The sequence below is a fragment of the Micropterus salmoides genome, unplaced genomic scaffold, assembly GCF_014851395.1.
Source record: "Micropterus salmoides isolate LMB-PRFRI ecotype aquatic unplaced genomic scaffold, ASM1485139v1 Ms_hic_scaffold_15, whole genome shotgun sequence".
Taxonomy (NCBI): Eukaryota; Metazoa; Chordata; class Actinopteri; order Centrarchiformes; family Centrarchidae; genus Micropterus; species Micropterus salmoides.
Window position 1 is genome coordinate 20,310,951 of NW_024040596.1, and position 126,056 is coordinate 20,437,006.

The window sequence follows — 126,056 nt, forward strand, 5'->3', positions numbered from 1 at the left end:
CCATGTTTTCGTTAGCATTGGAATTCAAAGTCCGTTAACAAGTCCTGCACATGCCTTTTTCTTTGAAAAAGGTAGAGGAAGTATTATGATCCTTTATTTAAGTGTAAGGCCATTACTACGCTGTAAAATAGTCCTGCATTGAAAATGTTAATTAAGTAAAAATATGTGAGTATAATCAGTAAAAGTATAAAAGTAAAAGTACTCAACGCAAAAAAACGCAAAAAATGTGACTCTTATACTATTCATTATATTGTTACTCATGCATTAATGTGAAAGCAGTATTTTACTGTTGTAGCTGGTTGAGGTGGAGCTCATTTTTAAACTATTTTATATTGCAGCTAATGGTCAATTTTGTTATTTGCCGATTATTTTTCCCTAATTGACTGATTGTTTGGTTTGTAAAAATCCTCATAATTGTGAGAAATGTCGCCACAATTACCCAGAGCCCAAAGCGACACCTTCATAATGCTAGTTTTGTCCAAACAATAATCCAAACCTCAAAATAAATACATATGAATTAAAATAAGTAAATTAAAAAGCAGCAAATCCTCCATCCTTATTTGAAAACCTGGAACCATAAAATCTTTTGCATGATAAATTACTTGAATAATTTAAAAAACTTAATTTTCTGTCAAAAACTGATTAATCTGTAAATCAAATCTGTAAGTAATATTATGAAACTTCTAGAGAACATATCTCCCAGGTTATCCTTTAGTACAAGTGTTCAACTGGAGCATTCTTCATGCATTCAGCCATGAAATATTGATTAAAAAGAGGAGACTGATAATAGACAGATATGACACTGAAATGCAGAGGTGGGTTAAGATTCATTATTGTGAATTGTTAAGTGAGTCATCCAGGATGAAATCCTGCTGCAGCGACATGATTATCAGCAATGTGCAATCATATCGTGTATTCTGCAGTCAACCTTTTCACTGGATCATGATGGGATATTTACGCTGATTTAAATTACAGGTATAATAAGACCTGACTGGTACTTGGCTGTCAGCTTGGCTTCCTCTCCTGTAATGCCATTAGGGGACAAGAACAATTATATAATAAAGAAATTATGTAATGGCCTAATGGTAGTGCCAGCAATTGACACCCTCATCAGCGTCTAAGCGTCATTATAGTTTGGTCATATCTACATACATACTGTATATTGTAGATTGATTTACACACATTTGCACATTACTGGTTGAAATGTTTATGGACTTCATAGAGTGACAAAACATTTTTGAAGATGAAAGAAAAAAACATTTGCTGGGTAGAAAGGATTTATTCTGTCCTGCATTTCATTCCCTCTTTTTCACTCTCACCAAAGAGCAGATGTGTCTGTATGCTCAAACCCCAGCTGTGCTCTGATCTCCGAAGGTAGAAGAAGAGCAGGGCAGCAGGTTTTCCAATCAGCCTCCCACCAGCCCCATAAAGGACTGAGGTAAGCAACCCAGGGTGGATCTCCTGCCTCATCCTGCTCACTTAGCTAGCTAATCTCCCCCTACCTGGGCAGCAATTGACCCAATGCAAGACATTCTGTGGTTAGGATAAGGCCAGATGGGATAGCACGTTAGTGTCATTGATTGCTGATTAGATTGGAGAGGGTTTGTCAGGAAGACCGAGGGTGGTGTTTTGGAGGAAATGTAAACCGGAGTTAAATCTTTTTCCACAGCAGAGGTCAACAGCTGCCACACCTCAGTCAGAGGAAACAACATACAAAATAAAACACTATTATCTCCTTATGCACCATTAATGTTCCCTGCTCTGTTATTACTTGGCTCAGTGGTAACTGTAAATAAACACACACTAAACTGTAACAGACATGACTTTTAGGTCTTTGCACAACTTTTAGTGTTTCATTGTAGTAAATTAACAGTTTGACATTTTGGGGGGGAAAAATGTCAGCAGCCAGCTAGGTTAGCTTAGCTTAGCATAAACACTGGAAACAGGCAGAAACAGCCAGCTTGCTCTGTCTGAAGTCAACAAAATCTAACTACCAGCACCTCTAATGCTCACTAATTAACACTTTTATCCTGTAGATTTATTCTTTATTTTTACCATATACAAAAATTCAAAAAACTTCAAATTGTGGGAACAGGGAATTTGTGGAGTATTGTTGTTACCATGAGGTTGCCAAACCACCAAAGCATCCATGCACCCAGCCAAGAAACAGCCCCCCCCCCCCCCCCCCCCGTAAAACCAAATTTCTTTCACACTTGTTTTTGGATGGTATAAGCAAGCGAAATATCACATGTTAATTAGTGAGCTTTAGAGGTGCTGGTAGGCAGATTGCTTTAGCTTTTGACAGTGAGACTAGCTGTTTCCCCATGTTTCCAGTCTTTATGCTGGAATCATTTTTCTTATCTAACTACACGAAATGTTGAACAATCTCTTTAACAGGAAACAAAAGCTTTTCAAACTAATGTAGACAAATACTTGTGATCTCTGAATATGAATTTAGTGTTCAGTTATTTCCACCACCACTGAGAAAGCTTGAAATAGACGGTATGATTCACGTACAACCATAAAGAGCCAAAGCCATTGGAAATCAATCAGTGGTTTAGGGAAACCTGCTCAGTCTATTACTCAAGTGGCTTGCATTACAATGAGAAGCAAATGTTTATCAAAAACTGCCCAGCTAAGTGGTGCTGTTAATTAAGAAAAGGGATTAGAATTTCTCAGAATTTCTTTTCAGCAGACCCAAGGGAATGTCACACTACAGAAACTAATATCACATTTTGATTGTAGCTGGAAGATGTTTTGGTTTGCTGATTGCCAGACAGAAAATACCTGTTATTTTCTTATTAAAGATGGAAAATCAAAGAGGCTTCCGAGACGGAAATGATGCATATATTGAGACCATGGCAAAAATAAGGAGGTTATGAGTAATATAAAGATTTAATGATTTTTGTAGCCCCACATACACTGTAATTATAATGACGAGCAGAAAAGCAGAACCTTTAGGCAGCTAAGTATCAGTCAAAAAAATAATCACACTTCAAAATGAAGAAAATGTGTCTCCTATGAGACAAATCACACAAAATGTGTGAAATGTAATGTGGTTAAAATCGAAAATGGGAACCCAGCACAAATATCAATACATCAACCATGATATTTCTGTATACTTTTTGTAAAATGTATGACATTTGTATTATAACTGATAAATACGCATATGTGCATATTATATATGACAACCTAAAGCCTATTATAAATTCTCCAGAACCAAAATGCATGCAGGTAGAGTAACATAAATGTGGGTTAATTATTCTAACTTATCCTTTATGGAGAGATCAGCTTATTAAATCAACAAATTGTACCCTGCCACTGGCACACAACATTCAGTTCAAACTTTTTGGAAGAAGTGAAGTTAGTTCCACAGCACCAGAATCCTGAAGGATCTCAAGGCTTTAAAACCCTGACATTGACATTTGTATTGGTCTAGGGTTTTTTCACATGTATGGTATGTGGCACAGGGATGATCCACCCTGCTCAAACCACTTCATATTTCCTGCTCCTAAGGACATAATGTATCAGCTCAGGAGAGCATGAAATTGAGTTTAGAGACAAATGGGAGTAAGCGATGTTTTCATGATAACCTAGAGCAAACACCCAGGCCATTAGCAAGTTAACAAGGCAAACACTCTAACAAGCTCAGTTTTTCTCTTTGCTTTGTGTACGACTCTGGAGCACTTACAGGGTTTAATGATCAACAGAGGTAATGGCTGGATTACAAACAGATAAGGATGCAACCGGGGGGCAACTGGTGGTTTGAGTATATCACATTGTTTCAACTGTGGAATTTGTGGTCAACAGGAAAGCATGAAGAGGTTTGCGTTAATCAATGTCGGCAGCAGTGTTTAATTAAGGCAACTCAACCCTAAGGCAACCCATCTCAGGAACAAGAATTCATCGGGGAGTATGGTTTGCATATGCACAGTCAGACTTTAATTGAGAGAAAATGAGATGGGGCACACTGGCTAATAAAATGCAACAGAGTGGGCAGGATTTACCTTTGCCTCTTAAGGTGGAAAGTCTTTTGCGTGCACTGGAGCAATGGCAAAGGTTTTGTATTTATATTAAATGAAAAAGATATGAGAGGAAAAGTCATTTAGAATTTAATTTCCTATCCCCATAGAGAGCATTCATCCAAAACAAACAAATTGTCGAACAGTGATTTAGAAGCAAGGGCTCAGGAGGGATCCCTAAGGGCCACCCTGTTCCAGCCTCAGCTCCAGCTTCATTCCCCCTGGGCCTGCACTCAACTATGAAGAAGATAGCAGCTGTTGTATTGCCCGAGACTTCAGGGCAAAAGCCTAAGAAAGATCACTCATCTATAACCTTAAAGTCCAAATTAAATAAGTTGTTTCAAATAAAGCGTTGCGTGTTAAGGCGTACATTAACCATGGGTGTACACTATGCTGCTGATATCGTGCTCTTTTACAGACTCTTCTGCCCAACGAGTGCAGCTGAGGTAAATTGTTCAATATGTCAGAGTGTGTCAGGACTATTTCAACCCCACATGTCTCATTGATAGCCATTTTCATTCTTTGTATATACATGGCACAGGCACAAAACCTTCTCCAGTGTTGCTGTCATGAAAATTGTTAATATCAATATATTCACACAATAGCTCAGCCCCTCTGGTGTAGCACGAACAAAACAAGAAGCTTACAGTGCAGGAAATGATGGGTTCTGGAAAGCTTTTCACCATACACTAATTACAGCTCTGCAAGGGAGATAATGACGTTGAATGGACCACAAACAAAAGACTGGACTCAGAGCTTCATGTTCTAGTGGTGCTTTTCAGATGAAATATTGCCCGCTTGCTGCAGCGCAATAAAGTCCGATCTCGACTGGCCTGCCGCCTTTTCAGGAATCTATTCACTCCATAGTCTCGTATTTTTTCATGGAGACACAAAGTCAAGGCAAGGAGAGGTAAATTCAATAAGTCAGGAGATTAAGGAAGATGAAAAAGCTTTGCTTTTATCTACACTGTGACATTTTTAATGAATTTGGTAACTGTCAATGCAACATTTTTTCATCATTTAATGGCATAATAGATTGTTCAAAATTCACACAGCACTTATTACAGCCATTCCTTTATATCCCTTTTGATTTCTTACAGTTACTGATTCCCATACATCAAACTTGTGGATGCCAGTCACGAAGAGGACAAATAAACACAGGAAATCATAATTGCCATTTGCAAGAATTATAGTTTGACATTTTTCCTGTTTCGCTGGTTGGATCTTCCCACTCTTAGCCTGTGACAAAAGGCTCTTAGCCTGTGACAAAAAGGAGGGGAGACACAACAGGTTTGCATGCCAATTATGATTCTTGGCTAAATAAGCTCTGAAGGTAGAGCTGCTCAGGTGTTGGTCCAGCCCAATCAGCCTACATGCTCGCAGCCTCCTGCAAGAGAAGCAGGAAGGGGAGAGGCAGTAACACAAGGTAGACAGCCAACTTAAAAGAAAAACTGTTATTTGTCAGAGCAAGAAAACACTTTGCCCCAGGAGGGCAGCAACATGTATAGCTTAAAAAAGTAAAAATCATACACAGCATGACCAACCATGGGTCAAAAAATACACTTTGAAAGCATCAGTATATGTTACAAACATCTGAGATGAAAGGGTAGACACTTTATAGTGCTATTTAAAAACGTACACACATACGGTGAAGACAACTCATTTATGTCATACAGCAGAGTCACTGTCAGGCACAAAAAGTGCTGCAGCTCTGAAAAGATGCACTGACAAAAATATGCTTCAAACTGATGTGTCATCAGACTGGTTTTTACACATCATCAAAGGATATGCTTAAAAAATTGCAGAAAATATCCTTCCAATCCTGGCATGGAACAACTTGATGTTACTGGGATAACTGTGTTACTTTGGTTTAAGAGCTTTTCAAGCCAGAGAGAGAAAGACATACAATCCAATCAATCTCCTTGTTCAACAGAAACCCACCCCAAAAATCCCTCTATTTTGATTTATATCAGCCATTGTACTGCATCATCTTTCACTGACCATAGCTCAGTGAATCCCTCTATAACCCTAAGAGCAGGACTAACTGAACTCATTCATGATTAAGAGCTTTTCTTTTAAGTGTAATTCACTTAATTTATTAAGGCAGTAAAAAAAACTTTTAAAACCTTTTTCTCTGAAAACAGCTGCCTGCCGCTCCCGAATGCAGCGCTATGACAGCTGTGAGCGTGAACCAAAACAGCTAAATAATGAGCTGAAACTCACTATAAAGCTTTATTAGCTACAAGGCGAGCTGATTTGAATGACAATTTGCTGTAGGTTCATCATTACACTGGGAATCCTTTTCACATTGTTTTCACATCATTTGATCCTTACAGTATTATAGAAATATCGATTATAGGTGCTTTAAATTGTGGATTTTAAAAAGGAGCCTCTATCCCTCTGAGTCTCTACGCATGTCTGTTAAAATACCAGCCATGTCTGTAGATATTTATCCTAATTTTTTATATCTTTATGAAAGGAGTTTGTAAATCATACCTGTAAAACACAAACGATGCATTATATGGGCTGTCAAACACTGGCAACCAAATTGTCTGTTACAGTGAACTCAACATTTGCCATTACATAATCCGCACAACAGACAGTTCTGCCTAAAGTGGTTAGAGTTCCACAAAAAGATCCTATTTTAGGCCAAATAAAAGGAAGGATTAGAACAAAGCAGATGAATCCATAAATGAACTGTTCAGAGACCATTTAGAACAGCCTGTTTTTTGTAAACTATAAGTTATCCATAAACGTAAAACACATTCTAAATTAGCAAACCAAATTGTATATATATATGTTTCAGTCTCTGTCATGATTCATTCTCATGGGTTACATAATCTTTTAAAACAAAGACAGTAAATGGCTTTGCCGTCAGTGTGTGTTAATCTGGCTGTTTGAGCCTCAGGTTTGCTTTAGGCTATCCAGAGGATTACAGAGTTGCCCATATGGCTACTCAAAGACAGACAAAGAGAGAGCGAGAGAGGGGAACAAAGCTGGGTCCTGGCATTACTACAACCAGTGGTGAATGAGCAGCACTCATGCACAGTCACAAACACTCTCCCCAGCTCCCTAAGGTACGTAGAGTGTGACACAGTCCTGCCAGAGAGGAATTTAACAGCTCTGCTTCTCTTTTGTCTACTCTGCTAATCTGCATAACCACACACACATACACTAGTACCCGCTCTTCTTGCAACCTCATTTGCCCCTGCCTTGTGTATATGACACAGATAATGGGTCCTGGATCTGATTTAGATTAATGGTGAACTCATTCTCTAACCACAGCTCAATAAATAATAATTTGAAAGACTATACCTTTGCATCATATCTATAATCTAGCTCTGACATACCAGAAATGTAAAAAATTACCTTTTTGCAATTCATCTCATTTACCAAGACGTATACTCCATACAAGATAACATATACAACCTTGACCTGCACAGTTTCCAAACAGAAAATTTTAAGTTCCCTGTGTTTATGGTGACACTCCACTCTTCAGGCTGGCTGCAACATGGTGGTTTTTCTTCAACTTTTTAATTCACAAAATTTCAGGGCTTCTCTGAAGGTCTCTCTCCCATTCGTTCATTAAAATGGCAATTTCCTCCTGCAGCTTTATTGAAGGTTTGGAATAATGAAAATACAGCATGCGTTTCTGTTGCTTTATTAATTGTGATGAAGCGTGAAATAATAGGCTCAAATTAAGATTTATTCACACATGTAATCTATTCACACAGGTGTTTTCATTTATGTCGCCTGATTAGACCTCTTCTTGCGAGTGTGTGGGTGTGTAAACCTGGCTTGACTGACATATTGCTGACTCTCCTGTACCTGTTAGCGCAAGACGACTTCCCCTGGTTATTGGGCAATATAGTTTTGTTCAATCACCCAGCTTCAACCTAGGTAGAGATTAGTCAGTGTAATTAAAAACACCTGTGGGTGTGTGGGCCTTTAAAGGAATAGTTCAACATTTTGGGAAATATATTTGCCTTCTTTCCAAGACTTGAGATGTATCCCATTCTGTTCGTTTAATATGACACTATAGCCAGCAGTTAGCTTAGCTAAGACAGGAAACATGGGGAAACCAGCTTGCTCTGAAGGCAACCAAATACGGCAACCAACATCTCATATAATAACCAACATCTTGAATAATTAACACTTAATACCTTGTTTGTTTAATCTATACAAAAACCTATGTGAAAAAAAAAACACTTAGCAGCAAGGACCAGTAGCCTAACTTTGTTTTTCGCTGGCAACTGCTCATAGCAAAGAAATAGTCTGGCACATAACCATAAACTTGCATGTCATTTTTACACACAAATTTTGTTTGTTGCTAGGTGTTTAAACTAAGCTAAGCTAAGCAACTGCCGGCTCCAGCAACATATTTATCACACAGATATTGGAGTGGAATAATCTTCTCATCGAACTTTCTGGAAGAAGGCGTATACACATTTACTATTGCTTTAACACATACATCACTCAGTGGAAAATTCCACATAAAATGAAACTTTCCTAACCTCTTAGTTGCTGTTGCTATGCTACTCAAGTTTTCCAATGCACCACTGCATGTGTGCAGTTTACAATAAAAACAGGGGCAGATTTATCACTTTCAATTCATGGTAATTTTTTGCTGCTTCTGATAATTAAATTTGCATTTGATGGATACATACATGATATTATGCCAATTCACTGCTGTATAATGAAAGAAATAAAGATCAGGGCTGAAACTCATGTGTGACCCAGGTGAAAAGTTAGCACCTTCACCTGATAATCCAGGAATGTATCTATGTTCCCAGGGTTTGATGCTCTCATGTTCCCCAGCGCAATGTCCTCTATATGACTGATACCTTTCAGTCTAGGGTTTTATGTTCTCAACATGTTTTTCCCCCTAGGTCACATGTTCAATGTTTCCCTGGTTTAATATGTTAAATTCACCTACAGCTTATACAGTTTTTTTTTAATGTTATACTCCTTAAAACCTAAGGATTTTTTTACTTTAAACATTGACATATCCACAGTGGGTGAGCAGGTTTTTACCATTTAAACAGAATTTGAAATGTTCTTTTGTTATTTGAACTGTAAAGTTGCCCACACCAATCTATTACAATGTTAATTTATATCCAGAGACACACACACAAGGATGAAGAGTAAAGCTAGTTAGCAGAGTATTTCATACACGCAGTGGATGTGTTCTGAATGGGGCTTTTTCTATTGTAACCTGTAATAGAAACAGGCTAGTTGGAATGAATGCTAATTTTGGCATTGGAAGCAAAGCTTTAGGATTTTAGTGAAGAGTCGTAATATATATTAGTAAGAATTCTTCTGAAAGCCAAGACCACTTTAAATCCTGGATGTTAAATGTCGCAAAATCTCTTATGTCACTGTGATATTCTGGAACAGAAATTGTTGTAGACTTTGTTATATTTCATTCGTGATGTAATATATTTACCAGTATACTATTAGATATTGTGATGTACTGTAGGGGGTGACGGATGTGACAGTTATTATAGGTAATATGGAAGGAGATGTACAATAGATACAGTTGGGATGCATGGTAGTGATCTGTTTTTTGTTTTTTCACTTCTGATAATAGATTTTCAGTGCAACTGGTATAACTATTGTAAAGAGCCAAAATGACAACTATATAATGACATTTAAGTAGTAAAAGACATTTCTGCATCACCTAATGTGAGTCTGATGGTGGGTTGGATGTTGTTGGTGGTAGGTACAAACAGGACCTACAATATGCCACCCTGTCTGTCTTTGTGGCAATGTGCGCAGTGCAAACATCAAAATGAATCTCCTGACATCAAATGAAGGGCAGACTTGACAGTGTGTCACCCTCTCTTTTAAGTTTTCCTCCGATAAAATTCTTATTAACTTCAATCCTGGGTGACAAGGAAGGATGGGGGGATGGGAGCAGAGGCAGGGGTAATGGGGGGAAAAGATGAGGTGGGCTCTGTGATGAACTTCAGTATGATGTGTCAGTTTGTGACAGACAAGCATTACAGTTCCCATCTGTGGACTTTTACTTTCCAAGTCAACCAGTATGCCTGCTGTTTTGTTTAGTGCGACAGAGTTGGACTATAAGTGACATGCAGCCAAATATACTGCATTTACCTCTGTCACACATCAGTCTTCCTGTCGGGATACTATTTGAACAGATGCAGCATACTGTGAGGTAATGCTGCTTTAATGAATGGGTACTGCTACAGCATCCAGACTTTCTCTGCTTGAAACACGCAATAACACCAGACAAAAAGTGGGAAATGCTTAACTGAGAATCAGTATTCCAGCTCACGCTCAGCTATAGAATTGAAGCAGGATGAATTAATATGGGGAAAGAAAACGTGGTCCCCTGTTTCTCTAAGCGTTATGCAGTCTCAAGCATATCAGGGTGCCCCAGCTGTGACCATGCGGTCTTATCCTCCTTTGCTCTTCCCCACCAACTGGAAAAGCAACTCAAATGCATCTCCTTGCTAGTGATTTTTCTCTCCTCAACCACAAAGTAGAGGAACAAAAATAAATCAGAGTGCTCTTTAAGGTCACGGCGAGAAATCACAGATGTTCTTGTTCTTGATTGCAACATGGCTGCACGGAGTCTTCTTGCGTGCAGAGGAAGAAAGATAACGAAAAGCTTTCTTTTGTTTCTTCTTTTTTCTCGCTCTGTATTTGGATGAAAAATTATCTTGGACTGTTTTCGATGTAGTAGAAAAATGTCTTCCTTTGTCAAAACGGTTACATTCAAGTAGAATAAAGGAGGAGAGCATTGCTCATGATGAATCATTTTTAAAGATCATCTACAGAGAACTAACCAGCTCTTGTGTATGTATATGTATTTACAGACTGCTTTTAAGCCTTCAGTGATTAAATTAATCTAGTCTTATTTAAAAAACAACAACTTTGCTCTAAGGTTGAATCCCTTGAGCGTTGCCCTTTTGTGAGTCAGGGATTAGAGTCAGCATTTATAATGAGGACAAGTAGGGATCTGGGCTGATCATTTCCTCATTGAACAAAAGGTCACGGATCAATACCTCTATGCAAGTTTGAAAAAATGTTTTCATGTCTGCGGATGAGGAGGTGATTATCTGTTGATAAATAGCAAATGATAGCCACCTGTGCTAACCAGCAAGTAGATTATTCCGCAGGATTAACACTTGTATTTAATACATTCAATACAGATAGCACCAACAGGAGTGCTGACTCTGATTATGTGTGTGTGATAGTGCATCCACCAAACTACAAAGGAGCACATGCATGAACAGGACATCTGAAAGATGAGACGATAACTTAATGGGAAACCTTTTAGCTTTAAAGTTGGCTCTAAATAAAGATTGTAAATAAATGTTGGAACCCTGAGAGTGCATAAGGTAGGTAGCATGGATTACATGCTGCTGAGAAAAAAAAATCTATACACTTCTTTATCTCCACTATGGCCTGGCAAGATAGCGAACATTTGTTCCAATTTACATTCACACCATATTCAGCTCCACCTATTAACATTGTCAAATTGTTTCCAATAGCTGCAGATCTGTGCTTAAATTAAATCAACCCAGTGCAGTCACCATTTAACCTTTTGAGCTTTAATTGCCAAAGTAATCACAGCTTACATTAATACATTACAACTACTATAAATGTTGTGTTTTCACTGTCATGTGATATATCTCTGTAGGTCTGTGAAACCATTCCCATTTTTAGTGATTTATTAAATGGCTGCACCTTTTTTGCGTTAAGGATTCTCCACTGAGAATTGAAATATGATGCTACCATGAATGGAGAATATGCATTCATCTTTATGTTCCACAAGATTACTTTAAGTCCATTTTCCATAATCCCTATATTCAATTGAACTTATAGCAGCGGTTCGAGCTGTACATGCATGGTGCTTGCAAGCCATGGCAACAGGTCTGCTGAGACAGTGTCTGCAATTGCATGACTAATTATAGCATCAATTCAAGCTGCAGGTGAATTAGTGCCTGATGGCTTCTCTAAAGTATGAAAAGCATTCCCTTTAAGTGGCAAATGGAAGGAGGTGCTGCTGTCTAAGTTGTCTTTAATCAAACAGTGTCTACTTGTTGGTAGGAAAAGGAACGCAACTGTGTGGTTTTATTGAAAATGAAACATGAATTAAAAAATTGATTAAAGAAGTACAGAGTGTGCCAGTCTGACAGCCAAGCTACTGAGCTAGGATTAATTTACAAACTAAACCACAAAATCTGCCATTTGGCGTTATGGTTATAAACCTACTGTGGCTAAATTCCATGGACGCAGCACCTCTGCTTCTCATAAAGCATGTAATGTTAAATGGTATGCTTAGTTGTGCAAGCAACAGCAACGATCATCCAGCTACAGTCTTTCTTGGTATATATCTTTGATCACAGTGCCCCCTTCTGGCGAGTACAAGCTACACCTAAGCTCAAAAGAAATCTTCAAACATCAACCGTGGTGTGGAAATGGAGCATGATTATGGGACTCACTCTTTTGTATTGATTGTAAGGTAAAAAAATCATCCCGTGGGCCTGAATCGTAATCTCTTGAAAAATGCGATATCTTTCCTTCCAGTGGGAGAGCATTAAAAAAGAAGCTCACAGGGAACTGTTAAGAGTTAGGAATTACTTTCTGATGTAGGGTAGAGCAGGCATATCTAAGCTCCTCCATCTGTGTTCCATCTCTTTTCAGACCCAATTCTTCTGACCAGCAAAGCATACCCTTTCTCTGTAAGCCTCAGCAAACACACACGTATTCACAAGCCATTCGATTCTCCACGTCAAAGCCTTCCATAAAGGCTGGTTGTGGCCTTGGAGGAAAAAGATGGAATAATTATCCTGAAAGGTTTTATATTTCTCAGTCACTTGACTCTGCTCGGCGCCATTCAGGCCGCGCTTGTTTTCTAAGCATAAGGATTAAAATCTCTCTCTCCCATGAGGGAGCCAAGAAAAATCTAAAAAAGGAATGTCTGCCTCCGAGGGCTGTTTGTGCTTCACCTCAAGAATAAAGAGCCAATTTTTGTTCAGTCCATCTAATTTCCATATATTGCTTCAATTGAGCTTATTTCCAATAATGGGAAATGAGGACAATTTCTACCTTGCTGTTTAAATGCATTTGGGAGCTGCAAACTGAACAATCAGGAGCGTCACTACTTGTATGAATATTCAATAGATGTTTATGCAGATATGATTTCACTAAACAGCTAAAATGACAGAATAGATTAAGGAGATAGCTTATCAAAAGTGTAATCAAATGTAATGCATGCACACGGAATGAAATATGCATGACAAATTGGCTTTGGAGTACACAGGGCAGGCAGGTCCTCTGAACCTCTGCACAAAAGCTCATTGAAATTCCTTTCATTATGACTGTGGCACTACAGAGAAATGAAGAATCAGAGGGACGGACAAAGAAAGAGGAGAATAATGATTTCTGATTACAGAGGCAGGAAAAGCCTGGCATCATATACTGGAATATCATTACAAAGAATTATGCAATTTCAGTGTTGAAAAAAGTAAACAAAATCATATAAGATCAGCATTTAGTCATTTTATTTACAAATGTTACTGTTTGCCTTACTGCCATTTAGTATGATATATTCATCAAACGGAAACCTGCATATGTGTACAATCCTCCATCTATCAGTAAAACTCCAGACAAGTGCTATCCAAGCAGACAGTTTTAAATATATTTTGAAAGAATTCTAATATTCTTAATTATTTCTCCCTATTACAGATGAAAAGGCACAGACATGATAAGAATAGCTCGGTTGACAAACGTGTTAATACCACAAGACTCAGCGGAAAACGAAGCATGAGCAAGAATAGATGATCCTGCAGGGTTCCTTGAAAACTCTTAATATCTCTAAATCTCTCTTAGCGCAGGTCAATACAAAGATCTGCCTCAATAATCTTAGACATTAGACATTAAATGTTGTGACTAGTTTCGTGGCTAAAACATTTATAAACTCTGGTGCATGCATAACCCTTACACTTTGTACAACTTTAATACTTAATATGATATAAACACATTAAAGTAGATAACTTCTTTGCAAGCTTACCCTCTCAATCACACACTTAAACACAAATATAACTCTCATCAGCAAGTAAACAGATTTTCTAGAGTCATAAATGGAAACCAAGTGTCCCAGCTATTTGCAAATGGCTTCAATGTTCACTTTTAAGTTCATGGGTTGTTGTCACAAGTAGTCTCTTCATCAATCTGCTGGAGTACAGTCACGTCACATAGTGGTTGGCTGGCCAGCTAAAAGAAAACAAACAGCAATATTACACTTAAAGAAAGCCAAAAAAAACAACAAGTCATCAAGCTAATCAAATTGATCACGTACTCACTTTTGCATCGCATGTAGCAGGAGTTACAGTAGAGCTGTTTATTTCGTATTCTGACTTCAGCCCCGGCTTCTGATCCTCCGAGGTCAGACTTACAGTCGATACACTGAGGAAGTTTAGGAAAGGGAAGAGTTAAAGAGCTACTCAACCGATTTAGAGATAAACCAAAGTGTCCAAGTCCAAAGGCGGAGGGATGAGGATGGACAGAAGCTCCTTGATTGTATGCATGTATAGGAAGAGAAAAATAAAGGAAACAGAATAATTGAGATTGACAGGATGGATCACTGTTCAGATGCAGGAGACCAAAGTCAAGTGAAGACCAAAGTTCCAGGAAGGATCAACAACAAGAGTTAAGAAGTGAAGAAGTAAAAAGAAGCAAAGTGAGAGGTTGATTAGTTTGACATGCAGGTTTTTGCACAGAAAAGTTGCTCTGCTGTAAAGGGATTACAACCTTGAGATTCACCAGGATTTACCAGGTTAGTAATAAAAATTAAACAGACTGGAGTGATCAGATTAGTTTTTAAGGATTGGCCGGGGTTGTGCTGATGATGTGCTCCGGGGCCGACAGGAGCCCAGCTCTCACCTTAAAACAGCCCAAATGATAACAGAGCCCAAGGGACTCGATGATCATGGCCGCTCCCTTTCCCAGCGGGGTGTCACAGAACGTACAGATTTTCTTGCCACTCACTGACCTGGATTACAGAATGTACAGCTGTGATTTGAGAGTCAAGCACACATGCATAATGCATGTGTGTATGCATACACACACAAAACACATGTTCACACCGGTATACAACAGGGTTAAACTGATAAATTTGTTTGCTGATGCATCTAGTCAAATATAGCTTCATTTAAACAGCTGGAAAATATGTTTTTGCATTTTCATTAATTCAATTGTTCAGTCACCTATAAGAACATATTTTATAATGTGTTTTCATCGAACATTTTTGTGTTATGTATGTAACTATATGTTTTTTTAATTCCTGACAAGAATAAACATTATGATTTATAATTTTGTCATAGAAACAATTTAGCAAAAAAAACTGGGCAGTGTAAAGAATCCTAACTTTTGAAAAGTCAATGCCAGGCTGTTACTTCACAACTCATGAACACAGAAACACAGAAACTCAAAACATGTATGTGCAAGTGAAATTAAATAGGGAATCTGTAAAAAAACAAGGTAAAGGTAAAGGACTGTACAAAATAATTTGAAAATAATAAAATGTCATTTGTCAAATGCTGTGGAGTGATGAAAAATTTAGGTTCAGTTTCCCTTTGCCACCACTCCCCATCCAAATACAACACCACCTGGACTATGATTATGATCCCCAGTATACCAGTCAGAGGTTAGAGGCAGCTTGTTGGGGGTGTTAAGCGAAGCAGCATTGTTTATTTTACCTGCTCCGCTGCTGAGGGGCGCCTGCTTCAGATGTGGGTTCAGGAGAGGTGGTGGGTGACAGAGAGGAGGGTGAGGGGGAAGGTGACTGCCGGGACCAAGGGGACGAGGGGGTTCCTGCCCCGCCTCGGAGGGAGCTCATGGAGTAGGAGGAAGGAAGAGTGGAGGAGCCAGGCCGCTGGGCCCCCGGCCCGCCACCGTAAAAGGAAGTGCTGCCGGATAGGGCAGAGTGAGGCCGAGAGTAGTTTTGGACATAAGAGTTGCCTCTGGGTGTCCATGACGAGCGCCAGGAGTTGTGGGAGGCATCCAAGTTGTCAAGAGACTCGCCTCTGCAAAGCCAACCCACGCCACACTCACGTTAGCCGGTTAGTAGGGGGATTTAAAATAACTGGTTACCAACTGTACCCGTGGCTCTTGATTTTATGTTAAAATATTTACAAATAGTCAAACCGAATTTGCCAAGGCTAAGTCAGAGTGGTAACCAGAATAATAAACGTTTTAATGTCAGCACAAGTTAACAGGATATTAGTAGGCCTTAAGTGTAAAAAGCCGACCACCACCATCACACAACAGAGGGGATTATTTTTCTCTCATGCAGGCTGGGTAGAATGTACCTGCGCATGGGTGGCACATCGGTCTCCTTGCTGGTGGCAGCAGTGTTGGAGGTGCGCTGGCGGATCCAGCTGCTATCCGTCAGCAGCGAAGTCTTCTTCTTCATCTCATTCAGGATCTGCTGACGCTCAGCCTCTGCCTGCCCTGACGGCTGGCCCTTCTTCTCACCTGTCACTGTACCCATAGAGGAGAGAGAAACTTAAAGTGATGCTGTGTAAAAGGAAAAGTTTCTCAATAGACCATGGCTGGAAGAAAAACATGAAAAAATTGGTTGATGTTGTGGCGTTTCCCCAGTCTGGTTCGATTGGACCTTTTAAGTACAATTAAACGATGCAAGCACAAAAGGAACGACCTGAGAGAAATGACATTGACATCAATGATATAATTGTTTTTGCTGCATGGGATTTTCTGGTTAGCTGACTTGATTGATTTACATTTAGCTGGTAGCTGTTAATCAAACAGCTTTTGATTTGGTGAAATGTCATAATTGACCAATCAGTTAATCAAAAGGGATCATAATGACAGCAGATTGACTGTATTTCAGATTAAATGGAGTGGCGGAGGTTCAGGGGCCAAGCACACCTCTCTCTGGCTCTCGGTATCTCATGGCATTGAGGATGTTTCTCCTCTCTGTCTCCAGCTCTGATGCAGCCCTCTGACTCTGGGCCTGTTTGTCATGCGCACTCCTCAACTGCTTATCAAGCAGCCAGTGAGCCATGCCCCCCGGCTGTACATGCACACCTACAGTAGAGTACAGCCCACTTATATGTGCAATCCACTGCTTTTTTTTTCCATTTAAAGGCCAACTATAAGAGAATTTAACTAATGGTAAATACAGTAAACCAAGAAAGCATACCTTTCCACTGAGGTTTTTCCTCTTCATCAAGCTGGGGAGATGATTTAGATTTTGTCCTGTCAAACAAAAAAAAACTGTTAGGGCCTGATTGTGGACCAATCACAGGTAATTCCCATCTCAGCTGAGACCTAACGCAGTACAGTTCAGCAAGAACAAATTGTGTTCCCAGGTGAGTCCTGGTTTGAATGAGAATGGTATAAATCAGAAAACTTGGAGCTGAAAACTGAAAGCTGAAAATGTGGAGAAGCTAACATGAAAGTAACATTTATTAGCCAATTACAAAAACAATACAACACTTGGAGTCCCCCTATTTAGCAGTGATAAGCAACCTTTATGGTTTATAACATTTAAGTGCGATATTTGTCTAACTTCTCCTATGATGACAAATTTTATATTATTACAACTGTGCTTTCCATTTCCATTCATTATCTGTTCATTCAGCAGCTTCTACTTATGGGTGCCTAAAGGATAAAAAAACAACAACTATATATCTGCTAACTACTACATTATAGTGTGATTAAAACATGTATTAACTGTTCATATACCGTGCTGCTTTTAAATGCTAAACTGGGAGAACTCCAAAAAATTTTGCCAACTTCTTATTATTCTGAAATACTATAAATAAATTGTAATCATTGCAGTTATGTATTATTACTCATCAAAATATGGTATGAAGCAAATATGTATAGCATAAAAAGTGGGTGATGTAAGAAGAGATTTTATTAGTGCCAATAGCGGATTCACTCAATGCGGATCTGTAAGTATGACTGCAGATGCACTTTGACAAATGCATACACAATTGCTCCTGTACTAACCTGTCGGCAAGGGACAGTGGAGGCTGGTCATTGGCAAAGCCATGGGAGCCACCAGCCCTTTTGTGAAGGTTAGTGTGTAGAGAGCGGTGGGATGAGAGGTTATAACACAAAAGGTGGAGAATAAAAAGCACATGCAAAAACATTAGTTGCACTTATGTTAATGAACAGAAAATTAAGCAGTTTTACAATTAAATGTGTTCTTATCAACATGATGGACAGATGAGGTGGACATTTGAGTAAAGTGTGAGGATAGTAGAGGATTATAGGAGAAGCAGTGTCTCTACTGACCACTGCTGCTGCTGCTGCTGCTCAAAGGCTCTCTCCCGCTCTCTGCGCTGCTGCTCTACAGCTTCCTGCCGCCTCCTCTCCTCCTTCCTCTCCTCCTCCCTCCTCCTCTGCCATCTCAGCTCTTCCTCCTCCCTACTCTTCCTCTCCTCCTCCTCCTGCCTTTCTTTCCTCTTTCTTTCCTCCTGGAGACGCTGCAGCTCCCGCCCCTCCTCTTCCCTCTTCCTCCTCTCCTCCGCCTGCCTCTCGCGCTCCTGCTCCTCCTTCGTCTTTCTCTCTTCCTCTTCCCACGGAGGAGAGGTGGGCTGGTTGATGGGAGAGAGGGGCGAGTGTGGGCTGACGCTGTGGCTGTTCACATGCAGGCTCTCAGGCTGCCAGAGAGAAGGAAAGGCATAAAAGAGGAAGCATTTGACACATGATGGCATTAACCTCCAGGAGGAAGTGCAACAGTGGAGAAACTCATGTCATCCCTGAGATTACAAACCAGCCATGTGTTTAGAAACTCCAATAAAAGGGGAGTTTTTGTTGCAAAACTATGAGCTGGAAAGATTTGTACCATTACAGTCAACCAATACTTTTGTTACCTTTTGTTGGTCTACGCTCTTGGCAATATCCTGCTGAGCCTTTAGCCACTCCTCCTGCAGTTTCTCCTGGTCACGCTTGTATTTCTCCTGGATGGAAAAACAGGGGTCAAAGGGCATCCATTTAAAGACATGCTTTCAGACAGTTGCACACACACAAAAAAAATCTAAAAAGAAAAGAGAACATGCAAAATCTATGGTGATGGTACCTTATATGATTGATTCATTATAATAAGTATATTGTACAGTACAGAGAGAAGAATAGGTAATGAAATAAATAGATATTGCAGCTGTGGTATTTTCAGATAATTCCAAATTCACCTACATGTTATCTAACCATCCTTAAAGTTGATACACCTAGAGAAGCTTGCCCAGGGCTGGAAGTCTCCCTGGCACATCATAAAATCAGGCCGTGTATCCAACAGGGAACAAGACTGGAGGAGTAACAAGCCTTCCCGGCTACATCAGCGCTCTGCTTGGACACCTTTGATCTCCTTCCAGAAATAGACCCTCAGAAAAATGTTTCGACAGGATTCTACTACATTTAAGTTGGATACTTGACAGATGCTTTACTTTCAGCTGCCAGAGCACTCTGTAAAGTTTTTTTTTGTTTTGAGCCTATTAGTAGCAGTCTGCACTGAATGTGAGGACTTCCCAGCCTGTCATTTCAAGCTCTGTGCCTTGTCTCATTGTCAGATGAGGCACACAACAGACTTCCAGATGGGTATTTCAGATCAAATGGATTGTGAGGTTGCTTTATTCGGTATTTACACTCATTCTCTAGTTTGTTAGGTACCCCTGGCTAAAACTAATACAACAGCCCTTCAACAAATGCTCCTGGTTTAGAGAAGTGTTGGTCCAGTAGTCATTTTGGTGGGTGTAGTTTTTGGTGCTGTATTGTATTGATTGTATGGCATTATACTGAGAGGTGGTTCTTATAATTTTCCCACCGTGTTATATCAATGAGTGCAGACCAAATATTAGAACATTGTGTATATTCATTTTAAATTACATGTCTTTGTTAAACACAAGGAAATGCAGATGTTGTATTTGTCGTGGCTCACACTGATACACATATAAAAACAAAACATCTATACTGCAATAAAAGTGCATTGCATCAATACTCGCATGTTTCTTGATATTTTATGTTTGCGCTCTTTCCTACCTTGTACTGTAACTGCTGCACAAATATTTCCCTCGGGATGAATAAATCTTATTAAGAAAAAAAGGTTCTATTCTCAAACTTTTTACTCTATTTTTTTTCTGGGTTTTTACAACTCATAGTTGGTTTTCTTACCTACCTCGTTGAGTGCCCTTATTTCATTGTTTGGTGATTTATTTAATTGTAGCTGTAACAGCACATCTTCAACTTCCAGTCAGTACAACACAACACAATTTAACAGCACCAGAAACTACAGAATCAACACCAGGCAAACTGGCAACTCAATGTACATTGTAACAAAACATCACTGCTACGCGATGTATGCCTTTATGTACCTGTAGGAGGCGCTCCTGCTCCTTCTGCCATTTCTCTTGCCTTCTGCGCTCCTCTTCTGGGTCCCAAGACCAGCGGCTGGAAGACGGAGTGATTGAAGGAACAGGAATCTGCAGACAGAGAAGACAGACATACAGTATAAATGCACGTACTTGTACGTACTTGACTGCTAAGGCTAGTGACATCGTCAAACTAATTGATGCCATTGAGAAGTCAGCAGGCACACCTGGTGTTAACTAGCTGTTGTTTCCAAACACCTAGATATGGTCCTGGTGATGGTTTGAAAGTAAAGCGAGAAAATATGCCTCTGTCTATTTTCATTTTGGGAATAACTGTCAATTTGTCTCAGATGGCTTTATAATTTGTAAAACATAAAATACAATTTCTCCTTAGACCCTTGAGTGTTTTTATTTCTCTATTTTCAAACATACATCAAACTCCCTGCAATCATAATTGATTATTTGGGGCGACTATAAGGCTCAAGAGGCAGAGCGAACCACCATCTGAAATAAACCAGCAATGCAGTCCTTGTGAGATTCTTTCAAAAGTGTTGTCAAGCTTTAAGAGAAAACACAGAGACAAAAAGTGCCCTTTAAACACTGATAATACTACTCACATCTGGCATTGCAGACTCTGATCCTCCTTGAAAAGAAAGAAAACCATCCAGTCAATACTTCTGACGTGCACAGGCAGAGCAACAGAATAGAAGTTAACCTTGAGGACATGAACTGGAGTCCCACAGAGTTGACAGTCTTATTATAGTTTCAACTTGATTTTTAAGTCAAGTACCAATTCATCATTAAAAATGACATTTAAAACTGTTATCAACAAGCTTCGAGCAACAAGGTCAAATTACACCCAGTAGGACTTATTGATTCTCTCAATTCACCATCAACCACTTGTTGACATTTAAATTGGATGCCAGCCCAATAGTTCGGAATAGGAAAATCAATAAACTGATTGTGAGGACAACAGGATCAAACAAAATGAAAGAAAAACTAAACAGCATGCAGAAGATGCACACAAGTACTATGTAGCCAGTCTGAAAGGCTGACATATGGTTCAATACATGCATGCCAAGAGAGCAACAGGAATGCTTTTAAATTCATGCGTAGCAAAGTGAAAAGTGTAACCATGTGTTAAACCTGAACACCATTCAAAAAGTACCACAAACACGACAGGATTCAAAGATTTGTATTTGTGGTTGGTACGCTGGCATAGTGTCTGACATGCTGTCCAGCCTTTGGAGCTGAAAATGTTACTTTTATATTTTCTTTTAATAAAATGTTATTAAATTAAATTAATTTATTCTTCACTACAAAACAATAAGTTGTGAAATCTTGTGATATTTACACCTTCACCTTAAAAATATTAAAGGGTTGGTTTGTGAAGAGACAATTTTGCCTTAAAATATCACTAGCCTCCCTTGGTTTGAAAAGCACATCAGTGTCCAGGGTGTACCAAGCAAAGGTGAGGTCACTGCACACTCAACCCTGTTTACCACATAGGTAGACCAGCGCACTGACACTGGACCCTGAGCCACCTGAAGGAGGGAAGGGGCACGGCACAATGGTTAAGCTCTGGCACCAGACAAGGAATAGCCCCAAAACAGTGTAATAGAGGAATCTATTTTATCCTGACAGCTCATGATCTATTGATAATAGGTTACTTATCAATTGAACAAAGCTGTGAGTGATAAGAAACATGCAAACATTCTTGGGAATCAGAGTAATTCAGTAAGACAAAAAGCACAGAGAACCCAGCCACCAGATTACATAGAATTAATTATTATTATTAAGAGCCCCGATTCGGTCATGCTTATTTAACTTTTTACCTTTTTCAAAAAACTCTGACCTCCGTTTTAAGTTTTTCATAGATATGGGTTCTGACTCTACATGAGAGATGGAAAACAGGATACAGTGAGGAACAGCATAGAAGAGAAACAAGTATAACCAGGGGATATACCACCTTATTATTAATATATGAATAACACACACAGTACATCTTGCTTAAGATGTATCATAATGCTATGTTTATGGTGTTGTTACATCATTTTGTTATATACAGTTAATGTCCAATAAAAGTATCCACAATAATTTAGTGTTTGCAAAGACTTTCCTACCAAAACTAACTCAACAAAATGACACCCCCTACTGGTGTGTTTCTGTATTCAGTACAGAAATAGTCACCAGGATCAATTTCCTAACCTTTCTGACTGTGTGCTCTGATCTTTACCTTTGTTCCTCATAGTCACCGACTCCTCACGGAAACCTCCATTAACTCCGTTTGAAGCCGCATCCTGCAGGGAGACATGGCAGGGTGTACGCTCATTAAAGAGGCGCTCAGGCGGGAAGAAAATAGGAATAAAACTTGATAAAAGCTGAGTCAACCTGAGTGAATCGAGGTCACTTACGATAGATGGGTGAGCAGGGGCCTCTTTGGACGGCAGTGTTTCCCTGGAAATGACTGAGGTGAAATCCAGGTTGGAGTTGACAGTCTTTGTGTCAGGGGAACCTAGAAGCATCGGATGATCCATACTGGTCAGATTGATGGTCTTATGGCTTTTAAATGGCAGGGAAGGATGATCTCTGTCCCAGTCTGCATGCAGACAATGCAATGGCATAAAATGGGATGTGTGTTTGCACATTAAACCACATGTTTTCTGTGACTGTGTGTATGTAGTATTCGTCTTTATTATGTGAAACCCAAAACTGACACATAATTGCCTATTTACATAAAGAACACTTTAAAGCAGGGGACAGGGTTGCTGTTATGGTGTTAGCAGCAGGATGTGACAGAGAAACCACCTTCCCCAGCCATGCAGCTTATTAAAGCTTTCATAAACCCACACAGTGTTTCTAACAGGCTCACAACCACTGGGCTATACTACACTATTTCAAAAAGGACTGTGTGTTAGTTCAAGTGAGCTACTCTGGGTGGTTTATTATTTTTGTAAGGTGACACTGACGTAGTTGGAATAAGTAAGCCTGTTACACTAACACTGTGAAAACAGAACACTCAGAGCACCATGGACCAGAGCTGAACCTGAGCTGGGTTAGTTCTCCACAAGGAAAACACCACACGGATACAGAGAGGAATGCTGATGAGACAGAAAAGTCAGAAAGAAGAAACAACCAGTAGAAATAAAAGGAAAATTAAAAGAATATGGAAAAACAGGACAAGAAAAACGAACACAGGGGGGGAAAAAAAGTAGAAATTAAAACCACTGAGGTCAACGTCTTCCCTCGTCAGATGAGAAAAAAGTTACAGGTCCTTCACCAGCTGTCATGAGATCATTCATGGATGATTTCACAATAGTTTACGGACCAATTTAAAGTGTCAAAACTGTTTAGCAACGCAAGCAGCATAAGCGGCACTGTCAGTCCAGGAATGCAACCCTTAAAGTGGTTCAATTCAATCTCCCGTTCTCACACAAATAAACCACACACACAAACAGACTCACTGTTCTTGCCATGACGGCGTATATCCATGACCAGACTGCCCTCTTGTAGAGACTCCTCCATGCAGGACTTCCAGTCTGTGTAGCTCATTTCTGCCACCTGGTGCCCGTTCACTGTCAGCACCTCGTCTCCGACCTGCAGCTGGCACATCTCTGCCGAGGTGCCTGCACAAGACAAACATGTCATTAGCAGCAAAGAAAGTAGCCGATTCTACCCCCGCAGCGACCTGGTTGGTTAGTATAAGAGCCATTATTCTTGCATAAACAATGGTTGTTTCAGTAATTTCACTGTAATTGAAATTACAAGAAATTATGAGAACATGCAGGAATGACTCCTACATATAGCATTCGCAGTTCAGCAATTTATTTTAAGCTTTTTGACAAATACATTTTTACTTGCACGTTTTGTAATGTTTTACATATCTCATTGGTCTGCATGGCTGATGTACAAAACATGGTTCATAACAGTATTACTCATTTATGTTCTGTTGCTCTATGCTGCTTTGCAAGGCTGCACGTGGTGAACTGTGGATGTAGTCATTGTACTGTTCAATGTTTTGCTTCTTCCTGCTACTTATGCATGCTGATTTTGTTGCTTTTGTTGTCATTTTGGCATTCTGTCTTTGCTTTTCTCAACATGTCACGGTTTTAGAACATCTCACCAAAGCCAGCTGGCTAACACTGATATGTTTACAGAAACACTGATTAATGTGTGTTGTCTTTAAATAAATAAATTAATGAAATTGTGATGAAACCTAACACAATGGGTGATTTGACAAGGTTGACACGATACATACAACGACTAAAACTTAATTACACTGTAGTAAACTGGTGTGACAAACTGGAGGTCACATATCGATGCGGGGTGTGTATGTTACTAGTAAAAAATATTACTGAAACATTAGCAAATTACATGAGATACTGAATCTGGGAAAATCTCAGTAGAAAGAGAGGCTCAGGCCCAGCAGATCTGACCCAGATAGATGCTGCCCTACATAGGTCTGGCATCGCCACTGCAATGGCCTGCTGACAACTAACCAGCAATGCCAGGCAGTAAAATATAACAGCCTGAGTACTGGCTTCCAATATTACCACTGTACTGTATCTGTGAATACGTCAGTCAGCTTTAGTGAGACACCACCAACTGATCTTTTTCCACTGGGTTTAACCACTGGAAATGTTGCAGTTAAAGGCTGCCAACCTGGCTGAATAATACACATTATATTAGAAGGTTAGTAAAGCTTTACCCATACAATTCAAATCCCTTTGAAGCTATATCTCTCAACTGTCTCTGTTGTTACCTGGCTGGATGGACGTGACGTGAGCTCCTGTTGAGTCCCAGGCCGCCTGGAAGCCAAAGTCTCTGCTGCTGTTGGGCTTCTGGTTCAGGCTGATCCGCATCTCACAGTAGTTCTCCTAGAAACCAAACACCAACACAGATGAGTAGCGATGAGCAACAACTATTCACATACACGCGGGACAGCTTTAAGTGCAGAAATGTGGTCCTGACTTTCAATCGCTCTGGAGATCAGCATGTCAGGTTGTGTGTCTGCTTTGGCAAGAAAGCCTGGTATTAATCATTTATAGCTGTTGATTAAATTCCAACCTATTGCTATCCTTTAATTCCTGCAGTGCAACATTCAATTATTTTAAAGCAACTTTTCATAAGAAAAGGTTGAAGCAAAAATTAGATTTTATGACACATTTGGATTCACTACATATTTACCATAACGTCTCAAATATATTCAGTGACTGTACATATTGTCAGTATTAAATATGACTTGTGTACACATGTATTATTTTTTATTGCCAATTAATTTTTTTCTATTTACCTGGCTGGTTTCTTTGGCTGGATCAGAACTGACTGGGGCTTCACTCTTGACCTGAGGAGGGACAGGTGAGACGCTCTGAGTGGAAGTGATGCTCTTTGCTGTGGTCTCGTCTTCTTGCTCCTCCTCATCTTCAGTGCTGCGGGCCGAGCTGGAATGAGACCGAGTCTCGTCCTCAGAGTTCATGAACTGGTGATAGCGGCTTGGGACAGACATCTTCACAGAAGCATCGACACTGCCGTTGACACGCTTGTTAGAGTCGTCCATCTGTCCGGGGTGAATGCAGATTGTCAATGAATGCATAGTTTGAGTCTCAAGATTAAGAGAACATAAAATTTACTTGAATAACGCAGGACTGTTGATTACATAATGATAAATTTAAACCTGTAATACTTTGGAATGGGGAGAAATCAGCTGGGGAACATGTCAACTCTTTAAGTGAAACTGTTTCAAGAGTGTTCATAATCTTCACCTGATACTCACTAACTGATCCAATTAAACAAAATTGTTTTTCTTAAATTTACTACAACATTAATGAATGTGAGGGAGACTGAAAATAGCATCCCTGATGGTTGAGTTAGCATTATAAAAACACTAGCTTCTTCCGTTATTCACAGTAAACAGATCGGACTCTGGGGTAACATTGATATACTCAAAACAAATTACACTGTACCTGACCAACAAGACAAAGATTTCTTTCTTTCTGCCAAACAAACACTGTCACCTCCTGCCCTCCAGCCACTTGTGCTGCACTGGTAGTTTGTATTTAGTTGTAGAATGATCTCGTACTCACTGTAAAGGCTCGGGGAAGTGAGGACAAGCGGGATGACTGAGTCCCGAAGGGCCTTGGCGTGACAACTGAGGTAAGCCGTGCGCTATCCGATCTCTGGTAGCTCCTGGGGAGGGAGGCGGAAACTAGAGACACCCCGGGAGGCTTGGATTCCTTTGAGCTGAGCGGTGCCTGTTGTTTATACAGAGAACCATAGGAGGGGGCCCCCACCTCAGTCTGTGTGCCCGACAATGGGCGCCTTGGCTCGGGCACCTTTTGCATGGAGCTAGAAGAGGAGATAATTGTGGTCTCCTCGGTCTTGACTGTGCTCGTATGTTCTAAGACCGGACTCTTCTGTAAAGGTACAGCTACTGGAGGCTGGGATCTGTGGAAAATGCTGCGGCTGGTGGGAGTGATGGCGGGAGTGATGGTGCTTGTGGCGTCGCTGCCTGCAGGACAGTCCACAATGTCAGCTTCCTCTAAGGTGGGAGGGGAAGCGGCCCTGCCAGTAGCTGGGGAAGCAGCGGGAGGTTTGTCCTCTTTCAGAGGCAAGTCAGGAGGTTCAGAGGAGGAGTAAGGGATGTCAATAGTGTAGCTCTTGGTTGGAAGGGTTCGGGTACGTGGGGCAATAACAGGTGTCTCAAATACGTCCTCGCTGTCATCCAGGTAAGAGAGAGATCCGAGACGACTACCAATGCTGTTCTTTCCTTTATTTTCTCTGTGGAGAAGACAGAGGAGGAGAAGGGGATGGGATAAAGAGGTAAATAGGAAAAAAGCGGATAGTGATGGGTAAAAGCACAAATGAGGATGGAAAGGTAAGGAATTTAGGGAGATGAAGGAGACAGGTGACAGGAAAGGGAGAGTGACAGGGAGGAAAATGGAAAGAAGAACACAGGTTGAAAAGAGTAGGGTAGAGAGAGGTGGGGCAAAATAATGGGAGGCAGGTTGTAAGCCATGATTAGATTACACTTTCACATTGACGGAAGGTACAATTACATTCATTCACTCCTGCACAAACAATCCTGTAGTCTCTGTGTTTAATACCGCAAAACCTCTCATCCACACCTTTTTTACCTTAGCAAAGGATCCCCCTCCGTGGGTAAAAAGAACAAACAAACAGGGAAACAAATTCAGCGAGCATTGTTTTTGGTAAAAACCAGGATCAGAAAATACGAGATAAAATTCCTTTTACCTCTCCTCTTCCATCTCCTTGAAGGACTTCGACCTTCTGCTGCTATACGTGATCTTCTCTATCTTCTCCCTTTCCTCTTTCTTCTTCACTATGTCAGAGTTGACACTCCTGCGCCGGCTCTTCCATTTGTTCAGGTCCTGCAGCAAAAGAAAGCCCAGATCACCTCATGCACCATTTTGTAACAATTCGGCTTGGATCTAGATAAAACAGACTGGTTGTGTTGCATGGCTAACTGTGCAGCTGAAGGGAGTGAAGTTGGGAAGGAGACAGAAAGACAAAAAAAAAAAGAAATGGCTACATTTGAAGGTGTTCTATTTGTGTGCTTTAGGCTCCTCCCGGCTCACCTCCCCTGTGTATTGGGGACTCTGTGACCTAAATGCTGCTTTAAGACTCCATTATTTTGTCATGACACCAATGAGATTGCTGACAGACGCCCCTCTGTCACAGCCAGTCATATATATGTGGATAACTTTTTATTACTCTTAATCTTTCTACCTAACAATCAGCACTTGTAATGGATTACTGTTTTTTAAAATTGGAGCAAATATTTTCCAGGAATAACTTGCACCCAAGTCTATATGGACTGTTTACTTTTCATATTGGTTAGGTCTAGTTATTTTTTAATTTGTAGGGTCTCTGTCTCACATCATTTGGCTGTATAACATCATTTCAATTTCAGTATATTATTAGTATTTACAGCATGTGGTGTTTCCTGCCATAAACACTGTGATTTGCAAATGAGGACAGTACATAGCCAGAGGGCAGTGCTGCACCAATCAGTGTCTGCCTCTGGCTTCTATCGAAACAGCTCTCTTTTCACCCCGTGGCCACAGACTGCACCACAACACCTGCTTTCCTGATTGCCGCACAGATCCCATAGATCATGTGCTCACCTTTCACATCTGTGTTGGGAACAAAACTTCCTTATGCCATCTTTCTGCCAGAGTCAGCTTGTCTTGATTCGTATAACATATAGGGAGGAGGAAACAGGTATTCTTGAGCGACAGTGTGCAGCACACCTATCAGTTATACTCACATCCTGCCACTTATCCTCACTGTTCTTTATCTGGTCTCGATACTTCTGCAGCTCTTCGTAGCGAACCTGCCTGATGATGCTGGGGTCGACCTTGATATCGCTTGTTGATTTACTCCTTTGGAAAGAAAGAGTAAAAAAAGTTAAAATACAACTCTGGGCATCAGCTGCTCAAGTGTAGGGGGGCCTTATTTTGCGTATCAGCTTTACATAAGGATAAAAACAAAGGTAGCAAATTTTCTACTCCACTCCAAGTATGAATTCACCATTTTCTTACCACTGTGTCAAATAAACGGCAGAAAAAAATAGCATCCAAAATTCAAATTCCATCTTGTCCCTACCATCCATATACTGTATTTGGCACTGGTGCTGAAAAAGTGTTAGTTTGCAAACACAGCACACAGGTCAACCACAAAAAAAATCTGAAAAAAACTTAGTGGGTTAGTAACATGTATCACAGCACTCCCCGTCATGCAAAACAGCAAAGTCACTCAAAGCTCTCCTCATTCTCACATACATTCTCATATTGCTATTAGGGTGCTTTTAGGCCAGTGCTCAGTCATAACTCTCACTGAAGTACAGTTTAGGTCAATGACCCAGCGTGCTTTTGTATGCATCTTTTCACTCGCTTCGTCAATAGAGCTTTGTGGCGGCAACAACCACCCCACCCTCCCCTGAACTTGGCCGTGTGCCATACAATACACTGTGTTGTCAGCATTTAAGAGCTAGGGGGTGAGAACAGCCACACAAAAGCAGGAGGCGGTGAGGTGCGACTGTAAGAGGCCAGAGCAAATGTAAACATGCCACATTCCCGGGAGCCCATATCAACTCACCCGTCGATACTCTCTTGCGTTTGCGGCTGTCTAGGAAACCAGAGAGAACCACAGACAACAAAGTCACATTTCTGCTGAATGGCCTTCGAGTGAGTGTGAGAGGGGTCTGGTCAAGAGCTTGAGGCCAATTAGTGACTCTCAGACCAGATCATCCCCAGGTGGTGGCCTTCAAATGTATGGAAACATAGCTAAAACATGACGGTTGATTTTCACTTTATACACTGAAGAGATTAGAGTTTAAGGTCTATATATAGTAGGCTTACAGCGCAGTATCATCTTTCCTTTCTCTGACGTTTGGCAGGGGAAGTAGTAGACATGTGTCTTTTTCTAAACAATGCTGCCTTTCTGGAGACTCCAACATGATGTCACTGGAAACATAGCTTTACATATGGAAGTGAAGTAAATCCAGATGGCCTTGACTCAGGTTAAATGGTTGCATTGTGCATGTGGGCACGGCAGTACAGACTTGTGTTCAGGTTACTATGGAGTCCACGAGTTGCATCTTATTTCAGAGCTGTGCGGTATTTATATAGGATTTCATGTCGACTCAACAGTCAAGTCTACACATAATTGGCCTGCTTTGTACCATCACCATGTTCTGAACGTTATGTATGGATATTACTCAGGCATGAGCCTTTCCACACCCTCATGCTGATGCACTTTGAGCTTTACATGTCAGTGTGAAGTTCCTTCTGCTGAGGAAAACAACAGTGTACTGGTGAGATCCATGTTACTGTAGGTGTTAGGTGAGGTCAACAAATGGCCAATTCAATGCACTCCATCACAAGGTCATGAAGTCATCTTCTTTAATAAGGTTGAATATTTTTTTTCCATTCACAGACAAACTCTGTCTGATTGCACAACAAAACCAAAGACAAAATGCTGGTCTGTTTAACAGTGCTCATGACACACAAAACTATTTGGTTGATGATGTCAGAGATTTGTATAGTTTTGTTCAAAAATCACACTTCAAAAACACGGTAGCACTAGGTTCAATGCACAATCTGATCATCCACTCAGCATTTACAAACCTTGTGTCGCTAAGATAAAACCAATAATATTTCCATAATGCAGAACACCACAATCAATGGCCATATGATGACAATGCCATAGGGCCTTTCATTACAGTTTCTTCTTTCAATCTTGAGGTAACATTTAAAACAAGAAAAAGGTCTGAGCTGTTGCTGCTCCGTCTTTGCTGTTTGTGTTGAAATACTCATGACTGATCCAGTGAATGCTGAAGGTACCAATTAGGTTTCTTTTTTTAATAAAGACTTCACCATCAGAAAGAAAATGGCACTTGTGAGTTTTCACAGAAACAATAAAGACACAAAAAATAGAAGAAAAAGTCTACTCAGAAACTAACAGGCACTGTTATAGCAATCTGCTTTACAGCTTCAGAGCGGCCAGCCTCTCCACCATGAGCCTCTTCTTATATCTCAGCTGACTGGCTTCCCTGATAGCCTGCCATCTCTGCAGGTCACCTTCACTACAGGAAGAAGGTACTGAGATCTGATTGGCTGATTGGCCTCTCAGGGAGTTCTGGACCTGATCAGAACAAATTCCAAGTTTACGGATTAGCATGTCGTCTGTTTTAGGACGCGTCTCTTTGTCAACCCGATTCTGTTTATTTGCTGCTGCATCCTGGGTCAGAGGACATGGAGGGCAGAGGAGTCTGGCCTTGAGATCAGGAGGCAGAGCCCATGGCTCTGGGATGGGCATAGGGGCATAGTTGTCAGGGGCTCCTGAGAGTGGCCGCTGTTGCTGAGCCGCCTGGGTTTTCTCCTTACGATAAACCACATCGTCCTGCTCGATATCAGGGAAATCCTTCTCCTCAGTGCTGCCACGGCGGTGTTGTTGGGTGATGATGTTGAGTTGCGGCTCAGATGTGTAGAGGCGGCGGTTGGCAGACAGATGAGTCTTCATCATAGCTAAGTCTGTGTTGGACTGGAAGGCCAGGGTTCGCCTGGCAAACATGTCATCATTCTCCAAATCAGGGTTAATGCTCTCGTAATCAAAGGGGTCTGGGGGCTCCCTGGGGTCTTGGCGCCCTAGGAGAGGCCACCTCTCACATTTGACCAGTCTGGGACCCGAGGTGGGGTCCACTGGGGCGAATACCAGAGGGGGGGTCTCTAGGCGAGGGGGGTCTATCTTGGGGAGCTGTGGGGGATTGTGTGGTTGGATATGAGGACTGCAGGTAGGCAAAAGGAGAGAAAAGGACAGAGAGGTCGTGAGTGCATGCATGTGAACTGGATCAAAGCAAGAAAAGGAGAAAGAGAAACATCAAGCAGCCATAGTGGTCATATATGATTTAATGTTGATCAAAAATTTTACATTCACTCTGCTACAAAATAAAACTGCAATGTTAGTTGCTATAAAAAAATCTTTACTAGAATCGGCTGTAATAAAAATAGGATAATGCTGAAAAACAACCTATTTTCTACTAAGGTCATTGCAGGCATACTGCTTTATAGAGCGAGTTAGGGCAACCTTCAGAAGCTTGACACTGTATTTTATCATTAGTATATTAGAAAGCAGCTCATCAGAAATTCAGCCCCAAAAGGAGCCAATTACATTTCTCCTATAAAACCCAGATGGCCTAAAACATTCCTTCATTGTCACAGTCATGCAGCTGTATCGACCTTTTCCCCACAACAAGGGTGGTGTGAGCCAAGGCCTCATGTGTGTGGGAGTGAGAGGGAGAGTTGCTGGAAGGAGAGGGGGCTGAGGAGAGCCAAGGACTGATGTCACAGTCTGAATCATCTGACGAAGAGCCCGACTTCTTATGACTATAGCCAAGGACAGGGGACAGCAGGGTGGACGAAGGACAGGGGGCAGAAGCAGAGAGAGGGTAAAAGGGAAAGACAGGAGGCAATATAGGGAAAGAGAAAGAAACGTAAGTGGGAGGAACCTATAGAGAAAATACAGTGAATGACAGAACACCAAATGTTGAACCTTAGAATCTGAAAAGTTAAATTGGCATGCAATTAGTTTAAAGATAGCAAGACCAAATGTTTCTGGTAGAGAAGGAAGAAAAGGTTGTGCAAGAAGCAGGGAATATTTCCTGACATTACTATTCTGTAAAATATAATAAACAGTGATTTAAAGTATATGAGAGAATTCTACATTATTCCGAATTCGAATGCCCTCACACACCTGAATCCTTGCATCTTCTTATACCAGGGTCTCTTCTGAGAGCCTAGTTTGATCTTCTGTATGTGAACGTCTTCTTCAGGGGTCCAAAACTTTGGTAAGAACTTGTCATGAGGTACATTGCCAGCAGGCTGGGGTTTGATGCCCATCTTGCGGGTGTAGACATCATCTTGGATGGGGTCAGCATAGCCCACCTCATCGTCCTCACCCTCAGATTCATCATAAATCTCCCTGAACAGGCTGTCAGTGGACACGGCCTGGCGGTGGTCCACCCTCACGGAGCCATGCTGAGGGGACTGCATTTCCCCACTGTTGATCCGGCTGCTGCTCAAGACACGTGTCAAAATAAATTTTCAGAAGCAGTACACCACGCCAGTCAGGCAAAGAGGAGCATATTCCTCGAGCACAACAACCTCAAATAGATGACGCAAGGATTAGCAAACCGCTGCAAGCTCAAAACCAAACTGTAAAAGAGGCAAAAATTGATTTGAGGAGTTATGTTGCCAGCTCAAATCACTCCTCCAAGATCACACATTTCAGAAGAAGCAACTAAGGACGTGCTGCAGCTACAATCTCAAAACAATTCAAAGAGAAACCAAACTTGTTAAAGGCAGCACACTACGACCAATGATGTTGCTCATGGTTACAATTAACCATGCAAACTGATGGTAAGAGAAGCGTTCTAGTTTGCGGTCATCTGGCAGGCACATCAAAGTCACACTGTTGCTTCATATTCTCTGACCTGAGGCAAGTCACATTCTGTTGAGGGGCAACATTAGGAGTCATAGGGACCTTAGGCCAGGGACCCCCTCTACCTCCAGATGCCCTTCCCGCTGTCAGGGGACTGATAGGCACAGCAAAGTTGGTGGGTGGAGCTGGGGAGGGACTATGAAAGCGTCTGCTGGCCAGGTCATCCAGAACAAGGTCAGGGTCCGGTCGATCTGCGTCTGAGTCGCTGCCACTTTCATATTCGTAGGCCCACTGTAGATGAGCCGCAGGCGAGGCACTCTGGGACACTTGACTGTGGCCATAGCAGTCAGAGGAAAGCCTTGTTTCACTGAGGTCGTCATTCCACAGCACAGCAAAATGAAACACCACCAGTACATACGAGCATCGACCATGCGCAGACAACACAACAGCACCACAAATGTCAACAGTGATGAGAGAGGAGACAATGTAAAATTCAGGTATTGGAAGCACAAACCAATTAATTAAGATTAATTCGCCAAATAGAAAAACAGCACAAACAGATCCAAGTGTTTACTATTGTGTGTAGTCTAACAGTACCTAGTGAGTGTGCCTTCATCCTCTGTGTATGCGGGGTTGGCCCAGCTGTGACGGCTGTCCTCATTGCGTTCGGCCCGTTTCTTCCTTAGCGGAGCAGGCACGTAGCCTGAGGGTTTGTCTTTAGTGGGCAGGAACTGGTTAAACTGGGCGCTTGTCTTCGGTGTGATGACAACCGATCTGCGGTAACTGAGAGAGTCCTTGTTCTCAGCCATCCTGAAGATAGAGTCTGCCTCAGTGTCACTGCAACAACCTGGAGCATAGACAGATCAGGAGAGGAGGGAGGACAAACAGGGGTAAGACAGATTATGGGAAATAAAGAAAGTGGGAGCAGAAATGAAAAAAAAAAAAAGACAGGATAAACAAGTTGAGAAACGAGGAGGGTGGGGGGCAGGGGGGTGTTGTGTGTTCTGGTGTGACTTTGGAAGAGTAACAGAGGGGTGCAGGGTGGGGAATGGAGGCCTCCTCATTTACAAGCCGGTGTGTATAGCTGTGGAATGTCTCACTGCCGTCTCCTACAGGGGGGGACAAAGATCATTGACCAGCACTTCCCCTATCTCAAAGCATACCACACTTCTGTCATGAAACAAGATCACAGACAGTGTTTAGCACTGACATATAATATTTCCCTCTTCAGGGACTTGAGTAGATTTCATGGAAAATATTGACTTTCAAAAACATACCACTAGATGGCAATAGGTATTTGTTTTCACAAATGGGAGACAACTTTCTGGCTCTGATAGGGTATATCTTCCCTGTTCACAAATATTTTAAGTTCTAGCCAGATGAACTTGATTCATGCCGAGATACAGTTTGAGAATGTCTGGACACTTTGATGAGAATCTACTGGTAGGGTGTGAGAGCCATCTAAAATAAACCAAAAACAACCAATCACAAAAAAAAAAACATTCTTGGTTCTCTTAAATCCCATTAAGTCAGCTTTGGAAGGGTAAAAAGAAAAAGGTCAAGAACAGAAGTTCTTACAGGTTTTTGTCAGAATAGCAGATGTGTCTGATTATGAGTGTGTCTTGTTTGCGTGTAGATGCAAATGACATGATGCCTCCTACCCTCGCTGCTGCCTTTAAGTGTGGTGTCAGATGAGATGCTGTGGGACAGAGAGCCCAAAGAGTCCAAGCTGTCCAGGGAGTCGTCTCTCCTGTGTCCGCCTTCTCCTTCTCCTCTCAGATGGTAGGGCTCCTCTCGCTCTGAGTACCAGTTATCTCCAAAACCGCTGTCTCTGATGTTGCTGCCTTTCTGACTGGATGATTCCTGCAGTGCCTTTCATACACACATAAACACACACAGTCAGATAATAGGGTGCCAATTACAATATTTATCTCCACTGTCTGTGTGGTGGGTGAGCGATCTCCCAGGTAGAGTGTGAAGTATAATACTGTCTGGCCTCTCATTCTTGCAGACTCGGTTTCTGTAAACATACGCTCCTGTACTGTCTATAAGGGGCATGCTGCACGGGATAACGTCATTGTTTTCTATTCGCTGCCAGCTCTCTCATAACAAACAGTGCCATGTTCCATGTGCCCTTGATGAGTGGGTTTACTGAATGAAGAAAATGTTATTGCATATAAACACATAAGGAAGTCCTGGAGCCACTTTAACCAGCAGGGCTACAAACAAGCAAAAACTTGTCAACCACTTTAAAAAGAAAATGATTTTCAGATCTGTAATCCACTAAATCCTGCTAGACAATACAAGTCCACAAACTAAACCCAGACTTAACCCTGTACCAGTGAACTTGGATTATCATAGCTAAACGTAGGTAAAACGCACAGAAACCAACTGCTATTACTGAAAATCCCTGTAGTCATTTGAATTATAGGGGCCTTGCACACCACCAGCTATAAATCTATGTGAAAGCAAAGTGCCAAATTCAACACTTGAATGAACAAGTGGGAGGAAATGGGCTTCCTCAAGAAAAGAGGCAGCTATTTTCAGATGCACACTATGTGAACTGTGTGCCTTGCTGTAAACAAGATTAAAATAGCTGAGTCAGGGGATCAGATCATTTATGACTTAACGTAGCTTTGGTTTTCGTGGCCAGCAATCTGAGGCCCCTTGGCCTTTAACAGTCATTCTTCTGCACATAGTCTACATACCAGGGAGGGTACAGAAATGTACTGGGCAGTGGCTGTAAAAGAGGATTTCATTCATGCTGTTTCATGGCAGCCCAGATAAGACAGCCCAGAGTGCATAATTACCCACCTTGTATAGTGCTGTGCCCAATAATCCCTCGAATGCCTTAAAATTCAGGTAAGGCCCATCATAGACACGGTCACACTGAGCTCTTCTACCCAGCCAGTAAATGGTGATTAGAACCTGGAGTGAAGAAAAAAAAAAACAGCTTAATACACAAACCTTTATGTCTATATGTGGAAATTTAATATCATTACCAGACCATATATATCCAATTATAGCTAAACCTTTACCCTAACTAATGAATGTTCAATGCAGTGCTAGAGCAGGTGATTGTTATGATAGTTGTAGTCCTACACTGACACACAGCAATATCACCTGGTGCCATGCTCTTGTTTCCAGGCTCATCCAGAATACTCTGGTGCTGTTTGTGTGTGCATTATCAGGCACTAAGGCAAACAATCATTGCTACATCAACGACGCTGGTCCCCTATAACACATGATACCAATCAAATGGATGTGTCAGCTCTTTGGTTAGAAGAGTTAGTTAGAAAGTTATTATTGTCGCAGTTGGAATGTACAATGGCCACATGCAGGAAAATAATGCAGTATGACCAATCTATTACATCTAGGGACACACATTCCCTCAAAGAGAGCAATTTAAACACTTACCCTCTTTAATGCTTTTATGGTTGCTGTTTAAAGGCAAGACCTTGAAATATATCATAATTTAGTCTGGGATTAATGTAAGAATAAATTAATAAATTTTGTGTAACATGTTTAGTGTCTGCCTGTATTTTGCAGATCCACAAATAAATCAACTTTTAAAAATGAATCTAAAAATGAATATAGAGGCATCCTGGTGGCTTAGAGGTTTGCTAAATTATGTTACGTTTTATTATTGCTGAATGACAGGCCAACAAATCAAGTTCTCAGAAAAAGAAACATTGCTTATAGTTTTCCACTCACATTTTTCAGCCTCCTGTTGGTCTCTTGATGCCTATGAGAGAAACAGCAGAAAACAGAGGTGTATGTGTGAGAGAAAATGACAATAAAAGAACAGAGGGCATGCTTGTTGGGTTTCTGTGTTGGGCAGTGAAAGAGCTGGAAACTGAGAGCACAATCCAGACAACTGCCAGCCCTTTCCTCACTCTCACACAACAACACAAAGGCTGAAAGAAACACAAACACACATCTCTGAAAGAAATCATTGCAAGCCTTAAAGTGTTACGTGTCTCTTTTCCCCCCACTAATCACAAAATCAAGCAGCTGTAAAAACATTTAGTTCAAGTTTAGGGACACAAAAGGGGTTTTTGTTTCTGATTTCAAATAATGATAAAACTAATAACTGCTAATTTAACGTCTAAATACCATACCTCTACTGTTGGAGCAACAAAGCCCCAAACATGCTATCCAGCTCATAAAAATTTTCAGTCATATTTCTGGGGTTTGAAAGTTGACCTAGCAGTCAGTAAATCAGTTTCCCTGGAACATGTCAGCTCATTCTTGTTCTTGTGAAACCAAATAAATCTCACAGTGTCAACCTGCAGGTCTGATATCACTTTTTTCTCACGTAGCCTACATTGTGTACCTGCCACCTAAGTTGACTGCAGTGTCTCTTTGGAGAGGTCAATAAAAGTGATAAATGGCTACCGTACATACTGTAACCAAAACGATGAAAGTGGAAGATATACAGTCTGCTTCACTCACCATGTGCATGCTACACATTCCTGCTACCATGTGGTAATACAATAGTCACACATGCCTATCCACCCAGGAGCACCTGGATTTCCTACAGCCCTTTCCTATTGGTTGCATGGTTCAGGTGAAGGAAACAAAGCAAGGAGAATTAAACACATAATTTCAATTCTTTAAAATCAGGGACGCTAGTTAGATTGGGGAACTGAACTTCATTGGGGAAAAATGAACTTTGACCCACTTGGGACCACTGGACTAAACTACCAAAATTTATATAAAAAGTAGTTAAAACTAAGTCCATGCAGCAGAATTAACAACCTAATAATGTAATACATTCACAAGAGCCATGTTAGGAATGAATACTTTATATCGGAAATTGATTTGATTCTTTAAAACTGAAATAAAAATGTTTTGGCCACCTGGGTGCAGCAGAAACAAGCTGTGAACACAACACTGACATATCACTCTTCTAAGTTGATATGGCGAACTTGTTGGCAAACAGTAGCATTTACATATCCAGTAGTTACAAAACAACATTATCTTTCATTTGTAGTCGTGTTTGTGTCCACATGATGAATGTAAGTCCAATATTCACTCTCCTTTAAAACTATTTGTAGTCTCTACTCCTGTGGGAAATATCAGGCTCAACAGCCGCTAAATGTTCCACTATGTTCACCATTCAGCTAACTGTCTGCCGCTTGGTCTTGAGCAGATAGTGTACAGTGGGTTTTCAGACCTTTTCTGCTGAAAACAGCTGCCTGCTGTGGCCAAAAACTACCCTGTGAGAGCGGTGAGAGGGAAAGATCCGAATACTTCTACCACCACCGACCGATCAACTTTCACACCAATATGCGTCAGTTCACACCAGGGACTTCCAACATTCTAATTTGCCAATGGTGAAAACTGAAATGGACGTTTACCAATTTGACATATTGCAAATTTATAGGCACAATAAAAGAGGCAGGAGAAAAAAAAAAGCACTCTCTTGTGTGGCTTGGAACGTAGTAACAAAGTCTAAGATCATAGCAGTAGTAGCCAGGTCCAGAAATAAAAGGAGGTGTATACCAAAACTACACCCACATTACTTCTCATAATGCTCATTTATAGCTGGTGGTAATAGCTGAACAGAAGAGAAAATATAAAAGGACACTTTCAGGCCTCCAAAGCCTCAGGACTTTTCTGTAGTGTTTTTAGAATCAGCTGAGTGCTCATATGATTGAGCACAACCGTGGATAGAACTTCACTGGAGTCTGTTTCTGCACAGAAAGTACAGGCTAGGAATAGCTTCTGTGAAGTAGTATTATCAGTTCAAATAATCACATTTGGTTTTTGGTATTTAATGTGCAATGCACACATGCAAGCGTTGAAGGCAGCCTGAATATTTTGACCACCACTTTGCACCAAAATTTAACAAGAAATTCAATACATATTCATGTCAAACAGATAGCATCAGAATAAAATGTAGTCTTTTTGTCTTCAAGTTTATGAAGTAAATCTGGGCAGTTCATGGTCATTAAAACAGCCCTATCAGAAAATGTAAACGTGCTATACAGTAAGTATGCGGAGCTCAAACAGGACACCCTCCAGCTTTACAGATTAACAGGACATCCAGTCATTTCAGCCATAACCCCCAACCTCTGCATGCTTATACACACTTTCACATCACCACTCTCTTGCCAAGGTAAAAGGATGAGGGACGACCATCATCAATTTATATGATAGATCAATTTATATGATAACAAAAAACAGGTTTCTAATTGATATTATATCATTAACCTGACTAAGTTCTGCTTGACTTGAAGGAGTCGAATACAAACCAGAGACAAAAGGAAACACATGCCACCGAAGAAACATAAGCCACTATTTAAATGTTAGACAAATAACTCCTTAACATGAGCCAAAGTAAAAGATCTTTGCAATTCAGTCAATCGCTTCCCTGAGCTGCAACCGCAGCTAAATTATGTTTAACTCTCAAGCAACACAAAACTCTACAGGTGAAAGCTGTTCATGGATCGTGGTGAGACCGCAGGATGTGGCCCAATCCATGTACAGCCACCAGAAGGATCAAGGCAGCCCTGCTTCTTTGAGACAAGAACATCCCAAAGACAAACAAACCCAGTACAAAAAGCCTTAAATTAATGGGTGTACGTGTGATCAGAACCATACCTCTGCAATGAAGATGACTTGCTTTGCAGCATTCAACAACGCCACATCCTTCAGCTATGTTCTTTCATTCTAATAAAATACCTCGGATTTAAAGACACACCCAGACACTCTCATGCAAAATGTAGACACAAGAAGAGTTTCAATAGAAGAATCAGCTGTGGGTGAGACAGTGTCGGGCTTCATTGTGTTGTAATTATCAATGACACTGCAGCCTCTGTGAGTGAGGAAACAGGGTGAGGCTGGCATCTCTCTGCCCAAGTCATCTACAGAGCACAAATATAACCCTTGTGTTGGCCTTTTACAACCAGGGCTGCGTCCATGGTGTAGAAACTTTATTGGCCTTTCACCATCATCACTCAACTTGGTTTCACAATCTGCCCACAGTTAACACAACACTGCATAGAAGTGACGGCAGTGCCATATATTAAACCAGAGCGTGCAGTGCCAGCTCAATGAACCACACCCCAAATACTAACACACAGGGAACCTGGTTTGTCTCCACTGCATTATACACTTCATTATACAACATTAAGACCTGTCACAGTGAGTTGAACATAAATAATAGAACACACATGGCGTGAAGGTACAATATATGTTAGTTATGAGTAAATTCTGATAACAAACTGTGTAGTCAGTCCATATTTGTCTGGGAAACAACACATTCCTTCAGGTAATTCAAGTATTTGGTTTGATCTGGAGCCAAGGATGCCATTGCATAATCCATATCATGTAATCATCACACACAGCCACTCCTCAGTATCTGTTTTCTAGAAAGGTTCACTGACATTCCTCAAAGGACAATTAATTTTTGAGGCACCTGCCAATCTTGTGCCGTTTCCTTTTTTTCAGTTGGGAGAGCAGTCAAACCTTGTCAATAATTTGCTTAATCAAATGACGGCAACAAGTGAGACTTTGGACCCCTCTCAGCGGGGGATGTGTTCTGTCAGTTACTGGAGGTCACAGAGCAAAAGCTGGACTCAGGGCGATAGATTTATTTCAACATAAGTAACAATACTACAGTGTAGAAGTACTCCATAACAAGTAAAAGCCCTGCATTAAAATGTACTCATTTAAAAGTACAGAAGTACTATCACCACAATATATTATGGTGAACCTGATTGCAAACAGTTGCTTATTTACACATCCAGCAGATACAGAGCAACATTGTCATCCATTTGGAGTCGTGTTTCTGTGAACCTGACGAAAGTCCAATATTGACTCTTTTCATAGCTCGGATTTTGGTCTCCACCAACTCCCCAGGGAAATATCTGGCTCTGTCGCTGCTAAATGCTCCACTCCGTCCACCAGTTAGTTGCTGACGCTAACTCTGCTTGTTTGCTGTTTGGTGCTGAGCAGGTAGTGTCAGTTTTTAGAGCTTTTTCACTGAAAACAGCTGCATGCTGCGGCTGAAAACAGCACTGGGAGAGCAGTGAGTGAACCAAAACAGTACATTTACACATAGAATAGCTAAAGAATGCCGTCAGTGGTAATGAGTAAAGATTACTACCGTAATCCCCTTCCCCCACCACTCCGCCACCCGCCCCGCCGCTATCCGTTCAAAACATAGTCGGACTTAAGATTGCCCAGCAACATTGCTCAAAAAGTTGCCCCGTGTATCATCAGCTTTAGACCCTTAGCACCACTGATGGCAACGTTGCCCTGCACGATTGCTCTAAAAGTTGATCTGTGTATCATCAGCTTAAAGGAAGTGGCGGAAGTTAAATAGAGCACTTTCAAATGCCATGGTTTCCTCATTTCCCGGGCAACTGACAGAGTTGGTCTAAAGTAGCACGTGAATCATAGCCTCCGATGATGAATCATTTGGTCTCGTCAGTATTACACTTCTGATTGGGTATTCGGTGTGTGGTTGCACTGTATTATGGTTAAACAGCATGTGGATGATGTGAGAAAATCTTCTAGAATGCATCGTACAGCAGTACGCTGTCTGTTTATTTAGTATTACTGAGGTACAGTTTGTCATGTTATATAACAATTTTGAATATGTTTGTAACTGATAAATATTTTCAGCAGAAAGCACAGCTTGATAACTCAAGGCAGTAGACTAGAGCAGTATTCACTACAACAACAAAGCTCGAAGGTCAAAATAGAGATCAGATAATCTTTTATGGCTGCGTGTTAACACAGGCTAGTATGAATTGTTCTTAGCACATGCTGCTTAAGCCAATATGACTCCAGCTTCATGCCAAAAGAAATATATTGGTCTTGCTAATAACTATATTTCAAGCGCGAACAACCATTTCAGCATTTCTCATGGAGATGTAGGTCGATAAGACTAATCAATCCAAAATCAATGATTGTTTCTTTTTCAGTGCATTAGTGTTGAATCAGTTAAAAAAGAAATCAATCAATGCATTTTGTTGTGTAGCAACCTTACATACAAGTTAGTGCTCATTAGTAGTGAATGATTTTTATTATTGTGATTAGATTATTATTTATCATTATTTTCATTATTAATTTATCCGCCAATTGTTTGCTTAATTATTTCATTGTTTGGTCTTGGAAATGTAAAAAAATACAATCTTGACAATTTTGCAAAGTTCAAGGTGACATCTTCAAATATTGTTTAGCTCAAGCAAAATTAAAATAGTGTAGAATAGAGGAAAGCAACAAACATTTAAGAAGCTGGAATCAGAAAATAATTGCCATAAATTATGTTGACTATTACATTTCTTTTGATCGACTAATTGATTAATCAACTAATCGTTGCCGTTCTAGTGCTGAAACAAAACTATAGGGAAACTAATACACACAAAAGTTAAAGTTATACTATAACTTTATCTTTAAAATTTTACTATGTTAAAGGTGCTGTAGAATGGAAAACATTATTTGGCATAGTTGAATAAAAAGAGTTCAGTACATGGAACTGACATACCATTAGCCTCAATCACCATTTCCTCCTTCATATGCAAATCTTGCGCATGCAAAGGACCCTGGAAAAACAGGCGAATGCCAACAAGCACTAGATGCGATTAACATCTGGGATCAATAATATTCACACTGCCAAAATTTACATATACTAGCACATGTTCCCAGAGAAGCGGCCATACGAGCTCATGGAGCTGGAGGTTGTTCAAGTATGTCTCGCAGAAAGTGCTTTTTATGGTTATGAAGGAAAGGTAAATATTTTCTGTTTTTCCCTCCGATGTCCTTGGCTGCTCTGCCTCAACTCTGTCATTTATGAAGTTTTCTGATAGACAGATAGCTTTACTTACTGCTAACGCTACAGTAACCGCTAGCTGTTGCTTGGTAGCTGCTGCTAACGGTAGTTGCTGCTATCAGTTGGCTCTGAACCAGTGGTCCAAAGCTTGCTGTATGCTGTACTAATGTTAGAGGTGTACACACCAACAAACACCTGGAGCACCAGGCTTCAAGTCCGGGCGGAGTCAGCAATAGGATGGCTAGCTGCATGGCTAACCGAGTAGCCGGCAGTAGCTGCAGACAGCAGTAGATAGCAGCTAAAGTAACAGGTAACATACAAAACTCTGTAAATCACCAAAAATGGGGGAAAACCAGACAATATTTTCTTTATCAAATCTGATCCAGTTTCACCAAAACCAGTGAATAAAGTTTTGTTTCTGTACAGTAATCAGTGAGGCTTAGTCTGGTATAGCAGGCCTTTATTCAGTGTTGATTAGCTAGGCCCCGGTCCTCTGCTGTGCTCGAGGAAGATGGCCAATCAGAAGCAAGTGGGCAGTATGAAACTGAAAATGAGTATTCTACGGCAAATTCTACGGATTAAATAAATGAAAATATTAGCATATGATCATTAGCAAGTAAAAAAATGAAAGGCAGCTGATAGCTTTATGTATTAGAGAAGGAAAGCAAAAAAAGTAGGTGAGAACTATGCAGCACCAACAGGACGATTTCTGCTGAAACAGAGTACAGGGAAGCTGAGCAAAGCACCTGTCAGACTGGGTTTAAGGGAGGGGAGGTTGGACACAAACCAGCAGCAAAGACAGCTGATAGAGACAACTTTCTCTCTCTCTCTGTGCTCTGCTCTCAGTGGTTAATTTGCCTAGGCTCTGATAACAGTGACATAAAACCATTGGTTGCTTGTCTGAAGTCTTGTTTGGGATTATCTCCTTATGTTACTCTCTGTGTGCCATCTCTATCTGTATGAGTTAAAAATACTGCATGTCGGGATCCACACAAATTGTACCCACGAACCTAAATACCTCAGTCGGAGCAGCTGCAGGTTACATACAAAATGAGAACCTATAACTGTTGAGCACGTTTGAAGTGAGCAACCATGTACTGAAGCAGCAATCACAACACAAAAATATATTTTCCTCTTAATGAACAGAACCGTATGAGATACAGTGACAAAACCAAAGCCTCAACTGAACACCCCACTCACACACAGGTATACTCACAAGACCACATGTAGGAGGGAGAATGTACTGGGAGGAGACAACACACTATTAAAAGCTCTTCTTCTGAGTCCTGATCCCATTCCAATCAATCCTGCTCGTCAAAGTGACCCCAGGTCCTAAAAATAGGATAGTGAGTCCCCTCTGACCAAACCCCCGCACACAAGCAGACATGGTGGCCAAGAATTGAGCTACAGTAACCTCAGCACCAACAGAACAGTGGGACTAGGATTTGGTGTAATCATGCAAAAAGTGTTTGACTGGGTAAAAAAAACTAAATTTAAAAAATGATGTGATTGAAGCCTTAAATATGCCTCTCTCTTCCACATTGTGAATGTCATGGGAAAAGGTTGTGAAAGAGGTAAAATGTCAGAACACACAGGGCATAAGGTCCATTAAAGAATTATCTTTATACACTCAATCATTTGGTAAATGGTATCTGGATCTTTGGATCTTATCTTCTGCCGTGGGGAGAGGGTGTGTCTTGGTAAAAGGCAAGCAGATTTATCTATCTAGAGTTCATATTCCAGTTTATGTACAGCCACCTCTGTATCTGTCTTAGTGATGACTGTGGTTTCGACACCATAGTCAGTGTTGCTGAAGCATGACTGACAGAGTCTTGGGTGGATCGTGGGAAAAATGTTCCTAGAGGTAGTCGCAACACCTCAAATGAACATCTAAAGTGAGCTTAATTGCACAATATAGTGACACAGAGCTCCACAAAGATCTCCTACACATTATTTTGACACTTAAAGTGATGTATTTGCTACTGAGTGCCCGTCCACTTTTAAAAAACCTGCAGGTATTGCCGCTAAAGTACCTTGTGCTTGCACAGCAGTGCTGTGTAGCCTGAGAGAATGTGTCACAGTGGAAGGACTGTGGTCTGAGCTCTGCCTTACCTCACTCCCTCCTGAAGGTACACCTGTATAAAAACTTGTTGTTCAACATACCGCATATACCTGCCTGGAATGCAAGTGACGTAAGATCAACTGTCTAAAACTGAGAAATAATAAACACTGTGGTAGTGTCTTGAAATGTTAGTCCTGCTCGCTAAAATTTTTTTTTAATAACTCATGCACCAACTAAGCTGAACTTCTTTTTGTTCACAGATGTAAAGCCTGTGCCTGACAGTAAACAAGTACTTTCATGACAATTTGTTTTGTGACTGAGGTTATGATTTGATATATCTGCACCAAAACGAAACAGACATTTTTTTTTAATAAGACCAGAGCACAGGACATGTTGATGAGCACATTCTTTGTTCTTCTCACGTGTGTGGTTTCATTAATTGTGTCCTCCATCATATTTTAAAGAAACATAGTGCATGTTAAACATGTGCCTACCAACACAAGAATACACACTCACTGAAAATAGCACTAACCTTTTTTTAATGCAGCTTGAATCATGCCTCACACGAGGAGACATGTGCAGTGAAATATTTTATTGTAAGAGTTACATTTAAACCTTCGTCCTTTCTGGGCATATTAATGTACGCATAAATAGAAGCTGAGATTTTGTTTAATTACGGAAGAGGTGGTACAGGAGGACCTCAACGCTGTCAATGGCAGAATGAATATCAAAATGTCACAGTAGTAACAATATTTTACAAAGCACACAAGTTCGGAACTTACTTGACTGTAACTCTTTGGATAAGTCCTGAAGATCTCCGGGGTGAAATAGCTGTGCTTCCTTTAGTCCAAGCTTCCCGCAAGCCTTGAGGAAGACGTTTAGGTTGTCCTGGACAAAGTACAAAGCAGAGATGTGGGTTCGTCCACCTTCAGAGGCAAAGAATAATCACTCAAGAATTCTCTGGCAGGGACACAGCCTGCAACTCATTGCTTCCAAAGTTCATATCACCGGAGAACAGAGACGGACTGGGAGGAGCATGTGTGTAGCAAATAACAAGCGACCCATTGCAGAACACACACAAACACACATGCAGGGGGGAGAGGCTGCCCGACAGTAGCTGACTGACAGCTGCAAAGCTACCTGTGGGCCGGGTTAGGGTGGGGACTAAGCTCAAACCAGGAAGAATGACATCAGAGCTGTGCACAAGTGCCACCCAACCGGCAATGCGAGTGCAAAACTGACACACACAAGAGCACAATGCCAGCCGCAGACTCCTTTTCACACCCTGAAACCGTCCCCTCCCCTCCCATCCTTGCCAAGCCCTTTACTCGTGAATACCTGTGATATGTGTGGGGCGGTGGAGTATTTTGGAGACATTTGGTTGCTATGAAACATGACATCGAGTGACAGAAACTGACAAATATTTTTTCCACTGAAGAGGACATGAGAGTGGAAGGACTGTTGTTATCATATCATTTTACATTACATAAAATGTACATGCATGCAGGTGATTTTCACACACGTGAGTGTAATGCAAAAAAATATTTTGGTCTATAAATATACACAGGCCATGCATTTCATACAAATGTTGAACCGCAGTTACACCATTCCTTCCTGGGGTGATGACTTTTCCAGTTGTAATCCCAAGTGTCTTGTTTGTAAGTCTGCACTTCCCATTGGGACAGCACTGCTTAAGAGGGTTTCATGTAACGACACATGGCTAAAACATGGGCTGGAATAATTAAGGGGTAGCTAGTTCTATATTTAAATGGCAAACATGCTTATTAGCAAATGGTAGGAGAGCTGACCTCTCTGTACAGGAATCGCTAACTAACAGCTTTGATTGTCCCTTAAAGGCATTGCCCGGACCCTACAGGTCACTGTGTGCCCCTGCAGGCCAAAGATCAAACCCCTCCCTCCTTTGTTTGCAGGCAGTTGGGCAACGGTTTGTCATTATAGCACATATGAGAATTTCTCTTCTTCTGCTTTGTCTTGGTAATAGATATGATTATGTAATTTTCTAGATAGGTACATAATAGTATTGAGTACCTGAGTTAATAACATGGGCTTTGAATGGTAAGCTTTATCTCATATCTCAAGACATTCTTTTCTCTCATCATTTGTCTGAGTTACCTTGTTCACACATTTTTTAGTGACACTAAAGGTATGCCCACTTATTGTCTCACCTCAGCATGTTGGGTAGGAGAGCACAAACAGCACTCAAGCATAGGTACTTTGCATATTATATTATAGCCTGACTGATATTTTTATAAAAATAAAACTTCATAACAATGTATTGGCCAATAGTCTTTTTTGTGACCATCAATATGTAACAATCAGGGGGTCTTATATATAAAACATGTCAAAAGGTTACGTAGGGTCAAAACACAGAAAGTGCTTAGGTAACCAAGCCAATTTCCCAAGATAAATCACAGTTAACTCAAAATTTGGCAAACATGAGAAATCCTCTTGTACAACCATTTTAACGCCCAGAGACGCCCCTGCATGAAGACAAGGATGGCAAATTCTGACTTGGCTTTGCCATTATGGCAAGATCCAGACTTTAGCATGCAGTGATCCAGTGCAATCTAAACAACATTCAGTCTTTATCATAACAACTAGCATTGGCAACTAACATGATACATCTTACATAGTGTAAGTGTAATAGTTGCACAAACATCCGTTAAGAACGAAAGAAAAAATATAAATTAAGGAGAAGGCTCATTAAAATGTTCACATCCATAATATTAGAGCGTGTCCTGAAATCCTCACAAATGTTGTCAATATCTACTACTCAGACCATGATCTCACAGCAGGATACATCAACAGTTTACTATTGCTGTTGGACATTCAATATTCACGTTTTTTTTTTTGATCATTTATTTCTTGCCAATAATGGCACCTTCTACATTCACAACTAACTATGTTAATTTGATTACATCTAGGGCCAGATTTACACCCCGAATAAAGAGTACTAAATTGCGTGTGCATTCTAATATATTGCATGCTTTTGTTCAAAGTACTATTTATAACGATAAAAAAAGTTTATTTTTAAACGGCATTATGTCATGTTATCTTATTAAGTTCATGTAACTACACATAACCAATATTAGGGATATTCTTTGTTATGTCTTTCTGAAAAGAAGTAAAAAAAAAAGATCAATATCAAAATGGTATCGGTGTTAAAAATCCCATATTGGTCTGGCTCTACTCTATATATGCTTTCTATATTCTAAAAGACTGCCGGCCATTGAAGACAACTAAGCTTTATTGCTACAATGTCGTAATGTAAATCTGGCAAAGAATCCCCCACTGTAGACCCTGGCCTTTCCCTCACCCTAAACTCACCATAAGCCAATGTAATGAAGGCCTATACAACAGGAAAATGAAATCATTTAGGTATGAATGTCATTTAACCTCAAGGAGCATTATGAACACACTGAAAGCCCCCCTAACAATCAGTCCCAGAACATGCAGCAATAATGATGTTGAAGGAATGTTATGCTGACTTGTGCCTGTACATAATCCTGCTAAATATGCTGTACCCATCCAGCATGCCTCTAATCCTCTCATGCAGACTTGAGGACCCTGGTTTAAGCACTTCACACCAATACACTGAAAGATTTGACTTATAAGGTGTCTGATTTTATATAAAGGGATTTTCGTTTCTACTGGTCACATTGTGGTCACTCCATTTCTTCCACTGCATTCTTTGTCTAAGAAGGGCATACTCTACAATTACCCTCAACTGACCCTGGGCAGTGCTTCAAACACCAAGCAAAGCTGTGGTTAAAATATCAGGCTACACATTTTCAAGTGCTGTGACAATAAACAGAGAGGAGATGGAATACTTGAAATGTTGCCTTTCCTGAAACTGGCACAATAAAATACTTTCCTGTCCCCACAGCTTGATCCAGTCATAACATGCACACATATAATGCAAACACAGTAACAAAACATGGTCAAATGCCTGTCATTGCACAGATGATTACACAGACATTTAGATGAGTAAAGACACCCTCAGGGCCATTGAAACTATCTGTTTATCTCCTCCCTCTGCTACTTTAACTCACCAAGGAGTTGGTGTATGCTGGAACATCCAGCACCATGTCAACAATTATAGTGTATTTACGGGCAGAGGCCAATGGAGTCCTCTTTAACTCCATCCCTCTGGATTCAGCCGAGTGGGCCTCAAATCCGGGCCCCCGCTCATGTAGCTGGCTGCCCTACCGCACAACTGTCGGCCTCCTGCCCAGAACTGGTAAAAGCAGAACCAGGACTGAACCAGGGTGCCATGACCTAACCCCACAGCTCACTCCGTGCTCAGCAACAGGCAGAGAAGTGTGCTGACATGGGAAACATTCCCTTGGACACAAGTGAAGCCAAAGAATAGGCCTGACTCTGGAGCCAGTGTTGCTAAATATTCCACAAAACCAGAGATTTCCGTTTTTCCCCTTTTCCCTCCCTGAGCTATCTGTCCTGCCGGAGCTGAAGCCTGGTACAGATTTGAGTGGTGAAATCTTTCAGATAGCAAAACTAAAACGACAGTTAGGACCAGAGGGGTAGAAAATGTTACTGAGGAGTGTTTGCAAACAGCCTTTCCTTCAGCAGTGATCACATTTATACATATTTAAAATACCAGCAACATTACTGTTGTTTTGTGTCCATTGTATTTTAATTCCACATGCCATTTTGGAAATTAAGCATTTTTCCAGTTTCCTCTTCTCTGACGACAGTCAGTGGAGATGGGTAGCATACACAAAGACAAACCCTTTGCAAAAATCCTTTAAAAAAGCTAAACATATACATGTAAATCTTTCAATTATTTCACAGTTTAAGACATCACAGCTATATTCCAATTTTGAACCCCTAATTCCAACAAGAACAGACGCGTTACTATTTATAGAGACATACAGGACAGAGCATTGTTAACAACACTACTTGACTACTTTGGGAGAAAAGCTATTCTCACAGCAGAGTGAGAGTGAGTAATGTTTGTTTGGGACAGCTCTCCACTTTTCTCCATGTGGTTGGCAGTAACTGATGGCCACAGGCCAACCAGGAGCCTTCACATTTTGCTGGAGAATTTATGATTAGGCGGTTTCAGGTTTATGTCCAAGTCTCGGAAATACCACACCAGTGCTACTGATGGAGATACTTTACCTCATTACCTCAGCAGGTGCCCAGCCAGTTATATTAGTAACAGTCCAAAACAAACTTGAATTTGATTTATGTTATAACACACATACGGTGGTACAGTGCTTGGGCACTGCAAATACCATGTTTACTGTTTACAACTAACTTGAGTGCCAGTCTCTTTCTTTTACCACAAACTGATCATTGTCTTGCCAAACATGTTGAGTGTTACTGAGCGACCTACACTCTGCCTGGACTGCCTGGGTTAGGGTTGGGATTCTCTATAATTTCTCTGGACAGCTGGACTCAATTACTCCCACAAGAGAGAGCTTTGTGAGGGATGGGTTTAAGGTAGGATTTTCAGCCCTCTACTTCGTGAGCACTTGTGTGCAGACACTCCCAAAACATTTACTTCAACTGAGCCACTGCGACCCAAAAGGCCTCAGCCACAAGCTGCTTAAACTGGAAGACACTGACAGGTCTAAAAAGGTGAAAAGATCGAGAAACACAGATTCAATAACAGGTTATTACGTAAACCAAACCCTTCTCACCTCCCGTTAGTCATTCAAAAACCTAATTATCATACCAGTACAAAGACTTTTTGTCTTAGATGATTTTGATTGAACACAGCCTCAAGCATGGCAGACATCATATTTAGGGTGCACTCAAATGCGCCAGTGGCCGTTCAAGCAGCTCCACGTTCACTGAACATATTAGCGTGGATGGATATGAGTAGTGACAAGTCACCGAAGCAAACACCTCGCTCTCATTGGCAGCCTTAGACCTGTCACCATTCAGCTCAACTGCCGCTGCACCTCACAAAGCTTCTTCTCTCTTCTTAGCACATACTCTCGACAACACACTTGACATCACCACAACAAACCCCAATAATGAGGCAAAACTACATATGAAGAAAACTATGATGAGTTGTTGAGGCTGTGTAAACCAAATGTACATGCGACATCCTGTGTCTAACATTTACGATGAATAAAAAGAGAAGACGACTTACCAGTCCAGCAATAGGTGTGGGTAGCCTGTTAACCCTTTTGATAATACCAGGCTTGACCTTGTTGATCAGACTGTGAGCAAAAGAAAGAGTGAGAGAACATCAGGAAGGTAAATGAAAACACTTGGTCATAGACTAGAGTGGTCTAACTAGCAAGGAATGAACAAAAAGTGTTGCAAAGTCTCAGTTTTGTGTGTTTACGACTTTGTTTAATGGTGGCCACCTGGCTTCGGTTTAGTAAATGGCCTGTGCTGCACCCTGATGTAAACACACACTGGGTCTTCTGCTCCTAAAACATACCCTAATCTACCGAAACAACCCCAAACAAGCCCGGAATCACCACCTATCAGCTCACAAAAACTATAATGGTTTTTAATAGATGACAATGCATTTTTTGTTTATTCAAATGGTTTTGAAAGGGTTTTTGTTATTCTCAGGAGGTAAAATATCCCAAATCCCCAAAATAATTAATTAACACTTCTATTCAGGTCTTTGACTTCAGTAAAAATAGTAATAGGTCTTACATTCACGTAAAATGACTGAAAATAATTTAACAAAATATACATAATATTTTTACTATAGATTCATCTGCTGGTTACTTGGTCTATAAAATGTAAAACACCTGCACACCGTGAAACATGCCTGTCACAGTTTTCTTGAGCCAGCCAACAGCCCAAAACCTAAAGACATTCAATTTACTATAATGTAAGATGAAAAAAGGCAGCTGGAAAAGTCAAATATTTGTCATGTTAGCTTGAAAAATGACTAAAATGATACATTTAATATCAAAATAGTTGCAGATTATATTTCTGTACATAGAATAATCGATTAATTGACTAATCATTGAAAAGTTAGTACTCATATACAGAATGGCTGCTTTCAAAGAGTTGTATTATCACATATATGACGTAGTTGGCAAAGCAAATTTGAACAACTTCGTACACTGATGTTTTATCTGGGCAACGTGTTTTATAAATGGGTCATATGTTTGGATGTAAAATCTGCAAATAAAAAAGTGCAAATATCTCACCTATTTCTTGTTTTAAGAAAAGCTCAACATGAGCCTAAATGACCTGTTAGGGTGGATGTTTTTGCCGTGTGCACCTTCTGCTTTCTCAGCAGACAGACTGGGCGTGGATGGGTGTATGACTTTGCACGGTGTGACAATAGATGTACATAAAGAATGCAAAAGGAATTTGGGTTTAAGTTAGCCATTTGGCAGTGAAACAATAGAAAGCTGCAGTTATTTCATCAGATAACACATACTGTTAGCCAAGTAGGATGTAATCATGTGTGCGACCCACATTACACATTCTTTTACAAACAGTTGTGATAACCACAACACAATAGGAATGGAGGCTGGGTTTGTAGGTGAAAGCGATATAATCTGTCTTCCTCTTCCTCACGCTGAGAAATCACTGACAGCTCTCTGAATGAAAGTGTCTCTCTTGGTCTGAGAGTGAGAAAACAGTGGAGTCAGGCTCAAATCAGCAGAATGAGGGGATTCTTCCCTGAACCGATGCCAATAGAGGTTTGGAAGTTTCTGCATGGGCTGCTGATAATTACACCTTCTTGCTGATTTGTGCAAATCACATCATTGTGTCCATCTACCAGGGCTGCCCACATACACATGTATAAAAGGGACATGGTGCTAACCCTCCCACACACACACAAACACATGCCTCGAAGAAAAACCACAACTCTTAGAAGAGGGGAATCAATGCAAAAGCCAATTCTGTGCAGATAAATTTGTTCCTTTAGCTCATCAAAACCCTTGATGCACCCAGGCTAATGAGAAAGCAGGGTGCCCTGGCTTTCCGATGTGGTTTCAGCTCAAGGCTTTCCATTCACTACATGGCTTCTCACAGTTCTCATTAAAGTGAGGATGGCACTCTGCCCATCCACAGATCTGTATCATATGTGAAACAAGCAACACAACTCCTCTTGAAATAGATCACACTTCATTTTCTCAAACAAGACCACAAAGGGCAGATCTGACACTGGAAACATCAAATACCTACATAATACAACCTCTATTGTGCTATCTAGAAACACTGGCTCACTTTATGTGGCTGACAAACACACAGTGACCCGCTGGGGGTCTGCCTGGGAAATATCAGTAACACTTACATTGGAGTGCAGACCTGGTGGAGAGCAGAGGGCTTCCATATGAATGAGTGGCTTAAGAGAGGTGCCTGGGAAAAGCGGAGTACTTACTCACACAACAGAACGCCATTCTCCAGTGCTGATCGGAAGTCATTGCTCCCAAATTTTATCTTGGTTACTGCCTGGAAAAAAGGAATACAAAAACAGTGAGCAAAATAACGAGAGGGGTTGGGTGAGGAGAGGAGGTGGGGGTTTGTGAACATGTGGTGGGGTGGGGTGGTTGAAGAAGAAAGGTAGGATGTTGATCACAGTAGCAAAGGAAGTGAGAGGTATTTCCTCCTTATTTCCTATAGTTTCTCTGGAACAGAGTTGAGCACAGTTCTTCAGGTACTCCTCCGGAGCTCTCGAGTGGCTCAGTTTTTCTCACTTTAATGCTTAAAGCTACTGGTAAATGGGAGAGCTGTGCTAAAACTGTGCTGGAGCCAGGCTGCCAAAGCCACAAGGCTATGGGAGCATCTGGCGCGCTGAAGGAACACACATCGCTGTGTTACAGTCTCATGCCTTTCCCATGATCTCAAACCACCACTGCAAGAACACTGAGAGCCATAATGGGGGAAACAAAAACACACTGCATGCATGATGGGCAGCCTTACAAACATACGCACATAAACAATAGTCTTCTGTACATTTTTTATATGGACAAATCTGTGTTTTCTCTAAAAGGCAATAATAGTATTGTTTTTTATGTTTTCATGTGTAACTGCAACTTTGTTATAGGATATCAAATTCATGCTGATGGACACTACTCAACAGAGCTCCGTGTTTTGTTGGAAATTTTGTACCATACGTTACTAAATCCAACAAAAAGTTACATGATACAACAATTCAAGTGTAAACTTATACCAATTCTGGAAAATCCTCTATATTACTACTAATAATACAATCTTGGCATTCTAGTTATTGCAGAACTTCATGAGAAAGTAGCAAAAATGCTTAAGGCCTTGCAATACCTTGAAAGCATTTTTAAACATCCTAGGGCTGGATCTGTGTCAAACACTAATCCCTTGTCGCTTGGCCCATGGCCTTACTTTCCAACATACTGAAACCAGTTTTTTAGATATCCTGCAAAGTTATCCCCCAACAGTCAAACAAACAAACTGGGCTGACAACTTAACCTCATTGGCTGAGGTTATGACTACACTGGCAGGAGGGAGGATATTATTTTATTTCAGAAGTTGATAATACTCAGAACAATGTGGCGTTTATGACTGTATGGCCATTTTGGATGATGTAGTTTGTAGTGCTGCTGAATTGTATTGGATTATACTGACAGGAGTTTCTATTATTTTGTCAACCCCATTTATATCAACAACGGCAGACTACATCACAGAAACACCTCTCTGTGTAACGCGAGAGAGTGCAACAGCATACCAAAGTACATCATCCAAAGTGACCATAATGTTGAATCAGCACCTCTTTAAAACAGTTGCAACAGAAGCTAAACATTGTGACCGTCATAAATGTTGGATTTATTACTGTTGGCAACTGAGTGTATGTTATGAAATATGGAAACACGTTGTTCTACTAACCTTATTGTGGTAGTGATTTTAAGTTTGCATGGACATTAATTAATTTACATTACCAAAAGGGTGGATGAGGACTCATATTACATTCTAAGTATACAGTAATGTAAGACAGCTGGCATTAACCAGAGTCTACACACACACACACACATACACACACCCCAAAACAAGTCAAACTGGTCTCACCAACCACATTGGTCAGATGTACCTTGCTTCAAGGCTTTTGTCCCTTTTCGTTTCAAGGGAAAGGGACAAAAGCAGGGACATTTACTGGCATAGCTAATTACAGACCATCATTTTGAGGATGCAGGAAAACCAGAGCAATTAGACTGGCTGGAGGATACTATTAATATTGTCAAACAAAGTTGTGTTACACCGCTGTATCTCAGACCACACCCTGGGTAACCAAGGCCTCAAATACCCATCATTCCAAGAGAATGAGTCCATGTTGTGATACATACATAAGATTAAAGAGAAAAAAAGATTTGGCAGAGCAACTCTCAGCAGTCGTTCTGTAATTGCACATTGTAATAAAGCTATTGTTGGAAAATACTTGTTTTGTTTACAAAACATGCAGATAGATTGGCCTACTCTGTCTTCATTGATATAAATACAATCATAACCAGACACTGAAAACAGGAACACAATGCAGCAACACACACAACACACACACACACACACACACACACACAAAGACACTTTATAGTAAAGTGTATAATCAGTACAGGCGCTGTAGTTGGCATATGAAATCCTGACCCCTACTGTTCTATGTAAGTGGGGCCAGCAACTGGGATTCATGTATGGCATGTCCCCACACAAACACCCTCACAAACCTTTTCTTATCAAAGTTACAGGTGGGACCCACCGTGGCAATGACCCTAGCAGTACTCTTGCTGTAGAAGTTTTCTCTTTTCTTTCATCATCACTGGAGGTACTAACTCCCCTAAGATCTGGCCTGCTGTGCCCTCTCTCTCCTGTTGAAACTGTGGGAAAACACGTCTAATCTGCAACAACATACTGCAACTCTGATTTAACAGGGAGATTTAAGGCAGTAGCAGAGTTTTCAAAAACAGCTTGCCTTCCTGCAAACCCACCCTCGCCCCCTTCAAGAATGTGCTGCTGAACGTGTTGAAGAAGTGGAGTCTCATGATGACCCCCCCCCCCACACACACACACACGTTGTGATACATGTGTGAAATTAAGTATTATTTTTGCAGTGAACCAAGAAATGTGTCTTGGTATAATACAAATAATCAGGGGAATTAAGGAGTCTCTGGGTCTGTGACCACAACTATTGTTCATGCATGCAGGACACTGAGGCAAATCAGTATTCCAGGTTTACGCGGATGCAGAATCCCACCACTAATTGTTCCTAAAATGTTTTGTTCCTTCTGCAGAGGACAGGGACATGGGTCATCAGAGGGCAACTGGGACATTATCCAAATATTTCAGGGATCTGACTCAAGCGAAATATACGACTGTGGAATCCATTAGTATCGACATGATGAACATATTAGAATAATAAAACTACATCAACATGTAACGGCAAGTGAATGGCTTTTTGTGTGCGGCCCGGCTTCACGTGAGAACATCTGAATGCACCCGTCCTAGTTTCTAATTGCTCTCCATCAAAACTGTCAAACGCCCAAAATGGTGCTACAATGTACAGTGAGGTGATTAATGATCAGTCCAGTCGCACAGCTACTGTATGAAAAACAATACAACATAAGTCAAGGAAAGCAATTCATGACTGTTGGCTGCAGGAGCACCATAAGTTACGGATTAGATTAAAAAAAAGGGACTGAAAATATATTAAAAATATATTTTCTTGTTTCTAGAAAAAGTGTTCCTGGCAGTTAACAGATTTAACTGGAACTACTACTTCTTCTACGTTTTTTTAGCCAAGAAATACTCCCTGTGTTATGGGTGATTTTTTCATTTTTCAACTGTAATTTTTCAATTTTGTGAGCACCACAAACTAACTTCCATTCATCATGCCCAGGTTTGGAGATACATGTAGTCTTGCTGCTTCCCTCTGTTTTATTATTATAAACAATGTACACCAAATCCCAAAGGAGGCTTGGAGTTGGTTCAGTGTTACATGACAGCAACAACAGCATAAGCAACACAACTTCAACAAATCCACAGGATTGTGTTACCTTTGATTGGCTGCTTTGTTCCAGAGTACGTGAGGAATACAATTCCAGTTTCTTTTCAACCAGTCACATACAAACGCAGGGGACTAAAATTAAAACTAGAGCTGCAATCCAATTCAGATTATAGCCTGTGTTGTTACATGACCTTAAAGCAGATCAATGGCTGTAGTGAAGCTCTACCTCAAACCGCTCTAAAGAGGTATTCTAAGTATTCTGGGTGGTGTTACACACCCACTTCCTGAGTAGAAACTCTTTGAGAAAATAAATTATTCTTTTACCACCTAAACAAAAGAGGTAACAGATATATTAATGTAACAACCTACATTTGCTTAAACACCATACAAAGTACTGAAACAGACCAAATCAAATAAGCACTTATTAGATTACTAACCACAAACTAAGTTATTATTCATAACAGACTATGTTTTTGTTTACAGACTGCCATATAGATTTATCTTCTATCCTGCAAGTTGCAGAAACACTGCCACTTGATTGTCACAGTAGTCACACTTGCAGCCTTTCTATCGAATTGACAAGGACCTCTATTATTCCACTAGACCCTGTGGTTGTAGGATGCAGTGCCCTGTGCTGACAGCTGGCCAGCTATGAGGGGACTATGTTCACAGCCATGGCAGCTAATGCAGGAATGTGTCCATGTGACAGGCTCCAGACCATTTAGTCTAGTTTTTAACAATACCACCAACCTCACCATGCACACATGCCTCTGTTTAAAGTGCTGTGAAGCCAAGTAGCTTGTTAATCATTCAGTGGCAAAATCCAATAGCCACAAAACTTTCTCTGTGAAGGGAAACTGTTAGCCTCGTGCCAGAACTTGACCTCTTATTATTAATCTGTTTTCCTTAAGCCAAACATCTCATACCTGTCATGTTAATATAATAGTCCCATTGCCTATACCTTTACCTATTCATTCAGCTTCTCTCCCTAATCTCCCTGCCCCTGGCTGAGATCATGCCCCCACCACAGTCCACAAGCTAAGCCACTACAATGGGCCAGTGTGCAAGTGCGAGAGACACTGATGTCACATCACAAGCATTCAGATTCACCCTTCATGAAATTAGAACAATATTTGTTTAGTTACAGCCTTGCAGCAGCTCCACGCCACCCTGCTGGGAAGAGAATTTGCGAGATGAAGAAACACAATATACATACAATAATAGACCCACAATGAAAGTATGAGAGCCTGGTTGGAGGTTAGATGGAAACTTTAGATTGAAAATAAAAAGGGATCGTTTTTCAAAGAACTGGATGATAGTTTTTGGGGGGTTGGTAGCTAATAAGAGGCACTAGGAAAGAGGGAACATAGCAACCATGAGATTAGCATTATTCGCATCAGAAAATAAAACACTTGTTGAAACCTCTATTCTATACATTTCCAGAAATGGTCAAACATGATATGTGCCATAATGTGTGACTGCTTGAAGTAGTTTCTGATTCATTACTGACACCTGAAATGGCAGTATTACGTTTTAAAGCAAGTGACATACACCCCAGTCAATTTATCAATCTGGGTTGATCTGTGCTTACAGTAGGTGTGTGGTACAAAAGCTTGGATCACGCACAGACATTTTTTTCCTAATTGCTTTGATGATTTTCTAGCTAGACACTTGCAGCTGTAGCCTGAAATCCAATAAAAAAATGAGGTCTAGGCAAGATCCGACAAAGGAAGCAAAGAGCAAAAAAACAGATCTATGTATCTGTATTCTGAAGAGAAAGACAGACAGGCCAAGCTATAGAGGGCAGGACTAATGCTCGGAGTAGTTTAAAGCCATATGATCTCTAGTGGCTGAAATAATAGACTGATTGTATCTTACCAGTTACCTGAGACGGGAGTTCAGTAAATCAGGAATGTTGCTTTACACCTTTAAAAGTAGGCTATGCTCATGTCAGTCTTTCTATAAACTCAGAGTTACCAAATACTACCATATATTAGAGAGGAGTCTTTAACATGAAAAGAAAAAGAAAAAAAACACACACACAAACACAAAAAACACTTTCCTGAATTGCCATGGTGATCATAATCAGTTGGCAATTTTATTTCACCTTTTTGTCGCCTTGCCTAGGGTTTCCAATGCTAAAGTCCTGTCGCTAATTGTAAAAAAAAAAGAAAAAGTGTTCACTCACCTCAATCCATCTCTGCGCCTCCAAGTAGGCTTCGTCGCAGCTGACAGCGGACTGCTCACGCCACTCCATCACAAACTTATTAACAGAGCTGCTCTGGCGGGCCAAATTGGTTCCAAGTGGCCCGCGTTTAAACGTCCAGTGACATAAACTTGAGCCAGTTGAAACAAGCAGACACAGTGAAAGCACTTAAAACTGGTCAAGCAGTCTAGAAGAGCACAGGTGAACTTGCAGCCACATTCCTCATACATGAAATATGGCTCCTATTGTTCATTTCCACCAGCTCATCAGTGAAAGAATGCAAGGTGTAACAGTAACGCCTTTCCTTTGCATCACCGTGCGGTTGCTGCTTACCTGTTCTTTCATCCGACACACCTGTGGTTTGTTTCTTTTTATGTAGGATTTCAATGCACCGCTCGGTCTCCGCATATGCAGCCAGCGAACGAGCTTTAAAACCAACTCGACCCGGGCTCAGCTCGTCTGGTAGAGGCACCGACAGGAGAGATTCTCTTTTCCATCAAGTTACATGAGGTGGAGGATGTGGCAGGAGGGTTTCCAAAGTGGGGTCAGAGGACCACCCACAGGTCCTTGAGCGGCTTCCAGGTGAACACAAGCTTGAGCATGCCACTCTTTGGAAGATTATTTTAACCCAAGGTTTTCAGTGATGCCCACATACAAACATATTCCCACATTACAGTTCCTTTGGCCAAAATAGTATAAATTTGAAGTCTGTAGACTGCTGAGCACCAAAAAGATAACTGTTAAAAAGTTAGAGTCCCTGGATTAACTCTTCTACCTCCAGGAGTTCGGTTTACTTTAAAAAAAACAAACCTCTTTCCTGCAACGCCACACAGCGGCGGCTAGGGTGCATTGCAGGGCCTGAGAAACAATTGACAGCAGTGGAAAGCAACTATAGCACAATTTTGAGGTAGGCCTATGTCTGCTACTTTACTTCTGCTCCACTACATTCAGAGGGAAATGCATGTTTCCCAACTATATTTATTTGACAATTACAGTGAGTTTGCAGATTCAAACCTCATCTTATAAACTATAATACACTGCTATAGATAACAATTCCCAAAGTATATAGAGTTGTTCAAATTACCTCAACCTAGACAAACCTTAAAATGTTGCGTTATTGGATCAATGATAATAATCACTACTTCAGTACTTTTACTTTTGATACTTTTATTTAATTAAAAAAGGCTACTTCTACTTCTTCCACTACCACTAAGGAGTAGCCTGCAGCACACAGGTGGTTGACTTTGACTTTGACATATCTAAGAAATCATGAGCCATTTGTGTCATATTTTATGAGGTAGCCTACTGTAAATAGACTTAAAACTCACGGTCTATGGTCCTACCAGGCTTAAAACCTCTGTGGGTCACTCAGCTATTAAAGACCATATAGCTAAGCACATATGTTTCAAGGCATGTTGTATAAAGGATAGTGTAACCTAAAGTGCAACTCATTTTACTTTTGCAGTCAGTATTATTAATGAGCATTTTAATATACCATAGCTGGATCACCTTGAGAGAGGGTTACCGCAGTGGTAGTAAAGATTGGTAAACAGGTGGAGGACAAGTCAGTTACCCCTCTAGCATCTCCTCTCCCTTTCAGGTTTCATTAGCTCAAGTACTGGATCCCCTTATCCAACTGCAGACAAAAAGTCTGAGAGAATATTGCCGCTCCCATTTTGAGCTACATCCTCTGGCCTTATTACAGGCTTTTCACAAGAAGAAAACTTCTATTTTCCGCTGTTGACTGAGAAGCATGGCACATATAAAAATGCAAACAAGTATCTATGCACAGAATAATTACACAGGTCTTTACTTTTTGTGACAGTTTCTGTAGCTTATACAATAACAAGAATCTAAACCTTTCAGTTTAAAGCTGCTTTCATATCTGCTCCAAGTGCAGACTTACAGGAATCACAGATTAAGTAGGACGTTCTTCCAACTAGAAACAGTGAAGTTTTATGGATCAAAATTTTGATCACAATGTAAGCTGCAGAAGTTAAGCAGCCTGGTTAAGCCTCTTTAATGGTTTAGGTTCATCTAAGGTGTGGTCTAAATTACATTAACAAGACAAACAAGTCAAGAAAATCTTTAGATGCTGTTTGCTTAATGTTCAGAAAAGGCACAAGTTTGGCAAGTGTTTTAGCAAATGTCATGAGGCCTCCTCTAGGATTAGGTTAAGTCTTTTTTTTTTTTTTTAAATAGTCAGGTGCCTCATCTTGGCTTCAGACAAGGTGTGGAATGTGTTTTTGCACACAATGAAGACTGTGGATTTTGTCTCCCAATACTGATATTAAAAGTACATTAGAAGGATCTTTTAATGGCCAGTATTAACAAGAGGAATGATTACATCAAGCAAATACTGTTTCACTGTACATGTGAGTACCCTTTTAAAACAAGCTTAGGTGTACCTATCATTTATTTTTAAGAATTTTCTTTTCCATTTCATGTAATAAACAGAGTTTTTGCAACTTTTGGATCAGGTTCCTGGTTGTATTCAAATCAATAGCTTTTTGTATGTTTAACAGCTCTCCTATGATTACTTCAAAAGCATTTCATTTGCCATTGCTGAGATACTATACTGGTATCCCATAATGTTTTTTAGATTCTCTTCAGTAGGCCTAGTTGCATACATTTATCAATAATAAGTTTTCACCAACTAAGATTTGAGTTAGAGAAGATCCACGAGCAAAGTCTTTAATAAATTTGCCTTTTATTTGACAGAATTACAAAAATGTAGGCACCTTCCACATGGATGTACAGTCTGCTTTTTTTTGATAAGCTTTTCACAACATCATTATCGCATACAACAGCTTTAGCCCATCTGTTTTTTTCAACGCTATGATTGAAATTAAAGCCTTGCAAAACACGTTTCTTCAGCTGGTTTTGACCATGTGGTCAGATATATGATCAAAAGCAGATACACACAGTATGCATCACTGAACCCAGAGTAAAAAAGAATTTGCGCTCCCTCAGTGACATGGAAAACTTGTTGAACTTCTTTCTTAAATGAAAGCCAAACATGCCATGTCAACAAACTTTAGTGCAGTGCAGTGTGCAGAGATGTTTCAGCATTGGGGAAGTGGAAGATTTTGATCTTAACAAGAAATACTGTTAGTTGCACAGCAGCACTCTAATACTCTTAAAATTTCACCCAACATGTAGCAATTGAAATATGACAAAAATGGACCATTACTTAGATATCATTTCCCTCAACATTACTTATTAAAATATTTTTTGAAAAAAAAAAAAGGATTTCTAATTTTCCAAGCATGTCAGCACTTGAGAATGTTTGGCAGTAATGTTTTCTTTGTTATGTGGGGTCACAAGGAAGTTTCCTCAGTATGACTCTTTAGAGAGGGCAATGATGGTGAATCGAACCTCCTGAGGGTCGCGAGCCATGAAGATCTTACAAACCTCTACAGCATCCTGCAGTGCAAGCAAACACATCAGGAAAATTATGAATTGCAACTCTGCTTTAGAAAATATTTTCATGTCAGTTTGTCCGTTTTATTCTGTGATGTCTTACCTCGAGTATAGTATCTTCTGATGTTTCTCCGTGGACAATAGGGAAAGGCTTCCGGCCATCTAGGTATAAAATAAACAAACAAAAAAAATTGTCATTTAAATCCATCATCACTAAATGTAGAATTAAAGGAATTACCATCAACTGTGTGGCAAATAGTATCAAATGTTTTCTACATGTTTGAACATACTTCAGCAGTGCCTAACTCACCCAGTTCATATAACTTTCCTCCGACATTCACAAAAGCTATAAAATGCAGATTCACTTTCTCATCTAAACTTGGTGCCTATAACAGACAAGAAATAAACAAAGTATTGAGTTAAACATACTCTTTTAGGTTGTGTACTAAACAAAGTTCAACACAAGACTAAAGGTGTTATCTTTGTCAGACACATCCTCAGGCAATGCAGCTCATCTAATACTCAATACAAACCTCAGTCTGTCCCTCCTGTGCACTGGATTCATGTGTAACACGTATACTCTGAAACAGAAAGTAGGAATGAAAATGCAAATGATTTGCAGTGTATCATTGGTGGTCCCTGTTTTGTTTTTTTTGTATTGTACTTCATAGTTATTTAACACATCTCCTACATATTTAAAACATTGTTTTTATTTTTTCTGTTATTATCTAACAAATGACCGCTCCAGAGGGGTTAGATAAAATCGTTACCAGGTAATAAAGATAACATTTCACAACAGGATACTGATATGGTTGTTGTGATGCTGATAAAAGGTCTGGGGCCAAAACGATTTTTCCATCTGTCTCCCAAATGATTAAAAACAAAAAACAAAAAGTAGTGTAGTCCTTTACTCGTGTGTCCATCTCGGACCACTTCATCACCACATCTTTCAGCAAAGATTTTCTTTTCAGTGGTTTCCTACCTCGTCTTTTTCCAGGAAGGTGGCCCTCTCTTCTGGTGTCATTTGAGAGGTTTGTTCAATAAACTTCTTAAGAGGAGAATCCGGCTCTAAGGACAAAGGACAAAATCCATTAAAATCAATAAAAAACTGTCTGCAAGCAAAAACGTGTTTGGATTTAGAGCTGGGTGATATGTCAATACAGTGACTTTCTAAGAGGAGATTATGTATTGTGTTATTATGATGAAAGTAATCTAATCCTAGTATAAAACGATGATAAAAATCATCTGAACTGTTCAAGCTGAGAAAAATTATGAACAATTCAATGCCATTAACGGGTTTGCCGTCATATCAACTCTCAAGTTGTAAACATGGAAAACTATCACATCTCTACCACTGCACATGACGTGAACGGAATAACTACTCACCAAATTCCAGGTGTGCCTTGTTGTTTGCCACTGCGTGAATTAATCCTATTGTTCCACAGGCGTTTCCAATAGTTTGCTTAATGAAGTAGACGTTGGGAGAGACATCCTGACGCTGATTCTTGAGTTTCTCTTCCTCTTCTTGCTTGAATGTCTCATACTGGACAGACGTGGGAGAAAAGAGAAATGTTTGTTGGACATTGTTTCTTATGGCATGGACAGGGGTCTGCACATTTATAGAATTCTTAAGTTGGTTCATGATCATGTGGTTAATACATTTTACACTAAAGATGTTGCAAAAACAAAAAGGTACCTTCTCTGTAACTGGGAACAGAAGCAGCACTGCACACACTGGTCTTGGTACCATGCTCAGAAGCTCTGGATCCAATCCGTATACATCTCCAAATTGCCAGGTTGGCCTCATACCCAAACAATTGACAAACTACACAAAAGCTGAGAGTAAATTTGTATGCACACAAAGACATAAAGCTCACCTGAAAGTATCTGGCAGACAGGTTTAACCCAAATAAAGTTGTATGTAATAGTGCTCTCCTATTTACCATTATAAACAACTTATCATACCTAACCCCAAAATGGCTATTACACACACATACTTAAAAAAAAAGAAAGAAAAGAACGTCATTACTCTCTAATACATGTTCGGCCACTGCATGCCAGCATACCAAACTTCTGTTAAAAATCTTTAAAAATAAATAAATAAATAAAAACGATAACTACTCTTTATATGAAATACTTATTATCATAACAAAGCTAAATTTATGGGTAATTGTTTATTTTACAGGTCTACCATTTCTTAATAATCTCCAAGAACGTTTCCAGTAAATGATGTATGCTGGCACTAATTACAGGAAAATGGGAATTTTCTAGAGTTCCATTAAAACCCAGGCAAATATGAATTAATTATCCATTTATTTTAGGACACTTTATCATCCATGCAAGTTAAATTGCTTGTATGTAGATACATTTCAGATTTTTCATGTTCAGCTGACCTTGAATTTAAATTAATTCATTGGTGTCAATTAAACACTCAATGCTTCCTCATGATTAGTACCAAACTACATAGTTTATGTGAAATAAAGCTTTATCAAATTGTCCAGTGTGTGTCCTCTAGGACGACATTCAACAGGTGAACTGAGAGTCTTACTGTCAAGAGGTGGGGTGGTTTCAAAGGGGACAGCAATTAGTTTGGTTACTGAGGGTCAGAATCTACAGGTAGATCTTACAGAAAATGGCTTGGACAACTGCATAAAATGTAACAATGAAATGTATGAGTTAAACAACCTATAAAATATATTACTAGACATACAATTACAGCATACTACTAGCAATAAAGTATGTTAATGCCTATGTCAACTTCTTTGCAGCCTGACACTTGCATTATGTTTATCAGGCAGTAGTAGGCTACATTATTTAGTAACTTTTACATCTTTAAAAGTAACGTTAACGTTACATTGCATCGCTGCTGGGTAGGCCTTGTGTCGCTTTGCTGCTGATTATTCAGATCATCCATCTGGTGTTAAATTCAGTCAGAAGAATACTCACTTTTGTCATGACCTGAAATGAAAAGACAAATAAAAATATTAATCAAGTTGCTTTTTGGGTCTATCAAACCAGCCACGCCGGCTTCAGCTTTTGTTCTCTCTACTGCTAGCTACAAGTTAGCTAGCCATCACATGCTTGTAAATGAATGACTCCGACGAATATAGTTTGATAATAGATTAGATAATCAGCAATACGCACTTCTGGATTCGACTCCAGAGGCAACCAGCGTGGAGAATCCATTCTGAAGTAACGTCAACCGTTATTTCCCTTTCAACCGAGAGATTAATGTTAAAGTGATTTAACAAAATCTGTTTGACAGCTGGAACTCGCTTCCGCGTCTGGAAGGTGCACCTTTACATTTATGTAATGCGCAGGGGTATTTACTTCTTCATAAACCATAAATACACCACTCCCAGTACCTTACAACATGAACACACAAATTACGTATATTATTTATTTATATTATATTATTTTTAACACTAAATAGTTATTTTGTGGTTCTTTGCCTGCAAAATGGAGGATTTTTTGAATGTACTACTCACCCCATCAGCCCAACAGTGGACCATTCCAGGATCATGGGCGTGTCTCAGAGAGACGTCCCAGCGGTTGTAGTGGTTCAGCTTTCCCGTTAATATGATCTGGCTGATCCAGTGAATATTTCCTTCGTTGTATCAGTGGCGAACGTGTTTCTACTCGCTTTGGGAAATCATTTTCTAATAAACAGATCTCTCAAATCAGGGACAAAGCTCGATTAAACGTGTGTAGCCCTAACCTGTGTCCGGGAGATGGACGCTCTGCTGTTAAGTAGGCTACCTCCCTGAAATACAGATTTCAATTTCATCACAATCACAATGTTAAATATTCTAAATAGAAAGTACAACCGATCTTTATGAAATATAGAAGATGGAAAGGACAATGATAAAACAGAGGAAAAATACAATAAATAAATACCTATAGAAAAAGGCAGATTGAGTTAAAACAATTTAGAGTCTAATTAGACATAGACCTACTCTTTTTTACTTTATGAAATTTTGGAGTTTATAAAATAGGGAAAATAAAGAAGTAAAATAGAGGATTAGTAATTTATGTGATAGAAAGTAATTCCCAGTAAAATGATCAAATTTACTATCAATAGCCAATTGGGACATGTTTGCAAATTATAACATTTTTAACAGAAAGCTTAAAGAGCCCCTCCAACATGATTTACAACATAAAAATAATAAAAAGTAATTTGTATCTGATGTGGTCTTTCTACAAAAAAATTAGGCCTACATCTATTCCTTCTTTCCCATAGAAAAATCAAGACAAACAGCAGAGGCTGAGGAGCTGAAGGTGATCAGTCAGTTAGAGTCAGAGCAGATCAAAAGTGAAACGGGTGTGTGTGTGTGTTGCAGGTTTTGTCTGAGGAGGCTCTGTATTATATGTATATATAGCCTAAACTGAACAAAATTATAAACGCAACACTTTTGTTGTTGTCCCCATTCATCATGAGCTGAACTCAAAGATCTAAGACTTTCTCTGTGTACACAAAAGGCCTATTTCTCTCATGTTCACAAATCTGTCAAAATCTGTTAGTGAGCACTTCTCCTTTGCCGAGATAATCCATCCACCTCCCAGATGTGGCATATGAAGATGCTGATCAGACAGCTTGGGTATTGCACAGGTGTGCCTTAGGCTGGCCACAACAAAAGGCCACTCGAAAACAGCCCTGGAAAAGAGCAGTCGGATTCTCTTATGCTGCGTTCCACGCAGCTGGGAACTCTGATATTTCTCACTTCCAACTAGAAAAAGTACTGCGGACGCCACCTGAAGTCTGAATTGTGAACATGTAGGCTATTTCTGCGTTACAGGCAACTCGGGAACTGGGAAATTTCCGACCTCCAACTAGAAAAACCATCCTGGAACGCCACTTTAAGTCGGATTTCCTACTTGTGAACTCGGAGAAACAACTGTTAGTACCCCGACTTTACGAGTAGCAGCTAAATGACGTCACACAACAATGGCAGCTCCTATGGAAGCACGCATTGTAAAGGCAAAGTAAAGTATTAAATTAAAATAATACATACTAGTATCAAATAGTGAAACTTGTTCTGCATGTAAATTGATGTAGAAATACTTTGTCAATATTATTATGTAGCTGGTCTCTGAAAGTCATCTTCTTTACCCAAAAGTTATTCAGGAAAATGTTTAAAATGTCCAGAAATGTGAAAACATTTGGAAACAGAGCCTACAACGTTTGCTGACTTTTGAGGATTACCAACTGATGTAGTTAGGATACACAGATAAGGAGTAAAGGTGTAGGCCCTATTTATCGCTTCTTTTTTAATAATATGGCCAAACCTTTTAATTGGCCTAATACCAAGTGCACTGCTGAGGGCTTAACAGTGCATACACTTGCCAAAGAAACTTAAGTTTGTCAGGTCAGCTATGTTTATTGTTTACATTTAGTGTCATGCACCACCATGCAACTGAAACGATTTGACTTTGATTTCAACTTGGAATCTTCCCAGTTTGTTCACCGGTCTGAAACGCCGCATAAGCCCCGCGGTCGTCTTTTCTGAAGTCCTTATGAATTCTCCTTCACATCTTTCCTTGACCTCATGACGTTTTCCATCGAGGGCATGAAAAAGAGGAGATTTATTTTGACCTTTCAACCGCAGCCCTAGTCTTGAAGGGCTGCTGTAAGTTGTACAAGCCACCAGATGTCACTGTTTGCTGAGTAAGAGTAGCGAAGACCACGTTTACTTTACTTGGCACTGCTATGGGACCCTTGACCTGAGCAGCAAAGATTATTATGGCATGGATTCAAATGTAGCAGGTGTCATTCTATGAACTCTACTCCAGCATAGATAACAAAATAGGTTTCAAGATTAGTAATTTTGTTTACACCAAATCCCTATCCTACCCATGTTATGTTGTTTTGCCCCGCAACTATCATGTTTGTTTTTGTTAGGTTCAAGAACTGTTAAACAGCAGAACACAGACCAGGAGTAAGGTGGGAATTCACAGTTTAAGTTTATTTCACAATTCCAAAAATCTGCAATAGTGATCACTTGCTTGAAGTATTTCAGAAGAAAAACATGTGATGCTAGCTGGGCAGGTGAGGCACTGAATGAGACTGACAAAGATCTCTTACTTGCATAAGGCACAAGCAAAAGCAGGATCAGAAAACAAGAGCAAATACCACTACCACAGCAGTTTGGCCATCACATGAGTAGCACTTAGGAGGTGAAGAATGAAGTTAAGAGCCGGGGTTTAAATGCTACAGGGCTTGATTGCTGGAATGAAATAGCAGGTGATAAAAAGTAACATGGTGGAGACTTTAATGTACATACTTTGTGGGGAAGCGGTTATACAGATAAAATGATCAAGCACTTGAAGATCTACTAAATGATAATGATAGATTGTTGGTTTTTTTTGAAGGAAATGGTACAAGGATGGACGTAGAAAGAAATACAACCATAAGCATTGTTCTTACACTAGTGAACGCTCATTTAACAAAATCTAGTGAATGGAAAGTATTAAATATTTCCACAGTAGGTAGTGATCATTTCCCATTTTCTGAAAAAGGATAGTAAACCTCGGCAGAATCATGAGTGTTGCGAAGCTATAAAAATCAAAATGAAGCATTGATGAGGGATTTAAATCCAGAGAATTTCATTAATTTTTAAAGAGATCTAAGGCTAGAAAAGTAATTAAATCAACAAATGCATGGAGACAGTTTTGTACTGGAAAGGAGTTTCAATTCAATTAGGTCTGGACAATGTTGACGGAAATGTGTGGATAAAGAATGAACATACAACTTTGAGGGTATTATTATCCCGCTTAGGGCCACTTAAAAACAAAATGCCATGTGCAAAAACATTTCAATAAAATATTAGTAATTCATTTACAGATACAACTATTTTTATATCGCTTTTTTCTATTAAAAGTAATGAGACACTCATAAGAAAAAATCCTAAGAAGTTTTAAAGAGAGACACTTTTTTACTGATTGTCACTCTGAAGAACAGAGAATAGCACTGTATCGTGCTACACTACACTGTTAAACTGAGATCTGTTATTAAATCATGTTATACATGTCGTTCACACGACAGAAAATGACAATTTATATGGATTTATATTTCTGTAGACAGTTTTAGAATTTAAATATTTGGGTTATGGTGTGATGAAAAGAACACATGGAATTCTCATACAAAAGCACCCAGAAACAAAATATAAGAAATATATTAAAACCTTATGAGAAATTGATGCGGTTATGAATGTGGAGCAGATAACAGTCACTGTTAGATATTTACTGGGCATAAATAATCAATGATCAACCATTGATTATGTGTGTAGCATATGGAAAAGCAAGCAAAACTGTTTTACAACAACTCCAATAAATATAAATATTAAAGGTTATTATGAAGGATGGGTTCAGAAGTTCACTCTCGTTGAATCCCTGCACCTGTGGATGTTGAGCAATAAACAAGCAGGTGAAATAGCAAAGAAAGCTCTTAAATTACACAATCATAAAATAATAAGAGTAGCATATCGTAGGGGAGAAGTAAAATCTAAAGCTAAGTGGGACAAATGCAAGGAATACAGCCACGATTCCTTGCATTTGGCATAACACTTGGCAGAAGGAAAGGATTGCAGATCACAATGGGAGACATTACACAACACAGAAATCCATTGTGTCCAAGTGAAGCTGTTTCAAAGAGGATGTTGGGCTTGGAGAGAGGAGATGATACATTTACAGCTTAGACTTAGACATGCAGGTTTTAATTCTAACCTCTATTTAATTGAAAAGAGACCTTCAGAACACTTAAAAGTGGTGTAAGACTGTAGATGATGTTGAACTCACATTATGCAATGTAATAAAAATAATTCAGAAAGAATATATAGCTTAAGAGGCAGGGAAGATATAGGGTTTCAAATGGATCAAGACAAATCAAAAGGAGCTAATGGGATTTTTATTTAAGATAGACAAGATTAGCATTTTTATTTTATTTTTTTCATAATTCAACAATTAGATGATGCAATGTCTTGTGGGCCCCAGCATCTTTAGAAACAAAAATGCAGACAAATTGGCAAAAAAATCAATCAAAAATGAAATTGTATAATATTATACTTCGAAAATCATAGGGGAAAAACATAGTGTGGAGGAAAATACATCAACTGTAACAACAGACTTGCGATAACTCAACAAAAGGAAGACATCTACAATCTATCCAAAATAAAGTAGGAAGGCTATGGAGAGAAAACTGAGAATTATACACAGCAACATTAACATTACACTTTATGTTATGGGAAAACATCCAACAGGTGCGATCAGTGTCATTCAAAAGAGACAAGTGGGCCTATAGTAACATGTAGAAAATCTACAGAAGAAAGACAAAAACTAATCACACAAGCCTGTAGGGTGAGTAGAAGTTTTTTTAGTAGTTTTACCCTGCTGTGTGGTCCCACACTAGATGCAGCTCTTTTCTGCAAAAGGCAATTTATTCCTTCTATTGTTTCATCGTGTTTGCCTGTTTTGTATTGTTGTTTTGTATGACGACCTGCCAGGGACTACAGATGAAAAATAGCCTTTTGGCTAAATCTGGCACATTTACATTGTTGCACTGTCCCTTTTAAATAAATAAATGGAAAGAGTGTGAACACAGTGTTTGTTCATTCTTGGACGTTATTCCATTGGACTAATTGGACTTCTTTTAAAGAAATTGACTTCGAGAAAGATCAAATCCTTGAGGAGGCAGGATTGCAACGTCATGGATGCCAACCATAAACCGTCAACAAAGAAAGAAAAAGAAGATGAGGGAGACACTCCGATACAGTAGATGGCAGTATGCACCTTTTACGATGGTAGTGATTTGCCAGTAAACACAAAGAAGAATTTTAGCGAGAGAGACGATGCCAGCAGCAGAGCGATCACATGGTGGGTTTTAACTTGCATCTCATGCTGCATTAATTTAACGGTGTTTTCAGTAGATTGTAGTTTGACTAGAGACGAATAGGCTGGACTTTCAACGATAGCACTGTAAGTTACACCAAGCAATCAAGCAATATATTAGTTCATTAGCGTTAGCTTAACACAGCAACGTTAAGTTAGCCGTTTCCCTGTTGATGTGGTAACGTTATTACCGTACTTATATCTGAACTGAACCATAACCCTAACCAGTCGTCTCCTGTGATGCTTAATCTGACCCTAACAATAACTCATGCCTAACGTTTGTCCCAGTTTGTGCCTCACGTGTAACTAGCATTAATTAACAGTTAAACACTTGTAAGTTAATAATGTTAAACCTATAACCTAAACCTATGTTACGTTCGGGTCACGGGATGTTTTATAACACTAACCGCTGTTCTGATATTTACAGAATCCCCAAAGAGTCTTCTAACCATCTGGATGAAAAATATCAAATCAATTGCACGATTTTTTGACCCGTTTGCCATTTTTGGACGCAATATGCACAAACCACAGACTGTAGCACAAACCTAAGTCTGAACCCCAACTATAGAGAGGAGCGTTACGGGAAACATCCTTTAAACAGGAGGGAAACGACCACGCCCCCGGCTATTAAAGTGGGAGGGCAAATTGAAAAACGAATGGCACCCACCCACCATGGCTAAAGATGCTGCGTCGCATTTTGCACATCAAACAAAAAAAAAAAAAAACGGTTTTCTTTACTTCCCCAAAGAGCGAAGGGCATACCAAAATTAATCTGTGGCTTCATGTTAGTTAATGATGTTACTCAGTGAATGACATACGGGCTGAGTATGTAAATCAAAAGCGATTCTGAACTGAGCCATAATATGAGCCTCCGAACATTATTTCAGAAAGATTTAACGTTAAAACGACTTTCACTGAAAACATATCTGGAGCATACACCATTAATGTCTAATAACTGATACAGTTAAATGCATCTCTTTAAAGCGTGTTACCACACTAACCTATTTAAAGGTGACATCTGTGATAATTGTACCTTCGTGCTTTGACTGCTTTCCCCCTTGTAATTGTATTATTTTATATTCAATGTATTTTTTCTTTTCTTTTCTTCATCATGTTCCGACCTGAACATGTGTTATATTTTATCTGTTTACTTAATAAAGTTCTGAGGAAGAAATTAGGATTTCTGGTCAAAAAAGATGGATAACAATATATGTGCGCATATTTATAGAGGTAATAATATAGCAGTAATTTATCATAAATAGAACAAGCCGGTACCATAGTCAGACTGTTGTGACACAGTGACTAGTGGGCATTTTGAGATCAGTAACATGGTTATGTGTCCAGAAAAGTGTGGGAAAACTTGTGATAAATGGATTGCTTCACTTCTGTCCTTCAGGTGTCAACAAAGTTGTGGACAACATCTGTAGGCTTTCACCAGATTTGCTGGCTGAAGCAGTGAGTATATTTTATCTCTATTTGTATATATCCCCATGCAGGCCAAAAACAAGTTACATTTATTAAAAAAAAGGGAACTAGCCATACAGCATATAATAATAATAAATAATAATAATAATAATACAAAATATGTAAATGAGTGATAATATAAGTGCTTAGAAAAAAGCACTGCACAAGACACACATCATGTCGTTGGTTGTTATTTGACCTGTAGTTTTTGATTACCACAGACACATTATAAATGAATCATTTAAACAAACATGCCTCATCACACGTGATCTTATAAGATTTGCAACAGGATGAAGTTGTTGTGGTGCAAACCTCTGTCTCAGTGGGGTTAACTATTGGATGTTAAATACATTGTAATAGTGTTCATTGCAGGGCTATTAGCTGCCGTTCTCTGCACAAGTTACACAGGATGTGGTGGTGTTTCCATAGAGGCTATACAGTTGTTCTGATAACTAATCTTCTAATCTCCAGTGTCAGCATGTTCTGACTTATCTTCAAGGGCAGACTAGAGGAGTAGATTCGGCTGAAATTTCTGATGTGAGTCAATATTTCCTTTAGAATATTTTTTTTCACTTATAGTAACCCATCTTCCCAAGTTCCTCTTTCATTGCTTTGTGTTTTTTTTTTCTGCTCAGAGATTTCAGAAAGCTGGAGTCAGACTTGACCATGAAGCTGTACAGAACATTATCAGATTTCTCTTGTTAACATTCAGGTATCTTTGATATATATTATTTATTTTTTGCCTCTGAATGTGGTTTGTCGGAATAAGCCCATGCTTATTCCGTATGCTGCATGTTGATATGTTTGTTCAGTTTGATACATTTGTTTGTAAATATAGTAAATAAGTACATGCCCATAGCATTATAACTTCCTCACAACTGGCTTCAGTTGTGTAATGGAGCTTTAACAGCTTTTATCCTGGGTTATGGACCTGGCAAAAAGGCTAACTCATACATAAAGAAGCACATTGTTGTACTATAATGCGTGATTAATTAATATTTGTTTTACCAGGTCAGCTGGGAAGAACAACCTCTCTGGGGACGACCTTGTGTCGAGTCTGGAAGGCAGTAACAAGTGGCCTAAAGCTTCCCATCAGGTGTTCCACAGGTTGTGGAGTGAACATGGTGCATTAGTCCATGCTCAGCAGGAGGTCCAGGCTATGCTCAGCATCAGCCAGGTATGTCCAAATGGAATGTGTCATTTATATTCAATTTTTTAGATGACCCGAAGACAGAATTAGTCTATTTTCAAGGCAGATGAGACGTGTTTGTTGTTATGCTTTATCTGTCTAGTTAGTGGACATGCAGTGGAAGCTTGGGATGGCAGTGAGCTCCGACACCTGCCGATCACTCAGCTCCCCATATGTGTCTCTACTGCTGAAGATCGTTGAGCCCTCTGGACAGATTTACCAGCGGTCATTTGAGATGACCATTCCACAGTTCCAGGTCTTTATATGTGTTGAATGTATTGTTGTTGGTGAAATGTATTACTTGCTTGATTTTTGAGATAACTTTTTTTTGTCCTCTGCAGAACTTTCACAAGCAGTTCAAGGAGATGGCAGCAGTTATGGAGACTGTATGATGGTTGCAAGCACTCCTAAGTGTTTGTCGCAGTTTCACCCCCTGCTTACATGTAATCAGTGAAGGAACAGCTTGACATGTGTTTGTCTGCTGGCTGTTTCAGTTGTCTGCTTTGCACTTCAATTTTTCGTTCCACCTGCATGAAGGTTATAATGTTGTCGGTTTTTGGTGCTGTTTTGCATTATATAGAAAGGTGTTTGTGTTTAGCCAACACTCACCGATAGTGACAGGTCTTTCTATTATTGTGTCCACCCCATTCATAACACAATATAATTCAACAGCACCACAAAGTACAGCCTAAGACTGAACACTAACCTTTGTGAAGTAGGATTTATTGCAGGACTGCTGTATTAAGCCCACAACATAAAATCCTGTAGACTATATAGTTTCAGTAAGTGGCTAAATTTTCATATAAACTTTGCAGTACAGTTTTTAGTTTGAAAAGCTAAATGGTCCATGTGAACTTTTTACAGTCCTTGTGCTTTTTTGTTAATGTTAATAAATCATGAAGACTTTCTTTAGCAGTTTGTGTTTTTCCTGGTAATGCTGAAATGCAGTGTGTGAGTCTGAGTATGTCCTCAGTTGGATGCCATACAACAGTGATGCAATTAAAAACTAAAAGCAATCGTAAGCTAAATTGATTGAATCCTGTAAATTGGTGTCATTGTTTACCATCTAACTACTCTGTATATGTAGAATCCACAGAGAAATAAGTCTGACCTACTTTTGGGTATGTGCATGACTGGATATTTTAACCATAGATTTCATTAAATTCCATTTACACCCCAGTGCATTGTAGACAATCAACTCTAATTCAATGGCAATAGTTAAAAACATAAATGCAACCATATGATTTGTATAAATAAGGCTCTGGGGCCTTGTGTGAGTCAATTTGGTGGCCTGTCCTGCAATATAAGTCATCTACATCTACTAAAATATGTACACACACGGTCCTCACCAGTAGTGCAGGGGTTGGTTGGCTGCAGAGCTCTAATGGCCACTGCCTCAGTGAGGTTATATATGGCACAGCTACTATTTTTGGGATAGACGGAGTGCTTGGAATTATGGTATTTGGTCGATTGGCACTCCTCTTGTGCATACAGCATATCAGATGTGATTAAAGTTATCCAGGACTATGAATCAGCACTATGAATATGACTATCTCTTGCTTGTTTGTTAACTGGCTTGGTGAAGTATTGCATATACTTCATTGTGCTGCTAACTAAGCGGGCATGACTCGTGCTCGTTTTACCTGGTGAAGGCAGCAGGCATGTAGGATTACAACCAACAGAGTTAAGGGCCCGGAGGACTAGTGGCACGGGGGCTGCAAACACAGTTTTAATGCTCTGTCGAGAAAGGTGGAGCCTCGTCCTGTACACATAGGTCCTGTCACGTTCCTCACATAGGGTCCACACAGCGGCTCTGCCCTGCCCACTCCTCCAGCACATGGGAAGGTTGGGCGGGTCGTCGACGCGCACAGCCTGCTCCGCCTCCAAGGCGTTGTGGAAGAAAGGATCACATTCGGGAGACTGCATTACAAGGCGATAAACAAGCAGAAATGTATGTGTTAGATAGACCTCTGAGAAAGAAAAATGCGACCGCGCCAGCTCATACATAAGTAACAGGACATTAGGGCTTGGACTGTATTAATGAGCCGCCCCGGTATGCGCTCAGAAACAACGCACAGCGCGTCAAAGAAATCAGATTTCTCAGGGCGAGTTGTGTTTACACAGGAGCCATCCAAAGCCACGTTTTAGCAAGCTTGTTTGGGACAGTACAGTACGGGACTGTTCAGCGTTTGACTCACTGCCCATGTAAACAGTGGAGGAACCGTGCAGGGAAGCAAGCATGGCCATATAAGCGCATTTACTTGAAATCCTCGAAGCAAAACTGAATTTTTTTGAGAGATCTGGATAACATGGGAGTGTTGTAGCTGATCGACAGGGCGAACACATGTGCGTGTAAGCTAATCGCTTCGTTGGATGAACGTTCACTATGGATGTGGCCATGGAAGCTGTTGCAAACTAACCACAACTACGTTGGCATTGGTTGCAGGGGATGGTGAGTCGGCATCATTTTTTGAAAGCAATCTTTAGTCCCACATCGCTGTCAAAAAGCTTCGGCCGAAAGTTTGCTGGGTCGACATGGAGAGTCAGGATGAGAGGGAGCACAGTCCTCCGAAGTCAGACAGGAGGTTCGCCCTGACTTACGTCGGCTGGTCCTCGCTGGACAGGCGGACCACCCTGCCCATGCTGCCGTGGCTGGTGGCTGAGATCCGCAGGAGGACTGAGAAAGGCGACTGCGGCCCCGTGGCGCAGCCGAGAGAAGTTCAGCTGATCCTCAACACCCCTTTCGTCCGATGTGTCCCCTCCAACAGCAACAACTCTTCAGTCTTTATATTCGAGCACAAAGCACAGCTCATATCTCGCTTCATTCACAACAGTAATGACCTCACCTATTTTGCCTATCTCCTGCGGGGACAGCCTGACAACCCTGAGTCCGAGATGTCCTGTCACGTCTTTAAGGCCTGCGACCCCAACCAGGTAGGCCTGTCCAAGCGTCAAACACACCTTTACACATGGCACAATAGTTATACCAGGAACAAAAGAAAAGTATACCTAATAGCATTGTAAAGAACAATAGACTGAGAAAATGCAGGTCAAAAGGGGATTTGTAGTGTAATCACTCATACATATATATATTATTTATATGGATGTGTTGCTGTAGACACTTAAGACCTGAAGTGAGTTTTCAGTGACCTCAAAAGTCCATTTTAAACAATATCTCTGTAATGTTTTCATAATATTCCAAAAAGATTAAAATTTAAAATGACCATATGATGTCAGGATTTACAATGAGGCCCACATATTTAAATGTTTTGATGGACTGAAGCTTTAAGTGTAAACACAAGACAAAGGGATGTCCTACAAAGCCTGAATTGAAATCTCCTTGAGGTGACAACTATGTCATTCAAACTCAAACACACAGTAGATTAGTCAATGGTCCAAACATGTTTGCTTTGGTATTAAGTATTTAGGCCACCGGTGGGAACGATAAACAGAGCACCCTGGATTTTTGGCAAAGTTAATCCATCTCTGTGCTTTCCTCTTTAGGGGATCAGACATCTCTCTGGTGACCGTAGTGTGACAACAACTGAACAGGCACAATATCGAGTCAGCACATTTACATGCTGATCAGCATGCCACTCTTGAGTAATAAACCGAAATGTGGTAAACAGTCCAAAATCAGGAACGTGGGAGTCAGTGTTTGAAAATCAATGTGCAGTCATGTTTTTTGGTCTTCGCTGAAATGCAAAGATCATACATGGCACTGTGCTGACCAGCTCACCCCAGTGGCATTGATGTGTGTCCATGTGTTTGCTTGCGTGTGAGTTGTTGTAGAATAAGTGCTTGATACTTGTTTTTTTGTGTTTTATATATGAATCATGTGGATTGGGGTTTTGCCAACATTCTTCACCTGCTGTGAGACAAGCTGAAGTCTTACAATTGTCCATGTTTTTCTTGTTTCCCCAATGAACAATGGGCACTTCACAAATAATGTTCACAAATAGACATCCAGTCATGTTCATGTTCTGCATTGATATCAAGGATACCTGTGTAAGATCTTGTTTTCTGTGGCATGTGCAGGGTTGGGCAGACTTGTTTGGGGATCCAGATGTTTGCAGCAGTCACAAAAGTACCTTGAACACACCTTATTCAGCATTATTACGCAACAAAAACTGGTTTGGCAGCCAGCGAGCAAGCAACATGTGCAAGGTAGACTATGTGGAACAATGATGCTCATACGTCATTTTTTGCAACTCCAAGTCAAGTCTTAATCAGAATCAGTTTTATTGCCAGGTATGTGTACACATACAAGGAATTTGACTCAGGATTGTACATTGCTCACGATGTGCTTACTTATACAATAATACAATAACACAATAATAAAATAATAATAAAATAAAATCAGACACAAACTACAGAATAGACAACACTAATATACACACTATGAACAAAACAATGTAGACATTATTGACAAATAGTGCAGTGATCAGAGTGCAAAGGATGCAAGAGTAAACTAGATGGATATGATATACAGGTACACATACATGCATACATGTACACTGAGTTTAAGAGTTTAGTCACAAGTTTAAGTCAAGTCTTGTGTAGTTCTGATGTGCATGTCTGCTGCATGCCACCTGGTCTGCTTATAACACTGCATAGCTATATCTAAGGAAATCAAAGCATGTATTGTATTATCATCACTCCTTTATTAGCATCAAGCGGCAGTGTCCGGGTCTGAAAAGTGAAGCCAATTCGCAAGTGCCTTAAACATGCATTCTATCTAAAGGCCAGCACGGGATGACTCCAATGATTGCAAAAAGAAGTCAGATTGCATTAGAGTTAATAACAAAAATATCCTACTTCTAACTCTAACACTTTACTAATGAGTTTATAGTCTCAATCACTAGTTTCAGGTCTTCTTCAATACAGCATGATGTTTAATTAGTAAATTATGGTCCCATTTAGAGCAAAATAGAAAATAAAGCAGGGTATGCTTTAGGGAGTGGCTACCTTGTGATTGACTAGCCACTACCATGGTGACATTGCCAAATGCCAAACTTGTGGCTTCAAAATGGTAGTCGACAAACTAATGGGTGACGACATGGTGGCTATGTCCACTTCTTTTATAAGGTAACGTTTAATGGCTTGCCCACGCACATTCAGCTAACTTTCTAGTTCACCAAGACATAGTGTTGTTGTGATGTTGGCTGTAGAAGCAGGAGAGTTTCGCTATCTGGAGATGCTGTATATCGAGATGTATATCGTTATTGGGATATAATATTACCTATATCAGTATATGAAATCATATTGCACAACACTAGTGTATGATTAGCATACAGTTTCCGCATTGATTAGTTGTTTGGTGTTTGATCACTTTTAACACGCCGTTGCAATGCAATATGAAAAACATGAACAAACAGCTACAGTATAGACCAAGTATTGGGTAAAAATGTATATAGACTAACGTTACTCAGGGTTACAGGAAAATATTGCTTATTACATTATTAGGCATGCAATAATAACTAACTTTTTTTAAGCAACAAAGATAACTGTATTGTATAATTACACTGGGCCTCCAACCAAGGACAGCTTAAAATCTACTGTAAATTAACACAGTGTTTCCCATACGTTCATTTATTTGTGGTGGCCCGCCACAATATCAAGGCTGACCCCACACACTGATTTTCGATTTGTTTTTTTACTAAACCTATTTAAAATCGTATTTGATTACAGAGAGCCGTAGCACTTTCTCTCGCTCGTCCCTCTCTCGCCCTCTCTCCCTCATGGAACACCGCTGCACAAATCTGTCCAACACAACGCCGTCAACCCAGCTTAAAAAAAGTTATTAGCAAGCATGCAATGAGCCTAGCTAATAAGGAGAGCTAAGTTAATGTTAGAAAACACAGGGGTTTTCGAGGCTAGCATGCTGTAGGCTATATAGGTAGTAGTCATTATCGATGCACGTCTGTGCCGTGCACACAACGGAGAAGTGTGGTTCTCCCTGTTTAGCACAGACAGGCAGCTGGTGAGTGAGTGAGTGACTGCTGCTACTGAAATTTCACATGATCAGTAAAGTCAATGCGTAACTCACTTTAATGATTTTCACCCGCACACTGCAGCGCGGCAGCTCTTAGCGAGCGTCCTCTGCTCGCTCTTCAAATGACAGCTATGTGACAGGCGGCCAGGGCTGGCCCTGGCCAGTTTGCTGCCCTAGGCAAGATTTCACCTGATGCCCCTGGATTTTTGTTCATAAACTTACACATAAACAAACTGCACAGGTTTGTCTTGTTTTTTTTTGAAAATATTTTGGAAACACAAACACACAACGTATTATAGATACAATATAAATATGTATTATATTATATTATGTTATTGCAGAAAAAACTATATTACAGAAACCTTGCTTTCAGCATATGTAACATTCCAAAAATTATAAATAAGACCATTGCACAAAAAATAAATAACTATACACAAACTTGAATGCACTATGCAAAATGTTTAGCAAATGTTCTACAGCCTTACTCGCCTTGCCTTTCTAGCCGCAGCCGACAGCTGTTGTGAGACCACATGATTTATGCTAATGACTGAAAGTCCACTGAGACGTTCTTGAGCCATTGTAGATCTCAGGTAGTTTTTAATCAGTTTGAGCTTAGAGAAGCTCCTTTCAGCAGCAGCGACTGTCACAGGTAGAGTGGCAGAGATTCTCAGAGCAACCCACATATTGGGGAAAATTTCCATCAGCTTCTTCTCCTGCAGGAAAGTCTGGAGCTCAATGTTTGTCATAACTTTTGATGTCAGCTGTGGAAAGTTTTGCATTTCTAATACAAGTTTCAATTCAATTTAGCGAACGTTACAGGCATCGTGATCGTCGAACTAACTTAATGCAACACAGATAAACTGATCACACATCATTACCTACCTCGGTCTTTTTCGCGTTTTTCTTCCTCTTCTCTTCTTTTTTTTCTTCCCTGGGCACCAGATGGTTTCGGTCTTTTTGACATAATGACAACTTATCAGTGTCAGTGAATTCGGCCATCCGTCACTCACACACACAGGTAACGGGGTTTTTTTCAGCAGGGCGGGGGCGATGGAGATTGGTGCGTCACTCAGTCGGACCGGGGGGATTCAGGATTCCCCCGGATTCACGATCGCTTTTTTTAATCCATAATATTTAAGTTGTATTAGTAATAAAAAAAATTATAAAAAAATTAATTTGGGCGCTCGGGCGCCCCAAGGGGTGGGCGGCGCCCTTAGCATTTGCCTATTCCGCCTATGCCCAGGGCCGGCCCTGCAGGCGGCAGTAGGTTACGGTGAAAACGAGCGTAACGTTGGCAGAGGAAAACATGAGCGCTACGTTTCAGTCTGGCTGTAAATGTACAGTGTAGGTCACTGTGTCCGTTTATTAAAGTCTGTCTGTTGTTTTCCACCTACTAGAAAGGCAGTTAGCGCAAACGTTAGCTAACATCTCCTCTTCAGACTGTGGTCTGGAAGCTGAGCAGGATGTTATTTGGTTGCTGTAAAGTTGGTTTGTTGTCATTCATCCACATATCGCGTAACGTTACACAAACGAACGAAATGCTGTTTCTCAAGGCCCATGGTCCTCAATACAAGATTACAATAATCAACTTTGAAGACAAACATATTACTAAGGTGGAGTGTATGTGGTTTGGCTGGAGCATTGTAAAGTGCGTAACGTTAGTTCTATTCGTTTTACAATCGCATCTTATCCTCATACTCGGAATGAGAAATTCCCACCCTTGAGGTGATGCATCGTGATGCATCCTGAATTGAATCGAATCGTGAGACCAGTGAAGATGCACGCCCCTAGTAATAAGCCTGTAACGTTACGTGATAAACAATAAACCTGTAACCTGCCTGATATTAATAATTAACATGGTTTTACTCTTGGATTAACATTAGCTAGCAGACTGTGGCAGCAAAACGTGGATGATTACATTACCTGACAATTTTTAAAGTCATGGCAAAGCCAGCATGTGAACAACTGTGGCTCATCTTTTTAAAATATTCCAAGAACGCAAATCTAATCAAGATAACCTCCCTTAGTTACAAAGCTAGTAACAAGCTAACATAAGCTAGCTGATGCTGAGCTATTTTGTTTGCTAAGTGTTCAGGTGACACACCTTTCCCTGTGCTATTTTAGGTGCCTGATAAAGTGTGATGTGGTTGATCCAGCATCCTTTATTTTGATACCGCAGGCATTGAATTTAGCAATTCTTTTCTTTGGGCCTTGTGTGAAGTTATTATAGCCAATTATGAGAAATGCCACAACGGCTGCAGGTATTCTAGTCATGGTGTTGTTGGACTACACTGGACCACAGTAGAATCTCTCACTTGTTGACCCTCTGCTGTCTTGTGGGAGCTGTTTGTCATTCAGTGACATGCAGTGACAGTGGGACACACTAATGAGCCAAGTCAGGGGAAGAGCATAATAAGGTCATAAAACCAAGCTGGGATGAAAAGTTAATTTTGTTTATTTACCAACTTTGCACTAGGTCTTATTTCAAAAAGCAGACCTTTGGTATTTCCATCAGGACTATGGAGTATCAAAAAACAGACATGACTTTTTCCATTCTCTGCTGTTGAGAGGTGTTCGTAAGCTTGTTAATCAACACCTGTGCTAGCATTGGTTAGCCAAGGACGGTAAGGTGGCTGTGAACATGATCACATTTCTTGCAAAATCTAAAACCATACATTCTTAATTTAAGGCATTCTCCGTTGTTTTGGGGTAGGGTAGGTGATTGATTAGCATTATCCGAAAAATTCTGAATGCATATGTTTGCCAATAAAATAGCTACTGCTATCAATATGTGTGAATCTAAATCAGGCAAATTACAGAATCTTACACATGTAGGTAGGCTATTTGTTGTTTTAAATGTAGTTTTGTGGTAGGTGTTTTTTCCTGTGGTTCTGAATGAAATGATTGGTGGCTTGTCTACCTTTATGCCACAGATTATTTTCATTTTTGTATCAGAGCATTTAATTTATTGATTATTGCCAGGCAATAAAGACAATTTCAACTACGGCTGGGCAATAAAACAATAATGATAATTATTGCAATATAATTTTCCTCAGTAACAATATAATAAAAGTTCACTAAATATTTGGTTTAATTAATTTGAATCACAAATGAATTAGCACTTAATTTTTCTATTAAAATATTTATTTTGTTGAGGAAAAGGGATTGAAAAAGAATTTAGTAATCATATTTGTTGAAAAAGATTTTGTCACAATAGTAGAATGTTCTACCTCAGATTTGTGAAGTGATCTACTCTTTGGCATCAAGTGTTTGTCAGATTCTGAGCGTAAAGTAACGTTTATTTATTTTTGCTCCTGAGTGAAAATTTAAGAAACCAGATGGTTAAATCTGGTTTCTTAAATTTTCACTCAGGAGCAAAAATCTGCCTTTAAACATGAAAGAAATGATGATTTGACATTTATCGTGATAATTATCTATATTGAATAATATGAAATGTTTTTATCGTGATAACATTTTTGGCCATATCGCCCAGCTGTAATTTCAACAAATATAAAAAAAATGCTTGTGTATGTTGACTAATTAATTAAATATAAATGAATGACAAAATTGTTTTCCACCGGATGTGTCTACACCATTTTATTTTGCATTTTTTTGTGTGCATTTCCTGTTCTGATAGTGGAACTGCTCTGAGAGGGGAGTGACCTGCAGGCAGACTGTGTTGACAATGTGAGAGAATTGACTTCCCTGAAAACTTTTTTGAATAAGTTTTCAGGGAATAATTGAAATATAATTCATCTCCCTCTGACATTGTATTATGATGACATTCTAAAGATACACAACATAGATCTTCCATGGGAAAAATCATATATTATTTCATGCAAACAAAAGTGTACTAAAGGATTATGATACAAGCTTCTTGCCCCGTGTTAAGGTGACACAAGATCCTTTGTCTTGCTTTGTTGTGTGCTGTTGAGCTCGGACATTAACTTTGTTAAACTATGGTGCCCAGTTTGTCCTCAGGCAGATGGAAACGAACTGGGAGGACATCATAGCTGTAGTGATTTGCAGCTACAAACACGTGACAACAGTAAGCCATTACAACCAATCCTTGGAGAGCTTTTGCCACACAAAGACAGATGTGTTTACTAATGCAACAGTATTTATTCGGGTACCTTGAACTTAAAAAGTGTGTAATCTTGGATTGCGTCTGCTCTGACAGGGGGAATTATCTTCCATGCAGGCACCTGTCTTTGTCTGTTTCCATCCTTATCTTGAATTAAAACACTAATAACCTATGTGTCTCTGAAAGAAGTCTAATAAGGCCTAATTGTGTATATGTTGGGTCCTCAATGTTTCTCAGTGGTTTATTTTAATGTTGCCAATAAGTGCAGTATAACCATGTGCCAGCTACTGTTTGATCAGATGTTATTGGGGCCTTTTTGTGGGGAGGTTTGACATTACATGAGCTATGCACTGAGAGTGCTCAGGACTACCAGCTCAGTGGGGACAATCCTCATGTTTGTTTTCTCCTAAGCTCTAAAGCTGCTGGTGTTCATGTAGATAGGCTTTGGATCACAACCACTGTCACTGATATTGTTTGATAAAACCAGGCAATGATGGGTAAAGGTTAGATGTTTAAACTAGCTTAAAGAACGGTTGGAGTGGGACGATATGGTGGAATAGATTTCCAGTGCAAAACACATGGCTTTCATCTATTCCCTAACAGCTTTCTGCCTGTCTGTGCCTGTATCTGCCCAAGGAATGAGCACCTTTACTGGCTCTGTATTGGGTTGACTACAAATAATTAATCAGACAAGATGGCGTCATCTTACTCATGCATAATCCAGCAGTTCCTTTAAATGTGAAGACGGTGCAGTCATTTTTTCCTCTCTGACCATATGGACACAGGCCTGATTGTGTGGCAGATCAGACAGTGCAGCTGTGATTCTCAGCCACCAAGGCCTCTGAATTACCTTGACCTTGTAGTGTCAACACTGCTTTTTCCAAGGCAGAAGTGCTTATTTCCACACAAAGGTAGCCAGTTTGATACCATCTACATTTTTTCCCACACTTGTTAACCTGAAACATGTTAATCATAATTTATCTTGTGCCTATTTTATGTTGCATGTTAAATGTGCTGTTATCTCAAAAGATTATCTGAAAGTCTTCAAGGACTCCAGAAAAATGAGCCAGCCAACAGTTACAAAATCAGTTATGCAGGTCAGAGTTTTTTTGTGCGAGTGTAGAGATGACTGAGTATGTATGACCAACCACCTACCGCCTCCACCACCTGCCCTCTTCCTCATCTCAATACAGCTCTCTGTCACCAGCCACCCAAAGCTCAACCCTTGGGAAGGCAGGCACTTGGAAAATGGGACTTTAAAATAGCTCATGTAACCACAGCAGCAATATGGCAGACATTATTTGATCTCTGTGTCTCAAACATAAACTGGCATGCTGGGATAGACTTTGTCAGGATGTTTTATTTTTACTAAAAATCATTCCTTTCCTGTTTGTCTGCCCTCCCGCTTTTATGCTAGTGTTCGGGTCACATCTCTGAAGTAAGACTGATGTATTTTGTTACATAACTTCCCCACCTTGTCTACATAATAAATATATTTGCTCAACATCAGATATGATAGCAGATGTGTGCAGTGTGTGAAGCCACTGTTTGTTTTAGCTCTCATTGTTGTCTTAAACACTGTATTTGGCTGACCTTGGCTGTGGCCCTGGTTCTTGACACTCTCCCTTTTTAGAGAGCTGGAACTCAGAGGCTGTCAGTCCTGTTGTGTCTGCCAAAATGATTGTAATCTCAATTGTAAAAGTGTCTTAAGACTGAGGGATGGATTGGCTTCGGATTCCCAGGTGTTGCTTAAGAGTGTGCTTTGAAAGACTTACATTTTCTGTCTTAGTGTGTTTATTTGGCCTTCCCGGATCCAAGTTACTGAAGCCGATTTCCTGCTTTCATGGCACTAGCCATTTCTGCAGGTGCCTAACACAATGGAGCAGAAACAGGCTCTGTGACCTTCAAGTCTCTGATTTCTTCCAGCCCTCTGTTTTGTCTTCTGTCCCACAGAGTATGGGCGTTTTCCTGGCTCCTTGCCTGCTTCTGTTACCAATGTAGTGTTTGTGCTGTCTGTTGAGCCTTAGTTAGTTCAAATCTGGTGTGCTGTTTTATTAGCCTTGAGTTATTTAAAGTCATGACATGAAGTCAGGTCAGGTTATTTGTTAATCAAACCAAGTTCTTGGTTGAACTGCAACTGTCAGCTAAACACAATCTTACTTGTTTGGTGTTGATTGCTGTTTGTGCATTTGTGAGTCTACATTTGTGTCCAGAACACCTGATGTTGTATGCAACCTGCATGTGGTAGGTGCTAGAAGTTGTCTTTATTTTGGGCTTTTTATTTTAAGTATTGTTATAGAATAATCTGGGTTGTACACAGTGTCTTTGTCTGTAGTGTATATACAGGTTATGAGCCATGAGGTTTCTGCCTCTTAATGCCTCTGTAGTTATCTGTTGGGCTTCTGTAAATTCATCACAGAGTCGGTCTGACCTGCTCTTTAGTGTGTAACTGTTGTTGTGATTTGATGTTGAATTTTGAACACCTGTGTTGATATGCTGTGAGGTGTAGAAGTTGTTTTATTTTGGCTTTTTATTTTAATATTATAGAAACTGGGAACTAATCACACAGTGTCTTTTGAGGTAATAAGGTTATTGAAATGTGTATTATTGCAATTGTCTCTGTCTCAGTTGTGTTGAGTTGATGTTATTTTCATTTTAAGTTGTAGGAGGAGCTGCAGAGAAAACCTGCTCTGGTGATTTTCTTTTTTTTTTTCAAGTTCTCTTTTGGAATGGTTTTCCTCCTTAATGTCTTCCTTTCATCTAGTCCCTTCATTCCACTCTCCTTTCTTACAGGTCCCTGAGGTGATTAGCAGCATTCGCCAGGTTTCTAAATCAGCCCTAAAGGAAGACACCAAGCCCAAACAGGAAACTGACGAGGCCTTCTACAACTCCCAGAAGTTTGAAGTGCTTTATTGTGGCAAGGTAGAAATGCACTCTTCAAACATGAAGTGTTGTCATTTGATAAGATAATAGAATGAATGCAGCTGAATTTAAATAAATTTCCAGGTGACAGTTGTACACAAAAAGGCTCCATCCACCCTTGTTGATGACTGCATTGATAAGTTTCGTCAGCATGAAGTTGAACGCAAGCGCCTGCGACTGCTCAACGGTCAGCGAGGGTCCGCAGAGAGTGCCTCTGTGGAGTTCCTCATGGGGGGAGACCCACTCTCCTCTGCTCTGAATGAGAGTATAGAAAAACCAGAAGGCCCTGGAGTGGAGGACATGACTGGAAGTGGAGGTAAGGGCCTCATGCAGAAGGTAAACACTGAATCTGCCAGTCTCTTTAGTCACACACAATCACACAGTTGACCGCTCGCTAAGTCCACCTCAAACTTTCTGTTCTTGCACAACACGTGCAGTTTAGAATGGCGGCAGATTTACTACTTACTACTTCTTCGTAAATTTGACAACAGTGAGTCTTCCATTTTATACAGAGGAACACAAAAGCGGGCATGTAATTTCTAGCTGGCGAAGTTATATAAAAATTCGCCCCCCCGCACAGCTGTCATGAATGGTTTCATTTTTCAGCACCAGAGGTTGCTGCTTGGTATTGTGCAAGTCTTAGAGACAGTGAGCTGTGACTGTCACCTAAGCATATGTGGCCAGCGATGTCCTTCCAGAAGAATCAGGTAAAAGGAGTCTTAGATATGTAACTTACTTGATGTCGACATATTTGATATCATGCTACAAGACTGAGGCTAAACCTACATATCCCATGCAAAAAGTCAGCATCCTCACCAGTTGGTTATTCATGTAGAAGATGTAATGCTAAATAAAGAAACAGCATTGTTCAGGGATTATGAGGTATATATTATAATTTGTGGTATTATTATTGTACTATTGTTAGTATATATTATAATTTCATATAATTGTTTTTAGTATTGTATTTTGTAAATGTAAAACTAGTTGCCCTCAGGAAAAATGAGCTTTTAGCTATATCTGGTCCAATACATTTATTGTGTGTTGACCCTGCTAAATAAATAATAAATACATTTAAAAAAAGATAATATATGGTTAAAATCGATAATACGATGCAACTACACCAATAAGAATAGTGGCTAAAAGTGTCTGGTATGTTAGTCAAAATAAATAGCGGTGTGTATCTATTTAGGTAAAGGCCTGCGTGGAGCGTTCCCAGAGTGCATCCTGGAGGATTCTGGATTTGAGGAGCCTCACGTGTTCCGTACACGCTGCAGCAGCCTGGCAGCGAGTCTGCAGAGGAAGCCGGGGGAAGGCATCGTCATGGGCCCCACACGCCGCAGACACTCCAGCGCACCAAACCATGTTCAACCGTCTGATGCAGACAAGAACCGCACCATGCTCTTCCAGGTAGAAGAAATTTGATAAAGAAAAGTGCTGCCAATTTCCATAAAAAAGTAAATATGTGCTGTACTTTTGCTGATGTCTTGGTTTCAGAATAAGCTCAGAAGCTCAGAGGTTCCGTTTCTTATCTCTGTTTCCAGATGGCCAGTCCACTGGTAGAAAACAGGACAGAGGAGCTTTATCATAACGGCACTGTTCTCATTTAAACCTGTGGCTTAGTATGCACTCAAGTGCCTGACCAGGACCAAGGGATCTATTATATTTGAATTACAGTAATTTGCAGTGAACGGAAAGGAACGCTGTGTGATTTGGATTTACTCCAAGTTGTAGTGGATGTTAGGTTTATGGACAGAGCTCTAAATAAATTGCCTTTGTCAATGAGATGGATGGATGTTTTTGTTACTCACTACCGCCAGGTCATAATTTGTCTTGAAGAACTTGATTCCATCTGTCACACCAGAAACCCAAATGCTTGCTTGCTTCACTCCGTTTGTCATTGTTTGCCACCCTCTCTGCATTTAGTCCAGACTCTGAACCCTTTTGCTACTGCAAATCATTTTTATGTGCATAGGGCTGGCAGTTATGATGTTCAGACTGGCTTGGCCCTATGTTACTGCTTCAGTTAAAGAGGTTGTAACTCCTGAGTAGAATTTGTGACTGCAGCGATAGTCCTGTGTCAATGTAAGGCCGCTACTTTACAAAAAGCATGCCGGCTGCAGAGCCAGCCAGCTGCCATTCCTCAAACAGCATGCCCATTTCCTCATGAAGCTAATTTTAAAAACTAGAGCACATCGCTCAATATGATACTCCACACAGCAGTCAATTATGGGAAAAATCGTTGGTACAGACTTGTTGACCTTGATTTTGAGAGTGCGTGAGTGTGTCTGTTTGTCATTGAATGGGTCTCAGAATAGTCACAGATCTTGCACTTTACACTGAGATTATCTTTGCCTCAAGCTATATCCATGCTCTGAAAACATTAAGACAATATTATTCTTTCGTGTAAGTACTTTTTTATAAATCTGTACGTGTTCTTGCATGAATCTGTCTGACTACAGTATACTTTTGTGTTTTACAGGTTGGGCGTTTTGAAGTAAACCTCATAAGTCCTGACAGTAAAACCGTGGTGCTGGAGAAGAACTTCAAAGATATCTCATCCTGCTGTCAGGTTGGTTTATTTTTACTTGCTGTATTTACACTAAAAGCCTCTCTCTTCTGTCTCTGCCACAGTCCCAGCCATAGAATGAGCTCAGACTAATTTTACGCATGTCTTTTCCAGACATCGAATGCATTAATGCTCGTCTGTACAGTACAGCAGGCCTTAATTTGATTCAAAATCACATCTTCATCAGTGATGCAGTAATATGTTCTTTTTTGTACTTCCTGATGCAGTCCAATTTCTTTAAAAAGGCAAGATAATACACGGTCTAGTACAAGCAAAGTGGTTTTTACTAATTAAGAGCCATTATGGTGTCAGTGACATGTAGTTGCAGTGTTATCTTTTGTATTGCTGGACTGGATACAAAGATGGAAAAGTCTTCCATTGCTGTGATTTATTCTAGTTTCTTTGTCTTGACTGTGATGCAGGGTATCAAGCAATCCGACCATTTTGGATTCATCTGTCGGGACCAATCAGAGTCTGGTCCCAATCAGTATGTGTGCTACGTTTTCCAGTGTGCCACTGAGTCCTTGGTGAGACACACAATACATGTACATTCATCACTTTAGCTGTTGCTGTTAAGGCAATACTTTTATTTTAATCCCTACAAGCCTGTCTGTGTTGTCTGTCTGTGTGTACGTGTGCGTTGTACATGCTTGTCTTGTGCCCATGACTGTTTGTGTCAGGTTGATGAGGTGATGCTGACCCTTAAGCAGGCCTTCACTACAGCAGCAACCTTACAGAGCAACAAGACCGAGATCCAGCTATGTGAAGCCTGCCCCATGCATGACCTGCACAAGCTTTGCGAGCGAATTGAAGGTGAGCCAGGAAGCTCAGTCACACATCCGTCTCTCTGGCTTGACCCATGAAAATATTGATGCATGGTCTGTTTCTCAGAGGTAAAGCAACATAAAAGAGCCTTCTTATTTCCTCTTCTGTTTCCAGGTCTCTACCCACCCAGAGCAAAGCTAGCCATCCAAAAATATCTCTCCCAGCTGACTGATAATGAGCAGGCTGAGATTTTTGAGCGAGTTCAGGTAAGGTTTGGCTCCGCTTAGAGAAAGCACACTTTATGATCTGCAAGAATACATGACATATAAACAGTTTTGGGACTGATATCTAGAAACACTTGATTTTTACAGCTGCATCTGCTTCAAAGCAGTGTTTTTTGAGTGTTTGTGTATCCATATCTGCAGAGATTGAAGCCCGGGTCAGACCAAGAGGAGAATGAGCTGGTGATTCTTCATCTGAGACAGCTCTGTGAAACCAAACAAAAGTCCCACCTCCACATCGGCGAGGCCCCTCAGGTAAACACTTGTAGACCCTGTAAATGATGGAAACAATCGTTTAAAAATAATAACTGCATAAGTTGTATTCAAATATCACAAGAGCAGAGATGAACCCATTTCTAGATTTATTTCTGAGCTTTTAGTTCAACTTTACTAAAGAACTCAAGAAACAACTAGGGTTTAGTGTGAGTGGCTAAAAAGTTCCCAGGTGCCTTTTAACATCCTTGAAATTTGAGAAAAGTTCATTCAGACCGTGAAGGTTTCTGAAAAGTAATGAATTTTATGCGGAATAGCACAGAATTTAATGTGTCTCAGCCCTCTGGACGCTTCTATATACAAAGACTTATTATCCTAAAGGTTTCTTTTGAATTTTTGTGTTGATATATCAGCAGTCCTTGAATTTTGAGTCCTTGAATTCCAAAAAGTCACCCTAGGTTTTTTTTTTATTGGTGATGTTTTATTGGCCAGTTTTCTGGGAGTGACTGTCAGGTTGCATAGAATGTTTTAGAACTGTAGTTCTTTGTGATGGCTGATATTCATGCAAAAAGCTCAGTATTTTTAGCTCTTTGCTGCTGATAAAATGTAAAGTTCATCACTTCCCAATGTTCCTGGAGAAGACTAAAGCTGGTTATCAATTGAATCAGTGTTACATTCCATACAGTGCTGAGGGAACACTGAAGTATGAAAGGGTTGGAGATTATTACTAAAGTTTATCTATCATGAGGGATTGTATGTTAAATATTATCAGTCAAATGGCAGAACCCCAACAGCAGACCCAATGTTTTTCTGGGCCATGTGGTTTGCTACTGTATGCTTGTATACTGAAAGCTCAGTGAAAGTCACATTTTTATTAATTAATCTCTGTGGTGACTTTTTTTGTGTCCATTGTTGACAGAATGCAGCAAATTGCCCATCATCAGGAGATGCCACAGCCACCAGTAGTCGCTTCAAACTTGATATTCTCAAGAATAAAGCACGCACCTCCCTCACCAGCTCTCTGGAGAACATCCTTGCAAGGGTGGGTCTGAGAAGAGAGGGATTTCTTTAGAACGTTTTTTTTCTGCCCCCTGTTGTTATTTTATCTACCACTTTGTTTATCCCTGTCTCTGTCTCTTATTTCTCCAAACCAGACAGAATATAGCCAGTGTGCTGTGTACCTGTATGTGTCTCTCTGCTCTCTCTTTGTATCAGTTGCTGTTTCTGTGTCATTGTCATCCAGGGGATTTGGATTGACCCATATCTGCCTGTGAGACAGCAGAATAATTCCTTACTAGAGAGATCAAGGAAGAGAGAGTCCTCTGTCGCCATCTGTTATTGTCCTTAATATTTCTTTAGATTTTCAGATACATTGCTAGTTGATTTTTATTTTTTTTTACTACCTCCTTGTCAATACCAACCGCACGTTTTGTCTTCTCCTTCTGAAAAAGGGTTGTGTAAACATGTTTTTATTTACCGGTTTGTTTTTTCAGAACTTATTTTATATTGTATCATCACCTCTGTCACCAGGGTGCCAGCCGGATGCGGGGCCGTTTGGGAAGCATGGGGAGCATTAGCAGTTTTGAAAAGGTAAGTCCTTGAAGGGGGATGAGAACTGACCCTTCGCTAAGCCACGTCCCTAACACGCGGCTGGCCAATCACAACACACTCGCACAACGGACTCCCTCTAACTGAGGTCCAACACTTTCGTGGCTGCGCTCCATTGACTAAAGGTGTGTTCACACTGAAAGTGAATTTAATATTCGCCTCGCTTTACTTGCGCGAGTTTGACCGCTGGACATTTTGAGTGGTCACACACAACGTGTTTTAAGCGAATAAACACAGCCCCCAGACTACAGCTATATGAACTCAAAGTAAACCCTTTGCTGTGATTAAAAAAAAAAAGCTCAATTAATAAAAGCACTCTGAGCTCCTCCCGCGGGTAAACGGCATAATTGTCAGAGCATAATCCAGACCGACTACGGGTGTTTATTTGTCCGAAAGCTGCAGCGCTGCTCCCTGTACACTTCCCTGTTCTTTAGCAGCTCTCCGCCGGCCAGAGGATTGTCATTACACCGCTCGCCCGGTCCTCTCCAAACAACGCTCCTAAGCCGCAGATGAAGTTTGAACAATATCACCGCTGATAGGCTTTCGCAACATCACGTCAAGCAAATTTCTCACTGAAATTGAAAAATTTGCTCGCGCGAACCAGCAATTTTCGCAACAAACGCCTCTTTCGCGTCTTTGCACTGACTTTGTATGTAATCAAGCCGCCCAAAACGCTGGATTCGCTTTCAGTGTCAACACACCTTAATGTAAAAGGAGTTGTCAAACACTGTTCCTGTGGCACTTGTAATAATTACAGTCGCTACAAAGAGAGGTTGAAAGGAGAAGTACGATTTATTCCCTTTCCAAAACCTAAAACAAATCCAGAAAAATGTAGGCTGTGGATTGTTCCTAATGTAATGTTGATTAGCTAACGCTAGCTAACTTACTACTGAATGTAACGTTATAAAGCTCTACTGTTCTGCTTTTGAATGGTTGTAATAGTGAACAGAGACCTACCCAGCTGTACAGGAGCAGTGTTGATCCTTAATATCGTTGTCCTCTTTCTATAGTAGTAGTAGTCAGGTGATATGGTGGTTCACTTTTATTCTGTGATCAGTAGGCTTTAGCTTCTATCATTTTTTTTCCACGTCAGTTTGAGTCTGTTTGACAGCCTGAATACAACCTTCAAATGCACAATGCAACTGCAAAACTGTTTGCTTCTTTTTGAGATTGTTTTTTCCAAAAATTAGACAATATTTCTCCGGGGAGTGCAGTAATAGACTGTGGCAGCACCGTGCTAAAAGTCCGTCAGGTCTGACAGTTTTTTCGGACTTAGCAACAGTAACTACGGGGGGTGTGGCTTATCAAAGGGTCAATCCCCAGATCTTCCTTTAAGGGACTTTGGGAATTCTCACTTTTTTACCAGTTGGCTTTTAAAAGCACGTTATAGTCCAGCTCTGTCCTCAGAAAAGGACAAGTGTGATAAGCATGCGTTCACTTTCATCACCGTCAGTAATTAGAGGCATCTAACAGTTTTCTTCTCACATGGAGACATGGTTCTGCACTGCATTATTCGCCCACAGTTTTATGCTGAAGCTGTGTTGGCCAGAAGACAGAGCATTACAGCAGGGAGTGTGTTTATAGAGCTATCAGAGAACCATTTGGAGTTGTTGGCTCCCCTGTGTCACTGCTGTGCAGAATGTGGAGTGAGTGTGTGATGTAGTCCATCTAACTCCCCATCAATCATGATAGAGTTAAAAGAGTTACTCCACCGATTTAGCAGCAAACACCTATAAGATTGTCGGACTGATGATGGACAATATAAAAGAAAAGGGATAAAAATCAATGCAGCAGGATCTGAGATGTTTTCTTTTTATTCCACACAAGCTTCTTCTTTGCCAAAACCTGGCACCTACATTTTGCTAGTAGCGGCTAATGTAGCTGAAAGTGTCAAGCAGAGATGAGGAGAGGGTTACAAAGGTCTGGTAAGCTCATTTCTTTCTAACCCAGATTTTTGCCTTTTCAAACTTGTAGTTCTCTGTTCCAACCCATGCTGACTCAAGTGACATCACTTAAGGCAATATATCAGATTTTACGCTGCTACCTCTGGAGCCACAAAAGGCTTTATGCAACCTTTTTCACATTTGCGGTAGTACTCCCCAAGACCTGTAAATAGACTTTGATGTGTAAAATTGATGGAGTTCCCCTTTAAGGATGTATTTCTCATTGTATTAAACATACAGAGATATGAAATAGCGTAGCTGTCATACTTTACTTGTTGTCATCATGTCATGTCAGATTTACTGGAAATATGAACCGCCAAGTGAGGGAAATAATTTGCATCAGCCTTCAAGTGGCAGCATCAAGTGATGGGGGATTTTATTAAGCTGTTATATCTCTTTCTATCATCAAATCCACCAATACTGGCTGTTGCAGATTTATAAATATTAACAAACCAAATAGTCATGGTCACAATGATACAGACAACCATGCTTAGAAGAAAGCAAGTAATGGTATTTTCAAAAGCTACTTGTCTATCATTATTAAGATATCCATCTGTTGTTTTTCTATGCAAAATTAAGTGACATCATTACCTATCTGGTGTCTTCCCTTTCAAGACTCACCTGTGCCCCTCTTTGTTATAGACAGTCAGCAGAATGCCGTTTGCCCTGTCATTAAGCGAATAAGTAGTCATCTGGGGACTGTGTCAGGATGCCGATGTCCTGGCAAGCAGGAAATTTAAGTCAGGATTTCCAGTTGTGTGTCTGCTGAGCCATGCCTGTCTCTGTCTTCCTCTTTCCCTGTCGTAGGACACAGCACAGCAGAAGTGTCTGATCCACTGAACTGCTTTATCTTGACAGTGTTTCCTAAAATCTATAAGTCACAATTAAGCCATTCAGCTGACAGTGATATCTAGTATGATTTATGTGTGTGGAACAGCCGAACAGACCTTTCACAGTTGTGATGTGATTAGCAGTGCAAAGGCTTTCAAGATAGTGAAAGTAACTTCATTGGACCTTGCAGTTTGTTTTTCAATGTGTATTGAAAGAAGCAGCACACATATTGCTGGATTTCTTCTGTCCTGTCAGAACTTAGTGAGGGAGGTCTTTAGGATGATAGGAGGCGATTGGAGGGTTTTTCAAGTGGAGTTGAGTCACTGAGGTCCTCCCCACCAATAGTGTGTGATGCGGTGAGTCACAGGACATTGTCCATTAGAATACAATAGATGTGGGAGTTGTACCACCAGGCATGAGGCAACGCTGAGTCCAAGAGTGTCGAGTGGAAAGTTGAACCTGAAATGAATCTTGCTCTGGGGTTACGTTGGCTAGGTGAGTGCAGACCTGTAACTTGAGTAATTGAGGTTCTGTTTCTGTTTTATCTGGTTTTGGGCTCTTCCTCTTGAGTGGAGTTATTGGCTATGTGTGGTTTGACTTCCAAAGACATTTAACAGGATTATTACCCTTGGAATATTGCCTGCTTATACCTAGGTTATTGACCTGCTTAGCTATGCAGAAGTTTTAGAGGAAGGATTTTGTCTTTAGGTTCACCATTCTGACTACCGGTAACCATACTTAAAAAATCTATATATATAATGTAAAATATCCGATATAAATGATAAATGTAGATGACTGTAAAAGAGTTTTAGAAATGCACTGACATCTTTCTTCCTCTCACATTCTGTCCTCCTCAGCAGGATGAGGAATCTCCTGGTCACTCCCCTCCAGGTTCCCCTCCTGCTTTTCCTGACGATGACCCGGAAGCCGGCCTGCAGTTCCGCCGGCGTGCCCACACCTTCAGCCACCCACCTGTGAAGAAACGCATCTCCTTTGAGGGACAGCAGCCCAGCCAGAGCAAGCAGTCTCCACTGCGCAGACAACAGTCTGTTAACCCAGAACTACTGCAGAGCAGGTAACTTACACTTCACTTATCAGTTACTGCCCTCCTAGTTTGAACCTGTGGGAGAAAGGAATGATCGATGCAGAATATACATCTCTTTAGTAATGTTGGGGGAGTGGATGTTTTGCAGTGAATTGTACCAATAAGTTTCTATTACAGTGAACATTTGTGTTTTGTTGGAAGATATGGCAGTTATTTTAACACCAACTAAATATTTAGTTAACCTGTGATGTACACACAGACAATGTAATCTATTTGCCGCACTTTGATCAGTTCTAAATCTCTTCACCTCCTGCTCCACTGTTCTTGAACAATAGCATCGTAAGTTTCCTGTCACTGTTTTGATCCCCCATGAGTTCCTCAGTGTTTTCTGTGCTCTGACCAGAAGCCCTTTCTTTTGTTCAATGTGTTTGTTTTTTTATTTGTGGGCATTTCATGTTTGGCTCGCCTAGACCCGTGGCTGTCTCGAGAACGCGCAGTGTTTCCGAGAGTGAGTCCTCCTTCAGCCTCCCCTCCTCCTTCTCTGCTCCCACTTTCCTGAAAAGCATTTACCAGGGCTCACTGGGCTCCCTGAGCTCCGTGGCAGACAGTGGGAGCCTCAAGAGGTGAGAGGGGTTGCTCAGCCAAACCCCCCTGTTTAGACCCAAACGCATCGACCATGGACAGAGGGAATGAGATGGGTGGGAGGGACAATCTGTTCTTTGCTGGGATGGCAGTACGTGTTGGCTGTCCAAATCTTTTAACACCTAGCTTTTTTTGTCCCTGTCTATCCATAGAAACTTTTTATTGGTAAGAATACTTTTTTCCCCCATTGCCTCTGCAGCTGGACCGGCCCTCTTCCTATTTCGCTCAGAAGTAGAAGGGGATGCTGATACACCCCTGCATATGCATGTGAATTTGAAGCTGCACGGCAAAACTGTATTTGTAGCCTTCATTAACTACACTTCATACTTTCCTGACCAGTGATATCCATGAGGCTATCCTGGGTTTACAAGGTGTCTGGATGGCAGAAAGAAAAGGTTAACATTTCCATTATGAATGAGATACAGTGGAGCAGACCATTGTAAAATGGCATTTCCACAGGATGTTTTTCTTCTCTGACAGCAGTCCAATCCTCTGAGCACTCGCATTGATAATGCAGCCAAAGGAGAAAGAAAAGCTTTTTTCAGCACACGTTACCCCTTAAAATGACTACAAGCTGAACTTGCTGAAAAGCCTTGACCTGCGGGGTATTTAAATTTGAATATGCCAACATGTTCTACTGCGCTGTGAGATAACTTTACCCCGGTGCTGTCTTTTCTGTGACTTTATGAATTTACTGGCAGGAAAACACAAGAGGTCGTATGTCACGTGAAGAATTTTAATCTATTAAAGAGGCTGATGTTAAATGTGTGGAACAGCTGTGAGAGTAAAATCTTGGTCTCAGTGACATTTGACTCAGTAAAGGTCATTTCCTGTTTGTTTTTTTTACTGTTCACATGATCATACTGGCACCTGTGCGCTGACAAAGCTTGTTAACTACTGTAGCAATCAAGTGATCCTCAATGTAACATAAGAAGTTTGTTTCTGTAACGGAGGAAAGATGCCATTTGAACATTTGAGCTGGGATAGGCAATGTTGGAAAACCAGCAGGACACAGGTACCAGCTTTTTTTTTGTGACACAGGATTTGATTAATTGATTGCTGTTGTGATGTAACAAAAATGCATCTTAGATAAATTCCCTAGCCTACCCCAGCTTTAAAGTCATTCATGAAATCTGGAATATATACAGTACATGTGTATTCAGAGCTAGAAATTAAAATTAAAATACCATTCACTAGCTAGTTTTCACTAGCAAAAACGGTTATCTTAAAAGAACAAAAAACAAATGGGATTGGATTTCTATATTCTGTACAAAAACGTTAAAATATTTTAGTGACTGTAATATGTCACACAGTTACATAATGATATTAGCGTCACATGTATACATGACCATAACCAATGACGCTGGAAGTCAGTCAGAGTCGGGGGTGCGGTCACATCAGTGTGCATTGACGTCATACAAAAGAGAGAGATAGAGAGAGCAAACATGAACACCAACACACACGTCGAAGGAGCCGCAGCAACTAACCTCTTTCCTACCACAAATACTAGTGCACTACGCATATAAATCACAGTAAAAAAGGAGAAAGTCATTAAAATTTTAACTGATGTTTTTAAGGGTACTAGAGCCCCATGCTGATCATATGTAATGAATGCAGCTTTGCTAATCAAGTAAAACAATGAAACCTGGAAAAGAAAATGGACATTTTCTTTAGTCCCGCTGGTATTGTACTAATTATGTTTTGCTAAAGAGTTGGTAATTGCACTGTGCATCATTTTACATGGTGAAAAAAACAAAGGCTAAATATGGAGACGACTTTCCTACTTGGAGAAGCTAGGCTTCTCTCTCTTCTCCATTTCACCCACCTTTTTTGCACATACTGTGTTCATTACTGTGTTAATTTAAATAGCAGGTTCACTTCATAGACCCTCACCGTCCTACTTTCCACATATGACCAAGCCCTTTTTTTGGTTGGTTTGATTTTGGTTGGGACTTTTAGGATCTGGTTGAGCACTTGCCAAGTTCACTACATTGTTGTGTTGGCAGGTGTGAATTTCATTATTAGTTGATAAATGTGAAACAGAGAAAGTAACATGTAACATGAGGCAGTGAACATTAAAGTTTTTCAGTACTTCCAGCAGCTCAGTAACCAAGTTTTCTTCTTCACTAACAAAAGCAACTTCTTTTCCAGAAAACAAACAAACACGCATGCGCCTCAGCTGTGGCTGCTTAAGTGGTTTATGTTTGTTACATACTAATTGTGACCCACACCAACACCACCTTCTGCTTTATTAACATGGACATTGGGAATCTGTCAATGCCTTGTACATGTTTTTTTAAATCATGTTTATCTGAATGTTAAAGGTTCATCTTGACCATTTGTTATCAACGGGAGAGAGTTTGTTGATGTAAGGCTTATATAAGGTTATCTGTGTTGTTTCTGAGTGGAGAGGTTAGATGTGTTCATGTACTCAAGGTGTGTGCTTGCATTTGTAAAAGCTGCTGAAAGTGTTGGTGTAAGATGATACCTGACTCATTTATCGGGTGTCTGTAATGCTGCTGTCTTCTCTCATAGCAATGGGGAAGGCAGGAAGAGGACTCTGTCAAGCTGCAGCAGTGACTCAGTGAGTGGAGGTCTCCCTCCGACCCCACGCAGGGTCTCCTGGAGACAGAAAATCTTCCTGAGGGTTGCTTCACCCATGAACAAGCCGTCTGCATCCATGCAGCACCCAGGTCTGGTAACACAATTCCTCAAGCAGTTCAGAAAAAGGCACAACATGATGCACAGTCAGTACGCTCTGAATAATCTACAAGTGCATAGAAAATGAGTACAGGGCAGGGGGAACATTCGATCCCTGTGGAAAATGACTATTCTGAAACTTCCATCTTTGAAATTGCATGCATATATGGGCTGTAAGGGTTGAAAGGGAAGAGGAATGTTCCCACTTCATCCTTTTCAGATAAACACTGATAAAGGAGCTTGTGAAAGCAATCCTCCTACTTGTTCTCATGGCCAGTTTTCTTGACTTTAGCGTAGTCTTAGCTTAAAAATGTAACTTGCACATTATTCCCAGATCCATGGCATCAAGAACCCCTGAAATATGCGGCTCTTTACCTGCTAAAAGCTCCGCTTTGTTCCACTTTGTGAGAATGAATAACACAGTAAAGACGTAAAATCAAATCAATAAGCTAAAAGAGGCTAAAAACTCGTTTTTATAGTACAGTTAGCCATTCGATTCATTGCTCATAAAAAAATTGTGACTTAAAAAATAGTTATGTACTTTGTATTGATGTTTTTGGATGTTTTGTTTTAGACAACTCTGATGACAGGGAGTTGTTGCCTCTCTCTCCTCGTGCCTTCAACTCAAGTCTGGATCCCTGGGGGCGCCTGCTGCCACCGGCAGGTGACTCCCTGTCTGGGGAGAGGCCTAAGAGGACGGGGGCTGACTACCGGGCCCTCTGGAAGACTGCCATCCACCAGCAGATACTATTGCTGCGCATGGAAAAAGAGAACCAGAGACTGGAGGGTGAGTTGCAGTTGCTACTGTGCACATAAAGTATGATAATCACCCTAGAATGAACCCCTCATTTGGTCACATGAATGACAAATATGAAGAACATGATGTCTGTAGTCTTGTTGCTGCTGGATCATTCAGCATTCTTTGATGTTAAGTGTATTCGTTTCTGTGCAGACACTGGTGGTATTTATAATGTGTCATGGGACTGTTCTTGTTGAAATCTGCTCACTGGGTCTTATTTTTATGGCTGTTAAGATAGTTATTGCAGTAGTAACTTCTACTCCTGTCCCTTTTCCTCAACGATCATGAACGTTTCACACTCAGTCCTCACCAAACACTTAAAGTCCTAACTGAAGCTTTACGAGCGTGGAAAGGGATACAGGGCTTCGAGTTTGCCACTCTTTACGCTGTCATTTTTGTTTACTTAGAGAAGTCATATGTTGCCATCCTGATTCTGGAGCACAGCTATATGAAAAATGTTTTGGTTTTGCATATACACATAGGAAGACATGCAGATAAATAAACGTGCTCAAACAAACACTCACTAGGGGTGCATGTAGGGGAAAAAACAACATTAACACAAGCAGTGTTGGGCAAGTTACTCAGAAATTGTAATTTATTACTAGTTACTTATTACTCCTTTAAAAAGTAATAATATTACTTTACTTATTACTGGGGATAAAAGTAACTAGTTATGTCACTTGTTACGTTACTATATTACTTTCCAGTATTTACCGCAGAATGACAACACGGCTTACTAGGCTTTTTATGCCTTGTAAAAAAAACATAGAAAATCAATATGTTAAGAAACGTTATATGTTTTGTACAAAACATATAACGTTTCTTAACGCCACCGGCTGAAATAAAAAAATAAAGCAAGTAAATCCCGACTTTTGAACTACTGTTTTTCTTCACATCTAGCCTGTTAATAAGAGCCATATTCAGTAGTTTTACAAAACGTTACGTTAACGCCACTCTCTCCTGAGTCCAAGCATCAGTGACAGTAGCTTCATGTTGCTGTGCTGCTTTAGCAGATGCTTCAATGAATTAAATGTAAAATTTTTTGCGGTTGAAAGCTTTTTGATGGTCGCACAGAGTTTATAATAGACGACAATGTTCTTTGCATCTTAGACTGTGACACAATAATGGCAGTAGCTACTTAAAGCTGTGGAAAGAAAAGTTAGGTTTTGGTTATCAGCGGACATGAACAACAAAGTCCGGTGCCGCTGACTGCAATGCAGTCACACATTGACGTCAAGGATGGTGCGTTCAGTAACGCAGCGTTACTTAATATTATTAAGGTTTTGGAAATAGTAATCCCTTATATTACTAGTTACTGGGAAAAGTAATATTATTACTGTAACGTCTTACTGAGTAATGCGTTTACTGCCCAACACTGTTAAAAGATACAGCATTTGAAATATTGCCCTCCTTTTTTCCTCTCCTCCTCCCCTCCTTTTAACAGGAAGTTAAAGTTAGTTAGCCAGAGGAGAAAGTAGTGTAGAAGAGGAAGTAGAGGCCATATGGGAAAGTTAATTAGCTACTTAATTATCAAAAAAACATCTTCAAAGTGAAGTGAACCCCTCCTTGTAAATTCTAAAAGTCAAAAATGTGTGTCAGTGTTATGCATGCTTAGCTCAAACACTGGACAAAAATTGGTGTGATACATTAATAACTTGCCCTAAGTGAAAGGGTGGAGAATAGAGTAAAAGAGGAGAGAGTTTTTTAACCTTGGGATGCACCTGTTGCATTTAGCCTATATGTTAGATTATAACAACACATCTCTTTCCCTTTGTTTGTCACTATGACACCAATGCTGGTCTGAGGACCTAACTGTGAATAGCCATTTTCAATAGAAGGTAAGTGACATAAAAGATGTCCTTGAGATCATGGCAGTTAGATATTTTGCATGATTTCAGTTGTTGGTTTATTGTATTTATTTAATTCATGTTCTTTTGTTTGCATGTTCAGGAATGATAATTTTGTCTGTCATACCTCTCCGCACTGTCTTGATGTCTTCTCCAAGTCTCCAGCATAATAAAAATGGGTCTTTGGTGTTGTGGGTATTTTTGCTTGTGTGTACGTTGTAGGTTTTCTGTGGTAACAGGTGACAAAAGGTGTGTGGGAATATATCCAAACAATCTTTTTATCAGCTACAAGATCAGAAATACCGTGCTCTTTTGTTGGCCTTTGGTCTTCATTTTCTGGTGCAACAAGAAAATCTTCAATGACAGAATGATGTTGAATGTGTTCTTTCACCTCTTTTTATTCTGGTGATTGTGTTGCAGCAAGCAGAGATGAGCTGCACATCCGCAAGATGAAGCTGAATTACCAGGAAGTGGGGCAGTGCTCCAAAGATGCGCAGGCATTGTGGGAGAGAAAACTGACAGCCCCAGGCAGAACGACTGTCCCGCAAGACAAGGAGGAGATTTATCGTGTACTCTGCCAAGGTGAGAGACGTGTGTTTGTACATTTTTGTCTGAGAGAAAGGGTTTATCTCTTATTCTTCTTACAGCGGTATATGTGTAAAGTTTTGAGCGAACATATGTAGTCTCCATCTTTGTGTGCAGGTGTTCCCAAGAGCAGGCGTGGGGAGATCTGGTTGCTCCTTTCCCATCAGCACCGGCTGCGTCACAGACTGCCCCAGCGTCAGCACACCCCGGACACCCCTTATCATGACCTGCTCAAGCAGCTCACTGCACAGCAGCATGCCATTCTGGTGGATCTAGGTGTGCACAGATTTGTTAAAGGGGGACCGCACAGTCTTGGAGAACATGTCATGGACTTTGACTGTGTCATATTTAGTCATGGGACAGTTATTCAGAATAATGCATGTGAAGGAAGCTTTTGAAATTTAAGTATGGCTGCAGCCTCAGCTGCTCTGTAGGTAGAAGCTATCATTATTATTAATAGTTGTCATAGTAGTAGTAGTTTGGTTGTTATTCTTCTTAGTTTTATTTATTCACAGGCGAACAAAACTTCTCCCTAATGTTTCTTCTTGTACTGTTTAAAGCTCACAGAAACTATAAACATTTAGTGCATTTCCAGATGTAAACATTGAGATGTCTCCCTGCTCAGGCCGGACCTTCCCCACCCACCAGTACTTCTCAGCCCAGCTGGGTGCAGGGCAGCTTTCCCTCTACAACCTTCTGAAGGCCTATTCTCTGCTGGATACAGAGGTACGTACTGTAATCCTGTTTCCTCTCCCCTAAGTGTGTCACTGCAAGGCCAGAGTGTGGTCAGAGTCATGCACTTGTTCGTACATATTGTGTATTTTTCTTTTGTACCACACAGGTTGGCTACTGCCAGGGTATCAGCTTTGTGGCTGGAGTGTTGCTGCTGCACATGAACGAAGAACAGGCCTTTGACATGCTGAAGTTCCTTATGTATGACCTTGGCATCAGGGAGCAGTACAGACCTGACATGGTCCATCTGCAGGTCAGTGCGTGAATGGGTGGATGGACCACTGGAACATTTTATTAGAATATAAGGGATGTCATTATTGTGTGTTAACATTTTTGTTACAGAATGCTCTATATTTAATTCCTGCAAGATAATTTAGGGTTCAACATCAGACATGATTACTTGTTGCACTGACATTCACTTGCAAACAAAAGTCAAGTTAGAGCCAAATTACAGCTTTACTATTTAATAAAGTGGTGTCCTGTATGTAGATGTAGTGTAGATTTGGTACTACAGAAAAAAAGTCCTCTGAACATTAAAGCAACTATGAATAGAATTTCATGCTGGTAGTAACACTGGTAATATAGAAAAAAACACACTGTGGTAGATAGCAATGCATACCAATACTCCCTACAGCTCCTCCAGTAGATCTGACCAAAAGGCACTGAGAACAGCAACACATAGACTGCTTAAATTTTCACCTGAATTGTCGCATTACACTCAGAATAAAGACTAAATAAAGTCCATAATGTTTCCAACCTATTAGAAACAGTGTGTGAGTAACAAGCACACTGGGTTTGTTGGGTTATTGGTTAGCAACGGCAAACAGTAGTCAAGTGTCTCCACCTCTTATTCAAACCACACCTGCACGTCTGCTCTGTTAAATATCAGCTGACCTCACAGGGAGGTGGGGGGGTGCATGTATCAGAAGGCGTGGTAATGTTTAATCTACAGCAGGTAACCATTTAGCCAACCAGCGGCCTCTCAGTTCTCTCTACACTGCATTTCTGTTCTGTTAAGACTAATCCAAAGAGGAATTTGTTCTCTCTGTGCAGTGGTTCAGTACGAGAAGGTAAAGGTATTACTTGTCTTCTTTGTAACGGCCAGGAAATTGTAAGACTGATAACAGTCTAATTTTAGCTTGAGCTAACTTCTGCTTCTGCTTTCTGTCTGCTGTGCAAGTCACTGTAGCACTTGTCAGGATCACTGTAACACATTGTTATCACATTAGTACAGCTCATCAAATGCTTGGCCTTGATGCGTGTCTGGGCAAGTCTCTAGAACAACACAGATCCCTTCTTGGGTAAAAGTTAACTTGTCAGCTAGTGATTCTTAGATTGCCCTGTGATACTTTATCTCCTGCAGATCCAGGTATATCAGTTTGTTCTAGCACAGCATGTCTTGACATGTGTGTATTATCTTTTTGAATGTGTCTTATGCCTGTGCACACTGTCTGTGTCATTCCAGATTCAGATGTACCAGCTCTCCAGACTGTTGCACGACTACCACCGTGAGTTGTACAATCACTTGGAGGAGCACGAGATCAGCCCGAGCCTCTACGCAGCGCCTTGGTTCCTCACACTCTTCGCCTCACAGTTCCCCCTCAGCTTTGTGTCCCGCATCTTTGGTATATTTAAAGAATAATTGCCACCTGTGTTTGCCCAAACAAATATGCTTATCAGCATAATGCTAAGTGGAAGACATTTAAATAACCTCATAATAATTACAGCTTGAAGGAAAAGTGTTTAAAGCATTGATCTTTTATTGCTGTGCCTTTTTGTTCAGATTTTGTGTTTGTCCAAGGGACCGGGGTGATCTTTAAAGTGGCCCTCTGTCTGCTGAGCAGCCATGAGGGGGAGATAGTGGAGTGTGACAGCTTTGAGAGCATTGTGGACTATCTGAAAACTACACTTCCTGCCCTCACTCAGACACAGATGGAGGAGACCATTGCGAAGGTACAGAATGAGTAGTTGAAACAATATGAAATACAGTCCCAGGTTCCCTGATAATCAAGCATATTTAAACTTAATCTTTGTACATGAGTGACCACTTAACCCCAGCTTTGTTGTAGTGGTAAGCTAAAGATTTCTCGATAGTTGGCATAGTGGAAAATGTGTTTAGAGGTGTGATGTTGTTAAAGATCCAGTATTTGTATATACCATAATGCAAGACAAGACACATATTATTTTGCTGTTTAGGTAAACTGAATTGATATTACAGACTAAGCAGCTAAACATCTTGGCCAAAGCTCAAGTGAGTTCACTTCAGGCAATGCAATTACTCTGATATCTGTAAGCCAAAATGATGTTTACAGTAAAATGTAAACATTTTCTGTTTCAGTACCCCTTGGCAAAAATACTGTTGCTGTATGTGTTTAGCCTCAGTCACAAAAAGATTTCAGTCCGTTTAGATTTATTACAATAGTATATTTTTGGTTGTTATTTTTCAGGATTTGACTGAGTAAATTGTGAAAATATTATCCAGCAAATTAACAGTAACTGTAAAACCAAATAAAAATTGCCAACAAATTCCATTAAAACCAACAATGTGTTAGTCATCTCTCGATGCTTCCCAGACTGTGTGTGGCACTCAATTTTCAGCAGCAGGGCGGTATAAGTTGGGACTGACTCAAAATTAACTACACTTCCCATATTCATTGTAATAAAGGAACATGTCACCCAGCGCAACGTTGTGGCTCTGTTTTAATCATTTTAATAGGAATTTTGATGGACAGTAGATAAATTAAGTCATTGTTGGTTTTGGTCCTTTCATGGGATTTGTTTACAGAAAAATATAAACCCGTCCTTTAAACGCTCTATACAGACTAATTTTGCCTGACTTCACTATTAATTTGTAATAATATCAATAAACTATATACTATCTGTATAACCTGTTGTTTGCCAGGTAATGGAGATGGACATCTCCAAGCAGCTGCACGCGTACGAGGTGGAGTACCATGTCCTGCATGATGAGCTGTTAGATGCTGGACCGCCTGATGACTCTGACCGGCTCGACAAACTAGAAAAGACGAATGTGCAGTTGAAGAAACAGAACATGGACCTGCTGGAAAAACTTCAGGTAAGGAAGAGAAGAATCACACTTAGATTTGTTATTACCTTTCATCCACATCATTGGGAATGATTTTGTGAAACAACAGCAAATGCTTGATACATGTTTGATTTGTATTATTTATTGTTTTCATGCTTGAGGGATTTTATGTGTAATTGTGGGAGGTATTTAAGTTACTGGTCAGTTTAAAATTCCTTCTTTTAATGGACTTGTAAACGGCTCTGTCATATTTCTGAAGAGACTAACAGCAGTTGCCACTGATGGTGTCTCAGACTACCAATAGATGGCACTAAAACATAAGTTAAAAACACAATGGAAATTATAGCGAGATAAAGGGCTTGAACGCTGGTGTTTTGCAACTATTCCTAGCGTTTTGATCCGAAGTTTGTAATTCTGTGCAGCAGGACTGCTAAATTCACACCTGATGGTCCTCATATTATAATGAGGGTCAAGGAGATATTGAGCTGCTCTCACATGTGATGTGACATAGAAAAAGTAGTGGATTCTTAAACCTATGGTGTTGGATAACTTACAATACAATATTCAACCAGTGATTTACACTTGTTAAATGTGGATTCTGAATTCGGGGTGATCTATAACCATATTTATCTTTTGTTGAGATTTTGTGCTGTGATCCTGTGGCCAAGTCATACTAGTGCTGACTTCTAGTTGAGTTCTCAGAATGCGAATGTTTATTTTCCACTCTATCCAAATGTCTGTCTTTGCACGTACCCTGTATTAACAGAGGTACAATGACTGTGTTCTCCAGGCTGCGCGGCAGAAGATTCAGACGCTGGAGACAAGCGTAGAGAACTTCCTTTCTCGGGAGAGCAAAATGAAGCACATGATTCGCTCTCTGGAGCAGGAGAGGGCAGCTTACCAGAAGACCATTGAACGCATGCGCTCATGCCTTCCCCCTGACGCCCTGACAGATGTGGAGATGACCCAGATCAAAACAGGACCCAACGGGAAAGCCAAAACTGCAGCCAAGAAGCCCTGATGGCAACCAGGGGGCTGGCTGCTCTGGGCAGATGCACAGGCAGAGACTGAAGTGAACAAATGGCGACTGCTTTGGTGGAAAGCTGCTGAGCCCCACAGCTATTGTTGTACTGCTGCATAAGAGTTGCAGCGTTTTGTAAAAGTGTGATGTCTGGACATGAGACTTAAAAACTGTATGGAAAATATATGTGAGATATTTTGTCAGCATAAAATAGAGTGGTGGGAGGATGGTTTCAGTTATATTAGCAAACAGACTGTTCCATCAGTGCATCAAAGCTGCTGTTCTGTCTCATGTGTTTCACTGCCAGTTTGAAGGTGAGATCAAGATGTACACCATCCTTCCCTATTCAGATCTTTTTGGTAATCACAGGGGGATTTTCTAGATTGACACAAGTGAGAAATGTGTCTGCCTCTGCAAATCTTTTTGAGCACTGCCTTGATGTATTTACTACCAGTCTCAGTAGCACCACAAAAGCAGTGAACAGAAGGTGCATGTTGGCAAACAGTCCTTTGGACCTCAGGTTCAACTTATAGCCATTACCAGTGTTTGATCCTGGAGCTGATACCTGATTGTTTTTGGTGTTTTTGAACTTGTGTCTGTGATAGAAACTCTGCCTCAGAGTAATCACATAGCATTATTTGTCCTTTTATTCACTTGAATTTTTTGTGAATGTAATTTCCCTCCAAAGATCAGAGACATCTGGGTGCACGTCTGCAATGTTAGACTTTAAATTTCAGCAGACATATAGTATCTTGTTGCTCATTTCTCAGCACAGCACCACTGCCTTCATGTGAGAGATCTTTAGCTCTTGCACTTGCTGCTTTTAAGGAGGAAGTGTTTCTTCCAAAGCTCAGGCAGGATGTGAGGTCGTCTGCCTTCTCAGTTTCCTGTGTGACTGACCGCGGTGTCGCCTAGCACCACATTCAGACACTGAAGCAGAGTTCGCACTCTCCAGGAGGCACCATAAACAGACTATGGTGGGGGAGTGATCTGAATGTACATCACATTCTTCTTTTGTAAAAGTCTGTATGACATTTTTGTTTTTGTAAGCATGAGGGTTGACAAAACTAGCAACATCATCTTTTCCTGTGGTTCTTGAAGGTGGGACTACAAGCAGCTAGTGTTGTTTGGCTCAAGATTTTAAGACAACACATATCTGCAGTTAATCACACGTTTGCAGTGAAACACAAGTGTTTAGGTGAGTAGAGAGACTGCAAAAGAAAACTTAATGACAATTCAGTTTCCTTTTGAGTGGAAATGAGTCTCTCCTGATACAGGGTACTATACATACATAGTGTATGTGTGTGCGCGCACACACACACACACACACACATATACACAAGCTGTAAAGTGAACTGGCTGAGTGTATGGGCAGACAGTTCAGATAAGTTGAAAGAGTGTACCTGGCTCCCTTCTCAGTTTTGTGTTATCCAACATCCGGGTCTGACTCACCATCGTTAGTTGTGACTGAAAGCAAAACAGTCCTGGGCTTGACTCTGATTTCATAAAACACCCTTAAATTAAAACCAAGGTGATGACAAGTGACAAGTTGTGGTGGCACCTTTGTATCCGTTTCAGTGTAAAGTTGTTATTCTCAAACTTTACTCCAAGCGGACAAATCCTTTGGCTTACAATGCAAGATGTGTTTGTTTAGCAACCTTGTGTATTTGCATAAACCCAGAGCACTTGCCTACATTTGCGAAGCTACGGGAGACAGTAATTCACATAAAGTTTGATAGGTTAATAAATCCTGCCTGACTTTCCCTGTAATGCTGAAATGTTCTTGTGGTAATTGAGGTGACGTTGCAAAGGTTTACACCAAACCTCTCATAAATAATGGAGAAATAGTCACCTCTGAACATCAGTGATTCTCAGTTCAGAAAGTGAAACATATCAAATAACTCATTTTGAATTCTTTCGAAGGATGCATAGGATACAATCCTACACAGCATTCCTGCCTTTATTGCCTGTATTTTGCTTATCTACAGTATTTGTGCATCATATAATTGACTATTGAACCAAAGATGTGGTTGTTTAAAAAAAAAAATGAATGAAACATGAATGAATTCATCCCAAATACTATGATTTATTGTATGTTAAATGTAATAACTTTTTTGTCACCACACCTTTTCAGCACTCTTTATGTTTGTACCAAAAGCTTGAAAAGATACCAAATATTGGAAGTAAAAAGTTGACACACTAAAAATACATACAGGCAGACTTGTTTACTCAAGATTCTAATCTTATTCCTTCGTGCCAAAAGTTAACAATGGCCTTTCTTCTCCATTATTTGGAGTATGAGGCCATTTTCTCAATATCTTAACATTGTGCATCCTTGTGGTCAGCGAAGGGTCTTTATTTTACATCAGATGCTCTGTCCTGACTGTTAAATAGTGCTTGTATCTCTGTATTTTTAGGAAAGACACTTAATAATACATGTATTGTTTTTCTGTCAACATGAGGGCTACACAAAAGCAAAGAAGCTGTCATGAATTCTTCAATAAACTTCACCTTGCCTGGTTTTCGGTCTACTAATGTCCAAATGCCTTTCTTGCTCAGTATGCTCTCATAAAGAAATCATGTTCCTTTACTGCTCTACAAGGTGGCACTTCAAGTGCAGGATGTAGCCTCAAGCTGAAGTGGTCTCTGTGTGTAGACCTAGACGTTATTATTGCGTAAAAGGTTATGGTAGGCTTCGACAGTTTAAGAGAGTCTGTTTAAAGGCCTTTCAAGAAGTGCACTTTTTGTTAGTGCCTTGGGCAAAGAGAACTATAGGTCTCCAGAGGGGGAAAAATCCTCTGAAATTGTAGGCTAAATATTCAACTGAGTGTACATTTCTGAATTAGCCCTAATGTAGTGAATGAAATAAATATTGCCTTCTGATGAAAGAAATACATTAGACAGAGTCAGTTAATTTATTAAAGGTATCAATGTTGCACACCGCCAAGTTTTACTTCGATGTAAATTTCCCATCACATGTATTGTATTGCAGTACAAATAACAGTGTGTAAAGATTAGTTAGAAAGGGATAACTGTTAAAATAGTTAGCTAATGTTGAGAGTAATGGATAAATGGGTAAAAAGCTAACTAAAATTAACTATGTGGCAGAAGCTGGTTGAAATGTCATGCCACAAACTTAACGTTAACATTTCAGTTCTACGAAACGATTTGTTTAACACTATCCACTTTAATATAAATTATAGTGTTAAATATGGGGCGGCTATGGCTCAGCTGGTAGAGCAGCTGTCCACTTATCAGGTCAGAAGGTTGGTGTTTGATCCACAGCTCACTTCTGCATGTGAAGCATCTTTGGGCAAGATCCTGAAGCCCACATTGCTCCCGATGGCTGTTCCATCGATGTATGCATGCATGTGAATGTTTATTTCTGTTCTGATGAGTAGTTGGCACATTAGCCTCTGCCATCAGTATGTGAATGGGTGAATGTGACGTAGTGTAAAAGCACTTTGAGTGGTCCGAAGACTAGGAAGGCGCTGCACAAGTACAGCCCATTTACCAAATAACATCCAGTAAAAAATGAATGTGAACAACAGCGTGAGCTCAGCGAGAGCTCCATCAGCCAAGGCGGGGCTTTGAAAGATAGAAGCCATAAGACCTGTCACTGTTTTCTTAGGAGGGTCTTACCCAGAAAGGACTGTTGAGTGTTGCTTTGATCAACCTCTGCCAAGCCTGGAGCTTGTCACACATAAGACACACAAATGACCGCCAAACAGGAGCCTATCGCACACTAAACAAAAGGGGCCACATTCCTTACGTATTCCCACATGAGGTTACATCCTGCAGCAGGGGAAGAGTGGGATACTGGGAGTCCACTGGGGATTGGCTGGGAACGACACTTCCTCTGCCGAAGGTCTTATCAGCTCTGTTTGTGTTTTTTCTCTCTCTCCGTCTTCACTATTATCGTCTTTCAATCCATCTCAACCTCCCACTCTGTTTCCCGCTCTCCTCATATTCCCATTGGAATTGTGAGGCTTGATCTGAAGCTTTGGTATTGTGGAGCTTACATAAGAAAAATGCAGTGATGCAGATGTCCGGACAGGTATTTCAGTGAAAACACAAAATGACTGAGACATCCCCACTGTTTGACACAGGACCGTTGTTCTCAGGCAGCCCTCTATAAGATACTTGCCTATGTGTGTGTGTGTGTGTGTGTGTGTGTGTGTGTGTGTGTGTGTGTGTGTGTGTGTGTGTGTGTGAGTGTTAAGGTCATTAGACCACAGTCTTGGCAGAAAAGGAAGAATGAGTGCTGGTTGCAATGAAGGAGTGAAGGGGTAGAAGAGGGAGAGTGGAGGAGGAGGAGGTAGTAGGTTAGAAAGGGTCCTCCTGCCTTATATGGGAATTCATACTGCTCCGCTTGTGGTGCAGCCTAAAAGCTGGGCTACAGTCGTCAGTACAAAGTATTACAGGTCATGGAATATCTTTGCAACAGCTCAACAACTTTACTTTGCAGTACGACTATCCACAATGCAAATCAATTATGTAGTTTGAAGGCAAAAACACAAAGATCACAACGGCAGAAATACATCAGCTCATCTGAGCGGCACCAGCCTTGTAGTTGCAGACAGAGATTGGGAGTTACTGAATTTGGAGGATGGAGATAAGGGTGATGGGGGAAGGTTTGGAGGTGGAGAGGGAAACAGCTGGAGGGTTGGGTGAGAGACTCAGGTGGGCTCAGTCTAGTCCAGAGAGAGGAGCTGGCTCCCCTGAGGCCACGAACACACACACTCACAGGCACAGACACATTTCACAGCATCTCATAGTTAAGCTGTGCCTTGATTTCTCTCCCTGTCTTTCCCCCTATCTCCCTACTTTGCAGATACAGATCCTTCTCTAAAGCTATGAAATAAACTCTTCACTATAGCTGCCTTGGATCCGAATCAGCTGTCCGCGCTGTACAGGCATGCACAAGCGTGCACCTAGACACAGCACCACTACATTGACATGTTTTAGTTAGCACAGTGACAGATTTGCTTCCTACAGAGTGCTTTTCTCTCTCTGTACCTGTCATGGATGTAGCTGCCAGAGGGGCTTATGGTAAATGGCCAGAGCCAGGAAAAGCAGAAGGGAAAAGGGAAATAATGAAGCTGCAGAAGAAACACAGAACTAAACACATGTACACACTTCCGATTCCCATGACTAGTCCACTCCATTGCTTTGGTTCCTTCCATCGAGAGCAGGTAGACCCACGAACACCGCCTGGAGAATCTTGTGATTAATGACACGCCTGTCATGTCTAAATCCTCTTCATCTTTTTCCTGACGAGAGCCACTCTTCCTCCTCCAAAATCCCCCGGGGCCAGCTGCAGCACATGCTGGGAAGTATTGCCCGGCTTACCTGATCCAATGCTCCATTCATCTGTGCAGCCTCTGGAGGCCTGTAAAAACACACTCAGTATCATTGGACGTATGCACACATTGGGATAACAAATATATATATATATATATATAAATGTACACACACAGACATGCTGCCCAAAACCTCTATTCCCACTGGTCATATGCTCCATGGGCGTGCTCACAGACATCTCGGGCAGGGCAGGTGCACACATAGTGACACACACAAAAAGAGGTGAGGTGGAGCTCAAACACCGTAAGTAACAAGAAGATGTTATTGAGGCCATTTTCCACCTCGAGATCCCCGAAAAATGGGACTGAAGTCCCAGGTGACTGGAATGATCAGAGTGGAGACTTTGTGCCTGAGCCCTTTCTAATCACATTATCCACTGGCTCTGCCTGACCCACATCACCTCAGCAATGATTAAGACAAACACAGGCAAGAGAGGAGAAGAAAGAGACAGCGAGAGACACAAAGAGAGTGCTGGCAGGCTAGAAGGAGGGGGTGGTCAGACAGACAAGGAGTGAGTCAGACAGGCAGATAGCCTCCTACATGTATGTCCATCCAATAAAAGTGCAAATGATATGTGAAGATCAAGGCCAGTATAGACAATATACAAGAGAACAGTCTTTGAGCTGACTTTATTTGTTTGTGTTCAGGGTTAAGCCCTATAAGACCTGGTTGTATGATATCAGCGATAAGGGACTAAGGGTGTGAGGTGAGGTTGGAGAAGTACTTCTGACATCATTCAAAATGTGTACGTACATTCTTTTCTCAAGGCCACAAAGGGCACCAATACAAAGATGAGGTGGTGAGCAGAGCCTGCGTGTGTGTGACTCAGTGTTCTCCGGACACATTCTGACGTCAGCCTCTGGAAGCTCGATGAAAGCAAAGTGATTTGTCCAAGCAGAGGCTGCCAGAGGTTTAAGTATCCACCACCACTAGCTCCTTTCTAAACCATAGTCTCCCTGAGCATCGCTGGGATTTATTCAAGAAACTCTTCAAGCTCAGGGCAGAGATGATAGGATTTGGTGATGCACAATTCTCCTCTCGCTTGATCGTTTTTTTTTTCACCAAGCCACCCAGCTGTTTCTGTGAGCACAGACTAACACAATGGGTTTTATTATGCTGATCTGACATTGCTGAAGTTGGGAGGGGAGACAGCTGTATTTGTGTGGCCCTGGGCGCACCCCGTCATTAGTGCCAGCCTCACTCCACTCATTCTCCATCCTTCCCCTGTTCCAGACCCCCCCACCCCAGTGTTTCCAAAAACAGCACCACACCCTTTTTTTATTTGACCAAATTTTTTCCCACCTGTCCATCCATCTTAACAAGACACTGCACCCTCACACAACTTCACCTCCCCTCTATCTGCCGCAGAGATGACAAAAACAACCAGCAAAAGGCTGAGTGCTGTGTGCTTGCCACTCAAGATTTTCTTGAATAGATAATTTCAAAATTGATTCAAGATGGGCTCACATCTAATGGTCTGTGTGGGCTCTAATGTGAACAGGACATAATCAGCACACTGAGTTTCTGAGCTATGTTTGTCATTCATTTATATTTCTATGGGTTTCTCTTTCTGCCCATACCTTGTCATTGCCTTCCTTCAGTTTTCTCTCAGGGACTCATCATCTGCTCCTTCTCATATAGCCTATTTCTCCCCATTCTCTTCCACCCCTGTAGCTCCCTATCCTATTTCCTGTGATAATATCTGTGATACTCAGAGGTTGATTTCCCGCTGTGCATCATTAACCTTTTCTCTCTCCTCTTGGTTAAACCCAGCGAGTACATTCCGCTGTTTGAGACGGAGGATACTTGGGGAGCACGCTGCGCTCACTCAAGTGGGATGGGGTTTTTACTAGCAATCATAACTACATCTTTATTAGCCATTGAATTGATACTGTAACGGCACTTCACTCTTTTATCATATACCAGTATTTTCTTATTCCTTGTTTTATGTTACATAATTTCTCTCAAACCTTTGTTTTCTGTGCACAGAAGAAATAGCCTACTTTAGAGGTGTCAAAGAAAATTACTCTACATGATACCAATCTCACCTCCCTGTATCTGCCATGTGACATAACCCGTGGCAGACAAGAATGTACATGCCATATTGTCACTGTGGATGCAGTCAGGTGATATGACCCAGTACAGCACTTTGTCATTAATAAGATGTTTCATGCCTCCGGTGCGGGAGAAAGATAATCTTTGTTCATAAAATAAAGAGTCTGTCGACTTCCACTAAAAGTGTGTCTAATCACAATGAGTGAGGTGTAATTAATGTTTCACTAGTGCGCTGTGTATGTGCAGTCGAGGACCGTGGGTGAGAGGATGTAGTGTGCGGTCTTTCTAACAAGCTCCCACTCACCCCAGTGGAGGCAGGCAGGGAAGGCTGGAGTGACTGTGAGGCTGTTAGAGCAAGTGGGTTGCGTTGGACGTGTCCATGTCTGTGTGTGTGTGTGTGTGAGTGTGAATCTGTGAGTGTGTGCTTGTCGGTGAGTGTGTGTTAGTGTGTGAAAAGTGTGCATGTGTGTCCTTTTGTGTGTGCTGTACTGGGATGTGGAAATTGAATGGAGCCTTTCAGTTCTACTGCTCGTCTCCCCGGGGGTGAGAGACTGGTTGCCATGGTTATCCTGGAATCCTGCCGCTAATGGGTGGGAGTTTGTGTAGCTCTGGCAACCTGGCCTGTCTAGGGTGGAATACGTGTGTGTGTTTCTGTGCAGTGTGTTTGTATCTGTGTGTGTGTGTGTGTATACCAGGGGGTGTGGTTGGGTGGAGGCAACATTCTAGGACACAGGAGGTCACATATGTGAGAACACAAGCTTCCATTCCTGTATGCTCCTGCATGTACAAACACAGACTCATATCATGTATACGATGTACTTTACAATACATTGTAGATATTTTGCATGCATTCTGCAAAATAAGAAACGAAACCTCCATGTCCGCTGACAAATCTCAGTGAATCAATAGCACAGTACTGCTTGATATCATAGTTTCAAGCTGTGTGTCCTCCAGTAGCTTTCAAAAATCTTTGATACAAATGTCAAATTACAAGCATGGTGGATATCATTATCACACTGTGATGAAATAATCTTCTACTTTTACTGCATTATTGCAAGTGTAAAACATAATGCAGTGAAATAGTTAAGCTATCTCCCGTCATCCCCATTACCATCCTTTTACCCTCAGGCTAGTGGGACTCTTAACTGGGCACAGAGACCCCACTGCACAGGAACACAGTGGATAGTGAGTAATGAAAACCTCCACACAGAGTAGATTAGTGTAGGGACAGAAAGACACATTCTAACTGTTTTTAGTGTTTCCCTTCAGTTCCACCTCACAAATATGTGTTTGCATCTAACATTAGATGCTAATTGGGATGTATTATTCAAATTGCATTATGAATTTGACACAGAACACTTTATGCATAGCAGAGAGGCAGGATATATGTACTATTGTGCTGAGAATATGCCCGTGATATTCAATGTGACCAGATAATCCTGGTTTTCCTATTTTCAGTGTTCTGGTAGAGGGGATCAGTCTTCACTAGTCACACAGATGTCTTGGCTCCTGTTCCTCTTGGAAGACTGATCCATAGGTTGTTTGAACCCCTGTGGATTTAAAGGACCTTGGCGTAGGAATTTACCCTCCTCCATTCCAGTCATTATATGTTGCCAGTTCGCTGTAGTCTGGAAACATTAGGAAAATGTTTCTCTTGTACAGCATCCAACATGCATAAAAATAGAAAATAAATGTGAATGCAATGCTGTGATCACCATCACCCATGATACTTTCAGCGTGAGCTCTGGATGACCAGGGGCCCAGGGATGAAATCATCAGTCAGGAAACGTGCTGCTGACAAGTTTGATGTGGTTTTATTCATTTTTGTATTGAGCCCCTTTCAGAGCACGGCCTGTGCACACAGATTCCCTCAAAACGAAGCGAGCAGAGGCTCAAGAATGTGGGCCGGACTTGTGGTCAAACCCAGCAAGTCATGGGGGGTAGAAGGACCTTGTAGATCCACCCCTTGCTCCTTAGCCCAGATTTATGCCAAACTGTTATATAATTCAATAAACACTTCCAACTCTGCTGAAGTCCAGCCACAGGCCATCTAAGCCTCAGACAACCACATGATCAGCATTTTCTGTTGTATTACTACCAACTAATTATAGAGCAACTGGAAAATATTTAGCAACTATTAAACATTGTGGATGATGGATGGATATTTTTTATATGGCAGCTGGATAATAAAGGACTGAAGGTTGATATTTTCTTTGTAAAACATAAACAAATATCTTTCAGCGTGCATTGTTCACATTTAGATGACCACTGAACATGCTAACTCTAACTCTGTCTTGTTAACTGAATATCTTATCATCTTATGTAATGCATTCCTTCACAGTGTGCCATCATACGAGCAGCCAAAGGAGCAGTGACAGTAAACATATAGATTTGCACTACTGCAGAATACACCCACATTCATTCACTAGCTTTACCTCACCAAAATACCAGAAACCTTCTAACCAGGTCACTATGAGAGTTTCCCCAAATCCATTATTTTACATGTACCTCTCACCCCTCCCCAGCACTTAGCCTTTTTTGAGATTTCCACTCACTAGCCCAGACAGCCTTAGCCTTGACTCAGGGCCACCCCATGCTCTCACTGTCCAACTATTTAACTAACCGCAGTGAAACAGCTTTAATTTCAGCTTACTGCTCAGCCTGGCTGAATGCAGCATCGCTTGGGGGTCTTTCTGGAAAGCCGTGGTATGGGGCCCAACAGGCCAGACAGGCAGACAAGGGAGAACAACAGCCATGTGCAGTTAGAGCTCGGAGACCCCAGAGACACATACGTCAGTCAGAGCAGCCTCCCCCAGGAGTCATTCAGTTAGTTATGGCTTTTTTAAACAATTCTCTGCACCTCTGCTCAATACTTGTAGATGGAGGTGAGAGTTATTGGATAGCCAATAGTCAACAGATGGATAAAAAACATTAAAGATGCAATATCTGTCAAGTATGTTGAGTGTGTTGCCTGCTGTATTCTTCTTCTTCTTCTTCTTTTTACATATGACAATTTTTGGTTGCGCTGTTATGTGATATTGCCACTAAAAATAAGATAACAGACTTAAAAAGAAGAAAAGACCTGAGTCAGTTTTTACAGCGATAGTCATCATTCCCATCATTTGTCAGGACATATTACTTACCAAATGTTGTTGCACGGACATGGAGTCACGAGTCCCTGGCTGTGACTCCTGTATGTGTGTGTGTGAGTGTTTCACAGTTTTTTTATGTTTTGATTGCGTGCTGGGAGCTTGGTGTGTTTTTATTCGTCTGTCTTTGTTTGCTCTCTCTCCCTCTCTTTCTCTCGCTCTCTCTCTCTCTGTCCTGCCTGGGATCTTGGGGGCGTGTCTGCGGCGGGCTCCTCTCACACCTTAACCTCATCCTCATCAGCACACCTGACCTGTATCTGCAGACTGCCACAGCTTTTTAGGAGAGGCTCAGACAACCAGTTCCCGCCAGATCATTGTGAAGTAACGCGTATGTGGTGTCACGCACCAGCCTCTCTGATAACCTAGCTGCGCCAGTTTTCTGAGCTGTCTGTTCGCAAAGACTAGCCTGTTTTCTCCTCTGCCTCAGACTACCTCCGTCAAGCCTTGGTTTTGCCACTCAACCAGAAACACCTTATCCGCCAGCTGCCTGGACCTTTTCCCATTCTATTCTGTCCATAAACCTGCCAGCAGTCTCTCCGTTTCCCCCTGCCCTGGATCAAGGAAGGAACCCCACTCTGGCCCAGCCTCCCAGCACTATTCCTTTGTTCAATAAACTGTTTAACCTTTGCCAAGCTTGTGTTTGGGTCAATTCTCAGCCAGGAATTGTGACACATTTGCATGGCAAAGCCCAGGTAACAGGAGTGTTCTGAAAACTAGGCAGGTTTTAAATAATCCATAGTTTAACCAAATAACCGAAAATGAAAGTGAGTGCACAGAAAATCTCAGTCCTAATTTTTAACTGCATTGTGAAACTTTGTAGTTGCACTTTTTCAAAGTACACTAGGGTCAAATATGAACCAGGAAGTAGCTTTGCAAATTTTGATAACAAATGACATTCTTGTTTTCACTTTTGACAGTAAGGAATAGTTCAACATTTTGGGTAAAATATTGTCACATTTTTGCAGAAGAATTGAGAATATTAAAACCACTACTGTGTCTGTACAATAAATATGCAGCTGGGGCCAGCACCTCTTTAGCTTAGCATAGCATAAAGACTGCAAACAGGGGTAAAGAGCTAGCCTGGATCTGTCCAAACGTAATAAAATCTGCCTACTAGCACCTTGGTTCCTTTGCCAGGACCAGTAACTTCCTGAAGTCTCTACTGGTTGCTTGGCAACTGGTTCCAGCCAAGAAATAGTTTGGCACATATCCCTTTGTGATGGTGAGTTGTTGTTTTTACACTTATATTAAACAAGAAAGACATAACATGTTCATGAGCTATGGAGATGATGCCCAGTAGGCGGATTTTGTTACCTTAATTAGACAGAGCCAGGCTAGCTGCTTGCCTTTTTTTCAGACTTTATGCTAAGCTAAGCTAAATGGCTGCTGGCTCCACCTAAATATTTATCATCCAGACATGAGAGTGGTATCTAACTCAACAAGAAGGCAAATAAGTGTATTTCCCAAAATATTGTGCTTAATACCAGACTGAAAAGGCATGTTTCATTGCCCTCATTGAAAGTTTGAAATCTCGTGCACCTCTGATGATGGGTGTGGTTGGGTGAGGTCAGAAGTTGGCTCTGAGGCACCTTAGTCCAAAGACCAGACCAAACATCACCCAAGAGTGATTTCACAGTATACTGACACACCCTGGAGTACACTTCTACATCACTGCATTAAGGTGAGAAGCTAATCCACTGGAGGTCAGCATGGACTTTGGTTTGCTTATTGGTTGCCCTGCAAAAGACCAGCATAGTGAAATAGTTCCTGAGTAAATGTTGCTGTACTGTACTGTAGCCAAAACTTAAAAAGACCCAGGTTGTAAATTTGTTCCTTATCCTCTATTTGATTTCTTTGTGAACAAAGTATAAGGTGAAACAAAAAGTGAAGAGTCTATGTTTCAGCAAAGGTGGATGTGTGTGTGTGTGTGTGTGTGTGTGTGTGTGTGTGTATTTTTGCTGACACAGTAGACTGTGGATTTGTCTGGATGAAGGGGAATACATTTATGTTTTTTGAGGAGTGAGGGCCCACACCAGCCACCCTAGGGTCTTGTTATCCTCTCCTATGCCTGTGCTCTTGGGGCGACTTTAATGAATACTCCTGTTCCAGCCCTCTTCTGGCTCCAGTCAGGCTATCTACAGGGCTGCCCCCCTCCTCCCTGACTGCGCCTGCTGTATGGCAGAGCAAGTCCTTCTACAGTAAGGAGGAAGACTAAGGCAGAGACAGCGAGGAGGCTAGGTGATCGAACTGAATAATTGATGTGCAGAGTTCAGTCGGGAACACCTCAAGAGTTTGTCTGAACATACTGACCACAGTATGTACACTTGCACCTGTGCAGATTTGAAAGAGAAAGCACTAATATGGTGAATGGGTTAAAACTTTTGCATAGCAGGAATTTGCGTTATTGTGCTGTTATCTACATCATATACAAATTGAAACACAGATTTATTTATTACAAAATGTCACTGGCTACTAAATATCAAATGGACACTGGCATCAGATGAGAATTTAAATTAATGCAAACAGCATGATAAGGAGTGAAATCATTCCCATAGACTGATAAGAGACACCAAGTGTCTCAAGTGTGTACTACTGATAGAGCCAAGCAACAACTCCCATTACCCATGAGGTAATGGGAGTTGACAGTGTACAACAGCCAAAAAACATGAGGCAGTAACATGAAGTGAAGAAATGTTTCAACAAGATATCTCTTTTATTTAAAAAAGGGCAAAGTCATTTCACAAATGTTCTCAATACAGGTTCTATACACTATAGCTGAACTGAGTTAGGGAAACAAGCTTCATTTATGAAGTCAAGGTGAGGCAACAGCTGTTGGTAAGCGTGATGTTGTAGAATCTGTTGGTCAGTTTTTTCATTAGTTTGTGGGCTAAAAAGGATCACAGACACATTAATAGTGGATTTCCATTCATCAAAATGATTCATACAAGAAAACTTTTTCTAGATAGCACAGCAGTTGGTATTGATATTTGACATTATGCAGCTGAAAGTGTATAAAATGAACCAAACTTGAGTTATAATAGAGCATGATTCCTGTTGTATGCAGTTACAGTCCAAAAGCACAAGCGAGTTGTTTTTTGTATTTTTAGGTTAAGGGTAACCGCACAGCATGTCTGCATGTACAGTATATGTGCATGTGTTTCTTTGAATGTGGAGGAAGGCTCAGAAAACTAACACTTCTGGAATGCCCCCTGCAAAGTGAGGACTTCAGGGTTGGACGTGTGTTTATGGGAGTGTTTTGGCAGGAAGAGGCAGGGACCCAGTCCAGAATAACGGAACAACAGTGGAATGTGGTACAGCGGGGAATATCCTGAGTCAAACACAAGGCAGTCCTGGGGTCTGAGGAGGAGCACTTTGTGGCAAGACTTTTATAAACTGCATTTTTATATAAAGATAGATGACACCCAGCACACCATTCTCTTGTACGGCTGACAACGCAACATGGATGCCTGCAATCGGTTTTCATTTGACTTTTTTCATTTCACACCACAACTAAATTAGAAGACCATGTCCCATGGAATATCTTTCAAACCTGTGACTCATTCACTGAAAATCTCTATCCAAATGTGAGAGCCTCAACTGTGGCGGTGTTGAAGTCACAGTGAATATGAAGTGTTAGTATTTCTCTCCAGGCTGTGCATTAGGCCGGATGCCACGCACCTTCGCCCACATGCCTCCCACGACCCAGCGCCCGTATATAGAGGGCAGAATCTGAGCCCAAGCTGCAAGCAGGCAGATAAAGACAATCTCATTGATGTAGGAGCAGCTCACTGGTAAAAAGAGACATCTCTGACACAACCCTACTTGTGTTACCCTTGCTACAGAATCAGATTAACTACCGCAAAAATATTGTGCTAAGGCTTGAAGGCGTAGAGTCAGCTTTTACATACATATCAAGCAGCAATGGTGTATCGGTATATATGAATATGTGTGTGTACATGGCCATAAACCTGGTGGAAAAACCTTTAACTGAAACACTGACAAGCACCTCAATCCATCAACTCCTTCAGGAACCATGTCTATGCTTGTAATGACACAAATATGCACTGTGGAGCCTGTGAATGGCATGTTCCACCCACAATGCAGTCCACAAACTACATGTCTTAATACTTTATGGTCTTTCTTTTCTCATGTGAAAACATAAGAATTTACAAGGAAAGTTCAAATGTAAACCTGGGCATCTCTTTTGGAAATTTAAGGAGCGTTTTTACCTGGTTTGCTTAGTCATGTTTTTACAGTGTCTCTGTAATTCACACAATCAGCTCTACATTACCACCCAAAAGATGTTTGACAAACACCACCACAATTCCTATCTCTTACGCCAAACCTAACCAGAGAAGTATTCCACCTGCTTTGTCTGTTTTTAATCATTATGAATAACATTTGTGGTGTGATGAGCAACTGTTTAGGGCTGGGCTGGCTTGTCTTGCTCAGTCTGCCTTTTCTCCCAACTCATATGCTTTCTCTCTTTTACTCTTTTTCTCCTCCTCTCACTCCCAGTCTGTTTCCTCTCACTCTCTTTGTCTTTGCCGTTTTCTGTTGCTCGGTCTCTGCCAGACCTCTACTTTACACTCCCCCTCCTCCCTCACCTCCTCCCTGAAACCAACTCCTTGGCAACCAGTTGCAGAGTCTTCCAGAAAGGTAGACAGCCTCTCTGTGGTGCCACAGCAACCCAATGCAACATCAGACAGTGAGGCATGCTACATTATTAACCAGAAACAGCCAAGAGGGGCTGTCAAGGACGGGATATCGTGGACATAAGGTAGAGAGTGAGATCGAGAGAGAGACAGAGAGAGAGAGAGATAATCGGGAGAGTTCTAGTCCCAAACTGCTGGTTGATGTTTCAGTATAAATTTCAGAGGGGAAACAGCACTTCCAGCTTCGATTGGACATGCATGACCATGCATATGCACGTAGTGTGAGCAGTGAAGTGTGTGTGTGTAAGAGAGAGAGAGAGAGAGAGAGAGAGAGATAAAGAGAAAGATTTTGGAGCGGTTACATTCAGCCAAATCCACAGGGGGATCAATAAGGAACATCTGGGTCTGGGGTGGACAGGGCGGCTTTTGTTTGCAGGCAGTACATTGGCCTGACACCTCACCCAGATTCTCTTTGGGTTTCTACATGGGGGGAGGGAGGAGAAATTGCTGAGGGGTGCGATCAGGGAAGGAAAGGTGTTTGTTTTTCTGCAGGCAAAATTTCTCTGTTCCAAGGCCAAGGATATATTACCAGGGGTGCTTATACCATAGTTTCTGTGAGAAAATGGATTCTATTTTTTCCATTGTATTATAGTATTATTGTAATTTTTGTGTACTTGTACATTTTTTGATCTCCTTACTTTTTATGTATTAAAATTTCTATTTATGTTCATGTGTACTGTAAGCACCAATTTATACCAAGGCAAATTCCTCGTATGTGAAAATGTACCTGGCAATAAAACTGATTCTGATTCTTTTTAGATCAATCTACTACATTTTTTGCTACTCTTTGTTTTCAACTAATATAACTGAATAAGGATCGTCAAATACGTCAAATTAATATAAAAATCATAATTTCTTCAAAATGCAAAATCTGTGGGATATCAGATGTCAAGTTGTTCGACTGATGTCCACCACACTTAACTGTATAAAGATCGTATATATGCTAACATGCTCACAGTGACAATGCTAAAATGCTGATGTTTAGCAGGTGTAATATTTACTATGTTCACAATCTAAGTTTAGAGTGTTAGCATGCTACACCTCAAACATGTACTTCCTGTGCTCTTCTTCTATCTCCTTACAACTTGCTTGTCTTGATTGCACTATTTGTTAACTCTTATTGCTTCCCCTAAGTATTTTTCCCAATAATGCTATATGTGTTAATAGCTCCTACTAGTATTACTGCTGCTCCTATTAGTAAATTGTAACTCGTTGATCTCTTACTTGACTGATGCTTGTATGTTGTTCCATGTTGTAGTTGCTTTGGATAAAAGCTTCTGCCAAATGAGTAAGTGTAATGTAAATGCTAACATTTGTTAATTAGTACTAAATAAAAAGTACAGCTGAAGTTGATGGGAATGCCAGTTAAAGTAAATATAAAAAAAGTAAAGAAAATCACCAAATGATGGCACTAGAGGAAACGTCACCAGGATTCATCCTCTGAGGACCATGAACACCATAATACCTTTAATGGAAATCCATCCAATAGAGATGGACTGACTGACAGATCAATATATAATAATATAATGATGAGATTTCAATAATAGACAATGGCATACGTAAAATATTACCAAGACCTTTTGTTAAGCCAACCTTTTTTGGTTAAAAAAAATTAGTATAAAAGTTCAGTAGCTGGAGTGAGAAACAACAGTAACTATGGTGGAACAGACCAGGGGTGGATTAACCTGGTAGGGGGCTCCAGGGCAAAATTGAGCTGCAGGCCCCTATTGGCCCCCAAGTTCTTCACACTCTCAGTATATTTTATATGTATTTTGTTGCCTTTAAGCACCCAGCAGAGACTCTTTACCTTGCCACAGCTGTGGCTGTGTCTGAAATCACACACAGTTTAATATACATAGCTTACTACATCTACCCCACTTACCACCCTAATCTATGCACTATAGTGCCCTGAAAAATTCCCACAGTGGAACAAACATTTTTTACAGTACATTCTGTTAACAATCTCACAATGCAGTGCATTTTATGTAGATGCCAAAAAGACCTGTTGTGTGACTCGACTCGATTTTGAACACAACATATGTGTGTTATTTTGTGATAATTTGATTAAACGTGTCTTTATTTAGAAATAAACAGAATATGAGCACATCAAAAATTTAATAAATATATATTCAGTTAATATATTTATTAAAACTACATTTTACTCTACACAACAGGGTGATTGGTAAAAATGCAGGAACTGCCTTAAATGTCAGCTGATATTGTGCTTTAATGCTGTTTATTCCCACACAAATTAGAAATTAGTCAAATTACTAGAACATAATTGGCAGACAGTGTATCTGGGGAAGTTGGAGCCCTAGAAGGTCTGGGACACCAGGGCAGTTGCCTACTTTACCTGGCTTATGGATATTCAAACACCAACAGAAAATGAAGAGTAAAGACATTACAGTAGAGGATATACTGTTTGAGTATCTGTAAGACACTCTGTCAGAGAATAAAAATAATTCTGTAACTGGAAAATAAGGGGATAAAGAGGTGTGAACAACACAAACAACAAATTACTTCATATGAACTTTAAGAATCTATTTACATGCTTTATTGTTGACCCCTAATCACAAATAGCTATTGTATGTTAATGCATCTTTCAGTAAAGGTCTGAATATGATTAAAATAAATTAAAAAGGATTTTTTCTATCATATTGGCAGGAAGATTTATACAGTATCTTTGACTGTGCTGAATTACAGAGTTCCACAGAGTCACGGCGACAAAAGAGGAACATCATCTATTCTTCATCAGGTAGTGGAGTCGCTGGCAGCCCACCCAACTTCATGTTCCCGGAGATGAATGTACTTTTCTCTTTCTGCTCTGCACGTTAAACA

General features: G+C 40.6%; 5 protein-coding genes across 19 annotated transcripts; 2 read left to right on the plus strand and 3 right to left on the minus strand.

The window, feature by feature from the left end:
* Positions 1–13,536: 13,536 nt before the first annotated feature.
* On the minus strand, positions 13,537–59,979 carry LOC119904348 (LIM domain only protein 7-like). Of its 6 annotated transcripts, XM_038720943.1 has the most exons (30): positions 59,334–59,979; positions 53,564–53,634; positions 51,350–51,419; positions 45,983–46,092; positions 37,070–37,100; positions 36,170–36,283; positions 35,017–35,227; positions 33,953–34,202; positions 29,513–29,542; positions 28,683–28,797; positions 27,647–27,783; positions 26,479–27,172; positions 25,689–25,952; positions 25,158–25,272; positions 23,860–24,021; positions 22,810–22,994; positions 22,632–22,695; positions 22,231–22,287; positions 21,013–21,038; positions 20,399–20,506; positions 18,905–18,991; positions 18,324–18,691; positions 18,036–18,092; positions 17,221–17,276; positions 16,947–17,105; positions 16,367–16,538; positions 15,755–16,081; positions 14,940–15,048; positions 14,360–14,462; positions 13,537–14,270 (listed from the first exon to the last, which is right to left on the minus strand). In XM_038720943.1, the coding sequence occupies exons 1-30, from the start codon at positions 59,400–59,402 to the stop codon at positions 14,248–14,250; spliced, it is 4,344 nt and encodes a 1,447-aa protein (XP_038576871.1). In that variant the 5' UTR covers positions 59,403–59,979; the 3' UTR covers positions 13,537–14,247. The 6 variants fall into 6 exon arrangements, with proteins under 6 accessions (XP_038576871.1, XP_038576867.1, XP_038576866.1 ...); XM_038720939.1 differs by lacking the exons at positions 36,170–36,283; positions 37,070–37,100; positions 45,983–46,092; ... (1 more) ...; positions 53,564–53,634; positions 59,334–59,979 and having other exon boundaries at positions 22,810–22,910; positions 35,017–35,149; XM_038720938.1 differs by lacking the exons at positions 18,036–18,092; positions 36,170–36,283; positions 37,070–37,100; ... (2 more) ...; positions 53,564–53,634; positions 59,334–59,979 and having other exon boundaries at positions 35,017–35,149.
* LOC119904350 (LIM domain only protein 7-like) lies at positions 30,302–32,098 on the minus strand. Its single transcript, XM_038720944.1, has one exon. The coding sequence runs from the start codon at positions 31,754–31,756 to the stop codon at positions 30,902–30,904; it is 855 nt and encodes a 284-aa protein (XP_038576872.1). The 5' UTR covers positions 31,757–32,098; the 3' UTR covers positions 30,302–30,901.
* Positions 59,980–62,041: 2,062 nt separating the features above from the next.
* On the minus strand, positions 62,042–66,067 carry uchl3 (ubiquitin carboxyl-terminal esterase L3 (ubiquitin thiolesterase)). Of its 2 annotated transcripts, XM_038720948.1 has the most exons (9): positions 65,919–66,067; positions 65,721–65,732; positions 64,471–64,599; positions 64,161–64,317; positions 63,757–63,842; positions 63,308–63,355; positions 63,085–63,160; positions 62,878–62,936; positions 62,042–62,777 (listed from the first exon to the last, which is right to left on the minus strand). In XM_038720948.1, exons 1-9 carry the CDS (start codon positions 65,958–65,960, stop codon positions 62,688–62,690), a joined length of 699 nt encoding a protein of 232 aa, XP_038576876.1. In that variant the 5' UTR covers positions 65,961–66,067; the 3' UTR covers positions 62,042–62,687. The 2 variants fall into 2 exon arrangements, with proteins under 2 accessions (XP_038576876.1, XP_038576875.1); XM_038720947.1 differs by lacking the exons at positions 65,721–65,732; positions 65,919–66,067 and adding an exon at positions 65,629–65,713.
* Positions 66,068–71,558: 5,491 nt separating this feature from the next.
* Positions 71,559–75,222, plus strand: commd6 (COMM domain containing 6). Its single transcript, XM_038720949.1, has 7 exons — positions 71,559–71,642; positions 73,054–73,112; positions 73,593–73,658; positions 73,757–73,833; positions 74,133–74,298; positions 74,414–74,566; positions 74,652–75,222. Exons 1-7 carry the CDS (start codon positions 71,618–71,620, stop codon positions 74,700–74,702), a joined length of 597 nt encoding a protein of 198 aa, XP_038576877.1. The 5' UTR covers positions 71,559–71,617; the 3' UTR covers positions 74,703–75,222.
* A 979-nt stretch (positions 75,223–76,201) lies between these two features.
* Positions 76,202–110,466, plus strand: tbc1d4 (TBC1 domain family, member 4). Of its 9 annotated transcripts, none has more exons than XM_038720952.1 (24): positions 76,202–77,244; positions 87,183–87,311; positions 87,396–87,627; positions 88,501–88,718; positions 89,791–89,880; positions 90,300–90,404; positions 90,558–90,690; positions 90,817–90,908; positions 91,068–91,178; positions 92,056–92,178; positions 92,667–92,726; positions 96,379–96,593; positions 97,034–97,186; positions 99,741–99,898; positions 100,480–100,692; positions 102,540–102,542; positions 102,972–103,133; positions 103,254–103,412; positions 103,762–103,862; positions 103,978–104,121; positions 105,334–105,493; positions 105,652–105,821; positions 106,771–106,944; positions 107,705–110,466. In XM_038720952.1, the coding sequence occupies exons 1-24, from the start codon at positions 76,846–76,848 to the stop codon at positions 107,933–107,935; spliced, it is 3,735 nt and encodes a 1,244-aa protein (XP_038576880.1). In that variant the 5' UTR covers positions 76,202–76,845; the 3' UTR covers positions 107,936–110,466. The 9 variants fall into 9 exon arrangements, with proteins under 9 accessions (XP_038576880.1, XP_038576881.1, XP_038576879.1 ...); XM_038720950.1 differs by having other exon boundaries at positions 76,846–77,244; positions 96,376–96,593; XM_038720953.1 differs by lacking the exon at positions 102,540–102,542 and having other exon boundaries at positions 107,705–107,935.
* Positions 110,467–126,056: the final 15,590 nt, after the last annotated feature.

What these genes read in the sequence shown, in the direction of transcription:
- tbc1d4 (XM_038720950.1), top strand. Translation starts at nt 76,846, where the DNA reads ATGGAGAGTCAGGATGAGAGGGAGCACAGTCCTCCGAAGTCAGACAGG. An exon ending in GCATTAGCAGTTTTGAAAAG is followed by an intron (nt 92,727 to 96,375) that starts GTAAGTCCTTGA and finishes TGTCCTCCTCAG; the next exon opens with CAGGATGAGGAATCTCCTGG. An exon ending in TGCATCCATGCAGCACCCAG is followed by an intron (nt 99,899 to 100,479) that starts GTCTGGTAACAC and finishes GTTTTGTTTTAG; the next exon opens with ACAACTCTGATGACAGGGAG.
- commd6 (XM_038720949.1), top strand. Translation starts at nt 71,618, where the DNA reads ATGCCAGCAGCAGAGCGATCACATG. An exon ending in AGCAGCAGAGCGATCACATG is followed by an intron (nt 71,643 to 73,053) that starts GTGGGTTTTAAC and finishes TCTGTCCTTCAG; the next exon opens with GTGTCAACAAAGTTGTGGAC. An exon ending in CAGATTTGCTGGCTGAAGCA is followed by an intron (nt 73,113 to 73,592) that starts GTGAGTATATTT and finishes TCTAATCTCCAG; the next exon opens with TGTCAGCATGTTCTGACTTA.
- uchl3 (XM_038720947.1), bottom strand. Translation starts at nt 65,688, where the DNA reads ATGGATGATCTGAATAATCAGCAGCAAAGCGACACAAGGCCTACCCAG. An exon ending in CACAGGAGGGACAGACTGAG is followed by an intron (nt 63,161 to 63,307) that starts GTTTGTATTGAG and finishes TGTCTGTTATAG; the next exon opens with GCACCAAGTTTAGATGAGAA. An exon ending in CAGAAGATACTATACTCGAG is followed by an intron (nt 62,778 to 62,877) that starts GTAAGACATCAC and finishes CTTGCACTGCAG; the next exon opens with GATGCTGTAGAGGTTTGTAA.
- LOC119904350 (XM_038720944.1), bottom strand. Translation starts at nt 31,756, where the DNA reads ATGCATGCACTCACGACCTCTCTGTCCTTTTCTCTCCTTTTGCCTACC.
- LOC119904348 (XM_038720943.1), bottom strand. Translation starts at nt 59,402, where the DNA reads ATGGAGTGGCGTGAGCAGTCCGCTGTCAGCTGCGACGAAGCCTACTTG. An exon ending in GGAAAAACCTCAGTGGAAAG is followed by an intron (nt 17,106 to 17,220) that starts GTATGCTTTCTT and finishes ACTCTACTGTAG; the next exon opens with GTGTGCATGTACAGCCGGGG. An exon ending in CTGCTACATGCGATGCAAAA is followed by an intron (nt 14,271 to 14,359) that starts GTGAGTACGTGA and finishes GTTTTCTTTTAG; the next exon opens with CTGGCCAGCCAACCACTATG.